This window comes from Oncorhynchus gorbuscha, linkage group LG23 (genome assembly GCF_021184085.1).
Source record: "Oncorhynchus gorbuscha isolate QuinsamMale2020 ecotype Even-year linkage group LG23, OgorEven_v1.0, whole genome shotgun sequence".
Lineage (NCBI taxonomy): Eukaryota > Metazoa > Chordata > Actinopteri > Salmoniformes > Salmonidae > Oncorhynchus > Oncorhynchus gorbuscha.
In genome coordinates this window covers 8,513,037-8,638,036 of record NC_060195.1, presented here as the reverse complement: position 1 = coordinate 8,638,036, position 125,000 = coordinate 8,513,037, and the positions used below count along the sequence as shown (strand labels likewise).

Genomic DNA, 125,000 nt, shown 5'->3' with positions numbered 1-125,000 from the left:
CCATTATATTATAGAGCTACATTATATTACAGTACTCCATTGTATTACAATACTACATTACAGTACCCCATTATATTATAGAGCTACATTATATTACAGTACTCCATTGTATTACAATACTACATTACAGTACTCATTCTGTGACTGAAAAGGAAATGTGATTTTCTCAGCTAAGTATATTTTACACGAAAGAGAAAAGAGTACTGTAAAAAATGCATATAATAAATACAGGCATGTGTGTGTTCGTCTGTATGCCCATGTGAGTGTGCTGTAGGTGGGTGTTCGGTGGGAGGGGCATATGGCTGTAGGTGTGTGTTCGGTGGGAGGGGCATATGGCTGTATGTGTGTGTTCGGTGGGAGGGGCATATGGCTGTAGGTGTGTGTTCGGTGGGAGGGGCATATGGCTGTAGGTGTGTGTTCGGTGGGAGGGGCATATGGCTGTATGTGTGTGTTCGGTGGGAGGGGCATATGGCTGTAGGTGTGTGTTCGGTGGGAGGGGCATATGGCTGTAGGTGTGTGTTCGGTGGGAGGGGCATATGGCTGTAGGTGTGTGTTGGTGGGAGGGGCATATGGCTGTAGGTGTGTGTTCGGTGGGAGGGGCATATGGCTGTATGTGTGTGTTCGGTGGGAGGGGCATATGGCTGTATGTGTGTGTTCGGTGGGAGGGGCATATGGCTGTAGGTGTGTGTTCGGTGGGAGGGGCATATGGCTGTAGGTGTGTGTTCGGTGGGAGGGGCATATGGCTGTAGGTGTGTGTTCGGTGGGAGGGGCATATGGCTGTAGGTGTGTGTTCGGTGGGAGGGGCATATGGCTGTAGGTGTGTGTTCGGTGGGAGGGGCATATGGCTGTAGGTGTGTGTTCGGTGGGAGGGGGGCATATGGCTGTAGGTGTGTGTTCGGTGGGAGGGGCATATGGCTGTAGGTGTGTGTTCGGTGGGAGGGGCATATGGCTGTATGTGTGTGTTCGGTGGGAGGGGCATATGGCTGTATGTGTGTGTTCGGTGGGAGGGGAATATGGCTGTATGTGTGTGTTCGGTGGGAGGGGCATATGGCTGTATGTGTGTGTTCGGTGGGAGGGGCATATGGCTGTATGTGTGTGTTCGTTGGGAGGGGCATATGGCTGTAGGTGTGTGTTCAGTGGGAGGGGCATATGGCTGTAGGTATGCATTTGGGTCTTTCTATGACAAATGAAGACAATATATCTTTCTGTACTGAGAGCAGTCAGTTGGAACAGTCAGGGCCTGGGGCTAGGGCCCTCTGTGTCATTGTTTCCTCCCTGTTCTAAAGTGAACATTCTCCCCTTAAATGAGGTTGGCCTGTCTCTACCTCGGGTTATGGGTGGCATATGCCTAATCTAACCTGGTGAACATCTGTACACACAGTGTGTCTTTCACGACAGCTGGGTGTGTTCCATCTCAAATGACCAGGACATCAGTGTAACTACAGGGACAAGGCATTATGGCATCCCACAAAATGAGTTGCTGTCTTCTTAATAAAAAAAGATTTTCTGAGGAATAAGGTTATTTTATTAGTCTGTGCAGTTTCTGCATTAGAAAGATAACACCCTGATCAATATACCATTTACAAATGTGGGAAATAAAAGCATATTGATATTAAATAAAATACAATTTTGAGCCGAATACAATATTACCGGGAAATGCTTACTTCACAAGCCTTTAACCAACAATGCAGTTCAAGAAATAAAGTTTAGAAAATATTTACTAAATAAAATAAAGTAAAAATAAAAAGTAAACACAGTAGAATTACATAACCAGGCCATATACAGGGGGCCAGGTACCGAGTCAATGTGCGGGGGTAGAGGTTAGTCGCGGTAATTTGCACATATAGGTAGGGGTTAATGTAAATAGTCTGGGTGTCCATTTGATTAATTGTTCAGTAGTCCTATAGCTTGGGTGTAGAAGCTGTTACGGAGCCTCTTGGACCTAGACTTGGAGCTCTGGTACCGCTTGCCGTGCGGTAGCAAAGTTAACAATCCATGGAGTCTTTGAAAATTCTTTGGGCCTTCCTCTGACACCGCCTGAAATATACACTACCATTCAAAAGTTTGGGGTCACTTAGAAATTACCTTGTTTTTGAAAGAAAAGCACATTTCTTGTCCATTGAAATAACATAAAAATGATCAGAAATACAGTGTCGACATTGCTAATGTTGTAAATGACTATTGTAGCTGGAAACAGAAGATTTTTTAAATGGAATATCTACATTTAAAGGCCCATTATCAGCAACCATCACTCATGTGTTCCAATGGCTCGTTATGTTAGCTAATCCAAGTTTATCATTTTAAAAGGCTTATTGAACATTAGAAAATCATTTTGCAATTATGTTAGCAGAGCTGAAAACTAGGTGAGTATCCGGAGCATCAGCATTTGTAGGTTGATTACAGGCTCAAAATGGACAGAAACAAATAACTTTCTTTTGAAACTCGGCAGTCTATTCTTGTTCTGAGAAATAAAGGCTATTCCATGCGAGAAATTGACAAGAAATTGAAGATCTCTTACAACGCTGTGTACTACTCCCTTCACAGAACAGAGCAAACTGGCCCTAACCAGAATAGGAAGAGAAGTGGGAGGCCCCGGTGCACAACTGAGCAAGAGGACAAGTACATTAGAGTATCTAGTTTGAGAAACAGATGCCTCACAAGTCCTAAACTGGCAGCTTCATTGAATAGTACCCGCAAAATACCAGTCTCAATGTCAACAGTAAAGAGGCGACTCAGGGATGCTGGCCTTCTAGGGCGGCCTGGGATGATGGTGTTGATGTGAGCCATGACCCGCCTTTCAAAGCACATCATGGCTATTGACGTGAGTGCTATGGGGCGGTAGTCAGGTTACCTTGCGTGCTTCAGTGTTGCTTGTCTCGAAGCGAGCATGAAAGGCATTTAGCTCGTCTAGTAGGCTCGCGTCACCGGGCAGCTCACGGCTGGGTCTCCCTTTGTAGTCCATAATAGTTTGCAAGCACTGCCACATCCAAAGAATGTCAGAGCTGGTGTAGTAGGATTCATCCTTAGTCCTGTATTGACTGTCACACCCTGATCTGTTTCACCTGTCTTCATGATTGTCTCCACCCCCCTCCAGGTGTCGCCCATATTCCCCATTATCCCCTGTGTATTTATACCTATGTTCTTTGTTTGTCTGTTGCCAGTTCATTTCATTTTGTGAAACCTACCAGCGTTTTTCCCCTTGCTCCTGTCTGTTCTAGTTCCTGTTTTCTTGTTTTTTTTGCGGTTTTGACCATTCTGCCTGCCTTGACCCTGAGCCTGCCGTTCTCTACCTTGCCACACACCACACTGGATTATTGACCCTTGCCTGCTCTGACCCCGAGACTTCCTGCCGTTCTGGACCTTTTGCACCCTATCTGGATTACTGACCTCCACCTGCCTTTGACCTGTCGTTTTGCCTGCCCCTGTATTAGTAATGTACTTTAGTTACTTCGACACTGTCTGCATCTGGGTCTTACCTGAAATGTGATGTTGACGCTTTACCTGTTTGATGGTTGTCTGAGGGCATTGCAGGGCATTTCTTATAAACTTTCCGGAATAGTGTCCGGCTCCTTGAAAACGGCAGCTCTAGCCTTTAGCTTGGTGCGGATGTTGCCTGTAATCCATGGTTTCTGGTTGGGATATGTACGTATGGTCACTGTGGGGATGACGTCCTCAATGCACTTATTAATGAAGCCGGTGACTGAGGTGGTATAGTCTTCAATGCCATTAGATGAATCACGAAACATATTCCAGTCTGTGCTAGCAACACAATCCTGTAGCGTAGCATCCGCGTCAACGGACCAGTATGCTCAGTGATACTGTGTGCTCATTTGAGAAAATGTCCTTATGAAGAATTCATGTTATAACCTATGTTATGGCATTATAACCTCCTTATGAAGAGTTCATGTTATAACCTATGTTATGACATCATAACATCCTTATGAAGGGGCGGCAGGGTAGCCTAGTGGTTAGAGCGTTGGACTAGTAACCGGAAGGTTGCAATTTCAAATCCCCGAGCTGACAAGGTACAAATCTGTCGTTCTGCCCCTGAACGGGCAGTTAACCCACTGTTCCTAGGCCGTCATTGAAAATAAGAATTTGTTCTTAACTGACTTGCATAGTAAAATAAAGGAAAAATTAAATGAAGAGTTCATGTTATAACCTATGTTATGGCATTATAACCTCCTTATGAAGAGTTCATGTTATAACCTATGTTATGGCATTATAACCTCCTTATGAAGAGTTCATGTTATAACCTATGTTATGGCATTATAACCTCCTTATGAAGAGTTCATGTTATAACCTATGTTATGGCATTATAACTCGGTGTAACAGTGCCCTCCATCGCTTGACTCACTGCTAGTCTTTATATTAATCTCAACTGGTATAAAACCGTCATTGACCCATACCCCAGTGAGAGGTCTGTCTGAGAACAGCTAGTCAGAGTGCTTGGAGGAACACAGTCAGTATAGTAGCTCAGAGCAGAGCCTGTTACATAATGCTTCTGTGATAGAAAGGAAGTCAGCTTACTTTTTCTCCCCAGGGGCCAAAAGGAAATAGCTTTGGGCTTCTGTTGACAAATTCCTCTCTCTCCCTCACACTGTGTGGTTGATAAACTGAAACAAGGGGGATTCAAAAAGATGTCACCCCTATGTAAAACTGGCAGTAAGAGAGAGTTGCACTGTAGTGCCTTTGGTTTCATCAGACAAAGAACATAAAAGTGGGTTTTAAAGTGAGAACAATGTTCAGGAATTGACAATGAGATCAATACTATTCTGTTGAAGCACAGCACTTCTTAATCAGACTAATGTCTTGATAGGAGCAGCTCTTCTGACTGTAGTCTTTATTAGAGTAATTCTTAACTCCATAATAAATCTGGAATAGTTTAATGTGCGAGTAGTACTATTGTTATGTTTCATTAACGATTCCAGAATTATTTATTTATACTGTCAACCTGTTGGCTAAGTATCGCATGCTGTCAAGACAACTAGGTGCTAAGAAGCAGTTTGTGATACTTAGACCTGGTGACCACACCAATTAGACAGAAAATAAGCCTCTATTTTACCAACAAGTCATTAACCCTCCTAATCGTCCAGCCAAGCTGCCAGCTAACCTCAGGTCTTCAGGAACCATCCTGGTGATGACAGACTGACACGGTGTGAGGGCTTAGAATCTGTCTGATAGGTCCTGATGGGTCCTTAAGGGAAGGCTTGCAACCTGGGGATCATTCCCCTCCGTGACCTTGAGGTGGTGTAGGTTGAGACAGACAGGAGTATCTGCAGGAGTAGTGGGGGGCAGGTGGAGGGTGTTGTTGTTAGCTAGCTTTAGCTAATCCCTGTGTTTGGGATGAGACAACTGATAGACTTAATCTCACATGATCTTCAAAGAGAGGTAACAAACCAAAACAATCAACCAATCAGAGAAGGAGGGTTGGACATATTATCAATCAGAGGAGGAGGGTTGGATATATTATCAATCAGAGGAGGAGGGTTGGATATATTATCAATCAGAGGAGGAGGGTTGGACATATTACCAATCAGAGGAGGAGGGTTGGACATATTACCAATCAGAGGAGGAGGGTTGGACATATTACCAATCAGAGGAGGAGGGTTGGACATATTACCAATCAGAGGAGGAGGGTTGGACATATTACCAATCAGAGGAGGAGGGTTGGACATATTACCAATCAGAGGAGGAGGGTTGGACATATTACCAATCAGAGGAGGAGGGTTGGACATATTACCAATCAGAGGAGGAGGGTTGGACATATTACCAATCAGAGGAGGAGGGTTGGACATATTACCAATCAGAGGAGGAGGGTTGGACATATTACCAATCAGAGGAGGAGGGTTGGACATATTACCAATCAGAGGAGGAGGGTTGGACATATTACCAATCAGAGGAGGATTACCAATCAGAGGAGGAGGAGTTGGACATATTACCAATCAGAGGAGGAGGGTTGGACATATTACCAATCCAATCAGAGGAGGAGGGTTGGACATATTACCAATCAGAGGAGGAGGGTTGGACATATTACCAATCAGAGGAGGAGGGTTGGACATATTACCAATCAGAGGAGGAGGGTTGGACATATTACCAATCAGAGGAGGAGGGTTGGACATATTATCAATCAGAGGAGGAGGGTTGGACATATTACCAATCAGAGGAGGAGGGTTGGACATATTATCAATCAGAGGAGGAGGGTTGGACATATTACCAATCAGAGGAGGAGGGTTGGACATATTACCAATCAGAGGAGGAGGGTTGGACATATTACCAATCAGAGGAGGAGGGTTGGACATATTACCAATCAGAGGAGGAGGGTTGGACATATTACCAATCAGAGGAGGAGGGTTGGACATATTACCAATCAGAGGAGGAGGGTTGGACATATTACCAATCAGAGGAGGAGGGTTGGACATATTACCAATCAGAGGAGGAGGGTTGGACATATTACCAATCAGAGGAGGAGGGTTGGACATATTACCAATCAGAGGAGGAGGGTTGGACATATTACCAATCAGAGGAGGAGGGTTGGACATATTACCAATCAGAGGAGGAGGGTTGGACATATTACCAATCAGAGGAGGAGGGTTGGACATATTACCAATCAGAGGAGGAGGGTTGGACATATTACCAATCAGAGGAGGAGGGTTGGACATATTACCAATCAGAGGAGGAGGGTTGGACATATTATCAATCAGAGGAGGAGGGTTGGACATATTATCAATCAGAGGAGGAGGGTTGGACATATTACCAATCAGAGGAGGAGGGTTGGACATATTACCAATCAGAGGAGGAGGGTTGGACATATTACCAATCAGAGGAGGAGGGTTGGACATATTACCAATCAGAGGAGGAGGGTTGGACATATTACCAATCAGAGGAGGAGGGTTGGACATATTACCAATCAGAGGAGGAGGGTTGGACATATTACCAATCAGAGGAGGAGGGTTGGACATATTACCAATCAGAGGAGGAGGGTTGGACATATTACCAATCAGAGGAGGAGGGTTGGACAAATGAGGTGTATCTGGAGCTCAATTCAACCTTATTAGTGTGGATTTATGTATTTAATCATGTATTTTCCACTGTTTCTGTGCTCCCTGAATATATACTAAAAATATTTGCTGCACTGAATTGGCGTGCTGAGTCCACAATAATCACTTTTTGATTCCTCATAAATTGTATTTAACATATCTTCAGTTTTGCATAATTGTGAATGTAAACATCACGCTATCCCCCCCCCCACACACACACACACCTGGATGTTATTGTTTATTCAGTCTACACAGCAACATTATGACTCACTAGGTGTCCAGTTGCCGTTCATTCATCTCTCCCTGTCTGCCCCACGTGAGCCCAATTCTCCACTCCTCCCTGGGGTGACAGTCCTTAATGCCCTGAGCCAGAGGCCCTTTCCTGGGCAAACCTGAGCCTTGGGGGTTGGCAACCTGCTGCTCCTACCATCTTGACACAATCAATGTTTAATGGCTGTTGTTAAATTATGTACAGAATGGAGGTACCTCTAAGAAGACCTAAAGCCATCCAGAAATGTCTGTCCCACTGTCTCCAAACATGAATAAACCGAGATGGGAGGGAGGGAGGGAGGGAATAAGAAGAAGAGTGTTCGAAGGTGGAGGTTTTCAACTCAATCTGTCTGGGATGAGCTGAAAACTAGAGAGGAAATGATTCAGACATATGCCTTCTTCTTCTACTTCTTCTCTTCTTCTACTTCTTCTTCTACCACATTATGGAACAACATATCAGATACCCTTCTCTTCTTCTTCTTCTTCTTCTACTTCTTCTTCTACCACATTATGGAACAACATATCAGATACCCTTCTCTTCTCTTCTACCACATTATGGAACAACATATCAGATGCCCTTCTTCTCTTCTTCTTCTACCACATTATGGAACAACATATCAGATGCCCTTCTCTTCTTCTTCTTCTTCTACTTCTTCTTCTACCACATTATGGAACAACATATTCAGATGCCCTTCTCTTCTTCTTCTTCTTCTACTTCTTCTTCTACCACATTATGGAACAACATATTCAGATGCCCTTCTCTTCTTCTTCTTCTTCTACTTCTTCTTCTACCACATTATGGAACAACATATCAGATACCCTTCTCTTCTCTTCTACCACATTATGGAACAACATATTCAGATGCCCTTCTCTTCTCTTCTACCACATTATGGAACAACATATTCAATCAGATACCCTTCTCTTCTCTTCTTCTTCTACCACATTATGGAACAACATATCAGATGCCCTTCTCTTTCTTCTTCTTCTTCCACATTATGGAACAACATATCAGATGCCCATCTCTTCTCTTCTTCTTCTACCACATTATGGAACAACATATCAGATGCCCTTCTCTTCTTCTTCTACCACATTATGGAACAACATATCAGATACCCTTCTCTTCTCTTCTACCACATTATGGAACAACATATTCAGATGCCCTTCTCTTCTTCTTCTTCTTCTACTTCTTCTTCTACCACATTATGGAACAACATATCAGATACCCTTCTCTTCTCTTCTACCACATTATGGAACAACATATTCAATCAGATACCCCCTTCTCTTCTTCTTCTACCACATTATGGAACAACATATTCAGATGCCCTTCTCTTCTTCTTCTACCACATTATGGAACAACATATTCAGATACCCTTCTCTTCTTCTTCTACCACATTATGGAACAACATATCAGATGCCCTTCTCTTCTCTTCTTCTTCTACCACATTATGGAACAACATATTCAGATGCCCTTCTCTTCTTCTTCTACCACATTATGGAACAACATATCAGATGCCCTTCTCTTCTTCTTCTACCACATTATGGAAAAACATATCAGATACCTGTCATGTTTTGTCATATATTGTCTTGTCCTTGTGCTTTCCCTTCTGTTCGTTTCCCCCTGCTGGTCTTATTAGGTTCGTTCCCTTTTTCTATCCCTCTCTCTCCCCCTCCCTCTCTCTCTTCTCTCTATCGTTCCGTTCCTGCTCCCAGCTGTTCCTCATTCTCCTAACTCACTCATTTACTCTTTTCACACCTGTCCCCTATTTTGCCCTCTGATTAGAGCCCCTATTTCTCCCCTTGTTTTCTGCTTCTGTCCTTGTCAGATCCTTGTATGATGTTCGCTGTTCTGTGTCCTTGTCTCGCCCTGTCGTGTTTTGTCTTCTTCAGATGCTGCGTGTGAGAAGGTGTCTTAGTCTGCTACGGTCGGTGCCTTCCCGAAGCAACCTGCAGTCAATGGTCGAGTCTCCAGTCAGTCCTCGTTACTACGAGTGGATTTAAGTTTTTTCCTGTTTTGTTTTCTTCTTGATTTTTCCAGGATTATTACTTTTGTCATATACTGGAATAAAGACTCTGTTTTCGTTAAGTCGCTTTTGGGTCCTCATTCACCAGCATAACAGAAGGATCCGACCAAGAATGGACCCAGCGATTACGGATTCTCGTAACACTGCCGTCGAGATCCAGGGAGCTATGCTCGGCAGACACGAGCAGGAATTGTCTGCTGCTCGTCATGCCGTTGAGACCCTGGCCGCTCAGGTTTCCGACCTCTCAGGACAGTTTCAGAGTCTTCGTCTCGTGCCACCAGCTACTTCCTGGTCTTCCGAGTCTCCGGAACCTAGGGTTAATAACCCACCATGTTACTCGGGGCAGCCCACTGAGTGCCGCTCCTTTCTCACCCAGTGTGATATTGTGTTCTCTCTCCAACCCAACACATACTCAAGAGAGAGAGCTCGGATTGCTTACGTCATTTCACTCCTTACTGGTCGGGTTCGAGAGTGGGGCACAGCTATCTGGGAGGCAAGGGCTGAGTGTTCTAACAATTATCTGAACTTTAAAGAGGAGATGATACGGGTTTTTGATCGTTCAGTTTTTGGTAGGGAGGCTTCTAGGGCCCTGGCTTCCCTATGTCAAGGTGATCGATCCATAACGGATTACTCTATAGAGTTTCGCACTCTTGCTGCCTCTAGTGACTGGAACGAGCCGGCGTTGCTCGCTTGTTTTCTGGAGGGACTCCACGCTGAGGTTAAGGATGAGATTCTCTACCGGGAGGTTCCTTCCAGTGTGGACTCTTTGATTGCACTCGCCATCCGCATAGAACGACGGGTAGATCTTCGTCACCGAGCTCGTGGAAGAGAGCTCGCGTTAACGGTGTTCCCCCTCTCCGCATCGCAACCATCTCCTTCCTCCGGCTCAGAGACTGAGCCCATGCAGCTGGGAGGTATTCGCATCTCGACTAAGGAGAGGGAACGGAGGATCACCAACCGCCTTTGCCTCTATTGCGGTTCTGCTGGACATTTTGTCAATTCATGTCCAGTAAAAGCCAGAGCTCATCAGTAAGCGGAGGGCTACTGGTGAGCGCTACTACTCAGGTCTCTCCATCAAGATCCTGTACTACCATGTCGGTCCATCTACGCTGGACCGGTTCGGCTGCTTCATGCAGTGCCTTGATAGACTCTGGGGCTGAGGGTTGTTTTATGGACGAAGCATGGGCTCGGAAACATGACATTCCTCTCAGACAGTTAGGGAAGCCCACACCCATGTTCGCCTTAGATGGTAGTCTTCTCCCCAGTATCAGATATGAGACACTACCTTTAACCCTCACAGTATCTGGTAACCACAGTGAGACCATTTCCTTTTTGATTTTTCGTTCACCTTTTACACCTTTTGTTTTGGGTCATCCCTGGCTAGTATGTCATAATCCTTCTATTAATTGGTCTAGTAATTCGATCCTATCCTGGAACGTTTCTTGTCATGTGAAGTGTTTAATGTCTGCTATCCCTCCTGTTTCTTCTGTCCCCTCTCCTCAGGAGGAACCTGGTGATTTGACAGGAGTGCCGGAGGAATATCATGATCTGCGCACGGTCTTCAGTCGGTCCAGAGCCAACTCCCTTCCTCCTCACCGGTCGTATGATTGTAGTATTGATCTCCTTCCGGGGACCACTCCCCCTCGGGGTAGACTATACTCTCTGTCGGCTCCCGAACGTAAGGCTCTCGAGGATTATTTGTCTGTTTCTCTCGACGCCGGCACCGTAGTGCCTTCTTCCTCTCCCGCCGGAGCGGGGTTTTTTTTGTTAAGAAGAAGGACGGTACTCTGCGCCCCTGCGTGGATTATCGAGGGCTGAATGACATAACGGTTAAGAATCGTTATCCGCTTCCCCTTATGTCGTCAGCCTTCGAGATTCTGCAGGGAGCCAGGTTCTTTACTAAGTTGGACCTTCGTAATGCTTACCATCTCGTGCGCATCAGAGAGGGGGACGAGTGGAAAACGGCGTTTAACACTCCGTTAGGGCATTTTGAGTACCGGGTTCTGCCGTTTGGTCTCGCTAATGCTCCAGCTGTTTTTCAGGCATTAGTTAATGATGTACTGAGAGACATGCTGAACATCTTTGTTTTTGTCTACCTTGACGATATCCTGATTTTTTCACCGTCACTCGAGATTCATGTTCAGCACGTTCGACGTGTACTCCAACGCCTTTTAGAGAATTGTCTCTACGTGAAGGCTGAGAAGTGCGCCTTTCATGTCTCCTCTGTCACATTTCTCGGTTCTGTTATTTCCTGTTTCAAATATTTTTATTAAACACACACAAGAATGGTGTATAGGTATACATGACAGGTATACAATTCTTATCTAAACATAAAAGAGCATACAGGAACAACAAGACCCAGAGTTCTGGGTGCAGAACAAATAATACAGAACACGACATACAAAACAAGGACACGTAGAAAGAAAGAGGGAAGATGTCCCCCCTATCCCCCATCCCCTATTCCCCCCCCCCCCTCCCAACTGCTCGGGTGGTAGGGCCAGCACACGCTGCCCAAAGGTAGATAAACATTTTACCATTGAGAGTGCGTTAATAAGTACAAATTCACAGCGCCGACTCGTCCAAGTAGGAGAGGAAAGGCTGCCAGATTTTATCAAATGTTGGAACAACATATTCAGATGCCCTTCTCTTCTTCTTCTACCACATTATGGAACAACATATTCAGATGCCCTTCTCTTCTTCTTCTACCACATTATGGAACAACATATTCACATACCCTTCTCTTCTCTTCTTCTTCTACCACATTATGGAACAACATATTCAGATGCCCTTCTCTTCTTCTTCTACCACATTATGGAACAACATATCAGATGCCCTTCTCTTCTCTTCATCTTCTACCACATTATGGAACAACATATCAGATGCCCTTCTCTTCTTCTTCTACCACATTATGGAACAACATATTCACATACCCTTCTCTTCTCTTCTTCTTCTACCACATTATGGAACAACATATCAGATGCCCTTCCCTTCTCTTCTTCTTCTACCACATTATGGAACAACATATCAGATGCCCTTCTCTTCTCTTCTTCTTCTACCACATTATGGAACAACATATTCAGATGCCCTTCTCTTCTTCTTCTACCACATTATGGAACAACATATTCAGATGCCCTTCTCTTCTCTTCTTCTTCTACCACATTATGGAACAACATATTCAGATGCCCTTCTTCTCTTCTTCTTCTACCACATTATGGAACAACATATTCAGATGCCCTTCTCTTCTCTTCTTCTTCTACCACATTATGGAACAACATATTCAGATGCCTTCTCTTCTCTTCTCTTCTCTTCTCTTCTTCTTCTTCTACCACATTATGGAACAACATATTCAGATGCCCTTCTCTTCTCTTCTCTTCTTCTTCTACCACATTATGGAACAACATATTCAGATGCCCTTCTCTTCTTCTTCTACCACATTATGGAACAACATATTCAGATGCCCTTCTCTTCTCTTCTTCTTCTACCACATTATGGAACAACATATTCAGATACCCTTCTCTTCTTCTTCTACCACATTATGGAACAACATATTCAGATGCCCTTCTCTTCTCTTCTTCTACCACATTATGGAACAACATATTCAGATACCCTTCTCTTCTCTTCTTCTTCTACCACATTATGGAACAACATATCAGATACCCTTCTCTTCTTCTTCTTCTACCACATTATGGAACAACATATTCAGATACCCTTCTCTTCTTCTACCACATTATGGAACAACATATTCAGATGCCCTTCTCCTTCTTCTACCACATTATGGAACAACATATTCAGATGCCCTTCTCTTCTCTTCTTCCACATTATGGAACAACATATTCAGATGCCCTTCTCTTCTTCTTCTTCCACATTATGGAACAACATATTCAGATGCCCTTCTCTTCGCTTCTTCTACCACATTATGGAACAACATATCAGATACCCTTCTCTTCTTCTTCTTCTACCACATTATGGAACAACATATTCAGATGCCCTTCTCTTCTTCATCTACCACATTATGGAACAACATATCAGATACCCTTCTCTTCTTCTTCTTCTACCACATTATGGAACAACATATTCAGATACCCTTCTCTTCTTCTTCTACCACATTATGGAACAACATATTCAGATGCCCTTCTCTTCTCTTCTTCTTCTACCACATTATGGAACAACATATTCAGATGCCCTTCTGTTCTTCTTCTACCACATTATGGAACAACATATCAGATACCCTTCTCTTCTTCTTCTACCACATTATGGAACAACATATCAGATACCCTTCTCTTCTTCTTCTACCACATTATGGAACAACATATTCAGATGCCCTTCTCTTCTCTTCTTCTTCTACCACATTATGGAACAACATATTCAGATGCCCTTCTCTTCTTCTTCTTCTTCTTCTACCACATTATGGAACAACATATTCAGATGCCCTTCTCTTCTTCTTCTTCTACCACATTATGGAACAACATATTCAGATACCCTTCTCTTCTTCTTCTACCACATTATGGTACAATATATCAGATGCCCTTCTCTTCTTCTTCTACCACATTATGGAACAACATATTCAGATACCCTTCTCTTCTTCTTCTACCACATTATGGAACAACATATTCAGATGCCCTTCTCTTCTCTTCTTCTTCTACCACATTATGGAACAACATATCAGATGCCCTTCTCTTCTTCTTCTACCACATTATGGAACAACATATTCAGATGCCCTTCTCTTCTCTTCTTCTTCTACCACATTATGGAACAACATATCAGATACCCTTCTCTTCTTCTTCTTCTACCACATTATGGAACAACATATTCAGATACCCTTCTCTTCTTCTTCTTCTTCTACCACATTATGGAACAACATATCAGATGCCCTTCTCTTCTCTTCTTCTTCTACCACATTATGGAACAACATATTCAGATGCCCTTCTCTTCTTCTTCTACCACATTATGGAACAACATATTCAGATGCCCTTCTCTTCTTCTTCTACCACATTATGGAACAACATATTCAGATGCCCTTCTCTTCTTCTTCTACCACATTATGGAACAACATATCAGATGCCCTTCTCTTCTTCTTCTACCACATTATGGAACAACATATTCAGATGCCCTTCTCTTCTTCTTCTACCACATTATGGAACAACATATTCACATACCCTTCTCTTCTCTTCTTCTTCTACCACATTATGGAACAACATATTCAGATGCCCTTCTCTTCTTCTTCTACCACATTATGGAACAACATATTCAGATACCCTTCTCTTCTTCTTCTACCACATTATGGAACAACATATCAGATGCCCTTCTCTTCTTCTTCTACCACATTATGAAACAACATATTCAGATGCCCTTCTCTTCTCTTCTTCTTCTACCACATTATGGAACAACATATCAGATACCCTTCTCTTCTCTTCTTCTACTACCACATTATGGAACAACATATTCACATACCCTTCTCTTCTCTTCTTCTTCTACCACATTAAGGACCAACATATTCAGATGCCCTTCTCTTCTCTTCTTCTTCTACCACATTATGGAACAACATATTCAGATGCCCTTCTCTTCTCTTCTTCTTCTACCACATTATGGAACAACATATTCAGATGCCCTTCTCTTCTTCTTCTACCACATTATGGAACAACACATTCAGTTAAAAACTAATATTGTGTAAGGGGTATTAGTAATACCGATGCTGGTTTTTGGTTTGATAATGATAATTTCAATAATCCAATTAAAACAGTATTTTGGACTGCATAGGGCTGACTGGTGATAATTAGCTTGCAGGTGCAGGAGCTCTGCGTCGGTTAATCCTGGTGGTCCTATTGCTTATGGCCTCCTGCATAAGAACAAAGACTTATATTCACATAGCGTGTACACAATAACGTGCCACCACTGACGCGGCCCATGGACCCATTACTTTAACACCACCCAGAAACAGATGGCATTGCATTACAGTATCCGACTAACTACACACGAATCCCCAGAAAATAACTTGATGTTTATTCAACCTTGTATAAAACGTCTGTTGAATTAAATTCAAGTTAGTGGGGGGAATGTGACGCCTAATTGTGTCTTGGTGAAAGACGTACATCCGACAACAACTCCACTAGGAGAGCTGAATAGTGAGATGATTTTATTTGGTCCTTGGCAGGCTGACATCCTCTCGATTTTTTTATTTTATTTTTTCTTCATGTAAATTGGCAGGTGCTTGTCCCCGTAGGGCTGGCAGCATTCCTATGATGCTCGTCTATCCCGTCTATCCCCGACACGTGCAGGACCTCACGCCGCCGAACCTCCAACTGGAGAATTTCACCTGAATCCCTTCAGAAATAACAATTATCCCGGGCGGGATGGATGATTACAACAACAACAACAAAACCTCGAAGGAAAACCTCTTTAAATTGATATCTGGTTTGGGAGAAGAACATTCTATAGAAGCTTTCCAATGAAAATGTCATAAACTGGTACTACACATGCAAAGACATCAATACATTTTCCAAACGGGATGCGATGGAATTTATCAGTGTAAAGTGTAAAATTTTGAATATTTATTTTAATCTGCCTTCTACAGTTTATATATATATATAGTCAGATTTTATTTTGCCACATTAACCACATTAACAATCTTAGAATGAGCTATTTTGCCTGTTGAAAGTCCCAGAAGATGATCCACTTAACAGTGCTGATGGTTGTCATGGGTGATGAGCTGCTCTCTCTAAAACCGTTATCTTATTAATCACACCTCTTTGTTTCATGAACAGGCCACGCGAGGAAACTAACTGCTCTTGTAATTCATGTCATAATTATGACAATGATTGTTGTGCTAATGGGTTTGCGATGCGCTTTATCAGTGCGATAATCAGCACGCATTGAGTGTTCGACTCTAAGCAACTAAGAAACATTTGAAGAGTCCAAACACTGAGAAATATGTTTTTTAAAGTTATATTTTTATTTGTAGAAAAATGGTTCACACACTTTTCATGTAAATAGAATATTTTTGTATATTTATATACAAAATACATTATGACAGGCGAAACTTGAATAAATACAAATGTTAAAAACGTAGCCCCTTCGTGGGATTGAGGCTTTCTATTGAACAGGATTGCAGTTTTCAGGGGGTCAATCTCCATAATGTATGAAGCCAGGTCCTTGTCTTCTGACGGCCTTTCACTCTATTGTCAGAGCGGTGAAACTGAATTTCCACGCTCGTTTTTCTGCATTATCGCTCTACTAATTGTAAAATTGACTTTTCACCTCAGTCTACAAAAGCAAATCTGTCTTCTTCTTTTTAGTGATAATACTCGTCTAATAGAGGTTAAGGTCAAGATCTGTGAAGTGGGCTTCTAGTAGGAATCGTATGCGCTGGAAAAAAAAGTGCAAATGTTTTTGAAGAATATTAAACGTCTAACAAAACAATCATACGCAACTTAGAAAAGTCGACTAAATTACATTAATGTTCAACCCGAATGTAAATTAGAGCATGTAAAAATAGGAAAAGGAAACAAACGGTATAAAACACACCCACAGAGACATGGGTTAAGGCAAACAGTGATATCATTCAGTTTTTTCCCTTTCAACAGACTAACTGAAGTAGGCACTCAGTTATTACTCTGATATCACTCTATTGTAACAATCTCGCAGTCTACAAAAGTTTGTGGTAAGGCTTTAGTTCAGTTAGTAGGACATGCCTGGTACAAAGTTGTGGTAGCTGTACTGTCGAACATCAGTCTGGAAACACCCATAGTCATTCTGTGCAGCTGGGCTGCTGGAGCTTGAAGTGCAATAAGACGGAGAGGAGGAAGAGGAGGACGCGCTGGAGCTCCAGGAGCATGCATCGCTGCCCGGACTCGGGGCGTCCATCACGCGCAAGTTGGGAAGCAAGAGAGGCGCATCAGCCCGTGACTTGTTCTGGCGCTGTTCAATATCCGCGATGCGTATGGTCTCGGAGAGTGCCCAGATGTAATTGTGAGCGAAGCGCAGAGTTTCGATCTTGGTGAGTTTGCTGTCATCGGGGAACGCCGGTAGAACGGTCCGGAGGGTCTCCAAAGCGTCATTCAGGCTGTGCATTCTGTTCCTCTCGCGGTCATTTGCCTTTACGCGCCGGTTCTTCTTTACCACGTGAACGGTGGCTTCGTTCCTCGCTCTGCCTCTGCGTCTCTTCTTCTGTGCCAGATCCGTAGAGCACGAGCCCTGGCTGTCGCTGGCCGGGGAGGCGGGCTTGCCGATGGAGGATGAAGGGGAGGAAGCGTGCATGCTGCTGCACGAATCTTCGTCATCTTGCATAAAGTAGTCGCAGCTCGAACTGTCCATGTCAGAGTAAACGGTCTCCATTGCGGTGCACATGATGTTTTTCCTGCAGAAATAAGAGGAGAGGGAATGGGTTAAACACTGTAAATGCAAGAGCGCATGGTCAAGTTTGGAAAGCAGGCCTAGTCAAGGCAATGGCGAAGGACTCTGGGAGCAGAACGAAACCCACCTTAGTAATCTGGTTGGAGAAGGTACAGTATCAGTTGTCTTTCAAGGAGCCAAAGTCCGAAAAGTAGTTTGTATGATGAGTACAAGGCACGCGTCTTGCTCTTGCGCTTGAATCAGCTCGTGTGAGCGAATGAGCCTGGCACACGACTGGCCTCAGATACCTTATATACCCTGGTCAGACAATGGTCGTACACCTCTCGCGCTGGCATTTGTGTGAAGGATGGATGAATGGGGTGCATCAGGTCTGCCCCGTGCCGCACTGCCATCTCATTAGCATAATGTATGCCTGTTATTTGTTCGCGCTTCGAAGCGTGCCTGTAATCACGACCGTCCAATGAGAGCAGTGGACCGCTGCCCAGCCACGCGAGCACCACTGTTGCTATCCATCCCTGGACCAAACACCAAGCCCACTTTAAGTTAAACCTTTAAAGTTAGAAGAAAGAAGAAGATGAGCAAATCACGGAGCGCTTCGCCCCCCGAAGCAAGGGCACGCTCCAAAAAATACCTTAGTTTATCTTCTGTCCAAGACTCGGTCTATAAACCTATGGAACCGAATATGTAAAAGCAAACGGCATTTCTTATATATCGAAATGAAATAAACATTTGATTTAAAAAATGTTGGAAAATGAGACTGTTTTCCAAGTTTTCGAACAAAACACAACATTTGCAGTAGAAAAATGAGATAGATTACGCACAGTGTTGCATGCATGCTTAAACATTCGCATTTTAGGGCTATAGCCTATCTAGCATCTAAAACAGAACAGGTTACTTCATCTACACAATTTTCTCCACAAATCTACAGTCAACCCTGGATAATTAACATTCACAACATGAAGGACACAGCAGTAAAAACGTCTAGCGCATGGATTGGGCACATTTTTTAATTAAAGGGTTTTTAAAGACATCTTTATGAGACAGGCATACCAATATCCATTAATTATTCTATTTATTCCATTTCCAGGATCTCGCCTCTCCTTTGAAAAACTGGATGGGGGCACTATTTAGAAATAGTTTGGCCAGGGACCTGCAGTGCCTTTCTCCTGACGGTATAATGAGGGTAGAGGGACAGTCATTTATAAATAATTACACAATGTTTAGAGTCTACGGCCATGTATAATATATCAAAGCGATTATAAGGTGAATTGTTCCAATTGTAGGCGTTACGCGTCGCCCCTCACTTCTTTTCACTTCTTATACGCGTTGTCCCTCGTCCAAATTCGGGCTCCTCTGGGCTTTTGTCACCCATTTTTTCAGCCTGAGCCACTCTATTGGCGTTATTCTTATTCAAATAGTCTTAGCAGGAGCAAAACACCCCGGCTCCAAGGCATGCTCCTAGATTCTATATCTAAAATCATTTGAGCGTATTTGTTGGTCTAAATTCGGGCATGAATTCGGGCATGATAATTATTTCTATTTGTAAAAGGCCGACGTTGTGACACAGACTATTGATGATGTTGCCACACGCCGGAGGTTGGTTTATGAGGAAAATAACATGTTAAACCCTTACAGACCAATCCCGTGGTCGGAAGTGCCAACCTACTGGGATTGGGATCGATGTTATTGTTACAACACCAAACAGTCAGTAATATCATCAAAGAGGAGGAGCAGCTTGAAGGTGTATTCTGGTTTTAGTTAGGACATTAGTAGGTAGTCATGCTTTATTGCTCTTATAAAGTGATAAAAGTGAACATTTTTACAATATGACTTAGTTGGTTTGCACTAGAAGCGTGAGCCTGCATGGAGACCAGGCTGGTTTTGCGGATAGGACAAGTCGTCTGGGTGGTAGAGAAAGCAGAGTTTTCTGCCCACACTTGAGAGAGGTTGCCTGGGTGATGCTGTGACAGGATTAGGCACAAGAGCACGAGATGTGATTACATTTCAATAGCAGAAACACGTGAGAAAGTGAAACAACCGAATTACCCAAAGTAGGGTCTCAAACTCAAGAAAATAATAGAAACAAATAAGAACGAAAAAGTTATTTCATTCAGAAAATAAAATATATTCAATTGTATTATTAGACCACCCCTGTGATCACTTTGCTGAATTATTCGTTTTGATTTAAAATATTATAGCATGAATTCTGTTGAATCAAAGCTGGTTTATTAAAAGAGTAGGTTGTAATATCACATTTGCACGGCAGGTGCTAAACTCGTGGTTAGGAATAAATCAATTCCTTGTGCAAGGTGTTATACTGGTGAGGTCATAATACCTCTATTGACACTAGAGCAAAGGAAGTGTGGGGGGATAGACTCTCTCTATTCTCTAGCGGCATATTCCTCCATTTATTTCATATCTATTTATACAACCTGAATTAAAATTCAATTTTGTATTTTTGCAAAAGCATTAATCCCCGGGTATTAACGCGATTACTGTCTGCTAAAAGATCTTTGAGTCAGAAAGTCTGAACGGAGTTTTCAGATGTTAATCCGTTGTTTAATCCCTTCCCTTGGCGTTCAGGCAGGAGCCCAGGCGAGCAGAGTTTTTTCCCCCTTCTTGTTAAAAACTCAAGCAGGGCAGAATAGGGCCATTACTTTTCAATGGTGATTCATTCCTTAGTCCAGTGCTTCAATTGTACCCAGATACTACTCTCCACATCTCAAAGCTCCCCTTTCATCTTTGTAAAGGCATTAGCCAGAAATAGAGAACAAGAAAACAAGTCCCCTGCTTACAACCGTGATAGAAACAAACTTATTTGTAGCAAACTGTGGTGTCTTTCTATGGATTCACGGTTTCTTGGACGGTTCAGTTCCACTTTACACCCACTGTGTTCATTTCTAAATAAACAAATAAATACGTGTAATATTCTCCTGGGAAAAACCACAGCATTCCTACCCTTCCAAAGATCAGGCTGAATAATGCCCCTAACCTTAAAATGAATGATATAGTCCATGTAAAATGCTTGGAGAACAGAGGAATGTTATAGAATAAACTCTAAAGAATGTGTATTTTTTATTTTATTACACAAATTAACACATAATTAGATGACTTTGGTCAAATAGGAGCGGCAGGTGGTTAGAGTGTTGGGCCAGTAACCGAAAGGTTGCTAGATCGAATCCCCGAGCTGACAAGGTAAGGTCGTTCTGCCCCTGAACAAGGCAGTTCCCCGGTAGGCCGTCATTCTAAATGAGAATTTGTTCTTAATTAACTGACTTCCCTAGTTAAATAAAGATCAAATGTGTAAGATTTACTTATTTTGTTATAAGTAAGTGTATTATTCTGTTGTAGAGAATGCTACTTTACCCACACAATCATTCAAACGTTACGTTTAATAGTACTTTTTTTGTGCACATTTTCCAAATTAGAGTGAAAAACATTTTATTCGAATTGATGTTCTTTCAATAAATGTTGATTGGTATTAGCATATATGAAAGCACATATAGCTCCCGACCAAAGCAAGACGCTCGACACTGTTTTGCAGAGGCAAAACCTTGAAATGGGCATGCTGTCTGTGGGTGAATGTTGTTGTTTGCCTATGGGTAGCCTATGCATGTGCACCCACCTTCCTCTATTTTACATGTTTTTATTTATTTAATCTTTATTTAACAAGGTATGTTATTTTCAATGACAGCCAAACCCGAACGACTCTGGGCCAATTGTCCTCCGCCCAATGGGACTCCCAATCAGACCGCCGCTCCACCCGGGAGCCATCTTTAACAATACACCTGCTTGTTTGTGTTTTGGGAGAGAGTTAGCCAATTATGCTTCTATCTGTGATACCTGTCTTTTTGATTTGGGAATATTTTAGCTCAATTAGAATTTCAAACAGGTGCTATTATTATAATGTAATGGAATCTCATTTAGGGCAATCTGAATGCTAATGGCGTGGCCTCATTGTGAAGCGGTTTCTACACTGCAGCAGTTCGTGAACCTGCTGCTATCAATCACATGTTCTGGTCTAAATACAAGTCCTATTGCAGCCCTATTCACTTGTCTTCATTTATTTACACAAGTGCATAATTTACCTCTAGTTTACCCTGAATTAGGGTCCACAATGAGCATGGCGTCTCTAAACGCGCTCTAATTCTAAAGATCCATGGCAACGATTGAGCAGATTGAGGAAACGGTTTGCTGCAGGTTTAAACAAGTGTTAAAAGAAGAATAAATATAAAGCAATACTTTACTGTGATGTAGAACCTGACCTCATCAGCAGAGTAAACACCACCGTATGGCCATAGGCCCCTGGAAGGGATGTGGGTCCCTAGAGCTGTTGGCAACACCACGTCTATGTGCTGTACACCCAGGAGACCTTTCTATTATATAACAGCAGTTTATTATGCTCTGATTCTGAGTTGAATGGTGTGTTATCACCTTTTATATATGATTCTTCATATGATTCATCTGAATAATAATGGTGATCGTGGTTATAATATAGTAATAACAGTATACTAATACATTTTTGGAGTTTCAACCCGTAATTTCCATTCAACCCTTCCCTGTATGTTGACTGTTGACTATATCCCAATAAAAGTTTCAATATCACAACTCTTGGGGCTAGCCTTTCTGGGACCCTGAACTGGACTTCTCTGGTAAGGTTCTGTTGCAGAGATGGCATCACTTGTGGCGCCTCGACTGAGCCATATGGTTTGGAGTGCAATAACTTGAAGCCGGTGCCAACAATGGAGTAATTGAGAAGGGGAAAGGGTCTGAGCTTGACTCGACAAAGCTGCAAAAACTCCCTCTTTCACTCTAATGAAGCTGTTGTCTGCCGAGTCTGTGTGGGGCTGGGGGGGGGGTTGGGGGGCAGGGGGACGTGATTTGTCATACAATCTGAAACTTTAGGAGGGCCGGAGAAAGCCCTCCTCTCCATATGTCTGCTTATTTTGCATCTGAAAGCTACTGGTTAAGAGAGAAGGGGAGAGATGAGGAGAGATGGGGAGAGAAGAGGAGAGGAGGGGAGAGAAGAGGAGAGAAGAGGAGAGATGGGGAGAGATGGGGAGAAAAGAGGAGAGGAGGGGAGAGAAGAGGAGAGGAGGGGAGAGAAGAGGAGAGGAGAGGAGGGGAGAGCAGAGCAGAGGAGAGAAGAGGAGAGGAGGGGAGAGAAGAGGAGAGGAGGGGAGAGAAGAGGAGAGGAGGGGAGAGAAGAGGAGAGCAGAGGAGAGATGGGGAGAGAAGAGGAGAGATGGGGAGAGAAGAGGGAGAAGAGGAGAGATGGGGAGAGAAGAAGAGAGATGGGGAGAGAAGAGGAGAGGAGGGGAGAGAAGAGGAGAGGAGGGGAGAGAAGAGGAGAGGAGGGGAGAGAAGAGGAGAGGAGGGGAGAGAAGAGGAGAGGCGGGGAGAGAAGAGGAGAGGAGGGGAGAAAAGAGGAGAGGAAGGGAGAGAAGAGGAGAGGAGAGATGGGGAGAGAAGAGGAGAAGAGGAGAGGAGGGGAGAGAAGGGCAGTGGTGGACCTGCCATTACAACCAGAAGAGTCAACTGCCCCATGCTCCACTCGAGGCCCCCCCCCCCATGCTCCACTCGAGGTCCCCCATGCTCCACTCGAGGCCCCCCATGCTCCACTCGAGGTCCCCCCATGCTCCACTCGAGGCCCCCCCCCCATGCTCCACTCGAGGTCCCCCCATGCTCCACTCGAGGTCCCCCAATGCTCCACTCGAGGTCCCCCATGCTCCACTCGAGCCCCCCCCCCATGCTCCACTCGAGGTCCCCCATGCTCCACTCGAGGCCCCCCATGCTCCACTCGAGGTCCCCCATGCTCCACTCGAGGTCCCCCATGCTCCACTCGAGGCCCCCCCCCATGCTCCACTCGAGGTCCCCCATGCTCCACTCGAGGCCCCCCATGCTCCACTCGAGGCCCCCCCCCATGCTCCACTAGAGGCCCCCCATGCTCCACTCGAGGCCCCCCATGCTCCACTCGAGGCCCCCCCCATGCTCCACTCGAGGCCCCCCATGCTCCACTCGAGCCCCCCCATGCTAAGCAGCAATGAGGTGATTTTACAGTGGGCAGAGAAAATGTTAAAAAATAAGGACGATTTAATTTGAACTAAAAAATGATTAGTCAAAAAAGACAGGTGCTGCTGATAATACTGCCATCGTCGTGGAAACAGAACACATGTATGTGCTGCTGCTGTCTGGCTAAAAAGAGTGATGTCATCAGACACGTAGGCTACAGAATAGTCAGACCGATTCGCTCGGTTCTGCTCTGACGCTTTCTCTGGTGACAAATTCAAGTGGCTGAAACCGAGGAACGTTGGTGGAACAACACACTGTTTGGATTATGGAATTATTTCTGATGAAGGTGCAAAAGTAACCTACTTAAAAAATAAATATATATATATATATAAAGTATTTTGTTTGACAATCAGATGGAAAACCGGTTGTGTTCATGACAGATTAAAAAAAAAGGTAAGACATTTTTACAGTTCAATACTATAAACCCCATTAAAACAAGTTGTGTATATAGGAGCGGTTTTAAACTGGCCTCTGCTAGGGGCGTCCAAATCATTAAGTCCGCCCTTGGAAATGTGGAGCGAGAGGGGGGGGTGGGGGGGGGGGGATCAGGGAGGGATACACTTAAAAAAAAAAATGTGTATCCATTCGAGCTTGAACAAATCTAAACCGGTATCAAGGATGGAAAGCTGGAAATAAAGATTTTAAAAGGAAAATTACCTTTGGCAACAAGTAATAAAGTGTAACATTCATTATTTATACCAGTCTTTGACCACGAGGAAGATACCTGATAAGGAAAGCCTTCTACACATCCTGGTTTAGTGATTTGTTCAACCCTTTTCTAAATATAGATCTGGTGTCTCAGGTTTGAAAAGGCTTCTCCTTTTCAGTGGTTCAGCAGAAACAAATGGACGATGTACAGATGACAAAAAGGCACTTATTAACCAAATCTCTTCTACCGACCTGGAAACCTCAATAATTTATCATAACTTGTTTCTCTTTAATCTTAAACCCCATGTTAGATTAAAACAATCCACTAACAACAAAGGTGACTATAAAAAGGAATGTGATTGGACAAAGAAGATAATCAGAGAATGGTCATTCTTTAGCATGAGGTGTCACCATCAAGACAGTAAGAAGACGGAAGACCACAAGGTAATGAAGGAATCATTACTCTGCGTTTAAACATCACTTACTCAGACACTAGTGCTGTGCTGCTTCATACTCTACTTGCATATACAAATAATAAATCATTGAAATCATAATTATCAATCCTAAAAAAGTAAAAAATTAAAAGAGATTGGACGCATCATAAAACTAAAAATATCATATTTAATATAGACCTTCATGTAGCGACGGCACAGTGAAATGCTGCATAATGAATATTGAAAGGGTATAAGCACACAGACTAATGTACAATATTTACAGTAAGAATAAAACAAATGGAGGACAATGCAAGCAAATGCATTACAACACTATAGACACTTGGTAAAAGCAGTCAAAATGCATTACAACACTATAGACACTTGGCAAAGGCAGTCAAAATGTATTATCTTATTGTCTATTTAGATTGATGCAAAAGGGAGGATATCTTAAACATGGCATATTAACGTAAAAGCAATAGACTTAGTAGTGCAAACATGAAGAATATTAAAATGTAGTGCCACTAACAATCATTATATTTGGCTGTATTCACGTCATACAGTGGTGTATATAATAGTACAAATGGATTCTTAGTATCTAAAAGACAGTGTGGCATTCTGCCACCTTCTGGTCAGACAGTGTGGCATTCTGCCACCTTCTGGTCAGACAGTGTGGCATTCTGCCACCTTCTGGTCAGACAGTGTGGCATTCTGCCACCTTCTGGTCAGACAGTGTGGCATACTGCCACCTTCTGGTCAGACAGTGTGGCATTCTGCCACCTTCTGGTCAGACAGTGTGGCATACTGCCACCTTCTGGTCAGACAGTGTAGCATACTGCCACCTTCTGGTCAGACAGTGTGGCATACTGCCACCTTCTGGTCAGACAGTGTGGCATACTGCCACCTTCTGGTCAGACAGTGTGGCATACTGCCACCTTCTGGCCAGACAGTTTTGCAACACTCTGGAATATCTGGGGCTGTCTTGAAGCAAAACTCTGCCTTTGTTACTTTCACAGCTTTTATGTAAAAAAAAAAAAAAAAAAAAAAAAGTTGATAAAATATTCTTGAAAATAAATTAATACATTAAGAGACTGTAACACATTTCTATTTAAAATCCAGTTGTTTAAAACAAAACAAAAACAGTTGAATGCCTAATGCATCACCACCAGACATGAGAGAAGCATCCATTTCTCTTTCACTCAAGAGGTTTAGTAAACTATGAAAAAAAACGAATGAAAAAAGGAATCCCCCATAGTTCATAGCTTAAGCAATTAGCAAGGATGTTATAATCCAATAAGCATCTTTCAATATAAAACAGATCTGTACATACCAGTGATAGAACAGTACTAGTTTGTAGGACAAAACAAGTAAATGGTTATTCCTATCTGATTATGTATTTTTGACACACCACCCAAACAAATGGGTTGTGTCCGTACTCCCATGCTGTTACAGTCATCTGTCTGTCTGGCCTGAGTCTACAATACAAGTGCACACATCTCTTCTTCTCCTCAGATGGCGTTCTTCTCTCCTGGTGGTTTCTCCTCATTCTCTGTCTTCTTGGTGAAGACAGAGGACAGTTCCTGGAGGAGCAGCTCCTGAGAGGGGGTACAGGGCCTGTGCTGCTGCCTCCTCCTCCTCGGCACTGGCTGATTAGACTCCTGGAGGTTCTCTCCTTCACCCAGGACCAGGGTATCCAGAGAACCAGCAGAGGGCAGCAGACCCTCTCCTCCCAGTCCCAGAGAGTGAACCGGGTTGGGGCCGATCATGCGATCCAGGGAGCCCGTCTTCCGAGGGCCCAGGATGAGGTTCAAGGGCCCGTCAGGGACCTCCTGGGTCTCTGAGGTGTTGTTGGAGAGGAAGCTGGTCTCCAGGGACTTGAGGACCTGCAGGCCGAAGTCTCCTACTTCCTCATACAGAGGCTCTGGGGGTTCTGGGGGTTCTGGCTCTGGATGCTCCTCGAAGGAGTCCTGCTGCACCTTCATGGGCTGGGTGGAGGAGAGGGGGAGAGGAGGAGAGGGGGAGAGGAGGAGAGAGGAGAAGAGAGAAGGGAGAACGGAGGGAGGTAAGAAACACTCTGAATTTGAACCAAACCCTGAGTTCTTGGTATGTTTGATTATACACTATGTAAAGCTCTGGAAGGTCCAAGACAAATGCAGAAGTGGAACTATTATAATAATAAGGGGGTTGAGATGTAACTATCTGTTAGGAACTTTAGGAAGGTATTAAGGAGATGATCTGCCACTACAGTGACAAAGAAAGACGTGTGGTTCATTTAAAAATGGGACAAACATGGTAGGGAGTTGCCCTTCTTCGACAACGACGTTAAAAACAACAGACTTCCTCTTATTAAGGTCTGGCCATTGTTCTAGAGCCTCAAGCAACAACCTCAAGACAATTACTCAAAACACTGAGGGACAAAAGAAAAATACAAGTAAAACAATTCCCATGTCAATACATTTGGGACTTGGGGCTGGGTTAGTTCCAGTAGGTACACCAGTAGACTAATAGCCACAGCAGACGGTGTTCTGTAAAACACAAGGTACTTCACTAAGCCTCTCAGGCCTCCCCCTCAAAGCAAAGGGCCATAGAACCTGAACAATACTGGAGAACAATATATCCTTCCCAGTCCATCCTGTTGTCTACACTTCAGAAATACACATCAACATCCTGATGCTCTAATACCAGGAAGTGGAGGCTTCCATCAGGAAGTGGAGGCGTGGTTGAGTCAGATATAGTCCCTGTATAAACCAAGGGAATGTCTATACACAGACAGACAGAGAGAGGCTTTGGAGAAATGTTAGTTATGCAAGGTAGGAGAGCATTAAACAAGTCCAAAAGCAACCTTCAAAATAAACATTATGTTCTATTTTCATCCTTAGCTTCTTGTTAGATGACAAGTCAACAAAAGGTAACACATTTGCCATTTGAGTAGTTTAGCAGACACTCCAGAGATAGTTGCAGCAGTTCCTCACTTCCCATACTGGTCCCCCGTGGGAATCAAACCCACAACCCTGGTGTTGCAAAGCTCTATACTCTACCAACTGAGCCCTCCCGGATGAAGTATGACGATTCAAAATGGCACGCAAAGCAAACATGCAACATTTAAATGACCGAGCACCAGGGTGTGAATACTTACAAAGAACATGGAGAGAGTCCTTCTAGCGTGAAGCTTTCGCTGCAGAGGAAGACAAAAAGATACCAGCGTACCCCGTGAAATACAGTCATTTACGTGACGATGTCAGAGAATCCGGTGTTTGGAGGATATATTGGCATGGGCGTTGTTGGGCCCGAGACTGCAAACCGTGCCAATATATCCTCCAATCACAGACTTCTCTGACATCATCACTTTTATACAACGGGTTACCAACATATTACAATAACGAGTCACATATTTTCACTAAAAACTGACATTTTCATTTGTTTATTCATACTATTTAATCCTTTCACAAGATATAGTCCCAACACAAATCTAGGGTTGATACCTAAGCCATTAGGATACATTTATTCATAAGAATGAGCTAATGATGCACGATTTCACCTGGTATTGGAAATGTGCGGTTTCGTCAGGACACTGTTGTTCAGAGGAGCTAGCCAACAACACAGCCAACAACACAGCCAACAACACAGCCAACAACACAGCCAACAACACAGCCAACAACACAGCCAACAACATAGCCAACACAATCACTTCAAATTGTAGCTGGAAAGACGACAAATTAGCTGCTTTTTGTTTAGTTTGACCCGGTTTCCACTGACATTTCTTTGTATATGTACATAAAAACGCTGATTCATGATTGACTGGTTGAGAAAAGCTGCCTGCCTTTCTGCCTCTCCTGGACTCCCAACCCCGACACATTCATTTCCTATGGGACAGCTGGAGATCTCATTTCAATAGTGAAACGATGTTGCAAATGTCAGAGAGACAGACAGCAAGTTTTATAAAAATCTCCACTATTGAAAACAAAATGTTAGTCTAAAAGAAATGAGAGATAATGTTTAGATGCTTTTTACAGTGGAGATAAAGTTTATAAATTGCCTGGCTGGGCTGATGAGACAGTGGATAGCGTAGTGAGAATGAAACAGAGTAAATAGGCATTTAAACATCATAGTTTTAGCCGGTGGTAATTTGTGGAAAAGACACAGGCTGCAATGTGGTTTTAACCAATCAGTGTCCAGGATTAGACCACCCGTTGTATAAACAGAGACCGTTTCCCTGACCCAGATTAAATCTATCGCTGGTCAAAATAAAATAATGTGCTTTGCCTTGCTTTTTGCCCATAAGTAGTCTTAATCTGGGTCAGGGAAACGGGCCCGTAGTGAATGCTGTTCAGTATACTGATAGTATTTGAGGGATACTGAAGGATATGAAATAGTACAAATAATAGACACTAAAGAGTTACAGAAAGGGGAGACCGAAAGGGGAGACCGAAAGGGGAGACCGAAAGGGGAGACCGAAAGGGGAGACCGAAAGGGGAGACTTTCAAAGTTTAAAACATCAACCCAAATGTGCAGGCTCCCCACACTAGGTTCAGTTGGCTAAAGGCTCCCCACACTAGGTTCAGTTGGCTAAAGGCTCCCCACACTAGGTTCAATTGGCTAAAGGCTCGCCACACTAGGTTCAATTGGCTAAAGGCTCGCCACACTAGGTTCAATTGGCTAAAGGCTCCCCACACTAGGTTCAGTTGGCTAAAGGCTCGCCACACTAGGTTCAGTTGGCTAAAGGCTCCCCACACTAGGTTCAGTTGGCTAAAGGTTCAGTTGGCTAAAGGTTCAGTTGGCTAAAGGCTCCCCACACTAGGTTCAATTGGCTAAAGGCTCCCCACACTAGGTTCAATTGGCTAAAGGCTCCCCACACTAGGTTCAATTGGCTAAAGGCTCCCCACACTAGGTTCAATTGGCTAAAGGCTCCCCACACTAGGTTCAATTGGCTAAAGGCTCACCACACTAGGTTCAATTGGCTAAAGGCTCGCCACACTAGGTTCAGTTGGCTAAAGGCTCGCCACACTAGGTTCAGTTGGCTAAAGGCTCCCCACACTAGGTTCAGTTGGCTAAAGGTTCAGTTGGCTAAAGGTTCAGTTGGCTAAAGGTTCAGTTGGCTAAAGGTTCAGTTGGCTAAAGGCTCCCCACACTAGGTTCAATTGGCTAAAGGCTCCCCACACTAGGTTCAATTGTCTAAAGGCTCCCCACACTAGGTTCAATTGGCTAAAGGCTCCCCACACTAGGTTCAATTGGCTAAAGGCTCCCCACACTAGGTTCAATTGGCTAAAGGCTCCCCACACTAGGTTCAATTGGCTAAAGGCTCCCCACACTAGGTTCAATTGGCTAAAGGCTCACCACACTAGGTTCAGTTGGCTAAAGGTTCAGTTGGCTAAAGGTTCAGTTGGCTAAAGGTTCAGTTGGCTAAAGGCTCCCCACACTAGGTTCAATTGGCTAAAGGCTCCCCACACTAGGTTCAATTGGCTAAAGGCTCCCCACACTAGGTTCAATTGGCTAAAGGCTCCCCACACTAGGGTCAATTGGCTAAAGGCTCCCCACACTAGGTTCAATTGGCTAAAGGCTCCCCACACTAGGTTCAATTGGCTAAAGGCTCCCCACACTAGGTTCAATTGGCTAAAGGCTCACCACACTAGGTTCAATTGGCTAAAGGCTCGCCACACTAGGTTCAGTTGGCTAAAGGCTCGCCACACTAGGTTCAGTTGGCTAAAGGCTCCCCACACTAGGTTCAGTTAGTTAAAAGACCTTTGCTTGAAAAACGAGAACAAAAGCAGGAATATTACTGTTTGTCTCTTTTGAGATGCCGTAGCAACAACATAATCAGTATACACTTCCTCAATATAGTCCAAATTAAATCAAGAAATCTGTAAATTCATTTGTTGTCTTTTTGCCAAGGAGGTCTAAGTTCCACAATTTTACATCTAAGATGTTTGGTGCAGTTTTTCTCAAGTGAAAGAATTTGCATTGAAAACTAGTCATCTCTCATTGAATGACAACAAACACTTAATTGAAGTATCCCGTCCATAGTTCCCACTCCTACTAGGAATAGTACTGTTGACCAATCACCAACGAAGGGGCATAGACTTCGACGACTAACGAACTTCCACTTGCCTCAAGAAAAAAAAAAAAAATTGTGCGCGAACTGGAAAAAAAAACCTTCCTAACACCAAAACGCCACAACATGTCATAATACATGAGCAAACTGGGAAGCGAGAGGCTTGTATATCCTGCAAAACCATACCAGAGTCTGATTGGATACGAGCATAGACGAGTGTAAACGTACCAGAGTCTGATTGGCTACGAGCATAGACGAGTGTAAACGTACCAGAGTCTGATTGGATACGAGCATAGACGAGTGTAAACGTACCAGAGTCTGATTGGCTACGAGCATAGACGAGTGTAAACGTACCAGAGTCTGATTGGATACGAGCATAGACGAGTGTAAACGTACCAGAGTCTGATTGGATACGAGCATAGACGAGTGTAAACGTACCAGAGTCTGATTGGCTACGAGCATAGACGAGTGTAAACGTACCAGAGTCTGATTGGATACGAGCATAGACGAGTGTAAACGTACCAGAGTCTGATTGGATACGAGCATAGACGAGTGTAAACGTACCAGAGTCTGATTGGCTACGAGCATAGACGAGTGTAAACGTACCAGAGTCTGATTGGATACGAGCATAGACGAGTGTAAACGTACCAGAGTCTGATTGGCTACGAGCATAGACGAGTGTAAACGTACCAGAGTCTGATTGGATACGAGCATAGACGAGTGTAAACGTACCAGAGTCTGATTGGATACGAGCATAGACGAGTGTAAACGTACCAGAGTCTGATTGGATATGAGCATATACGAGTGTAAACGTACCAGAGTCTGATTGGATACGAGCATAGACGAGTGTAAACGTACCAGAGTCTGATTGGATACGAGCATATATGAGTGTAAACGTACCAGAGTCTGATTGGCTACGAGCATAGACGAGTGTAAACGTACCAGAGTCTGATTGGCTACGAGCATAGACGAGTGTAAACGTACCAGAGTCTGATTGGATACGAGCATAGACGAGTGTAAACGTACCAGAGTCTGATTGGATACGAGCATAGACGAGTGTAAACGTACCAGAGTCTGATTGGATACGAGCATAGATGAGTGTAAACGTACCAGAGTCTGATTGGATACGAGCATATATGAGTGTAAACGTACCAGAGTCTGATTGGATACGAGCATAGACGAGTGTAAACGTACCAGAGTCTGATTGGATACGAGCATAGACGAGTGTAAACGTACCAGAGTCTGATTGGATACGAGCATAGACGAGTGTAAACGTAAACCAGAGTCTGATTGGCTACGAGCATAGACGAGTGTAAACGTACCAGAGTCTGATTGGATACGAGCATAGACGAGTGTAAACGTACCAGAGTCTGATTGGATACGAGCATATATGAGTGTAAACGTACCAGAGTCTGATTGGATACGAGCATAGACGAGTGTAAACGTACCAGAGTCTGATTGGATACGAGCATAGACGAGTGTAAACGTACCAGAGTCTGATTGGATACGAGCATAGACGAGTGTAAACGTACCAGAGTCTGATTGGATACGAGCATAGACGAGTGTAAACGTACCAGAGTCTGATTGGATACGAGCATATACGAGTGTAAACGTACCAGAGTCTGATTGGATACGAGCATAGACGAGTGTAAACGTACCAGAGTCTGATTGGATACGAGCATAGACGAGTGTAAACGTACCAGAGTCTGATTGGATACGAGCATAGACGAGTGTAAACGTACCAGAGTCTGATTGGCTGACAGCATTGTAGAGTTGCTCTCATGTCCGTCCCCTCTGATTGGCACTAGGGGCATGGTCCCAAACTTCTGTTTGGAGATATCTGAGGAGGAGTGACGCCTCAACACCGGAGGTCGGGGGTCATCATTCTGTTAAGAGGGGAAACGAGTGAATCCAAATGAATCTAAATAGAATTGAATGGATAAAATGAACCAGACAGAAGTACAAATCTAAAGAGTAGAGGTGTTACACCTACAAAAAGATAGGGGAAGCACACTGTGAATCCTTTAAAAGTGATACAACGCAACCCATAGAGTTGGGGGGGGGAATAGCTCCACAACATACCTGTGCTTTGAGGAAATTGGTGACCCAATCCCATAGGTCAGACTCACAAAAGCAACAAAGGTACCTGGGAGACACAAAAACACAAAAGCAGTGATTGGCTCTTAAAAAAGGGGAGGGGAAGGAGATCTCATTTAAAGGGGAGGGGGAGGAGATCTCATTTAAAGGGGAGGGGAGGGGCAGATCTAAAACAAGACATTCCACCCTCCCTCCCTCAAACAACGTAGTTCACTTACATAATATCATAACACCTGATGTCATGCAAAATCATTCACTACAATAAACAATGAGGAATGCTAAGAGGAATGCTAAGAGGAATGCTAAGAGGAATGCTAAGAGGAATGCTAAGAGAAATGCTAAGAGGAATGCTAAGAGGAATGCTAAGAGAAATGATAAGAGGAATGCTAAGAGGAATGCTAAGAGAAATGCTAAGAGAAATGCTAAGAGGAATGCTAAGAGGAATGCTAAGAGAAATGATAAGAGGAATGCTAAGAGGAATGCTAAGAGAAATGATAAGAGGAATGCTAAGAGGAATGCTAAGAGAAATGCTAAGAGGAATGCTAAGAGGAATGCTAAGAGGAATGCTAAGAGGAATGCTAAGAGGAATGCTAAGAGGAATTTTAAGAGGAATGCTAAGAGGAATGCTAAGAGGAATGCTAAGAGGAATTCTAAGATAAATGATAAGAGAAATGCTAAGAGGAATGCTAAGAGGACTGCTAAGAGGACTGCTAAGAGGAATGCTAAGAGGAATTATAAGAGGAATGCTAAGAGGAATGCTAAGAGGAATGCTAAGAGGAATGCTAAGAGGAATTTCAAATACGTGAGAAAACATGGTGTATGTCCTATAGGAACACGTTTCAATCTTATCCAATAGAAGTTGGATTCAAGATTTCCAGACATCCTGTGCAATGACCCAAATAATGTGTCGCAAGATTTTAAAGTAGTATTTCCTTTCATTGCCAGACATGAGTTTAAAACACTTACAGTTGCTGTTTTTCCATCATGAGAGTAAAGCCCCATCTAGTGGGGGGTTTCAGCTTCTTTCGAATTCCCATGTAGATCTTCATAGATTTCAGAGGCCATTCCTTTTCCGGCTTGATGCTCTGAAATGACAGACATGTTATACAGTCAGAAAATATGTATAGGAAAGACCAACTGACAATCACAGATCTACCTGTGATAACGACATCGAGTCCAAAGTAGCGCAGAGTTCCAACTTCAAGATGTGACCGTGACGTGAGAGCAGAAATACCTTTTTGTCCTTCAGCAGTAGCAGCTTGTGGTCTTTGATCTGAAAGGTGTGTTCCTGAAAGACTTTTCCGTGGAGGAGTTTGGGAGGATCTTCACGACACTTCAGAACTCCCATCTTCATTATTTCACTCTTGTAGGCTGTGAATAGAAAATCTCAATTGTAATCCTACGGTCTCCAAATAATATGTCCCGTAAGAGCAACAAGAAATTGGGCTGACTACAAATCGACGATCAAAAATCAAAAGAGGGTCATTTGATTGTGATCTTTTGGATAGATAGACTCAAGCTAATGAGCTATTTCTCTGGTCTGTGCCATATTCACCAGTGAGGATGTTGATGCCCTCTCCTTTGGGAACTCTCTTCACCACCAGGTAAGCTGAACTAGGATCAGCCATTTTACACCACTGTAGAGCCTGCTCCAGCACCTTCTCTTTGGGGTGTAGTGGCCGCTCTGTGGAAGACAGACAACAGTTTAACATTATATAACAACTATTCTGGGATAGCTTCTCTTTGGGGTGTAGGGGCTGCTCTGTGGAAGACAGACAACAGTTTAACATTATATAACAACTATTCTGGGATAGCTTCTCTTTGGGGTGTAGGGGCTGCTCTGTGGAAGACAGACAACAGTTTAACATTATATAACAACTATTCTGGGATAGCTTCTCTTTGGGGTGTAGGGGCTGCTCTGTGGAAGACAGACAACAGTTTAACATTATATAACAACTATTCTGGGATAGCTTCTCTTTGGGGTGTAGTGGCCGCTCTGTGGAAGACAGACAACAGTTTAACATTATATAACAACTATTCTGGGATAGCTTCTCTTTGAAACATGAAGACTTTCTCACAGTCCAGTTGTATTTCACAGAAGGTCATTCCAGGACATCAGACTGTATAGTTTCACTTCTGTTTGTTTACAGTGGTAGTTTTGTTATTAGAGATAAGTGCTATTTTGAGCTGTTTTTAGACTTTCTATAGTATTTTCCAGGCAGAGAGAGACAAACATCATGCTCCTCACCCAGTCAGAGAGAGACAAACATCATGCTCCTCACCCAGTCAGAGAGAGATAAACATCATGCTCCTCACCCAGTCAGAGAGAGATAAACATCATGCTCCTCACCCAGTCAGAGAGAGAAAAACATCATGCTCCTCACCCAGTCAGAGAGAGACAAACATCATGCTCCTCACCCAGTCAGAGAGAGATAAACATCATGCTCCTCACCCAGTCAGAGAGAGACAAACATCATGCTCCTCACCCAGTCAGAGAGAGATAAACATCATGCTCCTCACCCAGTCCTCAGAGAGATAAACATCATGCTCCTCACCCAGTCAGAGAGAGAAAACATCATGCTCCTCACCCAGTCAGAGAGAGACAAACATCATGCTCCTCACCCAGTCAGAGAGAGATAAACATCATGCTCCTCACCCAGTCAGAGAGAGACAAACATCATGCTCCTCACCCAGTCAGAGAGAGACAAACATCATGCTCCTCACCCAGTCAGAGAGAGATAAACATCATGCTCCTCACCCAGTCAGAGAGAGATAAACATCATGCTCCTCACCCAGTCAGAGAGAGATAAACATCATGCTCCTCACCCAGTCAGAGAGAGATAAACATCATGCTCCTCACCCAGTCAGAGAGAGATAAACATCATGCTCCTCACCCAGTCAGAGAGAGATAAACATCATGCTCCTCACCCAGTCAGAGAGAGAAAACATCATGCTCCTCACCCAGTCAGAGAGAGATAAACATCATGCTCCTCACCCAGTCAGAGAGAGATAAACATCATGCTCCTCACCCAGTCAGAGAGAGACAAACATCATGCTCCTCACCCAGTCAGAGAGAGATAAACATCATGCTCCTCACCCAGTCAGAGAGAGATAAACATCATGCTCCTCACCCAGTCAGAGAGAGATAAACATCATGCTCCTCACCCAGTCATGCTCCTCACCCAGTCAGAGATAAACATCATGCTCCTCACCCAGTCAGAGAGAGATAAACATCATGCTCCTCACCCAGTCAGAGAGAGATAAACATCATGCTCCTCACCCAGTCAGAGAGAGATAAACATCATGCTCCTCACCCAGTCAGAGAGAGATAAACATCATGCTCCTCACCCAGTCAGAGATAGTAACATCATGCTCCTCACCCAGTCAGAGAGAGATAAACATCATGCTCTTCACCCAGTCAGAGAGAGACAAACATCATGCTCCTCACCCAGTCAGAGAGAGACAAACATCATGCTCCTCACCCAGTCAGAGAGAGATAAACATCATGCTCCTCACCCAGTCAGAGAGAGACAAACATCATGCTCCTCACCCAGTCAGAGAGAGATAAACATCATGCTCCTCACCCAGTCAGAGAGAGACAAACATCATGCTCCTCACCCAGTCAGAGAGAGATAAACATCATGCTCCTCACCCAGTCAGAGAGAGATAAACATCATGCTCCTCACCCAGTCAGAGAGAGACAAACATCATGCTCCTCACCCAGTCAGAGAGAGATAAACATCATGCTCCTCACCCAGTCAGAGATAGTAACATCATGCTCCTCACCCAGTCAGAGAGAGATAAACATCATGCTCCTCACCCAGTCAGAGAGAGATAAACATCATGCTCCTCACCCAGTCAGAGATAGTAACATCATGCTCCTCACCCAGTCAGAGAGAGATAAACATCATGCTTCTCACCCAGTCAGAGAGAGATAAACATCATGCTCCTCATCCAGTCAGAGATAGTAACATCATGCTCCTCACCCAGTCAGAGAGATAAACATCATGCTCCTCACCCAGTCAGAGAGAGATAAACATCATGCTCCTCACCCAGTCAGAGAGAGATAAACATCATGCTCCTCACCCAGTCAGAGAGAGATAAACATCATGCTCCTCACCCAGTCAGAGAGAGATAAACATCATGCTCCTCACCCAGTCAGAGATAGTAACATCATGCTCCTCACCCAGTCAGAGAGAGATAAACATCATGCTCCTCACCCAGTTGTCCTTCCTCTATGGTCTCGAACGTCAGCCACACGTCCTTCTCCCCTGCTGGGATGTTCCTCATGTACAGGACCTGGTTAGTCAACTCCTCAGCACCCATGGTTGGAGATACCTACAGAGAACCAGAACATAGAGAGATAGCTACAGTGAACCAGACCGTAGAGAGACAGCTACAGAGAACCAGACCATAAAGGGATACCTACAGAGAACCAGACCACAGAGGGATACCTACAGACAACAAGACCATAGAGAGACAGCTACAGAGAACCAGACCATAGAGGGATACCTACAGACAACAAGACCATAGAGAGACAGCTACAGAGAACCAGACCACAGAGGGATACCTACAGACAACAAGACCATAGAGAGACAGCTACAGAGAACCAGACCATAGAGCAATACCTACAGAGAACCAGAACGTAGAGAGATAGCTACAGAGAACCAGACCATAGAGGGATACCTACAGAGAAACAGACCGTAGAGAGATAGCTACAGAGAAACAGACCGTAGAGAGATAGCTACAGAGAACCAGACCATAGAGGGATACCTACAGAGAACCAGACCATAGAGGGATACCTACAGAGAACCAGACCATAAAGGGATACCTACAGAGAACCAGAATGTAGAGAGATACCTACAGAGAACCAGAATGTAGAGAGATACCTTTTCTTTCTTTCTTTTATTTAACCAGGTAGGCTAGTTGAGAACACCTCTATTTAACCAGGTAGGCTAGTTGAGAACACCTTTATTTAACCAGGTAGGCTAGTTGAGAACACCTTTATTTAACCAGGTAGGCTAGTTGAGAACACCTTTATTTAACCAGGTAGGCTAGTTGAGAACACCTCTATTTAACCAGGTAGGCTAGTTGAGAACACCTTTATTTAACCAGGTAGGCTAGTCGAGAACACCTTTATTTAACCAGGTAGGCTAGTTGAGAACACCTTTATTTAACCAGGTAGGCTAGTTGAGAACACCTCTATTTAACCAGGTAGGCTAGTTGAGAACACCTTTTTTAACCAGGTAGGCTAGTTGAGAACACCTTTATTTAACCAGGTAGGCTAGTTGAGAACACCTCTATTTAACCAGGTAGGCTAGTTGAGAACACCTCTATTTAACCAGGTAGGCTAGTTGAGAACACCTTTATTTAACCAGGTAGGCTAGTTGAGAACAAGTTCTCATTTATAATTGCGACCTGGGCAAGATAAAGCAAAGCAGTTCGACACATACAACAGAGTTACACATGGAGTAAAACAAACATACAGTCAATAATACAATAGAAAAATAAAGTATATATACAATGTGAGCAAATGAGGTGAGATAAGGGAGGTAAAGGCAAAAAAAAGGCCATGGTGGCAAAGTAGATACAATATAGCAAGTATAACACTGGAATGGTAGATTTGCAGTGGAAGAATGTGCAAAGTAGAGATATAAATAATGGGGTGCAAAGGAGCAAAATAAATAAATAAATAAATAAATACAGTAGGGGAAGGGGTAGTTGTTTGGGCTAAATTATAGGTGGGCTATGTACAGGTGCAGTAATCTGTGAGCTGCTCTGACAGCTGGTACTTAAAGCTAGTGAGGGAGATGAGTGTTTCCAGTTTCAGAGATTTTTGTAGTTCGTTCCAGTCATTGTCAGCAGAGAACTGGAAGGAGAGGCGGCCAAAGGATGAATTGGTTTTGGGGGTGACCAGAGAGATATACCCGCTGGAGCGTGTGCTACAGGTGGGTGCTGCTATTGTGACTAGCGAGCTGAGATAAGGGGGACTTTACCTAGCAGGGTCTTGTAAATGACCTGGAGCCAGTGGATTTGGCGACGAGTATGAAGCGAGGGCCAGCCAACGAGTGTACAGGTCGCAGTGGTGGGTAGTATATGGGGCTTTGGTGACAAAACGGATGGCACTGTGATAGACTGCATCCAATTTATTGAGTAGGGTATTGAAGTCTATTTTGTAAATGACATCGCCAAAGTCGAGGATCGGTAGGATGGTCAGTTTTATGAGGGTATGTTTGGCAGCATGAGTGAAGGATGCTTTGTTGAGAAATAGGATGCCAATTCTAGATTTAACTTTGGATTGGAGATGCTTGATGTGAGTCTGGAAGGAGAGTTTACAGTCTAACCAGACACCTAGGTATTTGTAGTTGTCCACATATTCTAAGTCAGAACAGTCCAGAGTAGAGATCCTGGACGGGCGGACAGGTGCAGGCAGCGATCGGTTGAAAAGCATGCTTTTAGTTTTGCAAGGAACACATAAAAAATGCATGTACTTCCAGAATTGATCGCAAGCTATTCCTAGGAGGGCTGCGAGCTCCTGGAAGGTGGGCCGCGAGCTCCTGGAAGGTGGGCCGCGAGATCCTGGAAGGTGGGCCGCGAGCTCCTGGAAGGTGGGCCGCGAGCTCCTGGAAGGTGGGCCGCGAGCTCCTGGAAGGTGGGCCGAGAGCTCCTGGAAGGTGGGCCGAGAGCTCCTGGAAGGTGGGCTGTGAGCTACTGGAAGGTGGGCTGTGAGCTACTGGAAGGTGGGCTGTGAGCTACTGGAAGGTGGGCTGTGAGCTACTGGAAGGTGGGCTGTGAGCTACTGGAAGGTGGGCTGTGAGCTCCTGGAAGGTGGGATGTGAGCTACTGGAAGGTGGGATGTGAGCTACTGGAAGGTGGGCTGAGAGCTCCTGGAAGGTGGGCTGTGAGCTACTGGAAGGTGGGCTGTGAGCTACTGGAAGGTGGGCTGTGAGCTACTGGAAGGTGGGCTGTGAGCTACTGGAAGGTGGGCTGCGAGCTCCTGGAAGATGGACTGCGAGCTCCTGGAAGGAAACCCCTGTTCTAGAGAGACTCTTGGAGGGTGGAGAGGTGCCATCGTGTGGCTAAATAATAACAGCACCTTTCATGAAATAAAATCAGAAGATAACCTGTCTCCTCTTACCTTGAGTGTGATGCAGCAGTCTGCCATCTTCTTCTCCAGGTACACTTCAATGATCAGGTCACCTGCTTGGGACAGCTGCACAGACAGGACACTGTGTTATAACCCTTTACAATGTGTTATAACCCTTTATGAATCATTTATAACATGTACCTGTGTGTCCTTCCAGGTGGTGATGAGGCTGAGCTCCAGTTCTATCTGGGTCTGTTGCTCCTCATCAATCTGAACCAAACACAATTAAACATTTCCTGATTATTCATTAGATTATACAGAACAGATTGACCTGGACCATGTTCAGTAGGGCACACTGTAGCAAAACAATTAGCAATAGAATGTGAACATCTGTGTTTTGACTGGGCAAGTTCAGGTAGATAGTACCTCCCCGTTTAAATCCATTCAAAATGATTTCTACCTATGGAACACAACCCTGATTTCTAAGAGATGAATTTGAGCTTAGACCCTCTCTGGTTAGACTATACTCACATCAAGACAGACAGTTGTCAATGAGACTATACTCACATCAAGACAGACAGTTGTCAATGAGACTATACTCACATCAAGACAAGACAGTTGTCTATGAGACACTACTCACATCAAGACAAGACAGTTGTCTATGAGACACTACTCACATCAAGACAGACAGTTGTCTATGAGACACTACTCACATCAAGACAGACAGTTGTCTATGAGACACTACTCACATCAAGACAGACAGTTGTCTATGAGACACTACTCACATCAAGACAGACAGTTGTCTATGAGACTATACTCACATCAAGACAGACAGTTGTCTATGAGACACTACTCACATCAAGACAGACAGTTGTCTATGAGACACTACTCACATCAAGACAGACAGTTGTCTATGAGACACTACTCACATCAAGACAGACAGTTGTCTATGAGACACTACTCACATCGAAGATATACAGGTAGTTGTCTATGAGGTCCTATATCTCACATCAAGACAGACAGTCTGTCTGGAAGAGGCTATACTCACATCAAGACAGGGACAGATGTCTATGAGACATCTGGTTCAGGTCTGCACATCAACCCTGGGACCAGACAGTTGTCTATGAGAACACTTCTGAACCCTGGGACCACATCAAGAGAGAACACTTTGAACCCTGGGACCAAAGAGAGAGAGAGAGAGAACACTTCTGAACCCTGGGATCAAGACAGACAGTTGTCTGAACCCTGGGACAAAGAGAGAGATCAAGACAGAACAGTTGAACCCTGGGACCTAGAGAGAGAACACTCTGAACCCTGGGACCAAGAGAGAGAGAGAGAGAGACACTACTGAACCCTGGGACCAAGAAGAGAGAGAGAGAGAACACTTCTGAACCCTGGGACCAAGAGAGAGAGAGAGAGAGAGAGAGAGAGAGAACACTGAACCCTGGGACTGGGAGAGAACACTTCTGAAGAGAGAGAGAGAGAGAGAACACTTCTGAACCCTGGGACGAGAGAGAGAGAGAGAGAGAGAGACTTCTGAACCCTGGGAGAGAGAGAGAGAGAGAGAGAGAGAGAGAGAACACTTCTGAACCCTGGGACCGAGAGAGAGAGAGAGAGAGAACACTTCTGAACCCTGGGACCAAAGAGAGAGAGAGAGAGAGAGAGAGAGAACACTTCTGAACCCTGGGACAAAGAGAGAGAGAGAGAGAGAACACTTCTGAACCCTGGGACCAAGAGAGAGAGAGAGAGAGAGAACACTTCTGAACCCTGGGACAAAGAGAGAGAGAGAGAGAGAACACTTCTGAACCCTGGGACCAAAGAGAGAGAGAGAGAGAGAACACTTCTGAACCCTGGGACCAAGAGAGAGAGAGAGAGAACACTTCTGAACCCTGGGACCAAGAGAGAGAGAGAGAGAGAGAGAGAACACTTCTGAACCCTGGGACAAAGAGAGAGAGAGAGAGAGAACACTTCTGAACCCTGGGACAAAGAGAGAGAGAGAGAGAGAGAGAACACTTCTGAACCCTGGGACCGAGAGAAGAGAGAGAGAGAGAGAGAGAACACTTCTGAACCCTGGGACCGAGAGAGAGAGAGAGAGAGAGAGAGAGAACACTTCTGAACCCTGGGAGAGAGAGAGAGAGAGAGAGAACACTTCTGAACCCTGGGACAAAGAGAGAGAGAGAGAGAGAGAGAGAACACTTCTGAACCCTGGGACCGAGAGAGAGAGAGAGAGAGAGAGAGAGAGAACACTTCTGAACCCTGGGACCAGAGAGAGAGAGAGAGAGAGAGAGAGAGAGAGAACACTTCTGAACCCTGGGACCAAGAGAGAGAGAGAGAGAGAGAACACTTCTGAACCCTGGGACCAGAGAGAGAGAGAGAGAGAACACTTCTGAACCCTGGGACCAAGAGAGAGAGAGAGAGAGAGACACTTCTGAACCTGGGACCGAGAGAGAGAGAGAGAAGAGAGAGAGAGAGAGAGAGAGAGAGAACACTTCTGAACCCTGGGAGAGAGAGAGAGAGAGAGAGAACACTTCTGAACCCTGGGACCAAGAGAGAGAACCCTGGGACCAAGAGAGAGAGAGAGAACACTTCTGAACCCTGGGACCAAGAGAGAGAGAGAGAGAGAGAGAGAACACTTCTGAACCCTGGGACCAAGAGAGAGAGAGAGAGAGAGAGAACACTTCTGAACCCTGGGACCAAGAGAGAGAGAGAACACTTCTGAACCATGGGACAAAGAGAGAGAGCGAGAGAGAGAGAGAACACTTCTGAACCCTGGGACCAAGAGAGAGAGAGAGCACTTCTGAACCATGGGACAAAGAGAGAGAGCGAGAGAGAGAGAGAACACTTCTGAACCCTGGGACCAAGAGAGAGAGCGAGAGAGAGAGAGAACACTTCTGAACCCTGGGACCAAGAGAGAGAGCGAGAGAGAGAGAGAACACTTCTGAACCCTGGGACAAAGAGAGAGAGAGAGAACACTTCTGAACCCTGGGACAAAGAGAGAGAGAGAGAGAGAGAACACTTCTGAACCCTGGGACAAGAGAGAGAGAACACTTCTGAACCATGGGACAAAGAAGAGAGAGAGAGAGAGAGAGAGAACACTTCTGAACCCTGGGACAAGAGAGAGAGAGAGAGAGAGAGAACACTTCTGAACCCTGGGACCAGAGAGAGAGAGAGAGAGAGAACACTTCTGAACCCTGGGACAAAGAGAGAGAGAGAGAGAACACTTCTGAACCCTGGGACAAGAGAGAGAGAGAGAGAGAACACTTCTGAACCCTGGGACAAGAGAGAGAGAGAGAGAGAACACTTCTGAACCCTGGGACAAAAAAGAGAGAGAGAGAGAGAACACTTCTGAACCCTGGGACAAGAGAGAGAGAGAGAGAGAACACTTCTGAACCCTGGGACCAAGAGAGAGAGAGAGAACACTTCTGAACCCTGGGACCAAGAGAGAGAGAGAGAGAACACTTCTGAACCCTGGGACAAGAGAGAAGAGAGAGAGAGAGAGAGAGAACACTTCTGAACCCTGGGACAAAAGAGAGAGAGAGAGAGAGAGAACACTTCTGAACCCTGGGACAGAGAGAGAGAGAGAGAGAGAGAACACTTCTGAACCCTGGGACGAGAGAGAGAGAGAGAGAGAGAGAGAGAGAGAGAGAACACTTCTGAACCCTGGGACACTTCTGAACCCTGGGGAGAGAGAGAGAGAGAGAGAGAACACTTCTGAACCCTGGGACCGAGAGAGAGAGAGAGAGAGAGAGAACACTTCTGAACCCTGGGACCGAGAGAGAGAGAGAGAGAGAGAGAACACTTCTGAACCCTGGGACCGAGAGAGAGAGAGAGAGAGAACACTTCTGAACCCTGGGACAAAGAGAGAGAGAGAGAGAGAACACTTCTGAACCCTGGGACCAAGAGAGAGAGAGAGAGAGAGAACACTTCTGAACCCTGGGACCAAGAGAGAGAGAACACTTCTGAACCCTGGGACCAAGAGAGAGAGAGAGAGAGAGAGAGAACACTTCTGAACCCTGGGACAAAGAGAGAGAGAGAGAGAGAACACTTCTGAACCCTGGGACAAAGAGAGAGAGAGAGAGAGAGAGAACACTTCTGAACCCTGGGACAAAGAGAGAGAGAGAGAGAGAGAGAGAACACTTCTGAACCCTGGGACCAGAGAGAGAGAGAGAGAGAGAGAGAGAACACTTCTGAACCCTGGGACAAAGAGAGAGAGAGAGAGAGAGAGAACACTTCTGAACCCTGGGACCAAGAGAGAGAGAGAGAGAGAGAGAACACTTCTGAACCCTGGGACCAAGAGAGAGAGAGAGAGAACACTTCTGAACCCTGGGACAAAAGAGAGAGAGAGAGAGAACACTCTGAACCCTCTGAACCCTGGGACCAAGAGAGAGAGAGAGAGAGAGAGAACACTTCTGAACCCTGGGAGAGAGAGAGAGAACACTTCTGAACCCTGGGACAAAGAGAGAGAGAGAGAGAGAGAGAGAGAACACTTCTGAACCCTGGGACCAAAGAGAGAGAGAGAGAGAGAACACTTCTGAACCCTGGGACCAAGAGAGAGAGAGAGAGAGAGAGAGAGAACACTTCTGAACCCTGGGACCAAGAGAGAGAGAGAGAACACTTCTGAACCCTGGGACAAAGAGAGAGAGAGAGAGAGAACACTTCTGAACCCTGGGACAAGAGAGAGAGAGAGAACACTTCTGAACCCTGGGACAAGAGAGAGAGAGAGAGAACACTTCTGAACCCTGGGACAAAGAACACTTCTGAACCATGGGAGAGAGAGAGAGAACACTTCTGAACCCTGGGACCAGAGAGAGAGAGAGAGAGAGAGAACACTTCTGAACCCTGGGACCAAAGAGAGAGAGAGAGAGAGAGAACACTTCTGAACCCTGGGACCAAGAGAGAAGAGAGAGAGAACACTTCTGAACCATGGGACCAAGAGAGAGAGCGAGAGAGAGAGAGAACACTTCTGAACCCTGGGACAAAGAGAGAGAGAGAGCACTTCTGAACCATGGGACAAAGAGAGAGAGCGAGAGAGAGAGAGAACACTTCTGAACCCTGGGACCAAGAGAGAGAGCGAGAGAGAGAGAGAACACTTCTGAACCCTGGGACCAAGAGAGAGAGCGAGAGAGAGAGAGAACACTTCTGAACCCTGGGACCAAGAGAGAGAGAGAACACTTCTGAACCCTGGGACCAAGAGAGAGAGAGAGCAGAACCATGGGACAAAGAGAGAGAGCACTTCTGAACCCTGGGACCAAGAGAGAGAGAGAGAGAGAGAGAGAACACTTCTGAACCCTGGGACCAAAGAGAGCGAGAGAGAGAGAGAACACTTCTGAACCCTGGGACAAGAGAGAGACACTTCTGAACCCTGGGACCAAGAGAGAGAGAGAGAGAGAGAGAACACTTCTGAACCCTGGGACAAAGAGAGAGAGAGAGAGAGAGAGAACACTTCTGAACCCTGGGACAAGAGAAGAGAGAGAGAGAGAGAACACTTCTGAACCCTGGGACAAAGAGAGAGAGAGAGAGAGAACACTTCTGAACCCTGGGACCAAGAGAGAGAGAGAGCACTTCTGAACCCTGGGACAAAGAGAGAGAGAGAGAGAGAGAGAACACTTCTGAACCCTGGGACCAAGAGAGAGAGAGAGAGAGAGAACACTTCTGAACCCTGGGACCAAGAGAGAGAGCGAGAGAGAGAGAGAACACTTCTGAACCCTGGGACCAAGAGAGAGAGAGAACACTTCTGAACCATGGGACCAAGAGAGAGAGCGAGAGAGAGAGAGAACACTTCTGAACCCTGGGACAAAGAGAGAGAGAGAGCACTTCTGAACCCTGGGACAAAGAGAGAGAGAGAGAGAGAGAGAACACTTCTGAACCCTGGGACAAAGAGAGAGAGAGAGAGAGAGAACACTTCTGAACCCTGGGACCAAGAGAGAGAGCGAGAGAGAGAGAGAACACTTCTGAACCCTGGGACCAAGAGAGAGAGCGAGAGAGAGAGAGAACACTTCTGAACCCTGGGACCAAGAGAGAGAGAGCGAGAGAGAACACTTCTGAACCCTGGGACCAGGAGAGAGAGGGAGGGAACACTTCTGAACCCTGGGACAAAGAGAGAGAGAGAGAACACTTCTGAACCCTGGGACAAAGAGAGAGAGAGAGAACACTTCTGAACCCTGGGACAAGAGAGAGAGAGAGAGAAAACACTTCTGAACCCTGGGACCAAGAGAGAGAGAGAGAGAGAGAAAACACTTCTGAACCCTGGGACCAAGAGAGAGAGAGAGAGAAAACATTTCTGAACCCTGGGACCAAGAGAGAGAGAGAGAGAGAAAACACTTCTGAACCCTGGGACCAAGAGAGAGAGAGAGAGAGAGAAAACACTTCTGAACCCTGGGACAAAGAGAGAGAGAGAGAACACTTCTGAACCCTGGGACAAAGAGAGAGAACACTTCTGAACCCTGGGACAAAGAGAGAGAGAGAAAACACTTCTGAACCCTGGGACCAAGAGAGAGAGAGAGAGAGAGAGAAAACACTTCTGAACCCTGGGACCAAGAGAGAGAGAGAGAGAGAAAACATTTCTGAACCCTGGGACCAAGAGAGAGAGAGAGAGAGAGAAAACACTTCTGAACCCTGGGACCAAAGAGAGAGAGAGAGAGAGAAAACACTTCTGAACCCTGGGACAAAGAGAGAGAGAACACTTCTGAACCCTGGGACAAAGAGAGAGAACACTTCTGAACCCTGGGACAAAGAGAGAGAGAGGGAACACTTCTGAACCCTGGGACAAAAGAGAGAGAGAGAGAGAACACTTCTGAACCCTGGGACAAAGAGAGAGAGAGAGAGAGAGAACACTTCTGAACCCTGGGACAAAGACAGGGAACACTTCTGAACCCTGGGACAAAGAGAGAGAACACTTCTGAACCCTGGGACAAAGAGAGAGAGAGAGAGAACACTTCTGAACCCTGGGACAAAGAGAGAGAGAGAGAACACTTCTGAACCCTGGGACAAAGAGAGAGAACACTTCTGAACCATGGGACAAAGAGAGAGAGAGAGAGAGAGAGAGAGAGAGAGAGAGAGAGAGAGAGAGAGAGAGAGAGAGAGAGAGAACACTTCTGAACCCTGGGACCAGGAGAGAGAGGGAGGGAACACTTCTGAACCCTGGGACAAAGAGAGAGAGAGAGAACACTTCTGAACCCTGGGACAAAGAGAGAGAGAGAGAACACTTCTGAACCCTGGGACAAAGAGAGAGAGAGAGAGAGAAAACACTTCTGAACCCTGGGACCAAGAGAGAGAGAGAGAGAAAACACTTCTGAACCCTGGGACCAAGAGAGAGAGAGAGAGAGAAAACATTTCTGAACCCTGGGACCAAGAGAGAGAGAGAGAGAGAGAAAACACTTCTGAACCCTGGGACCAAAGAGAGAGAGAGAGAGAGAAAACACTTCTGAACCCTGGGAACCCTGGGACAAAGAGAGAACACTTCTGAACCCTGGGAGAGAGAAAACACTTCTGAACCCTGGGACCAAGAGAGAGAGAGAGAGAGAGAGAAAACACTTCTGAACCCTGGGACCAAGAGAGAGAGAGAGAGAGAAAACATTTCTGAACCCTGGGACCAAGAGAGAGAGAGAGAGAGAAAAAACACTTCTGAACCCTGGGACCAAGAGAGAGAGAGAGAGAGAGAAAACACTTCTGAACCCTGGGACAAAGAGAGAGAGAACACTTCTGAACCCTGGGACAAAGAGAGAGAACACTTCTGAACCCTGGGACAAAGAGAGAGAGAGGGAACACTTCTGAACCCTGGGACAAAGAGAGAGAGAGAGAGAGAACACTTCTGAACCCTGGGACAAGAGAGAGAGAGAGAGAGAACACTTCTGAACCCTGGGACAAAGACAGAGAACAGAAGGGAGAGAGAACACTTCTGAACCCTGGGACAAGAGAGAGAGAACACTTCTGAACCCTGGGACAAAAGAGAGAGAGAGAACACTTCTGAACCCTGGGACAAAGAGAGAGAACACTTCTGAACCCTGGGACAAAGAGAGAGAGAGAGAGAGAGAGAGAGAGAGAGAGAGAGAGAGAACACTTCTGAACCCTGGGACAAAGAGAGAGAGAGAGAGAGAGAGAACACTTCTGAACCCTGGGACCAAGAGAGAGAGAGAGAGAGAGAGAGAACACTTCTGAACCCTGGGACAAAGAGAGAGAGAGAGAGAGAAAACACTTCTGAACCCTGGGACAAAGAGAAGAGAGAGAGAGAGAACCCTGGGACAAAGAGAGAGAGAGAGACACTTCTGAACCCTGGAGAGAGAGAGAGAGAGAGAGAGAGAGAGAACACTTCTGAACCCTGGGACCAGGAGAGAGAGGGAGGGAACACTTCTGAACCCTGGGACAAAGAGAGAGAGAGAGAACACTTCTGAACCCTGGGACAAAGAGAGAGAGAGAGAGAGAGAAAACACTTCTGAACCCTGGGACCAAGAGAGAGAGAGAGAGAGAGAGAGAAAACACTTCTGAACCCTGGGACCAAAGAGAGAGAGAGAGAGAGAAAACACTTCTGAACCCTGGGACCAAGAGAGAGAGAGAGAGAGAAAACATTTCTGAACCCTGGGACCAAGAGAGAGAGAGAGAGAGAGAAAACACTTCTGAACCCTGGGACCAAGAGAGAGAGAGAGCACTTCTGAACCCTGGGACCAGAGAGAGAGAGAGAGAGAGAACACTTCTGAACCCTGGGACAAAAGAGAGAGAGAGAGAGAACACTTCTGAACCCTGGGACAAAGAGAGAGAGAGAGACAAAGAGAGAACACTGAACCCTGGGACAAAGACAGGGAACAGACCCTGGGACAAAGAGAGAGAACACTTCTGAACCCTGGGACAAAGAGAGAGAGAGAGAGAACCCTGGGAGAGAGAGAACACTTCTGAACCCTGGGACAAAGAGAGAGAACCCTGGGACAAAGAGAAAACACTTCTGAACCATGGGACAAGAGAGAGAGAGAGAGAGAGAGAGAGAACACTTCTGAACCCTGGGACAAAGAGAGAGAGAACACTTCTGAACCCTGGGAGAGAGAGAGAGAGAGAACACTTCTGAACCCTGGGACCAAGAGAGAGAGAAAGAGAGAGAGAGAACACTTCTGAACCCTGGGACAAAGAGAGAGAGAGAGAGAGAGAAAACACTTCTGAACCCTGGGACAAAGAGAGAGAGAGAGAGAGAGAGAGAGAGAGAGAGAGAGAGAGAGAGAGAACACTTCTGAACCCTGGGACAAGAGAGAGAGAGAGAGAGAGAACACTTCTGAACCCTGGGACCAAGAGAGAGAGAGAGAGAGAACACTTCTGAACCCTGGGACCAAGAGAGAGAGAGAGAGAGAGAACACTTCTGAACCCTGGGACCAAGAGAGAGAGAGAGAGAACACTTCTGAACCCTGGGACCAAGAGAGAGAGAGAGACAGAACACTTCTGAACCCTGGGACCAAGAGAGAGAGAGAACACTTCTGAACCCTGGGACCAAGAGAGAGAGAGAGAGAGAGAACACTTCTGAACCCTGGGACCAAGAGAGAGAGAGAGAGAGAGGGAGAACACTTCTGAACCCTGGGACCAAGAGAGAGAGAGAGAGAGAACACTTCTGAACCCTGGGACCAGAGAGAGAGAGAGAGAGAACACTTCTGAACCCTGGGACCAGAGAGAGAACACTTCTGAACCCTGGGACAAAGAGAGAGAGAGAGAGAACACTTCTGAACCCTGGGAGAGAGAGAGAGAGAGAGAGAGAGAGAGAGAGAGACACTTCTGAACCCTGGGAGAAGAGAGAGAGAGAGAGAGAGAACACTTCTGAACCCTGGGACCAAGAGAGAGAGAGAGAGAGAACACTTCTGAACCCTGGGACCAAGAAGACCAAGAGAGAGAGAGAGAACACTTCTGAACCCTGGGACCAAGAGAGAGAGAGAACCCTGGGAGAGAGAGAGAGAGAAGAACACTTCTGAACCCTGGGACCAAGAGAGAGAGAGAGAGAGAACACTTCTGAACCCTGGGACCAAGAGAGAGAGAGAGAGAGAGAGAACACTTCTGAACCCTGGGACCAAGAGAGAGAACACTTCTGAACCCTGGGACCAAGAGAGAGAGAGAGAGAGAGAGAGAACACTTCTGAACCCTGGGACCAAAGAGAGAGAGAGAGAGAACACTTCTGAACCCTGGGACCAGAGAGAGAGAGAGAGAACACTTCTGAACCCTGGGACCGAGAGAGAGAGAGAGAACACTTCTGAACCCTGGGACCAAGAGAGAGAAGAGAGAGAACACTTCTGAACCCTGGGACCAAGAGAGAGAGAACACTTCTGAACCCTGGGACCAAGAGAGAGAGAGAACCCTGGGACCAAGAGAGAGAGAGAGAGAACACTTCTGAACCCTGGGACCAAGAGAGAGAGAGAGAGAACACTTCTGAACCCTGGGACAAGAGAAAGAGAGAGAGAACACTTCTGAACCCTGGGACAGAACTTCTGAACCCTGGGACAAAGAGAGAGAGAGAGAGAAAACACTTCTGAACCCTGGGACAAAGAGAGAGAGAGAGAGAGAACACTTCTGAACCCTGGGACAAAGAGAGAGAGAGAGAACACTTCTGAACCCTGGGACAAGAGAGAGAGAGAGAGAGAGAGAGAGAGAGAGAGAGAGAGAGAAGAACACTTCTGAACCCTGGGACAAAGAGAGAGAGAACACTTCTGAACCCTGGGACCAAGAGAGAGAGAGAGAAAACTTCTGAACCCTGGGAGAGAGAGAACATTTCTGAACCCTGGGACCAAGAGAGAGAGAGAGAGAGAGAGAGAACACTTCTGAACCCTGGGACCAAGAGAGAGAGAACAGAACCCTGGGAGAGAGAGAGAACACTTGAACCCTGAACCCTGGGACAAGAGAGAGAGAGAGAACACTTCTGAACCCTGGGACCGAGAGAGAGAGAGAGAGAGAGAGAGAGAGAGAGAGAGAGAGAGAGAACACTTCTGAACCCTGGGACAAGAGAGAGAGAGAGAGAGAGAGAACACTTCTGAACCCTGGGACCAAGAGAGAGAGAGAGAGAGAGAACACTTCTGAACCCTGGGACCAAGAGAGAGAGAGAGAGAGAACACTTCTGAACCCTGGGACCAAGAGAGAGAGAGAGAGAGAACACTTCTGAACCCTGGGACCAAGAGAGAGAGAGAGAGAGAACACTTCTGAACCCTGGGACCAAGAGAGAGAGAGAGAGAGAGAAGACCCTGGGAGAGAGAGAGAGAGAGAGAGAACACTTCTGAACCCTGGGACCAAGAGAGAGAGAGAGAGAGGGACCCCTGGGACCAAGAGAGAGAGAGAGAGAGAGAGAGAGAGAACACTTCTGAACCCTGGGACCAAGAAGAGAGAGAGAGAACACTTCTGAACCCTGGGAGAGAACACTTCTGAACCCTGGGAGAGAGAGAGAGAGAGAACACTTCTGAACCCTGGGACCGAGAGAGAGAGAGAGAGAGAGAGAGAGAGAGAGAACACTTCTGAACCCTGGGACCGAGAGAGAGAGAGAGAGAGAGAGAGAGAACACTTCTGAACCCTGGGACCAAGAGAGAGAGAGAGAGAGAGAGAACACTTCTGAACCCTGGGACCAAGAGAGAGAGAGAGAGAGAGAGAGAGAGACACTTCTGAACCCTGGGACCAAGAGAGAGAGAGAGAGAACACTTCTGAACCCTGGGACCAAGAGAGAGAGAGAGAGAGAACACTTCTGAACCCTGGGACAAAGAGAGAGAGAGAGAGAACACTTCTGAACCCTGGGACCAAGAGAGTTAGAGAGAGAGAACACTTCTGAACCCTGGGACCAAGAGAGAGAGAGAGAACACTTCTGAACCCTGGGACCAAGAGAGAGAGAGAGAGAGAACACTTCTGAACCCTGGGACCAAGAGAGAGAGAGAGAGAGAACACTTCTGAACCCTGGGACCAAGAGAGAGAGAGAGAGAGAGAGAACACTTCTGAACCCTGGGACCAAGAGAGAGAGAGAGAACACTTCTGAACCCTGGGACCAAGAGAGAGAGAGAGAGAGAGAGAGAGAGAGAGAGAGAGAGAGAGAGAGAGAGAGAGAGAGAGAGAAAACACTTCTGAACCCTGGGACCAAGAGAGAGAGAGAGAGAGAGAACACTTCTGAACCCTGGGACCAAGAGAGAGAGAGAGAGAGAAACACTTCTGAACCCTGGGACCAAGAGAGAGAGAGAACCCTGGGAGAGAGAGAGAGAACACTTCTGAACCCTGGGACCAGAGAGAGAGAGAGAGAGAGAGAGAGAGAGAGAGAGAGAGAGAGAGAGAGAGAGAGAGAGAGAGAGAGAAAACAGAACCCTGGGACCAAGAGAGAGAGAGAGAGAGAGAACACTTCTGAACCCTGGGACCAAGAGAGAAAGAGAGAGAGAGAGAGAGAGCACTTCTGAACCCTGGGACCAAGAGAGAGAGAGAACAAATAACGGTAAAAAGTTGACAGTTGCCAAATTGCCAGTGAGGCTGTCTAAACATGAAAAAGTGTCCTGTTTCGGGTTGGGGTCAATTCCATTTCACTACAGGAAGTCACTCTGCTTAGTTGCTCAACTTTAAACCTGGTCCAGTTTGAGGCTCTACTAACCTGTAGAGGTGGCTGATCAGAGCAGCCAGGGTAGTCCTGTTGACTCTAGGTAAACTACGGATGATCTCCTTGTATCTGTCTAGACGCTGGTTCTTATCTTTGGCTGTTCCTATAAAAAGACACAAACAGGAAGCAGTTAGATTTCAAAAAGATACATTGTGGGACATCCTGACCAGCAACAGCTTGATGGAAGCCCTATAATTCTAAAGGGAACCAAGAGGACACAACTTAGAAAACACAACAAAATAGTAGCTTCATATGTGTGCTATCTGTGCTGGTAACTTAAAATCTCTTTTTCCAGAGACACCTGTACTTACTGACAGCCTCCTTCCATAGCTGATGCAGGTCAGCCATGAAGATGGGGTCGTCTATCTCCCTGAAGAACCTCTTCAGCACGTCAGTCACATCCTCGATGAAGTTATCCCCGATCCGGAGCTTGACGTTGCGAGCATCGTTCCTGAACTCCTCCATCAGTAGTTTGATCCTGGACGCAGCTCCGTTCTTCCTGTAGATCCCCTCGTGACCCAGACCTGACGAGCAGATCACACATCAGATCCAGTACATCAGTCATCAGCTAGTATCTCCTGTCTCTGACTGGTTTAAAGTACAGCTAAACTGGAAACCCTTCAGCCCGCAGGCCACTGCAGAGTTAGAATGAATGGATCAACCATTTATAAACCCCTTTATATACTTTAATATAAAATAATCACCTCCACTGAAAATGCATTAAATGCTACGGATCCACAAGATCCCTGGAAAACGTGCCGTTTTGTCGTTGATAATGAATAATCCTCTATCCCTTACTATACCTGTGTAAGGGAACAGAATACAGACTATCCAGACTCCTCCCTTACCATACTGTGTGATGAAGGCGATGCAGCTGTCTACGATGATGGGGATATCATTCCTGCTGAGCTGCTGTTCTCTCAGGGTGTTGCCCTTCCCTCCAGCAGCTCTCTGGATGTCTGCGTACCACAGGGAGAAGTCTAACCGACCCATCCCCTGGAGGTGTAGCGTCCTGGGGGAGACATGTCGATACTCAGAAGTGAAGGTTCAGAGAAAATAAACTCACTCTGAATCCGGCTCCAAAAAACTCATTTACATGGTCAGATTAATTTCATTCTGGAAATCCCCCCCTAGCTGAGGGTAGAATTGGTGGGGAATGGAATTTCCAGAGTGACAATAATTTGACAATGTAAATGAGTTTTTAGGCACCAAACTATCCACGATATGTTGACACATGTATAATGACAAAAAGAGAAAAGGCATAAAAACTGAAAACCAACCTTCCTTTTTCAACCAAAACCAGAATTTCCTTCTTCTCATGGTTTTGGTTCTCAGTTACAATACCTAGGAGACAAACACAGAACAAATGGAAGACGGACCAAATCACTCATCAGCAGACAGTTGCTCAAACAAACGGTGCTTGGGGTAGTTAAGGCAGAGAAATGTCCATGACCAAGCTGGCAGTCGGCTTTTTCTTTATAGTCAGATGGGTTTTGAATGACTATAGTACCGCCTTTACTGGCAAACGTCGTGGCCAAACGTCGTGACCAAATGTTTAGAGAACGACAAGTTTTGAGAATGACAGAAATATTAATTTCCACAAAGTCTGCTGCTTCAGTGTCTTTAGATATTTTTTTGTCAGATGTTACTATGGATACTGAAGTATAATTACAAGCATTTCATAAGTATCAAAGGCTTTTATTGACAATTACATGAAGTTAATGCAGAGTCAATATTTGCAGTGTTGACCCTTCTTTTTCAAGACCTCTGCAATCCGTCCTGGCATGCTGTCAATTAACTTCTGGGACACATTGTGACTGATGGCAGCCCATTCTTGCATAATCAATGCTTGGAGTTTGTCAGAATTTGTGGGTTTTTGTTTGTCCACCCGCCTCTTGAGGATTGACCACAAGTTCTCAATGGGATAAAGGTCTGGGGATTTTCCTGGCCATGGACCCAAAATATCAATGTTTTGTTCCCCGAGCCACTTACTTATCACTTATGCCTTATGGCAAGGTGTTCCATCATGCATGAAAAGGCATTGTTCGTCACCAAACTGTTCCTGGATGGTTGGGAGAAGTTGCTCTCGGAGGATGTGTTGGTACCATTCTTTATTCATGGCTGTGTTCTTAGTCAAAATTGTGAGTGAGCCCACTCCATTGGCTGAGAAGCTACCCCACACATGAATGGTCTCAGGATGCTTTACTGTTGGCATGACACAGGACAGATGGTAGCGCTCACCTTGTCTTCTCAGGACAAGCTTTTTTACAGATGCCCCAAACAATCGGAAAGGGGATTCATCAGAGAAAATGACTTTACCCCAGTCCTCAGCAGTACAATCCCTGTACCTTTTGCAGAATATCAGTCTGTTCCTGATGGTTTTCCTGGAGAGAAGTGGCTTCTTTGCTGCCCTTCTTGACACCAGGCCATCGTTCAAAGGTCTTCGCCTCACTGTGCGTGCAGATGCACTCACACCTGCCTGCTGCCATTCCCGAGCAAGCTCTGTACTGGTGGTGCCCCGATCCTGCAGCTGAATCAACTTTAGGAGACGGTCCTGGAGCTTGCTGGACTTCTTTGGGCGCCCTGAAGCCTTCTTCACAACCATTTAACCGCTCTCCTTGAAGTTCTTGATGATCCGGTAAATGGTTGATTTAGCTGCAATCTTACTGGCAGCAATATCCTTGCCTGTGAAGCCCTTTTTGTGAAAAGCGATGATGACGGCACGTGTTTCCTTGCAGGTAACCATGGTTGACAGAGGAAGAACAATGATTCCAAGCACCATCCTCCTTTTGAAGCCTCCAGTCTGTTATTCGAACTCAATTAGCATGACAGAGTGATCTCCAGCCTTGTCCTCGTCAACACTCACACCTGTGTTAACGAGAGAATCACTGACATGATGTCAGCTGATCCTTTTGTGGCAGGGCTGAAATGCAGTGGAAATGTTTTTGGGGGAGATTCAGTTCATTTGCATGGCAAAGAGGGACTTTGCAATTAATTGCAATTCATCTGATCACTCTTCATAGCATTCATAACACATGGAGTATATGCACATTTCCATTGAGGCAGCAGACTTTGTGAAAATATATATTTGTGTCATTCTCAAAACTTTTGGCCGCAACTGTACATTACCACACAGTGCCAGTAAAGCTTTGGTAAGGACAGGAGACTCACTGAGCTCTTGCAGACGTTTAAGGTTGATAATGTCCTCAGCTGCTCCGTCGTTCCCTGGGCAGATGAACAGGTTAGACTTCTGAAGGACAAAATAGCCCTCTTTCCACTGAGAAGGGTCCCGCATGGCCTTGTAACGCAGCACTCCCACCCGCTCAAACTCCCTCGCTAGCAGGCAGTGGCAGCTTAAAGGTGTGGCGGCCTGAGGAAGACAACACAGGAAGTGGTTCAAATACAGGAGGGCACACTGAACAGACACATCCCAGGCTAGTACAGTACATAGACAGTGTTGGTTAGAAAGGAGGGAACACTGAACAGACACATCCCAGGCTAGTACAGTACATAGACAGTGTTGGTTAGAAAGGAGGGCACACTGAACAGACACATCCCAGGCTAGTACAGTACATAGACAGTGTTGGTTAGAAAGGAGGGCACACTTCACTGTAAAGGGGGGGGGGGCTTTATGCAGAGGGACATTACAACGTTGTGAGCTGGAAGAGCTCTAACTACATCAGTAAAGCTGAGAATTGGCCGTATCAGTGTGCAGGCATCGCACTCTTTGGGGATAGAAAGTCATCGCATACCTTTCCGATGGCCTTGACCCAACATTGCAGCGCATCAGGAGTTTCCAATCCAAACTGATAGAGCTTCTCTGAGGACAGGTACAGTTGAAACGTATAGAGGAACCTACAACAACACCCAGGAACATAAGTTAGGTTAGATAAACACTAGTTGGTAGATACCTGTACACTGAGGGGCAGTGATATAACCATTTCATGCAAAATGTACCTTTTCTCCACGTGCGTGTTTGAAAGAGACAGTATGATTGGCCGTCTACATTAGTTACTGTGCCGTGATTGGTCCTCTAACCTGTCGATGAAGCCGTTGTTGTTGCAGGAGTCCGGCCTGCTGACCCCCAGACAGACGATGTCTTTGACGTTGATCTTCAGGCTTGGATCAGGACATCGGTCCGACTCGTAGAACAGAAGAGACCTCTCCACCGTGCACCAGTACTTCTGGAAATCTGGGGGGGGGGGAATAACAGCAAAAATATAAGCCGTTTCTTTCTACAATAGTCTAATGTTGCCGTACTTCATAACCACGCTCATCCCTCGGCTATTAGAGCGAAACAAACGTGAAGAAGCCTGGAAATCGTGGTCCTTTAAATTTTTTTTTACAATTTTTATGATGGGCTCTGTTTTTAAAGAGAAATAAACTACAAGTAACTATGAGTAACTTTCTAAATCACAAAACTCGGTTTTACTGTAGAGACTCCAGCCACTAACAGTGAGTAGTGGATTTCCTAACAGAACAGTATTGGCCCAGTCAGTATTTGGTCGTATAAAGTGCTTTGTTCTCTATAGGCCTTTATGCTGATGTTACTGAGGAGGCAGTATTCCTCTATTCAATCTGTGCCAAGTGGTGTGCTGTTAGCACCTGCCAACGCGCACACACACGCGCGCACGCGCACACACGCCTACCTTCTCTGGTTTTCCTGGATAATGTCCCTTTGTTCATTGAGGCTGACTTGTAGAGGTAGCCGGAGTGCAGCACGGCCTGCATAATCTCATCATACACACCGGGGTCTGAGAAAACAGGGAGGAATAGACGATAAAAATAACTGGTTTTGACACTCCCAAAAAAACACGAGTTGGGATCTAGGCAAACAGGACAAAACATTAAGTCGTACTTCAGAAAGAGTCATGAATAAGCCAGAATAAATGCATTTACAAGATGATGCGTTATAAATGATCAGACGTGAGATGAACGGTTATGAATTGAAAGAGATACTGTTTCAACAGAGATATCTAGTTGTGCTGTTTCAACAGAGATATCTAGTTGTGCTGTTTCAACAGAGATACTGTTTCAACAGAGATATCTAGTTGTGCTGTTTCAACAGAGATACTGTTTCAACAGAGATATCTAGTTGTGCTGTTTCAACAGAGATACTGTTTCAACAGAGATATCTAGTTGTGCTGTTTCAACAGAGATACTGTTTCAACAGAGATATCTAGTTGTGCTGTTTCAACAGAGATGCTGTTTCAACAGAGATATCTAGTTGTGCTGTTTCAACAGAGATACTGTTTCAACAGAGATATCTAGTTGTGCTGTTTCAACAGAGATATCTAGTTGTGCTGTTTCAACAGATACTGTTTCAACAGAGATATCTAGTTGTGCTGTTTCAACAGAGATACTGTTTCAACAGAGATATCTAGTTGTGCTGTTTCAACAGAGATACTGTTTCAACAGAGATATCTAGTTGTGCTGTTTCAACAGAGATACTGTTTCAACAGAGATATCTAGTTGTGCTGTTTCAACAGAGATACTGTTTCAACAGAGATATCTAGTTGTGCTGTTTCAACAGAGATACTGTTTCAACAGAGATATCTAGTTGTGCTGTTTCAACAGAGATACTGTTTCAACAGAGATATCTAGTTGTGCTGTTTCAACAGAGATACTGTTTCAACAGAGATATCTAGTTGTGCTGTTTCAACAGAGATACTGTTTCAACAGAGATATCTAGTTGTGCTGTTTCAACAGAGATACTGTTTCAACAGAGATATCTAGTTGTGCTGTTTCAACAGAGATATTTTACTCCTACAACTCTAGAGGTCAACATGCAGAGGAAGACCAAACTGTTTCATCACAAAAGCTCTGGGTTCTCTATCAAACCATGAACCATGCTGTAATGACTTGAAAGCTTTTTCCAGAGAGCTGCTGAGCACACTACATTGTACTGCACGGTCGCAAAATAGTAACATAATGCACAAAAAGTCCAGCAGGCAAATAAATCCTGTCCCCGGTCTTACCTGAGGTGCCTTGCGGGAGGGAGTATTCCTGAGACAGATGCTTGTCAGATCCATTAGAGGCAGCGAGGCGGGCTCGGAACGCCTCTGCCTCGGTGAAGATCTGGGTGACCGTCTTCAGCAGGTTCTGCTCGGTCACAGCAGTACACAGAACCTGCAGGGTAGAGAGAGAGAGAGAGAGAGAGGAGAGACAGAGAGGGAAGCATTAGAGGACATATTAGGGTGACGCAACACACACACACACACAGACGTACCACTAAAAGTATCCACAGCCACAGGGAGAGGGACATGCAGCCTATATTCCAAGAAGTCCCCTCTCCATTCAACTGGCTCCCTTTCATCTACTCTTTCTAATTGTTTTAGTTTCAAAGCACATTCCATGTCATTGTTGTTGGGATAAATGTCTGGCTGCATGCCAGCTACAGGCAGCTATAGCCGTAACTTGAACCCTAGTATAGCTTACAGGTACTAAAACTACCACCAATAGCATCTAGTCTAAAATGTGTACCCTTACAGAAAAACATGTGAAATTCATGTGTTTTTTCCCGTAAGGGCAGCCAGCTGTGTGTTTTTACTGAGACTGAGCAGACAGCCCTGTGTTTATACTGAGAGACAGAGCAGACAGCCCTGTGTTTATACTGAGAGACAGAGCAGACAGCCCTGTGTTTATACTGAGAGACAGAGCAGACAGCCCTGTGTTTATACTGAGAGACAGAGCAGACAGCCCTGTGTTTATACTGAGAGACAGAGCAGACAGCCGTGTGTTTATACTGAGAGACAGAGCAGACAGCCGTGTGTTTATACTGAGAGACAGAGCAGACAGCCGTGTGTTTATACTGAGAGACAGAGCAGACAGCCCTGTGTTTATACTGAGAGACAGAGCAGACAGCCATGTGTTTATACTGAGAGACAGAGCAGACAGCCATGTGTTTATACTGAGAGACAGAGCAGACAGCCCTGTGTTTATACTGAGAGACAGAGCAGACAGCCCTGTGTTTATACTGAGAGACAGAGCAGACAGCCCTGTGTTTATACTGAGAGACATAGCAGACAGCCGTGTGTTTATACTGAGAGACAGAGCAGACAGCCCTGTGTTTATACTGAGAGACAGAGCAGACAGCCATGTGTTTATACTGAGAGACAGAGCAGACAGCCATGTGTTTATACTGAGAGACAGAGCAGACAGCCCTGTGTTTATACTGAGAGACAGAGCAGACAACCCTGTGTTTATACTGAGAGACAGAGCAGACAGCCGTGTGTTTTTACTGAGACAGAGCAGACAGCCCTGTGTTTATACTAAGAGACAGAGCAGCCAGCCCTGTGTTTATACTAAGAGACAGAGCAGCCAGCCGAGACAGATAGTAATTTAATTATTATTTCATAACAAACTAGAAATGTTCTCCATTCGTACACCTTGTAGACAAATAATAAGGGTTTATGATAAGAATATAGCCTATACAACACACCACATAGGGATGGCAGGTAGCCTGGCGGCTAGGAGCGTTGGGCCAGTAACCAAATGGTTGCTGGATCAAATCCCTGAGCTGACAAGGTAAAAATCGGTCGTTCTGCCCCTGAGCAAGACAGTTAACCCACTGTTCCTCGGGCGCTGTGGATGTCGATTAAGGCAGCCCCCCCCCCCCCTCCTCTCTGATTCAGAGGGGCTGGATTACATGCAGGAAGACACATTTCAGTTGTACATACAACTGACTAGGTATCCCCCTTTCCCCTCGATCCTCTTATAGCAGCTGAACATTTGAAAGCTAAACAATGGTGTTCCTGTACCTTGAGCAGCTCCTCCTGTGTGTTGAAGTTGGGGTGGGGGTGTCGGTAGCGCCCCTCACGGTACTTATGGATGATAAACTCTCTCCGCTGGTCTGGTGTGGCATCATGGTGTAACTCGTCAGCTGGAGATAACCTGGCCGCCCAGAACTCATTGGCTCGGTCGTTCCCCAACATTATGAAGAGCTGACGAACACACAAACACATGACAGTTTCCACAACAAACAAAAAAACACAGAATTATCAGAACTCATGAGGTCCTGACTATATTCACAGTCTATCATCGGACTTTCAACTTAAAAATGTCCAAAACATATTTCAACTCTGTTCCAATATAATGAATTTGTTGGAGGTGAAAATGGTGAGAAGTGCTTGATACACAACAAAACAAACTGATTTTCAGTCTCCCGGAAAATATATTTTTTGCCACTTGACTAAAATAAACGTGAGCATTTCCCCTGACTTTCTCCCTTTGCTTCTCCCTGAAGAAGCCTTCTCGTTCCTCCTCCCTGAAGAACCATTCCCTTTCCTCTCACCTGGACGATCTCGTTGCTCCACACGCTGGTGTCCAGTTTCAGGCTCTGTACTTTAGACACCATAGTCCCCAGACCTCTGTGTTGACCTGCAGGGGAAAGGGGACAAAAGACCTCCATAAATCACTCTCCTGGTACGAGACAGTGTTGGTACTGGTACGAGACAGTGTTGGTACTGGTACGAGACAGTGTTGGTACTGGTACGAGACAGTGTTGGTACGAGACAGTGTTGGTACTGGTACGAGACAGTGTTGGTACTGGTACGAGACAGTGTTGGTACCGGTACGAGACAGTGTTGGTACCGGTACGAGACAGTGTTGGTACCGGTACGAGACAGTGTTGGTACAGTGTTGGTACCGGAGACAGTGTTGGTACCGGTGCGAGACAGTGTTGGTACCGAGACAGTGTTGGAACCGTGCGAGACAGTGTTGGGTACCAGTGTTGGGTACGAGACAGTGTTGGTGGAACCGGTGCGAGAGACAGTGTTGGAACGAGATAGTGTTGGTACTGGTACGAGACAGTGTTGGAACAGTCTGGTACGAGACAGGGTTGGTGCGAGACAGTGTTTGCGAGACAGTGTTGGTGTACGAGACAGTGTTGGAGCGAGACAGTGTTGGTTACGAGATAGTGTTGGTACTGGTACGAGACAGTGTTGGTACTGGTACGAGACAGTCTGGTACGAGACAGTGTTGGTACCGGTACGAGACAGTGTTGGTACTGGTACGAGACAATGTTGGTACTGGTACGAGACAGTGTTGGTACCGGTACGAGACAGTCTGGTACGAGACAGTGTTGGTACCGGTAAGAGACAGTGTTGGTACCGGTACGAGACAGTGTTGGTACCGGTACGAGACAGTGTTGGTACCGGTACGAGACAGTGTTGGTACCGGTACGAGACAGTGTTGGTACCGGTACGAGACAGTGTTGGTACTGGTACGAGACAGTGTTGGTAACAGGACACTCAGGCGCTGCCTCGCTAGAGAGAACCACGACACAGTGAAATTATGTGTGCATTTGAAAAACCTTTCCAGAGCAACATTTCACTTCACCTGGCACAGGTGGGCTTAAACAACACAGGTGAGAATGAAACTGTTGTGGCTCATGACAATGGGCTGATAGACACATGGCCAATAGCTGCCAATGCTAAGTTATCTCAGTCACACTCACCAGATGGGACCCAAATGCAGCTAGGCCCTCTGGCATCAAACTGAAACCCGCCCCACCTATACTGAAGCCCGCCCCACCTATACAATAGTAGGGGAAACGCTGTCTCACCTGCACAGTTCTTACAGATGACAACACAGAGGTTAATAGAGGCCCAGTCAGGGTTGACTGCTTGGCAGTCAGCACAGAGCTTATTAAACCTGTTGGACCAGATCTTCTCAGCCACCTCGTAGTCAGACAGGGTCTCTGCTATGGACTCCTGTACAGCCTCCATCCAGTCCCTCTTATCCCGCTCAGACTCAGCTGTGAAACTACAGGGACAATCAATCAAAAACTCTTCTGGCTCAATCAATCAAACACAATTGTCTCTGTTGTCAGGGATTCAAAAAAACAACAGTGTAGGAAGTTTATTTTACTAGGCAAGTCAGTTAAGAACAAATTCTTATTTTCAATGACGGCCTGGGAACAGTGGGTTAACTGCCTGTTCAGGGGCAGAACGACAGATTAGTACATTGTCAGCTCGGGGGTTTGAACTTGCAACCTTCCGGTTACTAGTCCAACGCTCTAACCACTAGGCTACCCTGCCGCCCGATGCTGGGCCAATTGTGCGCCGCCCTATGGGACTCACGGGTGGAAGTCCGGGAGCCCAGAGTGATGAGGAACAGAATGTATTTGTTGACAAAACTAGAGGAAAAAGGTATACAAGTGTTATTCCCATGTCAGTAAATACGAACCTGAATGTTTTGTAAGGTGTGATGAGGTCAAAGCTCTTTCCTTTGCCGTCTCTAATCGTAGCCCCTCTGGCCTCGATCAGCGTGATTCCAATCCCATTCCTAAAACACTGCTCAGTCTTGTACAGCCAGACCTGCTCTGTGTTGAGGGCCACGTAGACTTTTGACTTGGTCCCTTTGAGCTCCAGAGGACCACTCCTCTGACAGTGGCTGCCAGGACCGAAGCGAGGGCGCCCGAACACGAGCTGTTCCTTCACCCTCCCCTGTAGGGTACTGCACCACTGATGTCTCTGCACTGAGAGCGGACAGGTAGAAAGATAATGGTTGGTTTTACAATTTGTTTTATTTAAAAATAAATAAAACATTTTTTAAAAATGGTACAGAAAATACCAGGTATTTACTATGAAATGATATGAAATGGTAATTACACAATGAGAATATCCTTTTGTATCAGTCAGTTACCAATTGTACCAGAAAACTATCTTTTGATACCAAATCATTTCCTAATAGATAAATACCAGAGGAATCAGTAGCCTAAAATAAAGTCATAAACAATATGTGTTTACTATGAAGATTGTGACAGTAACTGATACCATGTTGATACCATGTTGTCGCTCAGAGACTATTTTTCTCATTTGGGTCATTGGAGTCTCCAGAGAGAAAAGAGGGTTATTGGGTCCAACCTTTGTCCAACATTAAGTTGTTTTCTGCTTGTATAGCTGCATCCCCAATCCTTCACACTTCTTCTATAGCTGCATCCCCAATCCTTCACACTTCTTCTATAGCTGCATCCCCAATCCTTCACACTTCTTCTATAGCTGCATCCCCAATCCTTCTATAGCTGCATCCCCAATCCTTCACACTTCTTCTATAGCTGCATCCCCAATCCTTCACACTTCTTCTATAGCTGCATCCCCAATCCTTCACACTTCTTCTATAGCTGCATCCCCAATCCTTCAGACTTCTTCTATAGCTGCATCCCCAATCCTTCAGACTTCTTCTATAGCTGCATCCCCAATCCTTCACACTTCTTCTATAGCTGCATCCCCAATCCTTCACACTTCTTCTAAAGCTGCATCCCCAATCCTTCACACTTCTTCTATAGCTGCATCCCCAATCCTTCACACTTCTTCTAAAGCTGCATCCCCAATCCTTCACACTTCTTCTATAGCTGCATCCCCAATCCTTCTATAGCTGCATCCCCAATCCTTCTATAGCTGCATCCCCAATCCTTCACACTTCTTCTATAGCTGCATCCCCAATCCTTCTATAGCTGCATCCCCAATCCTTCACACTTCTATAGCTGCATCCCCAATCCTTCACACTTCTTCTATAGCTGCATCCCCAATCCTTCACAATTCTTCTATAGCTGCATCCCCAATCCTTCACACTTCTTCTATAGCTGCATCCCCAATCCTTCACACTTCTTCTATAGCTGCATCCCCAATCCTTCACACTTCTTCTATAGCTGCATCCCCAATCCTTCACACTTCTTCTATAGCTGCATCCCCAATCCTCCTATAGCTGCATCCCCAATCCTTCACACTTCTTCTATAGCTGCATCCCCAATCCTTCACACTTCTTCTATAGCTGCATCCCCAATCCTTCACACTTCTTCTATAGCTGCATCCCCAATCCTTCACACTTCTTCTATAGCTGCATCCCCAATCCTTCACACTTCTTCTATACCTGCATCCCCAATCCTTCACACTTCTTCTATAGCTGCATCCCCAATCCTTCACACTTCTTCTATAGCTGCATCCCCAATCCTTCACACTTCTTCTATACCTGCATCCCCAATCCTTCAAACTTCTTCTAAAGTACGCACACTTGGATTTAATAACACCTATCCAATGCTTTAAAATCCACGATGGGAAATTGGGACAACTAATGTCTGTAGTTGCTTGTGTGTGAGATTTTAATTGCTTGTTGTTGTTGTTGTTAAGTGCTTCGTTTACCTTCGTTATCAGCCCGGAAGACAAACGTCCTGTGACTTGTCACGATCTCAAATTTATTGTCTTTGGCCATGCGGGCCATCTGTATTGCAGCCAGAGGAATCACTCCTTTGGGGTACGGGTCCTTGGGAGACAATAGTAAAGGAGGAGAAATACTGCTAAAGAAACAAATATTGTTATGAACAATGCTGATTATCTCAATCTAAATGTGATACAGTCCGTCATTCAGGAGAAAAAGGAGCCTACCTTTTCACTGCCGAAGTACAGCAGATTTTTGCCATCAAACTTCACATAGCGTTTCTGGAATACATAGTTCCTAGAACGCCAAATACAACAATGATCAGACTGTCATACCACTGCTGTAAAAAAATAAAAAATAAAATATCATATACGAGTTGAAGTTGGAAGTTTACATACACCTCAGCCAAATACCTTTAAACTCAGTTGTTCATTCCTGACATTCAATCCTAGTTAACATTTCCTGTTTTTTGTCAGTTAGGATCACCACTTTATTTTAAGAATGTGAAATGTCAGAATAATAGTAGAGAGAATTATTTATTTCAGCTTTTGTTTTGTTCATAACATTCCCAGTGGAAGTTTACATTACACTCAATTAGTATTTGGTAGCATTGCCTATAAATTGTTTAACTTGGGTCAAACATTTTGTGTAGCCTTCCTCAAGCTTCCCACAATAAGTTGGGTGAATATTGGCCCATTCCTCCTGACAGAGCTGGTGTAACTGAGTCAGGTTTGTGGGCCTCCTTGCTCACACACTCTTTTTCAGTTCTGCCCACACATTTTCTATAGGATTGAGGTCTTTGTAATGGCCACTCCAATACCTTGACTTTGTTGTCCTTAAGCCATTTTGCCACAACTTTGGAAGTATGCTTGGGGTCATAGTCCATTTGGAAGACCCATTTGCGACCAAGCTTTAACTGATGCCTTGAGATGTTGCTTCAATATATCCTGTCTCATGATGCCATCTATTTTGTGAAGTGCACCAGTCCCTCCTGCAGCAAAGCACCCCTACAACATGATGCTGCCACCCCCATGATTCACAGTTGGGATGGTGTTCTTTGGCTTGCAAGCCTCCCCCTTTTTTTCCAAACATAACAACGGTCATTATGGCCAAACAGTTCTATTGTTGTTTCATCAGACCAGAGGACATTTCTCCAAAAAGTACGATCTTTGTCCCCATGTGCAGTTGCAAATTAGAGCAGTGGCTTCTCCTTGCTGAGCGGCCTTTCAGGTTATGTCGATATAGGACTCGTTTTACTGTGCATATACATACTTTTGTGCCCCTTCCTTCCAGCATCTTCATAAGGTCCTTTACTGTTGCTCTGGGATTGATTTGCTCTTTTCGCCCCAAAGTACATTCATTTCTAGGAGACAGAATGCGTCTCCTTCCTGAGCGGTATGATGGCTGCGTGGTCCCATGGTGATTATACTTGCGTACAATTGTTTGTACAGATGAACATGGTACCTTCAGGCGTTTGGAAATTACTGAACCAGACTTGTGGAGGTCTACAATTTTTTTCTAAGGTCTTGGCTGATTTATTTTGAATTTTCCCTTGATGTCAAGCAAAGAGGCACTGAGTTTGAAGGTAGGCCTTGAAATAAATCCACAGGTACACCTCCAATTGACTCAAATGAGTCAATTAGCCTATCAGAAGCTTCTAAAGCCATGACATAATTTTCTGAAATTTTACAAGCTGTTTCAGTCAACTTAGTGTATGTAAACTTCTGACCCACTGGAATTGTGATACAGTGAATTAGAAGTAAAATAAACTGTCTGTAAACAACTGTTGGAAAAATTACTTTAAGTCATGCACAAAGGAGATGTCCTAACCGACTTGCCAAAACTACAGTTTAACGAATGGTTGAAAAACAAGTTTTAATGACTCCAACCTAAGTGTATGTAAACTTTGACTTCAACTGTATATATAAAATAATAAGCAGAGCTCAGTTGAGATATTAACTGTTTATCATTTAACAAGAAACACAAAAACAGAGAAGCACAGTGGGAAAAGGGGGGAAAAAGACACGAAGCAGATGCTTTCAGAAAGTAGTCACACCCCTGAGGCTATACTTTGTAGAAGCACCGTTGCCAGAGATTACAGCTGTGAGTCTTTCTGGGTAACATGCTGACTACATCGGGCATGCGTGCATGTTGATTCTGTCCACCCACACGCGATCAGGACACGCATGTTGATTCTGTCCACCCACACGCGATCAGGACACGCATGTTGATTCTGTCCACCCACACGCCATCAGGACACGCATGTTGATTCTGTCCACCCACACGCGATCAGGACACGCATGTTGAAATATCAAAACAAACTCTGAACCAACTATATTAATTTGGGGACAGGACTAAAATCAGTAAACATTCATGCCAATTTAGCTAGCTAGCTCGCTTGCTGTTGCTAGCTAATTTGTCCTGGGATATAAACATTGGTTTGTTATTTCACCTGAAATGCACAAGTTCCTCTACTAATGAATTCACAGATAAAAAGGTCAACCTTGTTTGTTTGTCATCTCTCCTCCTTCATGATTCTTCTTGTTCAGCCTTTATATGGCGGTTGGCAACCAACATTAAAAGGTGCTTTACCACCACCAACTGGAATGGAGTGTACACCTCAGTTCACCTTTCAATCACCCACATGGGTATATGCTCCTAAAAACCAATGAGGAGGTTGGAGAAATGGTACTTGCAGTGCGTCAAGCATCACTAATAGAACCAAGTCCTATTTTTTAGCACCTGGTTATGCAGACGCTCGTTGCCGTGGGTGAGCAGTGTTGATTATTTAATAACATGTATATTGTGCAGCGCTCGCACACTTAACGTGAGCTGTGTGGTTGGCATGTAAGATCTTTGCACACCTGGATTGTACAATATTTGCACACTATTCTTTTTTAAAATTCTTCAATCTCTGTCAAGTGGGTTGTTGATCATTGCTAGACAGACATTTTCAAATTCTTGCCATAGATTTTCAAGACGATTTAAGTCATAACTGTAACTAGGCCTCTCAGGAACATGCCATGTTGTCTTGATAAACAACTCCAGTGTATATTTGGCGATGTGTTTTAGGTTATTGTCCTGCTGAAAGGTGAATTTGTCTCCCAGTGTCTGTTAGAAAGCAAACAACCAGGTTTGGCTCTGGGATTTTGCATAGCTCTATACTGTTTCTTTATTCATCCTGAAAAACTCCCTAGTCCTTGACGATGCAAGCATATCCAGAACGTAATGCAGCCACCACTAAACTTGAAAATATGAAGATTGGTACTCAGTGATGTGTTGTTGGTGTAGGATTTGCCCCAAACACTTTGTATTCAGGACATAAGTAAAAATGTGTAATTAAAAAAAACCTTTAAGTGCCTTATTGCAAACAGGATACTTATTTTGGAATATTTTTTATTCTTTAAAAGATTCCTTCTTTTCACTCTGTCATTTAGGTTAGTATTGTGGAGTGACTACAATGTTGTTGATCCATCCTCAGTTGTCTCCTGTCACAGCCATTAAACTCTGTAACTGTTTTAAAGTCACCGTTGGCCTCATGGTGAAATCCCTTGAGCAGTTTCCTTCCTCTCCGGCAACTGAGTTAAGAAGGACGCCTGTATCTTTGTAGTGACTGGGTGTATTGATACATCATCCAGAGTGTAATTAATAACTTCACCATGCTCAAAAGGGATATATTATTTATTTTGAGCCATCTACCAATAGGTGCCCTTCTTAGCGAGGCATGGAAAACCTCCCTGGACTTTTTGGTTGAATTTGTGTTTGAAATTCATCGCTCAACTGAGGGACCCTACAGATAATTGTATGTGGTGTAAAGCGATGAGGTAGTCATTCAAATCATGTTAAACACTATTATTGCACACAGAGTGAGTCCATGCAACTTATCATGTGACTTGTTAAGCACATTTTTACTCCTGAACTTATTTAGGCTTGTCATAACAAAGGGGTTTAATACTTATTGACTCAAAAACGAGAAGTTGAAATGTCTTAAGTAAAAAAGTAAACATTTCTAAAAACACAATTCCACTTTGACACCATGAGGTATTGTGTGTAGGCCAGTGACACAAAATCTCAATTTAATTACATTTTAAATTCAGTCTGTAACACAACAAAATGTAAAGGCGTGTGAGCAACTTTCTCTCTAAACTGGGACTGCCGCACAGAAGAAATATCAGCCTTGCAGAGAGAAACACCAGATTCAACTTCCTTGAACTTTCTATCCCCATTAGTTAAGACTATACATGTTCAGTCACCTCCTTGTCTGAAGGACAAGTGGATAAACAGGTTAATGTGAAGCCCTGCATGTTGATTTCTAAAGTCTGATGGAATGTAGACCTACATTGAACACCACACATTTGCTGCTACTGTAGTCTGAATGATAGAACAGCTAATTCCATGTTAAAATGTTATGGGATGCATTTTCTCCATTGTTTTTGATGGCCAACATTATAATCAAATAGCCACAGTGACCACCTGACCACTGTTAACACTAACTTAAAGTGGGTACAGCCTCAAGTGTTCACAGTAAACGTGCGCAGGAAGTTGCACAGAATTGTCATTAACATTCAGGTTTGTGCTCAGCAGACCAGAAATGTGCTCAGCGATGATTTTCGTTTTTTTAAGCGAACATCAGTTGAGAATACTTTCTGAGGGTATATATATATATATATATATATATATATATATATATATATATATATATATATATATATATATATATATATATATATATATATTCATTATATGCATATGAACCTTTTAGCATTTAGCAAGAAACACAAGAAGACTGTAGAAACACAGTGGGGAAGAAGAAGTGAGAGACACACCGGTTTGAGAAGACAGGCACGAGGCAGAGACAGTTCCTCAGAAGGGAGGAGAAGACGGAGGAAGGCAAGGAGGACCAGGACCCGGACCAGGACCAGGACCCGGACCAGGACCCGGACCCGGACCAGGACCCGGCATACCCTTGTGGTGATAGCTTATCCAGCCAGCCACAGATGATGGGTTCAGTCTGCTCGGAGAGAGAGGTGTAGCTGGCGTAGGGGGATATCGTCTGGTCCTCATCCGGCTCCGAGGGGTACAGGTTGGGGGGTAAGGAGAGGCAGAGAGGGGGTGGTGCCGCCTCTCCTACTGTGCTGTAGCCCTGGGACTCACTGTGGAGGGCGTGGGACAGACGTTTGGCCCAGGAGAGTTTGGGTGTCCTGCATTGTAAAAACAGTCTCTGTAACTGATTGATGCATTTGTAATCATCTTGACTCCAGCCGCTTTAGGTTTCTCTAAGTGTGAAAATACGGCAGCAGGTGCCAACATTGGATTGAAAAGATGGAGCGCAAATAACATTTGAAATCTACAGCAGACTATTTTCTCTCTATGGCTGTAGTCAGAGTTGTGTGAGAAGATGTTTAAAATTGGCAAGCCAGTAGCCTTATCCACTCCTCTAGACACAATAATCTTACCCATGATCCTCTCCGTGTTTCTCTTCCACCGCTCTTGTCGTTCCTGTCTTTCCTTCACATCTGGTCCTTTCCGCCTTTGACAACACAACATGGATAACACATTCATCAATGTCAGGAGAGCCAAAGTGACCACAAACACAATATAACTCTGATGGGTTCTTGTAACCTGATAACAGACCCAGGTCCCAAATGGCACCCTATTCTCTACTAGGGGCCCATAGTGCCATTTCCGACACCATTTGATGTTTCCTGGAAAGCCTATAGGGTTCTGGTCTTAAAGTAGTGCACTACATAGGGAATAGGGTGCCATTTGGTACGCATGCTCAAGAGGCCCAGTCTCACCTCAGAGTGCTGCAGTGGTCGTCTGGTCTGGAAGACCGTTTCACAGTAGGGACTGATCTCCTCCTCTGGGTCCTCCATGGGGACTGTGGTGGAGGAAGAAATGACATATTATAAGCTTTGTTATAAGTCAATGCATGCCTATAGTATAGAAAACCGTGTAGTGTAGAAAACCAATCCCTCTCCTGAACACTAACTCAAGCCCCTCTAACTGTGGAAACAAATAGCCTACCTGCCCCCTCAACTCTGCCTGACCCTGCAGAGGCGGGGGATTGGTCCCCATTGTTTACACCTCTGGACCACTCCAATTACATGCTACACACAGTGACCTCTGATTGGGACATTTGACCGCCCATTCCCCACCTTTGACCCTGCCCACCTGCATCTCCCCAGGGCATCTGTCCAATAGGCAGGTGGGACCGGAACAAGTATAAAAGCAGAGTCCAGCCCAGTCTGGGCTCAGTCTTCAACAAGCAGTGGCAGAGTGAGGAGCATAAACCTCTGTCAGGCACATCAACAGCTGGGCCACAAAGCCATGGTCCATTTCTCCTGTAGCCCTGAGCTCTCCAATCACACTCTAGCATTAGGGCACCACTGACCAACAAAACTATCACTAAAACACTTCCACCTAGTCCACTTCCTGTTTGCAGTGTCTGTGTCGGTCTTGTGTGTGGCCATAAAAGTGTGGCTTGTGTCCCTGTCTCCTACTGGTCATTTCCGTCCTCTTACCGGGACGTCTTGACAGTTATATCTAAACCAGCATCTCTATTGAAGACCACCATGCTCTTTTTCAACCAGCTGTAAAGAATTTAAACTGGATACTAAAGTTTAAGCGAAAAGTAAAGTTTGAGCGATGCAAAGTGTTACCAATTTCTTCAATAACCTTGATTTTAAAAAACAGGTCAAAGGTCATTTATAGGGCTAAACGGTACACAGTTATAAGGTCTAACTAAACCAGCTGTCAGGTTACTTTCAGAAAGTGATGGGTACACTTACCTCCGTGGGACGATTCACGACAGTTGTTATTTAAAGTGCTGCAGACACACAAAACAAAACATTAGCTACACAAAACAATACTCTCTTTCGAAGTAGGTCTACATTTCTACCTTATAGGAAAATGATATTGAAGTCAGACGTTGACCTACCCATTTCCTTCAGGAGAGGTGTGGATCTCTGGCCGTGGTGGTGTTTGAGGAGCGTTGCAGGGAATCCGTCCACTACTAGCTGCCGTGCCAGGTGTAGTGCCACAGTAGATCTCATTGGAGACCATCTCCATCGGAGAGCCGGGAGGGGAAGTGGTCGAAGAGGGGAATCCAGTGTCGTCATAGTTACAAGGGGATGAGGGAGGTGGGGTTGTCAGGCACTGGTCCTGGTTTTGTTCAGTCCTTCCACCAGATGACGGTGGTGTGGATGTAGGTCCCCTAAACATGGCTGGAGGGGTACCTCGGTTCAGCCGAGGGGGAACAGGGGGCTGGGGACCTCCAGAGTCTGAGGAGTTACTCAGCCTCCTCTCTCTCAGGCTTAGGCTGTGTCTCAGGGTAGGGGTAGGGGCAGGGTTAGGGGTAGGGGTAGGGGTAGGGGTAGGGGCAGGGTTAGGGGCAGGGTTAGGGGTAGGCCCCACCATCACTGTGTCAGTGTTAAATTCACCTGAAGCCAAACCTTCCAATATGGTGAAACAGAGAGATTCCTGAGACGGTTTCCTGGTTAGGGTCAGAACATGAGGATCTGGTGATGTCGGTGGTATGGGACAGGAGAGAAACCGGGCGGGTTCTGTTTTGCGTCTGTAAAACACTGTTCTAGGTTTTGGAACCGGTTTTATGACAACATTCCCATTGTACTGTTGCTGCTGTTCTGACCCAGAGTTCATCAACATGGATGGAATGTTAGGAACAGAATTATTCCGGAACGCTTCAAACGGAATGGCCCCAGTTCCGCCCCCTTGGTCAGACCTCGGCCCTCCTGATTGGATGGGTGTGGAATTAATGTCAGACTCAGACTGACAACGGTCCAATAAGGGCTCCAAGGGCTCTGATGTCAACTGATTCTGATTGGTAGCCCTCTGAATGTGCTGGACCAGCCTCAGTATTCTCTTCCTGTGTCCGGTGGCAGTTACACCCAGCTGGATAAGAGCTCCATTGTCTAGGTGGCTGAGGTCCCTGGCCAAGAGGAAGCCAGACTGGCGGAAGGTCTTCAGGTATCGCTCCAGGTGGATCTCAGCCAACAGGGTCTCAACGTCCGTGTTTCCATCTATTGTTGCCATAACAACGTACATACATGGGCTTGGAGGGGGCCTTCAGCTGCTGTGGTCAAGACGAAGGCCATCGTGGATCTACACAGGGAGACTCCAATCCATCTGAAATGGAACACATTATTAAGAACTAGATAATAATATAATTCATGTTGAGTTAGTGTTCCATCTGGTCCATTGGTCTGATAAGAGAACTAAATTCACTTACATCCCCTTACTATAAATCAAATGAAAGTGTATTCGTCACGTGCACAGGCTATAGCGTGTGTAATCGGTACAGTGAAATGCTTACAGAGTAACACCGTAAACGCTGAACATGGAACATGCAGAGTAACTGTAAAACACTGTTAGACTCTAGCTTGAAATGTACTGATTCATGTTACCCTACAAGAACTCAATTCATTTACATGTAAACGGAATGTAGTGGGGCAAAAAAGTATTTAGTCAGCCACCAATTGTGCAAGTTCTCCCACTTAAAAAGATGAGGCCTGTAATTTTCATCATAGGTCCACTTCAACTATGACAGACAAAATGAGGGAAAAAATCCAGAAAATCACATTGTATGATTTTTAATGACTTCATTTGCAAATTATAGTGGAAAATAAGTATTTGGTCACCTACAAACAAGCAAGATTTCTGGCTCTCACAGACCTGTAACTTCTATGGGGTTGAGATCTGGAGACTAGCTAGGCCACTCCACGACCTTGAAATGCTTCTTATGAAGCCACTCCTTCGTTGCGCGAGCGGTGTGTTTGGGATCATTGTCATGCTGAAAGACCCAGCCACGTTTAATCTTCAATGCCCTTTCTGATGGAAGGAGGTTTTCACTCAAAATCTCACGGTACACGGTCCCGTTCATTCTTTCCTTTACACGGATCAGTCGTCCTGGTCCCTTTGCAGAAAAACAGCCCCAAAGCATGATGTTTCCACCCCTATGCTTCACAGTAGGTATGGTGTTCTTTGGATGCAACTCAGCATTCTTTGTCCTCCAAACACGACGAGTTGAGTTTTTACCAAAAACTTATATTTTGGTTTCATCTGACCATATGACATTCTCCCAATCTTCTTCTGGATCATCCAAATGCTCTCTAGCAAACTTCAGACAGGCCTGGACATCTACTGGCTTAAGCAGGGGGACACGTCTGGCACTGCAGGATTTGAGTCACTAGCGGCGTAGTGTGTTACTGATGGTAGGCTTTGTTACTTTGGTCCCAGCTCTCTGCAGGTCATTCACTAGGTCCCCCCGTGTGGTTCTGGGATTTTTGCTCACCGTTCTTGTGATCATTTTGACCCCACGGGGTGAGATCGGGCGGGAGATTAGCAGTGGTCTTGTATGTCTTCCATTTCCTAATAATTGCTCCCACAGTTGATTTCTTCAAACCAAGCTGCTTACCTATTGCAGATTCAGTCTTCCCAGCCTGGTGCAGGTCTATAATTTGGTTTCTGGTGTCCTTTGACAGCTCTTTGGTCTTGGCCATAGTGGAGTTTGGAGTGGGACTGTTTGATGTTGTGGACAGGTGTCTTTTACACTGATAACAAGTTCAAACAGGTGCCATTAATACAGGTAACGAGTGGAGGACAGAGGAGCCTCTTAAAGAAGAAGTTACAGGTCTGTGAGAGCCAGAAATCTTGCTTATTTGTAGGTGACCAAATACTTATTTTCCACCATAATTTGCAAATAAATTCATAAAAAATCCTACAATGTGATATTTTGGATTTTTTTTTCTCATTTTGTCTGTCATAGTTTAATTGTACCTATGATGAAAATTACAGGCCTCTCATCTTTTTAAGTGGGAGAACTTGCACAATTGGTGGCTGACTAAATACTTTTTTGCCCCACTGTACGTGTTGGGGTCAATGAGGGGTAGATGGGAACTAGGAATATGGAAAGTTCCAAAGAGCAGAAGCTTCATATTCTGCTCCATGTTTCTGAGGAGAGAGGTGAAAGGCAATAGTCAGTCTCTGATAAGGCAGGCCGGCTGTGGAACTGAGGAGGAGTGCGTCTCGAGGTTAAATCAACAGATGAAGTGAGAAGAAACCTCTGGGGAGGGGGGCCACGCCCACAACTGTAGTACTCTCCAACACATACAGGCCACGCCCACAACGGTTACAGTAACAGGGCTGTGACTACACCAGCGAGAGGAACCAATTAAATTCCTACCTAGCAACAGAGATGTATTGGTTGTCTAGATGTGTAAAGGAGTTGACTCCGCCCAGTAGAGGGTATAAATACATGCTCTTGTGTCATCATGTCTTTTTGTCTTTGCAGCTGTATGACCCAGTGGGTGAATAAAATTGATTTTATTTTCTACCTAGTTTGTTCAGAACCTAACAATACTGAACATGTAACATGCAGAGTAACACAGTAGACATAACTGAACTGTTATTAATAGCATGTTAACTTCCAGCAGTGTGTGTGTATATATATATGGCTATATTGATCACATTTTGGTTTATTGACACATTTATGACCACTTGGTATGTAGAGACACCATCAGACCAGGGGGATACGACACCATCAGACCAGGGGGATACGACAGCATCAGACCAGGGGGATACGACAGCATCAGACCAGGGGGATACGACAGCATCAGACCAGGGGGATACGACAGCATCAGACCAGGGGGATACGACAGCATCAGACCAGGGGGGGATCAGACCGACAGCATCAGACCAGGGGATACGACAGCATCAGACCAGGGGATACGACAGCATCAGACCAGGGGATACGACAGCATCAGACCAGGGGATACGACAGCATCAGACCAGGGGGATACGACAGCATCAGACCAGGGGGATACGACAGCATCAGACCAGGGGGATACGACAGCATCAGACCAGGGGGATACGACAGCATCAGACCAGGGGGATACGACAGCATCAGACCAGGGGGATACGACAGCATCAGACCAGGGGGATACGACAGCATCAGACCAGGGGGATACGACAGCATCAGACCAGGGGGATACGACAGCATCAGACCAGGGGATACGACAGCATCAGACCAGGGGGATACGACACCATCAGACCAGGGGGATACGACACCATCAGACCAGGGGGATACGACACCATCAGACCAGGGGGATACGACACCATCAGACCAGGGGGATACGACAGCATCAGACCAGGGGGATACGACACCATCTGACCAGGGGGATACGACAGCATCAGACCAGGGGGATACGACAGCATCAGACCAGGGGGATACGACACCATCAGACCAGGGAAGGAAGAAGTAGGGGGATACGACACCATCAGACCAGGGGGATACGACAGCATCAGACCAGGGAAGGAAGAAGTAGGGGGATACGACACCATCAGACCAGGGGGATACGACAGCATCAGACCAGGGGGATACGACACCATCAGACCAGGGAAGGAAGAATGCAATAGGTTCATAGACAGAACACGGAGACATGAGAGAAATCGAATAAGGTAACAAAATGTGAAAACTGCAATTATTTGATGAATTCTGAATTCTATTGAAGGTGTGTACCATTTAATTCACGACAACGCACCATTTCAAGTGTGTTTTTATTCAACATTAATTCAATGATAAGTTTTACAAATGAATGGAGAAATAGAGTATCCAGGGATACAACAGCCTGCAGCTAGGGAGAGGTATGTCAGGGTTTGGGGCTCTTTGAAAGCCTTGGTAGAAACACTTCCTGAGAAAGCTTGGAATGCGTTAAGTTTTAATGTCTACTTTTCCCTGGCTGGTGTGTGTGTTAGATCTGGGTTCAAATACTATTTGAAATCGTTCAAATACCTTGACCATTTGCTCTAGCCTGCCTGGAGTCCCATAATGGGTAGGATTTGCAGTTATGGGACTATTCTATTGGTTTATTACGCTAAACATGCTCAATCAAGCACAGATAAAGTATTTGCAAAGATTTAAAATAGTATTTGGACCCAGGTTTGGAGTGAGTGTCCCTGTGGGTGACTCAGCTTGAGAACCCAGTCAGTACTAAAGAGAATCTCAAGGCTGACTGGGGCAGTTTGCCAGCCTCGTGAGGGGGAGGCACACAGCACAACACATCACACACATTCTAATAGGAGTTTAAGATAGATAATAGTATTTTAATAAAACCCTTGGACAGATTAAGACAGATCGTATTTAATTAGTTATGGGCACCAGATCAGAATGTAAAGTCTTCCTACAGAACTACAGTTGGCTGTAGGAACTCTTTGAACTAAAGTGTAGTTCTACTTTAACAATTAGAGTACAGTCCGATGGCAGCCATACACGTATCATTTACACACTACTGAGCCGAGCAGAGCTGTACTCAGCTGGCCATGTTATGCATCCAGTCAAGTTTGGGTTTGACACAATAGTGTGAAAAAGGGTGATATCTAACCCATAAACAGTGAGGAAGGAGAACTAGTCCTTCAGCATGTAGGAAGGCCGCAGGGGAATGGGAGGAAAGCTGCTGAAATGGGTCTGAGTCACGTCCTTCTCTTCCTCGGTCTCCACTCTGTAGGTTAACCTTTGCCTCCAGCCCACTGATACCCACAGAGAAACACAGGACTCCGGTTGTGTGCTGAGAGCAGACCTGGGTTCAAATACTATTTGAAATCTTTTAACTACGTTGAGCATTTTCTCTAGCCTGCTTCGAGAACCAGATGGACAGAGTTTACAGTTTTGGGACTGTTTTCCTGGTCCATTTAGCCAGTCAATCTCAATCAAGTACAGATGAAGCATTTCAAATTCTTTAAAAAAAATTGTATTTGAACCCAGGTCTGGCAGGAAACCTATGAAAAGGACTGATAACATGTGACATGAGGGAGAGCGGGAGATGGGTGACAGGATATTGTCCCTCCCATCCCACTTCCCACTGCAGAAGGCATTCAGATAAATACCTGGCCGGGACGGAATGGCAACATGCCTGCTGTTTCAGCCTGACATCATTATTAACATGCAGTAGATGTAGATCTATCAATTTCACCAGATGAAAACTACTGTACCACATTAAAACTACCAACAAAATGGATGTGTGACATACCAATGTAACACCAAGAGCACAACTTCTGCTTTGGTTGTTGAATGCAAGTCATAACAGAGGAAGTGATGCGTTGAATGTTGTCTGGTTGAGCTGCAGGCGCACAGCTAGAACACCCATGCATACCCCACAAGACATGCCACAAGAGGTCTCTCTTCACAGTCCCCAAGTCCAGAACAGACTATCGGAGGCACAGAACTCTATTCCACATCACGTAAAATAGCAAGTTTATAAGATTAGACAAAACAAATAACAAAAAAGGATACAAATACCCCTTATGGAACAGCGAAGACTGTGAAGAGACACACACACAGGTCCATACATACACACATGTATTTAGTACTGTAGATATGTGGTGGTGGTGGAGTAGGGGCCTGAGGGAGCAGTGTATTGTAAAATCTGTGAATGTATTGTTATGTTTTTAAAACTGTATGAACTGCCTTCATTTTATTCCTTTATTTACTCCTTTTATTCTTTGTCCCCAACGGTCTAGGCGACCAGTTTTGATAGCCTTTAGCCGTACCCTCATACTACTCCTCCTCTGTTCCGCGGGTGATGTGGAGGTAAACCCAGGCCCTGCATGTCCCCAGGCACCCTCATTTGTTGACTTCTGTGATCAAAAAAGCCTTGGTTTCATGCATGTTAACATCAGAAGCCTCCTCCCTAAGTTTGATTTACTCACTGCTTTAGCACACTCCACCAACCCTGATGTCCTTGCCTTGTCTGAATCCTGGTTTAGGAAGGCCACCAACAATTCTGAGATTTCCATACCCAGATATAACATTTTCCGTCAAGATAGAACTGTCAAAGGGGGAGGAGTTGCAGTCTACTGCAGAGATAGCCTGCAAAGTAATGTCATACTTTCCAGGTCCATACCCAAACAATTCGAACTACTAATTCTAAAAATGTCTCTCTCCAGAAATAAGTCTCTCACTGTTGCTGCCTGCTACCGACCACCCTCAGCTCCCAGCTGTGCCCTGGACACCATTTGTGAATTGATCGCCCCCCATCTAGCTTCAGAGTTTGTTCTGTTAGGTGACCGAAACTGGGATATGCTTAACACCCCAGCAGTCCACAATCTAAGCTAGATGCCCTCAATCTCACACAAATCATCAAGGAACCCACCAGGTACAACCCTAAATCTGTAAACAAGGGCACCCTCATAGACGTTATCCTGACCAACTGGCCCTCCAAATACACCTCCACTGTCTTCAACCAGGATCTCAGCGATCACTGCCTCATTGCCTTTATCCGCTATGGGTCCGCAGTCAAACGACCACCCCTCATCACTGTCAAACACTCCCTAAAACACTTCTGCGAGCAGGCCTTTCTAATTGACCTGGCCCGGGTATCCTGGAAGGATATTGACCTCATCCAGTCAGTTGAGGATGCCTGGTCATTTTTAAAAGTAACTTCCTCACCATCTTAGATAAGCATGCTCCGTTCATAAAATGCAGAACTAAGAACAGATATAGCCTTTGGTTCACTCCAGACCTGACTGCCATCGACCAGCACAAAAACATCCTGTGGCGGACTGCAATAGCATCGAATAGTCCCCGCGATATGCAACTGTTCAGGGAAGTCAGGAACTAATACACACAGTCAGTCAGGAAAGCAAAGGCCAGCTTTTTCAAGCAGAAGTTTGCATCCTGTAGCTCTAACTCCAAAAGGTTCTGGGACACTTAAAGTCCATGGAGATCAAGAGCACCTCCTCCCAGCTGCCCACTGCACTGAGGCTAGGTAACACGGTCACCACCGATAAATCCATGATAATCAAAAACTTCAACAAGCATTTTTCAACGGCTGGCCATGCCTTCCTCCTGGCTACTCCAACCTCGGCCAACAGCTCCGCCCCCCTGCAGCTACTCGCTCAAGCCTCCCCAGCTTCTCCTTTACCCAAATCCAGATAGCAGATGTTCTGAAAGAGCTGCACGACCTGGACCTGTACAAATCAGCTAGGCTTGACAATCTGGACCCTCTATTTCTGAAACTATCCGCCGACATTGTCACAACCCCTATTACCAGCCTGTTCAACCTCTCTTTCATATCATCTGAGATCCCCAAGTATTGGAAAGATGCCGCAGTCATCCCCCTCTTCAAAGGGGGAGACACCCTGGACACAAACTGTTACAGACCTATATCCACCCTGCCCTGCCTATCTAAGGTCTTCGAATGCCAAGTCAACAAACAGATCACTGACCATCTCGAATCCCACCGTACCTTCTCCGCTGTGCAATCTCGCTTCCGAGCCAGTCACGGGTGCACCTCAGCCACGCTCAAGGTACTTGTCAGGATTTGGCCAGGGTTGTTCCGGTTTTTGGTCACTAGATGCCCCCATTGTGCCTTTTGACCTTTTGTTTTCCCTTGATTCCCATTATTATTTGCACCTGTGCCTCGTTTCCCCTGATTGTATTTAAACCCTTTGTTTTCCTCTGTTCTTTGCTCTGTGTTTGTATGTTAGCACCCAGCCCTAGTACTCTGAGAACTCTTGTTGATCCCGGTGGACTCTCTTGTGGAATTCTGTTTTTTGTTCTTGTTTGTTTGTTTTTTGAGTATCTTTTGAGGCTTTTTGTGCTTTACCTTCCACCTTGTGGATTTACCTTTTTTGTCTTGGAGGATTACCTTTGTTCTTGTAGGATTCCTTTTGAGGTTGTGGAGTTACATGTTTTCCTGAAGAACTTCATTTTTTACTTCATTAAATACACCGTCTCAAGTACTGCTGTGTCTGCCTCATCTTCTGGGTTCTGCCGACTATTCGTGGCTCAGTTGGTTAAGTGACTGTTTCTCACTCCGGAGACCCGGGTTCATAACTGGGTCCTGACAGTACTAAACAATATCATAACTGCCATTGATAAAAGACAGTACTGTGCAGCAGTCTTCATCGACCTGGCCAAGGCTTTCGACTCTGTCAATCACCATATTCTTATCGGCAGATTCAGTAGCCTCGGATTTTTCTAATGACTGCCTCGCCTGGTTCACCAACTACTTTGCAGACAGAGTTTAGTGTGTCAAATCGGAGGGCATGTTGTCCGGTCCTCTGGCAGTCTCTATGGGGGTGCCACAGGGTTCAATTATCGGGCGGACTCTTATCTCTGTATATATATATATCAATGATGTTGCTCTTGCTGCAGGTGATTCTTTGATCCACCTCTACGCAGACGACACCATTCTGTATACTTCTGGCTCTTCCTTGGACACTGTGCTATCTAACCTCCAAACGAACTTCAATGCCATACAACACTCCTTCCATGGCCTCCAACTGCTCTTAAAACGCTAGTAAAACCAAATGCATACTTTTCAACCGTTCGCTGCCTGCACCCGCACGCCCGACTAGCATCACCACCCTGGATGGTTCCGACCTAGAATATGTGGACATCTATAAGTACCTAGGTGTCTGGCTAGATTGTAAACTCTCCTTCCAGACTCATATCAAACATCTCCAATCTAAAATCAAATCTAGCGTTAGCTTTCTATTCCGCAACAAAGCCTCCTTCACTCACGCCGCCAAACTTACCCTAGTAAAACTGACTATCCTACAGATCCTCGACTTCGGCGATGTCATCTACAAAATAGGTTCCAATACTCTACTCAGCAAATTGGATGCAGTTTATCACAGTGCCATCCGTTTTGTTACTAAAGCACCTTATACCACCCACCACTGCGACCTGCATGCTCTAGTCGGCTGGCCTTCGCTACATATTCGTCACCAGACCCACTGGCTCCAGGTCATCTACAAGTCCATGCTAGGTAAAGCTCTGCCTTATCTCAGTTCACTGGTCACGATGGTAACACCCATCCGTAGCACGCGCTCCAGCAGGTGTATCTCACTGATCATCTCTAAAGCAAACACCTCATTTGGCCGCCTTTCCTTCCAGTTCTCTGCTGCCTGTTACTGGAACGAATTGCAAAATTAGCTGAAGTTGGAGACTTCTATCTCTCTCACCAACTTTAAACATCTGCTATCTGAGCAGCTAACTGATCGCTGCAGCTGTACATAGTCAATCGGTAAATTGCTCTTTTGCACACCAGTATCTCTACCTGCACATGACCATCTGATCATTTATCACTCCAGTGTTAATCTGCAAAATTGTAATTATTCGCCTACCTCCTCATGCCTTTTGCACACAATATATATAGACTCTTTTTTTATTTTTCTACTGTGTTATTGACTTGTTAATTGCTTACTCCATGTGTAACTCTGTGTTGTTGTCTGTTCACACTGCTATGTTTTATCTTGGCCAGGTCGCAGTTGTAAATGAGTACTTGTTCTCAACTAGCCTACCTGGTTAAATAAAGGTGAAATAAAATTTAAATCAATACATTTTTTGCTGGAACCCAGAGGAAGAGTAGCTGCTGCCTTGGCAGGAACTAATGGGGATCCATAATAAACCCCAGGAAGAGTAGCTGCTTCCTTGGCAGGAACTAATGGGGATCCATAATAGACCCCAGGAAGAGTAGCTGCTTCCTGGGCAGGAACTAATGGGGATCCATAGAAGACCCCAGGAAGAGTAGCTGCTGCCTTGGCAGGAACTAATGGGGATCCATGATAATCCCCAGGAAAAACACCAGGAAGAGTAGCTACTGCCTTGGCAGGAACTAATGGGGATCCATAATAAATACAGGATGTTGGTCTTCAGAGATGAGCAATGAAGTGAGTGTTCTCCTCCCTCTACACAAGGCCAATGGTGTTCTCCTCCCTCTACACAAGGCCAATGGTGTTCTCCTCCCTCTACACAAGGCCAATGGTGTTCTCCTCCCTCTACACAAGGCCAATGGTGTTCTCCTCCCTCTACACAAGGCAAATGGTGTTCTCCTCCCTCTACACAAGGCCAATGGTGTTCTCCTCCCTCTACACAAGGCCAATGGTGTTCTCCTCCCTCTACACAAGGCTAATGGTGTTCTCCTCCCTCTACACAAGGCCAATGGTGTTCTCCTCCCTCTACACAAGGCTAATGGTGTTCTCCTCCCTCTACACAAGGCTCATGAGGGATTTTCAGGGTGAAACACATCCTACAGCACAATACTACAAAGGTTTTGTCTCGTCTTCCTCAGTGTTTGTATGGCTTCCTACCAGTCTTAAAATCCAACTTTACCAAGTTCAGCTACACTGAAGAAACATAACTAAAGTTACTTTGAAAAAGTAGTTCACCACATCCAAACTACTTAGTGAAAAAATATAATATCTATAAACGTCATAGAATACAAATTGCAAGAACAGATTACTCTGTCGTCAGATGTTAACGAAATGTGTAATTTGGCCTATTGAGCAGAAAAACAGTTTTAAGTGAGAATTGGGCAGATCTGATGTCGGAAAATAAAGTAAATTCTTGCCTACTTCACTCATATTTCATTTTCTTCTGCTAGAAAAAGTAGTGTAGCTAAACTTTTACATTTAGTTCCACCACCACCAAATCTTAATTAATAGTTTATTTTATCTTTATTTAACTAGGCAAGTCAGTTAAGAACAAATTCTTATTTTCAATGACAGCCTAGGAACAGTGGTTTTAACTGCCTTTTTCAGGGGCAGAACGACAGATTTTTACCTCGTCAGCTCAGGGATTTGATCTTGCAACCTTTCGGTTACTAGTCCAACACTCTAACCACTAGGCTACGCTGCCACCCCAACTACATGTAGTTTATTTCTCCCCAACAGTGCTTCCTAGTCCCCTCCATGCAAGGCCAAAGTGGTGATGGCCCGGGGGAGGGTTGTATAGAATTACAGTACCAGTCAAAGGTTTGGACATACCCTTGAATGAGTAGGTATCTCTTCATTTTTCTATTTTCTACATTGAACATTGATGTCTTCACTATTGTTGTTCAATGTAAAAACTAAAACCCCTTGAATGAGTAGGTGTGTCCAAACTTTTTACTGGTACTGTATATGAAACCACTCAAGAGGTAAATGGACATTCTCAGACTGGTCTTCTTCAGCAGGAGAGGAGAGATCTGAAGTCAATCACTGGGATCATCATGAGCGCTGACTCCAAAAACCTGATTTATTATTTTGTTCCTTCACCAGATATTGTTCACAGGGAGTGTTTACAGCGGCTACTCAGTTTCAAATAACATGTGAACTGTTACCTATACTGCATACTGCGGGTCCTGCATACTGCATACTGCGGGTCCTGCAGACTGCGGGTCCTGTAAATCTCTCTCCTCTTCTCCCCTAACCATAGTCTTTATCTGGGCTAGAGATCTGGGATCTGTCAATGCTCCAGAAAACACAGGATACAGCTGTCCCTTAAACACTGGAGGAAGAAAAAGGACACACCACACCCTCCACCCACGCTGCTCGCTTTCCTCTTCCACCCATTCCTCTCCCTAAACATGTCCTCTGGCCATAAACAAAGCCTTGTGACACTAGGAGAGAGGAGAGGTAAGAGTCGAGTGTTGAGGACTTTTCACACTACTGAGATGAACCAAACCAAGCTGTTCCGGGTGAAAATAACATATCTGAGCCAGCATTGTTTGGTTCGGGTCAGTATGATAGTGTGAAGACGGTGGAGTGTCGTGGGCTAGGATGACCCTAAACTGGTGACAAAAAATATATATATTTCACCTTTATTTAACCAGGTAGGCCAGTTGAGAACAAGTTCTCATTTTCAACTGCGACCTGGCCAAGACAGAGCAAAGCAGTGCGACACAAACAACAGAGTTACACATGGGATAAACAAATGTATAGTCAATAACACAATAGAAAAGTCTATATACAGTGTGTGCAAATGTAGTACGATTGAGGTAAGGCAATAAATAGACTGTAGTGGCAAAATAATTACAATTTAGCAATTAAACATTGGAGTGCTAGATGCACATGCATCTTCTGCACAAGTAGAGATACTGGGGAGCAATAACAAAAATAACAATATGGGGATGAGGTAGTTGGGTGGGCTATTTACAGATGGGCTATATACAGGGGCAATGATCGGTAAAATGCTCTGACAGCTGTTGCTTAAAGTTAGTGAGGGAAGTCTCCAGCTTCAGTGATTTTTGCAATTCGTTACAGTCACTGGCAGTAGAGAACTGGAAGGAAAGGCAGCCAAAGGAGAAGTTGACTTCGGGGATGACCAGTGAAATATACCTGCTGGAGCTCGTGCTGCGGGTGGGTGCTGCTATGGTGACCAGTGAAATATACCTGCTGGAGCGCATGCTGCGGGTGGGTGCTGCTATGGTGACCAGTGAAATATACCTGCTGGAGCGCGTGCTACGGGTGGGTGCTGCTATGGTGACCAGTGAAATATACCTGCTGGAGTGCGTGCTGCGGGTGGGTGCTGCTATGGTGACCAGTGAAATATACCTGCTGGAGCGCGTGCTGCGGGTGAGTGCTGCTATGGTGACCAGTGAAATATACTTGCTAGAGCGCGTGCTGCGGGTGGGTGCTGCTATGGTGACCAGTGAAATATACCTGCTGGAGCGCGTGCTGCGGGTGGGTGCTGCTATGGTGACCAGTGAAATATACCTGCTGGAGCGAGTGCTGCGGGTGGGTGCTGCTATGGTGACCAGTGAAATATACCTGCTAGAGCGCATGCTGCGGGTGGGTGCTGCTATGGTGACCAGTGAACTGAGATAAGGCGGGCCTTTACCTGGCAAAGATCCCCATATTATTATTATTATTTTTGCTCCTTTGCAGTATCTCTACTTGCACATCTAGCACTCCAGTGTTTCATTTCTAAATTGTAATTATTTCGCCACTACAGCCTATTTATTGCCTTACCTCCTTAATCTTACTACATTTGCACACACTGTATATGACCTGGAGCCAGTGGGTTTGGCAACGAATATGAAGCGAGGGCCAGCCAACGAGAGCGTACAGGTTGCAGTGGTGGGTAGTATATGGGGCTTTGTTGAGAAAATGGATGGCACTGTGATAGACTACATCCAGTTTTCTGAGTAGAGTTTGAGGCTATTTTGTAAATGACATCGCTGAAGGATCGGTAGGATAGTCCGTTTTACCAGGGTGTTTGGCAGCATGAGTGAAGTAGGCTTTGTTGCGAAATAGGAAGCCGATTCTAGATTTAATTTTGGATTGGATATGTTTAATGCGAGTCTGGAAGGAGAGTTCACAGTCTAACCCAGACACCCAGGTATTTGTAGTTGTCCACATATTCTAAGTCAGAACCGTCCAGAGTAGTGATGCTGGATGGGCGGGCAGGTGCGGGCAGTGATTGGTTGAAGAGCATGCATTTAGTTTTGCTTGCATTTAAGAGCAGTTGGAGGCCACGGAAGGAGTGTTGTATGGCGTTGAAGCTCGTCTGGAGTTTCAACCAGGAGGTGCTACTGTGCTCTTAAAAACAACTCCAGGAGGTTTGTTAATAGAATGTCCAAAGAAGGGCCAGAAGTATACAGAATGGTGTTGTCTGCCTAGAGGTGGATTAAAGAATCACCAGCAGCAAGAGCGACATCATTGATGTATACAGCGAAAAGAGTCGGCCCGAGAATTGAACCCTGTGGCACCCCCATAGAGACTGCCAGAGGTCCGGACAACAGGCCCTCCGATTTGACACACTGAACTCTATCTGAGAAGTAGTTGGTTAACCAGGCGAGGCAGTAATTTTGAGAAACAAGGCTGTTGAATCTGCCGATAAGAATGCAGTGATTGACAGAGTCGAAAGCCTTGGCCAGGTCGATGAAGACGGCTGCACAGTACTGTCTTTTATCGATGGTGGTTATGATGTCGTTTAGTACCTTGAGCGTGACTGCAGTGCACCCATGACCAGCACGGAAACCAGATTGCATAGCGGAAAAGGTACGGTGGGATTCGAAATGGTCGGTGATCCGTTTGTTAACTTTCGAAGACTTTAGTAAGGCAGGGCAGGATGGATATAGGTCTGTGACAGTTTGGGTCTAGAGTGTCTCCCACTTTGAAGAGGGGGATGACCGCGGCAGCTTTCCAATCTTGAGGGATCTCAGACTATACGAAAGAGTGGTTGAACAGGCTAGTAAAAGGGTTTACAAGAATTGCGGCCGACAATTTTAGAAAGAGAGGGTCCAGATTGTCTAGCCCAGCTGATTTGTTGGGCTCCAGATTTTGCAGCTCTTTCAGAAAATCAGCTATCTGTATTTGGGTGAAATGTCGTGGGCTAGGACAGGTTAGCGTGACACTAAACTGTGCCAGCTGTATTATTTTAATTTCCCATAAAATCAGTTTGTCAGGCCAATGTACTGAAAGAGGGAGAAAAATTAAACAAAATGGCCTCCCCCTATTTAAAATGAGCTTTATCAAGAAATGATGTCATTCAAAACTAACATAATCCCTGTTTACATTGTTCTGGTGACACATTTCACAAAGCGTGGCTTTAAAATATTGTACAAACTCACCACACATTATACAATGAATCAGCTTCTAATTTTTACTCAGTGAGAGATGGCTAGCGTCTCTGGTCATTCACACAAATCTAAACTTCCTTCCCTCTTTCATTGTTACAGACCTCATAAAGTCTCACCCAGGACAACGTGAAGCTACAAAACAGTCTTAATGAGACCTTCGGTCTTCTTCTATTCTATTGCAAGTTGTCCTGTTCAGGACTCTGAGTCTGTAAACAATTGTTTCTCGGAGCTTGTTGGTGTCTCTCTGTCTGACATTAGCTCGTACAACTGGAATTGCTTTACATAAAAGCATCTGAACAAATTAACTGAGACTTCCTGGGTTCATTTGTTCTTAATTGTTAACAGCTAGGCACCATGAGTTCGGACCACAAATCCAGTCCCTGGAAACACTTACATTAGAGAGATTGGCAGAAGTCTATTTTTTATATATATTTTGTAATGGATTACAATTCATTATGTTACCGCTAAGTAATGTTTTGAAAAAATAAAAATCAAGCATGTCTCAGTGCAGTGTGGGTGAGGCAAAAACAACAGACTGAGGAGGGAGGACGTAACTGATTCACTGGTATGTTCAAGCGGTCTGAATGTAAATAACAACAACGGCATCAGTACTGCAACCCTTAACAGTTAGTCTACACGATGACATCACCCCCCTTAACAGCTAGTCTACACGATGACATCACCCCCCTTAACAGTTAGTCTACACGATGACATCACCCCCCTTAAAAGTTAGTCTACACGATGACATCACCCCCCTTAACAGCTAGTCTACACGATGACATCACCCCCCTTAACAGTTAGTCTACACGATGACATCACCCCCTTAACAGCTAGTCTACACGATGACATCACCCCCCTTAACAGCTAGTCTACACGATGACAACATCCCCCTTAACAGTTAGTCTACACGATGACATCATCCCCCTTAACAGTTAGTCTACACGATGACATCACCCACCTTAACAGTTAGTCTACACGATGACATCACCCCCCTTAACAGTTAGTCTACACGATGACATCACCCCCCTTAACAGTTAGTCTACACGATGACAACATCCCCCTTAACAGTTAGTCTACACGATGACATCATCCCCTTAACAGTTAGTCTACATGATGACATCACCCCCTTAACAGCTAGTCTACACGATGACATCACCCCCTTAACAGCTAGTCTACACGATGACATCACCCCCTTAACAGTTAGTCTACACGATGACAACATCCCCCTTAACAGTTAGTCTACACGATGACATCACCCCCTTAACAGCTAGTCTACACGATGACATCACCCCCTTAACAGCTAGTCTACACGATGACATCACCCCCTTAACAGCTAGTCTACACGATGACATCACCCCCTTAACAGTTAGTCTACACGATGACAACATCCCCTTAACAGTTAGTCTACACGATGACATCACCCCCTTAACAGCTAGTCTACACGATGACATCACCCCCTTAACAGTTAGTCTACACGATGACATCACCCCCTTAACAGTTAGTCTACACGATGACATCACCCCCTTAACAGCTAGTCTACACGATGACATCACCCCCTTAACAGCTAGTCTACACGATGACATCACCCCCTTAACAGTTAGTCTACACGATGACATCACCCCCTTAACAGTTAGTCTACACGATGACATCACCCCTTAACAGTTAGTCTACACGATGACATCACCCCCTTAACAGTTAGTCTACACGATGACATCATCCCTCTTAACAGCTAGTCTACACGATGACATCACCCCCTTAACAGTTAGTCTACACGATGACATCACCCCCTTAACAGTTAGTCTACACGATGACATCATCCCCCTTAACAGTTAGTCTACACGATGACATCATCCCCCTTAACAGTTAGTCTACACGATGACATCACCCCCCTTAACAGTTAGTCTACACGATGACATCACCCCCTTAACAGTTAGTCTACACGATGACATCATCCCCCTTAACAGTTAGTCTACACGATGACATCACCCCCTTAACAGTTAGTCTACACGATGACATCACCCCCTTAACAGTTAGTCTACACGATGACATTACCCCCTTAACAGTTAGTCTACACGATGACATCATCCCCCTTAACAGTTAGTCTACACGATGACATCACCCCCTTAACAGTTAGTCTACACGATGACATCACCCCCCTTAACAGTTAGTCTACACGATGACATCACCCCCCTTAACAGTTAGTCTACACGATGACATCATCCCCCTTAACAGTTAGTCTACACGATGACATCATCCTAGGTAAACAGGAAGTTAAAGGGACTCGGCAACATTATGAAAGAAAGATACAACATGCCTGTAAATTAATCTGGAAGGCACCCATTCAAAACATGATCTTCCAGAAACGTAACGTCCTCAACTTCAACTCTCCACTGGTTTTTCAAGTCAAACAATTAGCGGAAGTGGACAAGTGGTAAAAGCCCTTTTGCTAAACGGAGGGAGGACCCACGCAGGCCTCTGGAATACATACAGGATGCTGGCTGAGCTGGTTGGGGGGGGGGGGGTAGGCTGTATATATAAATAACAGTGAAGCACTATTGTGAGAAACATTATGTCATTGTTCTGCGCTAGGCTAGCTATGGCCGCCATGCTGCCTGGATGACAGTACAGGCAGTCCCATTTTGTGCTTCTCTCTCTCTCTGACTGAGAGTGTTTTAGTCAAGCACACACTGTCCCTCTTCTTTGGGAGAAACAACATTCAGACAGTGTGAAAGGAGCATCTTCTGTACACACCCACACATGGTTAGATCTGAACACCACTTAGAGAAGTTGACAAAAACAGAGGAACTGCCAGAAAGTCATTACAGAGTCAATCAGGAGTTTATCTGTGACCTCCCTGTCGACTCTATGAAGGAGGAGACGGCAGTACAAGACATAGATCTGAACACCTGGATGACCTTATCCTTTGTTAGGACAGGCCCAAGTATCCCTTTCAGGCGCAGACCCCATTCACCAATCATACTATATAGTACATACAGTGGATACATGACAATCATTCATTTGATCTTTAGGATAATGAGGTTAAGGATACATGACAATCGTTCATTTGATCTTTAGGATAATGAGGTTGAGGATACATGGCAATCAGTCCAAAGATCCAACAATCTCCCTGTTCTCTCCCTCTAATTATTAGAATGTGCCGTCACAAGGCAGAATGGCTTTGACACCCATACTCTAATGTATCTTGATGGTCAAGCTGCTCCCACAACAGCTCAATAGGGTTGAGATCAAGTGACTGTGCTGGCCACTCCATTGTAGACAGAATACCAGCTGACTGCTTCTTCCCTAAATAGTTCTTGCATAGTTTGGAGCTGTGCTTTGGGACATTCTCCTGTTGTAGGAGGGAATTGGCTCCAATTAAGCACCGTCCACAGGGTATGGCATGGTGTTGCAAAATAGAGTAATAGCCTTCCTTCTTCAAGATCCCTTTAACCCTGTACAAATCTCCCACTTTACCACCACCAAAGCAGCCCCAGACCATCACATTGCCTCCACCATGCTTGACAGATGGCGTCAACCACTCCTCCAGCATCTTTTCTGCGTCTCATTCTGCAAATGTTCTTCTTTGTGATCCGAACCCCTCAAACTGAGATTCGTCTATCAATAACACTTTTTTCCAATCTTCCTCTGTCCAGTGTCTGTTCTTTTGCCAAACATAATATTTTCTATTTATTGGCCAGTCTGAGATATGGATTTTTCTTTGCAACTCTGCCTCGAAGGCCAGCGTCCCGGAGTCGCCTCTTCACTGTTGACGTTGAGACTGGTGTTTTGCGGGTACTATTTAATGAAGCTGCCAGTTGAGGATTTGTGATGCGTCTGTTTTAGAGGTCGACCGATTATGATTTTTCAACACCGTACCGATTGTTTGGAGAACCAAAAAATCCTATACCGATTTTTTAAATATATATATATATATATATTTTTTTTTTAAATCGGCCAATTTTTATTTTATTTATTTGTAATAATGACAATCACAGCAATACTGAATGAACACTTATTTTAACTTAATATAATACATCAATAAAATAAATTTAGCCTCAAGTAAATGATGAAACATGTTCAATTTGGTTTAAATAATGCAAAAACACAGTGTTGGAGAAGAAAGTAAAAGTACAATATGTGCCATGTAAGAAAGCTAACATTTCAGTTCCTTGCTCAGAACATGAGAACTTATGAAAGCTGGTGGTTCCTTTTAACATGAGTCTTCAATATTCCCAGGTAAGAAGTTTTAGGTTGTAGTTATTATAGGAATTATAGGACTATTTCCCTCTATACCATTTGTATTTCATTAACCTTTGACTATTAGATGTTCTTATAGGCACTTTAGTATTGCCAGTGTAACAGTATAGCTTCCGTCCCTCTCCTCGCTCTTCCCTGGGCTCGAACCAGCAACACAACGACAACAGCCACCATCGAAGCAGCGTTACCCATGCAGAGCAAGGGGAACAACTACTAGAAGGTTCAGAGCGAGTGACGTTTGAGACGCTATTAGCACGCGCTAACTAGCTAGCCATTTCACTTCGGTTACACCAGCCTAATCTCGGGAGTTGAAAGGCTTGAAGTCATAAACAGCGCAATGCTTGATGCACAACGAAGAGCTGCTGGCAAAACACACGAAAGTGCTGTTTGAATGAATGTTTACGTGCCTGCTTCTGCCTACCACCGCTCAGTCAGATACTTAGATACTTGTATGCTTGTATGCTCAGTCAGATTATATGCAACGCAGGACAAGCAATATAATATCTAGTAATATCATCAACCATGTGTAGTTAACTAGTGATTATGATTGTTTTTTTATAAGATAAGTTCAATGCTAGCTAGCAACTTACCTTGGCTTACTGAATTCGCATAACAGGCAGTCTCCTTGTGGAGTGCAACGAGAGAGAGGCAGGTCGTTATTGCGTTTGACTAGTTAACTGTAAGGTTGCAAGATTGGATCCCCGAGCAGACACGGTGAAAATCTGTCGTTGTGCCCCTGAACGAGGCAGTTAACCCACCGTTCCTAGGCCGTCATTGAAAATAAGAATGTGTTCTTAACTGACTTGCCTAGTTAAATAAAAGGTATATTAAAAAAAATATTTAAATAAATAAATAATTTGGCAAATCGGTACCCAAAAATACCGATTTCCGATTGTTTTGAAAACTTGAAATCGGCCCCAATTAATCGGCCATTCCAATGAATCGGTTGACCTCTATTCTGTTTCTCAAACTAGACTGATAATGGGCCTCTGTACGCCTATGTAGATATTCCATTTTAAAAAAGCTGCCTTTTCCAGCTACAATAGTCATTTACAACATTAAAAATGTCTACACTGTATTTATGATCAATTTGATGTTATTTTAAATGGGGGGGAAGGGGGCCTTTTCTTTAAAAAACAAGGAAATTTCTAAGTCACCCCAAACTTTTGAATGGTAGTTAGTGTATGCCAAACCAAAAAAATATTGATTTCAATGTTTACTTTGAATAATTTACACAGAAAATGTCACAAAAACCCATTTACTGAAAGACCTGTGCAGATGCAAAGTTTGGTAACAGAATTACAGTAAAATGTCCCTCAGTTTTTTTGTGTGACCACGTTTTCCAAAAACTCTCAAAATAACTGCTCCGCATCAAGATTCAAAGATGTCTGGAGAAAGAATGGGGGTGTCAGTCATGACACCTCGAGTTAAAAAATATATATAGAGATATTTGTTGTTGTTGAACTACAGCAAGTGAAGTGGATTTACATCTGGTAACGGAATTACGGTAACAGAATTACATCATGGTTCCCTGACCTGTATTATACAAAAATGCATAATTATGAATATGATTATCTTCAGGCTGATATATCCTGAATAAAGTACACAAAGATAGAAATATGCAATATCCTTATTTTGCATATTTGGGTATAATTCTACACGCGACTATTATTCTAATGAACTCCGCCCCCAAACAAGAACACATTTGTCTGATCCGGACCAGACCAAATCTGAACCAATCATAGACATCGATGTTTCACAAGTTTGGACATTAACAGTAGACATCAGTAGAGTAGAGTTCAGTACAATACAGTACATTATACTATACTTTAGTGTGCTCTACTGTACTGAAACTTTACTGTACAGTACTTTTCTTGTCTGTCTGTCTGTCTGTCTGTCTGTCTGTCTGTCTGTCTGTCTGTCTGTCTGTCTGTCTGTCTGTCTGTCTGTCTGTCTGTCTGTCTGTCTGTCTGTCTGTCTGTCTGTCCTTCCCAAATGAGTTGGTTAAATTATCCTCAAAATGGAGGGTATAATCCCAGCAACATGGGTGTTATTATGAATCACTGTAAAAAATTAAAAAATGTTTTAAACATTATGGTTGTTTAACACAATGTACCTGACATCACTGAAACACAATACAAGTAAATAGAATGTCTGTGTTTTCATTTGGATTTTAGACAGAAAAGCAAAGTGAATTTAACGTGAACTCTTTGGGGTTTGGAAACGTGTTGAATATTAAACGTAAGTGGGGCTACAGTAGTAGTTTGTTGATCCGTAGTGTGAATTACACGTGAAACTCTGTTACAAATCTATGCTACTTTATACTGCGTCACATATAATAACTCAGATAACGCTGGCTGTGGTCTTCATCTATAGACAGATAAGAGAGGCAGGCCTCTGAAGGTCAATGTTTCTGGACCGTGGAACGTTGTGCATCACACAAAACCCATCTAATGACCAAAGACGGAGACACTGTATACAGTGTGACTGTAGAGGAACGATCATCTGGGCCTTGCTTACAAGTGACACTGACACCCGAACAATTTAACATTCAGCCATTTTCATGTAAATTAATAATCTCCCTCTCCACAATCCTAAAAACAGAGCTAAAATTGGGAAGTATTTTAAATGGGAAATTCCAGTGATTATTTTTTAACTTGTGTTTCTCTGTCCTCTGGCGCTGCTGCTGCACTATCTAATAACTTACTGAACATATGGTCAAGGCTCCTCTTGATTTAAATCAGGTTTCAACTGTGAAACGCTATAACTGACAGGTTCCAAGACCCCAAATCCACTCAATGCGAAGAGGAAATCTACAACGGGGTGGGGTGTCTGTAAAACATTAGTTTACAGCAAAACAGACAGGTGACTGTATAATGGGTGAAATGTTACAATAGGCTCACATTCCAAGCCCATGCGATGTCATGAGATTGGCAATTCTTAAACATGGTAATATATATATATATATATATATATATATATATATATAAAATGTACACGAAATCATTACACAGAATCGAATTGATTATTCTGCGGTCGGCCAACACACAACTCTACAAGTAAAATATAATGAAATTATCTCATTATTCACCCAGTTACTGTGAAAAAACAAAATTAGGCCTATAGTATTGAAGAAGTGCGCTCCATAAAATCTCCTGTTAGCTGGATGTCGCCGATACACAGCGTGAGTTCCAGATGATCACTGAAACGTTGGAATCTATCCGTCTAAATATTATAATAATCCCGTTTTACCTTCTGCTGTGTTTCGATGTGCGTGGTTGTTTTCTCAATGCAACATCTAAACACTTGAATCCTTCGGTTTTTCCGTTGTGACGGGGACCGCTCATGACTTGGGCAGCAGAAGAAGCATTGTCCTTGTCGGCAACTTTCTCGCAATGGTGAGTGAGTTTACTCCACAGAGTATCAAGGAGATCTTAATTAAAGGGGAGGGCGGTAGTGATGTTTAGCCGACATTTTTCCCCGTTCTAACTCATTATCCGTCCACTTCAAAGTAGCACATACTGGTAATTCATAGACATAAATGCAATATTTTGAGTCCACTACATTGCTTTGCGCAAGACATTTAAGAAACGGAATAGGCCTACTTGTTACAGAATGGACACCTTGCAATCAGGTCATTTAATTGAATTCAATTTATCCACTTGTTTTAAAAACATTCCCTGTTGCCTACAAAACATTTAAAAAACTACACAGTATGTGCAATGTGTAGGCTACATTTTAGTGTGCATTTAGTTAGGTTAGGTTTAGTTAGGTTGGGTTTAGTTAGGTTAGGGTCACTTAGATTAGGTTTAGTTAGGTTAGGTTTAGTTAGGTTAGGGTAGCTTTAGTTAGGTTAGGTTTAGTTAGGTTAGGGTAGCTTTAGCTAGGTTACAATAGTTAGGTGATGTGGGCTTCAATAGGTACTGATACAATACCATGTGATGTGGGCTTCAATACTACTGATACAATAGACCATGTGATGTGGGCTTCAATAGGACTACTGATACAATAGACCATGTGATGTGGGATACAATAGACCATGTGATGTGGGCTTCAATAGGACTACTGATACAATAGACCATGTGATGTGGGCTTCAATAGGACTACTGATACAATAGACCATGTGATGTGGGCTTCAATAGGACTACTGATACAATAGACCATGACAATAGACTACTGATGTGACCATGTGATGTGGGCTTCAATAGGACTACTGATACAATAGACCATGTGATGTGGGCTTCAATAGGACTACTGATACAATAGACCATGTGATGTGGGCTTCAATAGGACTACTGATACAATAGACCATGTGATGTGGGCTTCAATAGGACTACTGATACAATAGACCATGTGATGTGGGCTTCAATAGGACTACTGATACAATAGACCATGTGATGTGGGCTTCAATAGGACTACTGATACAATAGACCATGTGATGTGGGCTTCAATAGGACTACTGATACAATAGACCATGTGATATGGGCTTCAATAGGACTACTGATACAATAGACCATGTGGGCTTCAATAGGACTACTGATACAATAGACCATGTGATGTGGGCTACAATAGACCAATAGGACTACTGATACAATAGACCATGTGATGTGGGCTTCAATACTACTGATACAATAGACCATGTGATGTGGGCTTCAATAGGACTACTGATACAATAGACCATGTGATGTGGGCTTCAATAGGACTACTGATACAATAGACCATGTGATGTGGGCTTCAATACTACTGATACAATAGACCATGTGATGTGGGCTTCAATAGGACTACTGATACAATAGACCATGTGATGTGGGCTTCAATAGGACTACTGATACAATAGACCATGTGATGTGGGCTTCAATAGGACTACTGATACAATAGACCATGTGATGTGGGCTTCAATAGGACTCCTGATACAATAGACAACCTGATGAGAGATCAACATTATAAATAGCTACAAAGAAAATGTGGATGTTCAGGTGTAATCAAGATGTGGTCCTGGATTTTCCTGATACAAACCCCCCCACCCATACACCCCCACCCCCCACCCCCATCCTGCCTGACACACACACACGTATATTACACATTTTTCACATTAGTTCAAGTTTCAAGGCTATCATGAATCACACACATTGTTATTGAAAAATCAAAGGCAGCTCAGATTATGGATAATAAATGGATGATCTTAGGAGATCATGAGTGTAACTAACATCACACTCTTTAATTCTCAAAGATCACTCAAAATGAAAGACATTTTAATACGAGACAAAGCAATGAACTTTGAGTTCTACAATCAAAGAGAAGCTTTTGTGTTGTGTGAGAAATCTAGACAACAGTGGAGTTTCCTTTCCCTCAAAAACAATCTGACTGATGCGGACAGGAAATGGGACAGGAAGTAGCCATGGGGAAACAGGAAGTGCCTGAGACAATACAGATTCTGAGGATTGGCCCCCAGCTGCATTTTTAAGTCTGAAAAGGGATACAGTCACACATAAACGTTCCTTATCGACGGAGAAAAACAAACATTGCAGTTAAAATGGGAACTTGTACTTGGAAATGATGATTAGGAATCAGGAGCATCAGCCACGAAGGTCTTAAAATCAGGAGACAACTTCTCTTTATTTAACTCGTGCGTTGCTATGAGCATGATGTCTCTCCATTTTGGGAAACATGTCTGAAAATCCTACCAAAAGACCGTTAGAATTGAAGTAAAACTGCATCACTAATAATAACTTTATGCAGATAGACAAAATGTTTGAAATTCAGTCAGGACAGGCAAGACCAACGTATAACTGAGGTAATGACCTTCTAACAGTTTTATGACCCCCTACGGTTATAACAAGCTATAACAGATTATAATCATTCCTTTTAAGGGTCAGACAGGTTTTTTAAAATTCCCTTGGGCGTTGTTATGCTGCCATCTCTCCTCCCCTGTGACTGTCATTAGGAGTCTCAGTGGGCCATTCACTGTACAAAAGCACACTTGTCTTGGTGCATTATGCTAATTCACTTCCTAACAAACTGACAACATTCCATTGTTCTAACCCAGCGTTTTCCCCGAAACTCGGTGCACGTTTTTGTTTTTACCCTTGCACTACACAGGTGAATCAAATGATCAATGCTTGATGATTAGTTGATTATTCGAATGAGCTGTGTAGTGCAAGGGGCAAAAACCAAAACGTGCACCGAGTTCGTGAAACACTGTTCTAAACGCTCACGGCTTCCAAACACTGGGCGATGAGGAAATGTTATGACCTATTACTGCCACTGGGAGGCACTAGATGCCAGGAAATATACTGTAGTAAGTAGGCTGCATGATAGGCTATTTTCTCTATTGGCAATGACTATTGTATAACACTTCAAATGAAAGCTGAAGTCGAATCAAACATGAATATGAAAAAAAACAACATGGGTCTTGAAATATTTAAATATTGTCTTGAAATTTGTTTTGAAATAGACACATTTTTACAGTATTATCATAAATTCGATATTATACCATTTAATTGAAGGATAGCACCGTGCATACGTTGTCTATCTTTTTCCTATATGAAAATACCCTGTTAAACCCCTCTGATTCAATAAGTTATAGATCAATTACCAACTAAATGCAACAAGACAAAAGTTGCAGATCCAAATTATAGTAAGTCATACATGTACATTTACAAATTTGTACTGTACACACACACACACACACACACACACACACACACACACACACACACACACACACACACACACACACACACACACACACACACACACACACACACACACACACACACACACACACACACACACACACACACACACAGAAATACAGAAACACACGCACACACCAAACCCAACACAGAGGGTGTGTCCCAAATCGCACCCTATTTCCTATATAGTTCACTACTTTTGACCAGAGTCTTATGGGCCCTGCACAAATGTAATACACTTCTCTTTTTTTCTTTTACCGTTATTTTCTAGGGAATAGGGTGCCATTTTGAAAACACAGCCACACAAATATATACAAACAGTGTCTTCACTCAGAGTTAGCCTAGGTCTCTTCGTCATCGCTGTGACGTTGTGCCTGTTTCTCCTCCGTCAGGCGGCTCTCATCAATGTTCTCCAGTGAGTCGGCTCTCTGTAGCACAAGGTCAGACACGTTAATACACGGTAAGGTGTTCTGCTCGGGATAAATCCAGGGCTTCAGGTTAGGGTTGTGCTTCCTCTTCCACTCTGGATACTTCTGACAGGCCTTGTAGATCTTCTTCATGGCCTAGGGGGAAGGAGCACAAATATTCAGATTATAAATGAATGTGTTAATTAAGAGCCTCTCAGATAAGCCTTTTTTTTATTTAACCTTAACTGACTTGCCTAGTTAAATAAAGAACAAATTCTTATTTACAATGACAGCCTACCGGGGAACAGTGGGTTAACTGCCTTGTTCAGGGGCAGGAAGACAGATGTTTACCTTGTCAACACAGGGATTTGATCTAGAAACCTTTTGCTTACTGGCCAAACACTCTAACCACTAGGCTACCTGCTGGTTACTGGCCCAACACTCTAACCACTAGGATACCTGCTGGTTACTAGTCCAACACTCTAACCACTAGGCTACCTGCTGGTTACTAGTCCAACACTCTAACCACTAGGCTACCTGCTGGTTACTGGCCCAACGCTCTAACCACTAGGCTACCTGCTGGTTACTGGCCCAACGCTCTAACCACTAGGCTACCTGCTGGTTACTGGCCCAACGCTCTAACCACTAGGCTACCTGCTGGTTACTGGCCCAACACTCTAACCACTAGGCTACCTGCTGGTTACTAGCCCAACGCTTTAACCACTAGGCTACCTGCTGGTTACTGGCCCAACGCTCTAACCACTAGGCTACCTGCTGGTTACTGGCCCAACACTCTAACCACTAGGCTACCTGCTGGTTACTAGTCCAACCTCTAACCACTAGGCTACCTGCTGGTTACTGGCCCAACGCTCTAACCACTAGGCTACCTGCTGGTTACTGGCCCAACACTCTAACCACTAGGCTACCTGCTGGTTACTGGCCCAACACTCTAACCACTAGGCTACCTGCTGGTTACTGGCCCAACACTCTAACCACTAGGCTACCTGCTGGTTACTAGTCCAACCTCTAACCACTAGGCTACCTGCTGGTTACTGGCCCAACACTCTAACCACTAGGCTACCTGCTGGTTACTGGCCCAACACTCTAACCACTAGGCTACCTGCTGGTTACTAGCCCAACGCTTTAACCACTAGGCTACCTGCTGGTTACTGGCCCAACGCTCTAACCACTAGGCTACCTGCTGGTTACTGGCCCAACACTCTAACCACTAGGCTACCTGCTGGTTACTGGCCCAACACTCTAACCACTAGGCTACCTGCTGGTTACTGGCCCAACACTTAACCACTAGACTACCTGCTGGTTACTGGTCCAACACTCTAACCACTAGGCTACCTGCTGGTTACTGGCCCAACACTCTAACCACTAGGCTACCTGCTGGTTACTGGTCCAACACTCTAACCACTAGGCTACCTGCTGGTTACTGGCCCAACGCTCTAACCACTAGGCTACCTGCTGGTTACTGGCCCAACGCTCTAACCACTAGGCTACCTGCTGGTTACTGGCCCAACACTCTAACCACTAGGCTACCTGCTGGTTACTGGCCCAACGCTCTAACCACTAGGCTACCTGCTGGTTACCTGCCGTCTTGCAGCCAAGTTCTGAAGGGTTTTATAAGTAGGCAATAAACAAAATAATCATTAGTTTATAAATAGCTTATAAGTGTGTAATAAACACTTATAACACCATGGTGTTATCTTTCATGGTATTCTTGATAGTGATTTTGGAATCAAAACAAGTCAAAATATCTTTGGGAAGTGCACTAACTTCCTGAAACCACTAGATGGAGACAGAAGTATCAAATAATATAGGCCACCCTTGTGCTTTGTTAGGCACACTTCTCTCTTCTTCTCGGGTTTCAAGATAGCACATTACCAAGACAGATTGATAATCATAATAATAATATTAAAATGATAATATTACCTTTGGTGCTACGAACTGAGAAGTTCTATTCACCACCCACTTGGGAAGGGAACCTGCAGTCCAAACCCAAAACATGAAACAGGCTTCTGTCCAGACAGTGGCAAGTCAAATTCAAGGACTTTCAAGTACTTTTTCAAGCACTAATACATATTTTCAAGGACTATCAATTTGTAAATTGTTCTTATGATTCAATTGTTTCTAGTTGCCACCCGATTGCAGTTTATCGCAAAAACCTCATGAAAATAAATACATACAACAACAAAAAAATGCCACCTAGTATTCATCACTACCTTACAAGTTCTACTCAATAATACGTTGTTTATTTATTATTTATTATTATTAATACGTTGTTGTACTTATTATTTACTACATACGTGGTAAGTCGGTGCTGATGATGTTGTAATTTGAGTAGTGATGAGCAGAGTTTTGGGACATGTCTACTGGTGAACCAACATTTCCTATACACACTACTACACAATTCCAGCTGAATGACTGTGTTTTTATTGGGCAATGAGGGAATCTACTAATTAATAGCTACGAAAAAAGCGTCTTAACTTCCGACTGGCAACTTTGTGTGTTGCCGGCGTGAGAAGGGCAGATGGGCTGTGTGAGGAAAACAGCACATAAACGGCCACCAGCACGGTTGCCGCTAGATAAAGCGGAATATCGCGGGCGACCTGTCAACGAGGCGATTGGCAAAACAGCTCTGGAGGCTGTTGCAGAGAACAAGTAGAACTGTAGAACTGTCTCGGAGCAGGACGGAGCGTTGTGTCTCCCCCCCATCATGTGGCTCTTCAGGGCCGATTCACCAGTGCTCGCAATGTCAAAGTCTGACGCATGTTTTTGCAACATATACGGCGTGGGTTGGTTGGGTCCAGTGATGTAGTGGTAAAAAATGCTGGGTAAACTATACTGAACAAAAATATAAAACGCAACATGTAAAGTGTTGGTCCCATGTTTTCAAAAAACACGAGCTGGCGCACACCCAGAAAATAATGATTGTGTTGAGGTGCTGACTAACGGCGAATAAACTATAAACTATCAAAATAAAGAAAGTCTCACACTCCATGTATAAACTCCCAGCAATTTAATGGGTATTTACCAATGTTTCGGCATCACTGTGGCTTCCTCAGGGTCATGTTTTCACGAATTGAAATGTAAAAAATCCCTGAAATATTCCATAAACATAAAAGGAATCGTGCTTTTCCCGGGATTTTAGCTATCAATGGGAGGTTTGACGTTCCCTAATCAGCCAGTTCTGTACCTGCTCGGCTGAGTGGCAGTGTGTGTGGAATGAGCAAGCTCTCCTGGCAACCACAGTACCAAACGTGAGGAAATACAACTCTGGTTGTCTACCTGGAAATTATTTCGCAAGACCAATATTTTTTTTTAAATAATATTTTTCATAAACATATTTTGATCATTATCTGTTCTCCTCTCATTTGAATTCAAATACTTTTAAAGTACCAACTTGAGAAAATGTCTTATTACAGGACTTGACTCCAGTACTTGAATTTCAGTGCCTTGTGAGAACCCTGATGAATGTTTAACACCAATACAAACTATTTCTATTAGGCTATGAAAAAAAGGTGTTTTTCTCTCTTTAAGAAAACACACTGCTTGCTTCCTGTTGATCTAGTTCCTGCAGGACCCCTGGTTTACAGTATACAGAACAGAAGTGTTGCTATACAGTAGTTCCTGCAGGACCCCTGGTTTACAACATAGTTCCTGCATGACACCTGGTTTACAGTAAGGACAGTATACAGTAGATATAGTTTATACAATACCTCTGGTTTACAGTAAGGACAGCATTCAGTAGATATAGTTCATGCAGGACCCCTGGTTTACAGTAAGGACAGTATACAGTAGATATAGTTCATGCAGGACCCCTGATTTACAATAAGGACAGTATACAGTAGATATAGTTCATGCAGGACCCCTGGTTTACAGTAAGGACAGTATACAGTAGATATAGTTCATGCAGGACCTCTGGTTTACAGTAAGGACAGTATACAGTAGATATAGTTCATGCAGGACCTCTGGTTTACAGTAAGGACAGTATACAGTAGATATAGTTCATGCAGGACCTCTGGTTTACAGTAAGGACAGTATACAGTAGATATAGTTCATGCAGGACCCCTGGTTTACAATAAGGACAGTATACAGTAGATATAGAGTTTCTTCACACTCAAGGACAGAAATGAGGCTAGACTGTTGTTAAATGACAACGTGGCACACAGAGTAGTTGTCAACAATGTGGTGATCTGCTGCACCCTGCCATTGGGTTTACAAAAGGTGCAAGAGAAGACATACTGTATACTATAGTGAAACGGTCTCTCCACATTTTAATCAGATGCAATGTCAGCATTTAAATGGTTAAACTCTCTGTCAGTAATGGCCTTCTTTAAAACACGGCCGTTAAAAGCACCTTAAATATCCTGGTTAGGAAGGATAATGCCACAGGTCGTATCATCGACCTAAAAGGTTTCAAAAAGTTACTGCTGAAACGTAATCTTGTTGCGTTTGATCTTCGCCTGATTCCTCCCTAAGAGCTGTGTCTGTGTACACAGAGGTGTTTCAACAGGACTCTCTCAGTGTGAAGTGAAGCTAGGGGTCTTTCAGCTAACTGGTGTTACGTACACAAACAGACAGAGCAGTCTTCTCATAGCGCCCCATGACAGCGATGCACTGTATCCAGGACTGGTGTTGACCAGCGTAGAGCTGTACCGTCAACACCAAAAACATGTTATGTTAATCATTTAAAACGTACCGTACTGTATATAACCAGTTCAAAAAGGTTTTACCTTTGGGATCGACCTGCGTCAGGTAATAGAGAGTGGAGGAGTTTTCTCCGTTGGACTGAATCAGGTATCCTGTCAGCAGAGACACTGCTCTCACATAGTCCTTTTTGGGCGGATATTGCTGAAATAAGACCAATCAAATCAAAGTATTATTCATTAATGAATTACCATACAAAAAAATAACCAGTCAGCTGTTCATATTATGTTTAGAGTTGTTTTTGCTTGTTAAACAACCCAAACTTCAACCCAGACTTCACAACAGAAGCATGAAGAGATGTTGACCCCACTTCAACAGTAGACAGGGCCTCTGGCAGGACTTTCTTACTGAGTCTGCCAAACAGCACTAATAGCATCTGTCTATTGTACAACATTCACTAGAAGACATGCATAACGTCAGAGAAGTAAATTCATCTTCGGGTGCTGTAGCACAAAAGTAATCCTACTTGTGTGAAAACGACGACCGGCCGCTCGTCCATTGTGACAGCTGATAAAATAAATACTGTTCTTTTAAATACTTTTGTGAGTGCTGGTTGTCTTTTTCATTGTGTAGTATTTCCGAGCCATCCAAAATAGTGTGTAGATAAAGGTACATACCGGGTGTTTGACAGAATAGTTGATGATCAGGTAGTCGTTGCCCAGAGGAAGCCACGATCTCATGGTAACAAAGTCCCTGTTCTTCAGGGGGCTCGGGCACTTCCCTACAAAACACAATGACAACATGACTTCAGTGGAAGATGTTTCTATGAGTCCAAATGTCCACATACTGTAGTATTCTATTGTCAGTGATTCTCAGTGATGAACTGCCTCACAACCCAGTCTATTCAGTCTATTTCTATGCCTGATTCAATTGTGTGGCTGCTGTACCTTTCTTCTGCAACATGTGGTTACAGTAGGGCCTAGTCATAGAAACACCTTTTACGTTGAGTAACATTCTTTAGTCTGCTACCTCTGTTGAATCATATCGGCACATTTTGGGGTGGCAGGGTAGCCTAGTGGTTAGAGTGTAGAGGTGGCAGGTAGCCTAGTGGTTAGAGTGTAGAGGTGGCAGGGTAGCCTAGTGGTTAGAGTGTAGAGGTGGCAGGTAGCCTAGTGGTTAGAGTGTAGAGGTGGCAGGGTAGCCTAGTGGTTAGAGTGTAGAGGTGGCAGGGTAGCCTAGTGGTTAGAGTGTAGAGGTGGCAGGTAGCCTAGTGGTTAGAGTGTAGAGGTGGCAGGGTAGCCTAGTGGTTAGAGTGTAGAGGTGGCAGGGTAGCCTAGTGGTTAGAGTGTAGAGGGGGCAGGGTAGCCTAGTGGTTAGAGTGTAGAGGCGGCAGGGTAGCCTAGTGGTTAGAGTGTAGAGGAGGCAGGGTAGCCTAGTGGTTAGAGTGTAGAGGTGGCAGGTAGCCTAGTGGTTAGAGTGTAGAGGTGGCAGGGTAGCCTAGTGGTTAGAGTGTAGAGGTGGCAGGGTAGCCTAGTGGTTAGAGTGTAGAGGTGGCAGGGTAGCCTAGTGGTTAGAGTGTAGAGGTGGCAGGGTGGCCTAGTGGTTAGAGTGTAGAGGTGGCAGGGTAGCCTAGTGGTTAGAGTGTAGAGGCGGCAGGGTAGCCTAGTGGTTAGAGTGTAGAGGTGGTAGGGTAGCCTAGTGGTTAGAGTGTAGAGGTGGCAGGGTAGCCTAGTGGTTAGAGTGTAGAGGTGGCAGGGTAGCCTAGTGGTTAGAGTGTAGAGGTGGCAGGGTAGCCTAGTGGTTAGAGTGTAGAGGTGGCAGGGTAGCCTAGTGGTTAGAGTGTAGAGGTGGCAGGGTAGCCTAGTGGTTAGAGTGTGGAGGCGGCAGGGTAGCCTAGTGGTTAGAGTGTAGAGGTGGCAGGGTAGCCTAGTGGTTAGAGTGTGGAGGCGGCAGGGTAGCCTAGTGGTTAGAGTGTAGAGGTGGCAGGGTAGCCTAGTGGTTAGAGTGTAGAGGCGGCAGGGTAGCCTAGTGGTTAGAGTGTAGAGGCGGCAGGGTAGCCTAGTGGTTAGAGTGTAGAGGTGGCAGGGTAGCCTAGTGGTTAGAGTGTAGAGGTGGCAGGGTAGCCTAGTGGTTAGAGTGTAGAGGTGGCAGGGTAGCCTAGTGGTTAGAGCAATGGACTAGAAACCGAAAGGTTGCAAACTGACTCACACTGACTGGCATATTGACTCACATTGACTCACACTGACCGGCACATTGACTCACCTTGACTCACACTGACCGGCACATTGACTCACCTTGACTCACACTGACCGGCACATTGACTCACCTTGACTCACACTGACTGGCATATTGACTCACATTGACTCACACTGACCGGCACATTGACTCACCTTGACTCACACTGACCGGCACATTGACTCACCTTGACTCACACTGACCGGCACATTGAATCACCTTGACTCACACTGACCGGCACATTGACTCACCTTGACTCACACTGACCGGCACATTGACTCACCTTGACTCACACTGACCGGCACATTGACTCACCTTGACTCACACTGACCGGCACATTGACTCACCTTGACTCACACTGACCGGCACATTGACTCACCTTGACTCACACTGACCGGCACATTGACTCACCTTGACTCACACTGACTGGCATATTGACTCACATTGACTCACACTGACCGGCACATTGACTCACCTTGACTCACACTGACCGGCACATTGAATCACCTTGACTCACACTGACCGGCACATTGACTCACCTTGACTCACACTGACCGGCACATTGACTCACCTTGACTCACACTGACCGGCACATTGACTCACCTTGACTCACACTGACTGGCATATTGACTCACATTGACTCACACTGACCGGCACATTGACTCACCTTGACTCACACTGACCGGCACATTGAATCACCTTGACTCACACTGACCAGCACATTGACTCACCTTGACTCACACTGACCGGCACATTGACTCACCTTGACTCACACTGACCGGCACATTGACTCACCTTGACTCACACTGACCGGCACATTGAATCACCTTGACTCACACTGACCGGCACATTGAATCACCTTGACTCACACTGACCGGCACATTGAATCACCTTGACTCACACTGACCTGCACATTGAATCACCTTGACTCACACTGACTGGCAAATCGACACAGGCTGACTGGCACATGGACTCACCTTGACTCACACTGACTGGCAAATTGACTCAGGCTGACTGGCACATGGACTCACCTTGACTCACACTGACTGGCAAATTGACTCAGGCTGACTCACACTGACTGGCAAATTGACTCAGGCTGACTGGCTCATTGACTCACACATTGACTCACACTGACTGGCAAATTGACTCAGGCTGACTGGCTGATTGACTCACACCTTGACTCACACTGACCGGCACTTTGACTCAAACTGACCGGTACATTGACTCACACTGACCGGCACATGGACTCAAACTGACCGGTACATTGACTCACCTTGACTCACACTGACTGGCAAATTGACTCAGGCTGACTGGCTCATTGACTCACACATTGACTCACACTGACCGGCACATTGACTCACTCTGCCTCATGAATATTGATTCAATAGCAGGAGGCTTATCATCAGTAAACAATGTGACACTAACTCACAGGAGTAATATCCTACATCTGTCAGGAGTAATATCCTACATCTGTCAGGAGTAATATCCTACATCTGTCAGGAGTAATATCCTACATCTGTCAGGAGTAATATCCTACATCTGTCAGGAGTAATATCCTACATCTGTCAGGAGTAATATCCCACATCTGTCACTAACTCACAGGAGTAATATCCTTTATCTGACAGTAACTCACAGGAGTAATATCCTATATCTGTCACTAACTCACAGGAGTAATATCCTATATCTGTCACTAACTCACAGGAGTAATATCCTATATCTGTCACTAACTCACAGGAGTAATATCCTATATCTGTCACTAACTCACAGGAGTAATATCCTATATCTGTCACTAACTCACAGGAGTAATATCCTATATCTGTCACTAACTCACAGGAGTAATATCCTATATCTGTCACTAACTCACAGGAGTAATATCCTTTATCTGACAGTAACTCACAGGAGTAATATCCTATATCTGTCACTAACTCACAGGAGTAATATCCTATATCTGTCACTAACTCACAGGAGTAATATCCTATATCTGTCACTAACTCACAGGAGTAATATCCTTTATCTGACACTAACTCACAGGAGTAATATCCTATGTCTGATACTAACTCACAGGAGTAATACCCTACATCTGTCACTAACTCACAGGAGTAATATCCTTTATCTGACACTAACTCACAGGAGTAATACCCTACATCTGTCACTAACTCACAGGAGTAATATCCTTTATCTGACACTAACTCACAGGAGTAATATCCTATATCTGTCACTAACTCACTGCAGTAATATCCTATTTCTGACACTAACTCACAGGAGTAATATCCTACGTCTGACACTAACTCACAGGAGTAATATCCTACGTCTGACACTAACTCACAGGAGTAATATCCTACGTCTGACACTAACTCACAGGAGTAATACCCTACATCTGACACTAACTCACAGGAGTAATATCCTACGTCTGACACTAACTCACAGGAGTAATATCCTACGTCTGACACTAACTCACAGGAGTAATACCCTACATCTGACACTAACTCACAGGAGTAATATCCTACGTCTGACACTAACTCACAGGAGTAATATCCTATATCTGTCACTAACTCACTGCAGTAATATCCTACGTCTGACACTAACTCACAGGAGTAATATCCTACGTCTGACACTAACTCACAGGAGTAATACCCTACGTCTGACACTAACTCACAGGAGTAATATCCTATATCTGTCACTAACTCACTGCAGTAATATCCTACGTCTGACACTAACTGACAGGAGTAATATCCTACGTCTGACACTAACTCACAGGAGTAATATCCTACGTCTGACACTAACTCACAGGAGTAATATCCTACGTCTGACACTAACTCACAGGAGTAATATCCTACGTCTGACACTAACTCACAGGAGTAATATCCTATATCTGTCACTAACTCACTGCAGTAATATCCTACGTCTGACACTAACTCACAGGAGTAATATCCTACGTCTGACACTAACTCACAGGAGTAATATCCTACGTCTGACACTAACTCACAGGAGTAATATCCTACGTCTGACACTAACTCACAGGAGTAATATCCTATATCTGACACTAACTCACAGGAGTAATATCCTACGTCTGACACTAACTCACAGGAGTAATATCCTACGTCTGACACTAACTCACAGGAGTAATATCCTACGTCTGACACTAACTCACTGCAGTAATATCCTATGTCTGACACTAACTCACTGCAGTAATATCCTATATCTGACACTAACTCACTGCAGTAATATCCTACGTCTGACACTAACTCACTGCAGTAATATCCTACGTCTGACACTAACTCACTGCAGTAATATCCTATGTCTGACACTAACTCACTGCAGTAATATCCTATGTCTGACACTAACTCACTGCAGTAATATCCTACGTCTGACACTAACTCACTGCAGTAATATCCTACGTCTGACACTAACTCACTGCAGTAATATCCTATATCTGACACTAACTCACAGGAGTAATATCCTACGTCTGACACTAACTCACAGGAGTAATATCCTACGTCTGACACTAACTCACTGCAGTAATATCCTATGTCTGACACTAACTCACAGGAGTAATATCCTACGTCTGACACTAACTCACAGCAGTAATATCCTACGTCTGACACTAACTCACAGGAGTAATACCCTATATCTGTCACTAACTCACTGCAGTAATATCCTATTTCTGACACTAACTCACAGGAGTAATATCCTACGTCTGACACTAACTCACAGGAGTAATATCCTACGTCTGACACTAACTCACAGGAGTAATATCCTACGTCTGCGTTGACAGTGAGCCTGCCGATATCGTGGGTGTCGATCATGTTGCTGTCCCATTTCTTCCGGTAGCTGGTGTCATGAAGGACGTCGTAAAGTGTCTCGGCAGTCACGTCCTTACACACTATCCTCATCTGAAACAGTAAGTAAGAGACAACAATTAGTTGACGAATACAATTACGTAATAACCTAAACCGATAAACCCCGTTACCACGGTAACAACGTAGAAATGACTAGGTAACCGACTTTGTTGCCACTACAGTTATTACTGTGTAGTGTGGCTTAGCTATGAATAATATGGGTGGAACGGGGACTGACTCTGTCATGTTTGTCATTTATTGTCATGTCTTGTCCCTGTGCTCCCCATGCTATTCGTTTCCCTCTGCTGGTCTTGTTTGGTTCTATCCCTCTCTCTCCCCCTCCCTCTCTCACTCTCTCGCTCTCTCTTCTCTCTGTCGTTCCGTTCCTGCTCCCAGCTGTTCCTATTCCCCTAATCATCATTTAGTCTTCCCACACCTGTTCCCGATCCTTTCCCCTGATTAGAGTCCCTATTTATTCCTTTGTGATCCGTTCCTGTTCCGTCGGTTCCTTGTATTGTATTCACCATGCCGTGATTGCGTTTCGCCCTGTCCTGTCGTGTTTTTGCCGTGATTGTGTATCACCCTGTCCTGTCGTGTTTTGTGCCTTCATCAGATGCTGCGTGTGAGCAGGTGTCTCAGTCGACTACGGCCTGCGCCTACCCGAAGCGACCTGCAGTCTGTGGCCGCTTCTCCAGTTGTTTCCCCTCTACAAGTCTAGAGGAATTCTGTTATTCCGTTTTGGACTTTAATAAACTCTGTTTCTGTTAAGTCGCTTTTGGGTCCTCTTTTACCTGCATGACAGAAGGAACCGACCAAGGAATGGACCCAGCGACTTCAGACGCTCGTTACACTGCCGTCGAGATCCAAGGAGCCATGCTCGGCAGACACGAGCAGGAATTGTCTGCTGCTCGCCATGCCGTGGAGAACCTGGCCGCTCAGGTTTCCGACCTCTCTGGACAGTTCCAGAGTCTACGTCTCGTGCCACCTGTTACTCCCTGGCCTGCCGAGCCTCCAGAACCCAGGGTTAATAACCCACCTTGCTACTCCGGGCAGCCCACTGAGTGCCGCTCCTTTCTCACGCAGTGTGAGATTGTGTTCTCTCTCCAACCCCACACATACTCTAGAGAGAGAGCTCGGGTTGCTTACGTCATTTCACTCCTTACTGGCCGGGCTCGAGAATGGGGCACAGCTATCTGGGAGGCAAGGGCTGATTGCTCTAACAGATTCCAGAACTTTAAAGAGGAGATGATTCGGGTTTTTGACCGTTCAGTTTTTGGTGGGGAGGCTTCTAGGGCCCTGGCTTCCTTATGCCAAGGTGAACGGTCCATAACGGATTATTCCATTGAGTTTCGCACTCTTGCTGCCTCTAGTGAGTGGAACGAGCCGGCGCTGCTCGCTCGTTTTCTGGAGGGACTCCACGCAGTGGTTAAGGATGAGATTCTCTCCCGGGAGGTTCCTTCAGATGTGGACTCTTTGATTGCTCTCGCCATCCGCATAGAACGACGGGTAGATCTTCGTCACCGGGCTCGTGGAAGAGAGCTCGCATCAACGGTGTTTCCCTGCTCCGCATCGCAACCATCTCCCTCCTCTGGCTTTGAGACTGAGCCCATGCAGCTGGGAGGGATTCGCATCTCGAATAAGGAGAGGGAACGGAGGATCACCAACCGCCTGTGCCTCTATTGCGGAGTTGCTGGACATTTTGTTAATTCATGTCCAGTAAGAGGCCAGAGCCCATCAGTAAGCGGAGGGCTACTGGTGAGCGCTACTACTCAGGTCCCTTCATCTAGATCTTGTACTACTATGTCGGTCCATCTACGCTGGACCGGTTCGGGTGCTACATGCAGTGCTTTGATTGACTCTGGGGCTGAGGGTTGTTTCATGGACGAAGCATGGGCTCGGAAACATAACATTCCTTTCAGACCGTTAGACAGGCCTACGCCCATGTTTGCCTTAGATGGTAGTCATCTTCCCAGTATCAAATTTGAGACACTACCTTTAACTCTCACAGTATCTGGTAACCACAGTGAGACTATTTCTTTTTTGATTTTCCGTTCACCGTTTACACCTGTTGTTTTGGGTCACCCCTGGCTTGTATGTCATAATCCTTCTATTAATTGGTCTAGTAATTCTATCCTATCCTGGAACGTTTCTTGTCATGTGAAGTGTTTAATGTCTGCCATCCCTCCCATTTCTTCTGTCCCTACTTCTCAGGAGGAACCTGGCGATTTGACAGGAGTGCCGGAGGAATATCATGATCTGCGCACGGTCTTCAGTCGGTCCCGAGCCAACTCCCTTCCTCCTCACCGGTCGTATGATTGTAGTATTGATCTCCTTCCGGGGACCACTCCTCCTCGAGGTAGACTATACTCTCTGTCGGCTCCCGAACGTAAGGCTCTCGAGGATTATTTGTCTGTGTCTCTTGACGCCGGTACCATAGTGCCTTCTTCTTCTCCGGCCGGGGCGGGGTTCTTTTTGTTAAAAAGAAGGACGGTACTCTGCGCCCCTGCGTGGATTATCGAGGGCTGAATGACATAACGGTTAAGAATCGTTATCCGCTTCCCCTTATGTCATCAGCCTTCGAGATTCTGCAGGGAGCCAGGTGCTTTACTAAGTTGGACCTTCGTAACGCTTACCATCTCGTGCGCATCAGAGAGGGGGACGAGTGGAAAACGGCGTTTAACACTCCGTTAGGGCATTTTGAGTACCGGGTTCTGCCGTTCGGTCTCGCCAATGCGCCAGCTGTTTTTCAGGCATTAGTTAATGATGTTCTGAGAGACATGCTGAACATTTTTGTTTTTGTCTATCTTGACGATATCCTGATTTTTTCTCCGTCACTCGAGATTCATGTTCAGCACGTTCGACGTGTTCTACAGCGCCTTTTAGAGAATTGTCTCTACGTAAAGGCTGAGAAGTGCTCTTTTCATGTCTCCTCCGTTACTTTTCTCGGTTCCGTTATTTCCGCTGAAGGCATTCAGATGGATTCCGCTAAGGTCCAAGCTGTCAGTGATTGGCCCGTTCCAAGGTCACGTGTCGAGTTGCAGCGCTTTTTAGGTTTCGCTAATTTCTATCGGCGTTTCATTCGTAATTTCGGTCAAGTTGCTGCCCCTCTCACAGCTCTTACTTCTGTCAAGACGTGTTTTAAGTGGTCCGGTTCCGCCCAGGGAGCTTTTGATCTTCTAAAAGAACGTTTTACGTCCGCTCCTATCCTCGTTACTCCTGACGTCACTAGACAATTCATTGTCGAGGTTGACGCTTCAGAGGTAGGCGTGGGAGCCATCCTATCCCAGCGCTTCCAGTCTGACGATAAGGTTCATCCTTGCGCTTATTTTTCTCATCGCCTATCGCCATCTGAGCGCAACTATGATGTGGGTAACCGTGAACTGCTCGCCATCCGCTTAGCCCTAGGCGAATGGCGACAGTGGTTGGAGGGGGCGACCGTTCCTTTTGTCGTTTGGACAGACCATAAGAACCTTGAGTACATCCGTTCTGCCAAACGACTTAATGCCCGTCAAGCTCGTTGGGCGTTGTTTTTCGCTCGTTTCGAGTTTGTGATTTCTTACCGTCCGGGTAGCAAGAACACCAAGCCTGATGCCTTATCCCGTCTGTTTAGTTCTTCTGTGGCTTCTACTGATCCCGAGGGGATTCTTCCTTATGGGCGTGTTGTCGGGTTAACAGTCTGGGGAATTGAAAGACAGGTTAAGCAAGCACTCACGCACACTGCGTCGCCGCGCGCTTGTCCTAGTAACCTCCTTTTCGTTCCTGTTTCCACTCGTCTGGCTGTTCTTCAGTGGGCTCACTCTGCCAAGTTAGCTGGTCATCCCGGTGTTCGAGGCACTCTTGCGTCTATTCGCCAGCGCTTTTGGTGGCCGACTCAGGAGCGTGACACGCGCCGTTTCGTGGCTGCTTGTTCGGACTGCGCGCAGACTAAGTCGGGTAACTCTCCTCCTGCCGGTCGTCTCAGACCGCTCCCATTCCTTCTCGACCATGGTCTCACATTGCCTTAGACTTCATTACCGGTCTGCCTTTGTCTGCGGGGAAGACTGTGATTCTGACGGTTGTCGATAGGTTCTCTAAGGCGGCACATTTCATTCCCCTCGCTAAACTTCCTTCCGCTAAGGAGACGGCACAAATCATTATTGAGAATGTATTCAGAATTCATGGCCTCCCGTTAGACGCCGTTTCAGACAGAGGCCCGCAATTCACGTCACAGTTTTGGAGGGAGTTCTGTCGTTTGATTGGTGCGTCCGTCAGTCTCTCTTCCGGGTTTCATCCCCAGTCTAACGGTCAAGCAGAGAGGGCCAATCAGACGATTGGTCGCATACTACGCAGCCTTTCTTTCAGAAACCCTGCGTCTTGGGCAGAACAGCTCCCCTGGGCAGAATACGCTCACAATTCGCTTCCTTCGTCTGCTACCGGGTTATCTCCGTTTCAGAGTAGTCTGGGTTACCAGCCTCCTCTGTTCTCATCCCAGCTTGCCGAGTCCAGCGTTCCCTCCGCTCAAGCGTTTGTCCAACGTTGTGAGCGCACCTGGAGGAGGGTGAGGTCTGCACTTTGCCGTTACAGGGCACAGACGGTGAGAGCCGCCAATAAACGCAGGATTAAGAGTCCAAGGTATTGTTGCGGCCAGAGAGTGTGGCTTTCCACTCGCAACCTTCCTCTTACGACAGCTTCTCGTAAGTTGACTCCGCGGTTCATTGGTCCGTTCCGTGTCTCCCAGGTCGTCAATCCTGTCGCTGTGCGACTGCTTCTTCCGCGACATCTTCGTCGCGTCCATCCTGTCTTCCATGTCTCCTGTGTTAAGCCCTTTCTTCGCACCCCCGTTCGTCTTCCCCCCCCCCCTCCCGTCCTTGTCGAGAGCGCACCTATTTACAAGGTACATAAGATTATGGACATGCGTTCTCGGGGACGGGGTCACCAATACCTAGTGGATTGGGAGGGTTACGGTCCTGAGGAGAGGAGTTGGGTTCCGTCTCGGGACGTGCTGGACCGTTCGCTCATCGATGATTTCCTCCGTTGCCGCCAGGATTCCTCCTCGAGTGCGCCAGGAGGCGCTCGGTGAGTGGGGGGTACTGTCATGTTTGTCATTTATTGTCATGTCTTGTCCCTGTGCTCCCCATGCTATTCGTTTCCCTCTGCTGGTCTTGTTTGGTTCTATCCCTCTCTCTCCCCCTCCCTCTCTCACTCTCTCGCTCTCTCTTCTCTCTGTCGTTCCGTTCCTGCTCCCAGCTGTTCCTATTCCCTAATCATCATTTAGTCTTCCCACACCTGTTCCCGATCCTTTCCCCTGATTAGAGTCCCTATTTATTCCTTTGTGATCCGTTCCTGTTCCGTCGGTTCCTTGTATTGTATTCACCATGCCGTGATTGCGTTTCGCCCTGTCCTGTCGTGTTTTTGCCGTGATTGTGTATCACCCTGTCCTGTCGTGTTTTGTGCCTTCATCAGATGCTGCGTGTGAGCAGGTGTCTCAGTCGACTACGGCCTGCGCCTACCCGAAGCGACCTGCAGTCTGTGGCCGCTTCTCCAGTTGTTTCCCCTCTACAAGTCTAGAGGAATTCTGTTATTCCGTTTTGGACTTTAATAAACTCTGTTTCTGTTAAGTCGCTTTTGGGTCCTCTTTTACCTGCATGACAGACTCCTCTTCTCTGAAACTGCGTTCTCTGAAGCAGTTACAGTCTCTCTTCCAGAAGGATTTGATGTTGTTATGTGGAATGTTGCCCATAGATCAGTCCGTGTTTTTATATAAACAATTACACTGTTTATAAAAGCAGGTGAGAAGACAGTACACCACCATAACAAGAACAACATTTGAAGTTGAGGAAGCTCAATATATTATATTGCTGTAATATCCGTGTGACCACATGGAACCAACGGAATATACCAGAACCTACCTAAATTAATTCATTTACAATATGAGATATATTAGTTGAATTAATAATAAACTATATGAAGTGTTTCCTTGGAGATATTACGTAAGATTACAACCATCTTAATGCGCCCTGTTTCCAATATAGTGTACATCATGTTAAACTCCATCCAGTGTAGTGTACATCATGTTAAACTCCATCCAGTGTAGTGTACATCATGTTAAACTCCATCCAGTGTAGTGTACATCATGTTAAACTCCATCCAGTGTAGTGTACATCATGTTAAACTCCATCCAGTGTAGTGTACATCATGTTAAACTCCATCCAGTGTAGTGTACATCATGTTAAACTCCATCCAGTGTAGTGTACATCATGTTAAACTCCATCCAGTGTAGTGTACATCATGTTAAACTCCATCCAGTGTAGTGTACATCATGTTAAACTCCATCCAGTGTAGTGTACATCATGTTAAACTCCATCCAGTGTAGTGTACATCATGTTAAACTCCATCCAGTGTAGTGTACATCATGTTAAACTCCATCCAGTGTAGTGTACATCATATTAAACTCCATCCAGTGTAGTGTACATCATGTTAAACTCCATCCAGTGTAGTGTACATCATGTTAAACTCCATCATCCAGTGTAGTGTACATCATGTTAAACTCCATCCATAGTGTACATCATATTAAACTCCATCCAGTGTAGTGTACATCATGTTAAACTCCATCCAGTGTAGTGTACATCATGTTAAACTCCATCCAGTGTAGTGTACATCATGTTAAACTCCATCAGTGTAGTGTTAAACTCCATCCAGTGTAGTGTACATCATGTTAAACTCCATCCAGTGTAGTGTACATCATGTTAAACTCCATCCAGTGTAGTGTACATCATGTTAAACTCCATCCAGTGTAGTGTACATCATGTTAAACTCCATCCAGTGTAGTGTACATCATGTTAAACTCCATCCAGTGTAGTGTACATCATGTTAAACTCCATCCAGTGTAGTGTACATCATATTAAACTCCATCCAGTGTTAAACTCCATCCAGTGTGTACATCATATTAAACTCCATCCAGTGTAACATCATGTTAAACCATCCAGTGTAGTGTACATCATGTTAAACTCCATCCAGTGTAGTGTACATCATGTTAAACTCCATCCAGTGTAGTGTACATCATATTAAACTCCATCCAGTGTAGTGTACATCATGTTAAACTCCATCCAGTGTAGTGTACATCATATTAAACTCCATCCAGTGTAGTGTACATCATGTTAAACTCCATCCAGTGTAGTGTACATCATATTAAACTCCATCCAGTTAGTGTACATCATGTTAAACTCCATCCAGTGTAGTGTACATCATGTTAAACTCCATCCAGTGTAGTGTACATCATGTTAAACTCCATCCAGTGTAGTGTACATCATGTTAAACTCCATCAGTGTTAAACTCCATCCAGTGTAGTGTACATCATGTTAAACTCCATCATGTTAATCATGTTAAACTCCATCCAGTGTAGTGTACATCATGTTAAACTCCATCCAGTGTAGTGTACATCATGTTAAACTCCATCCAGTGTAGTGTACATCATGTTAAACTCCATCCAGTGTAGTGTACATCATGTTAAACTCCATCCAGTGTAGTGTACATCATATTAAACTCCATCCAGTGTAGTGTACATCATATTAAACTCCATCCAGTGTAGTGTACATCATATTAAACTCCATCCAGTGTAGTGTACATCATATTAAACTCCATCCAGTGTAGTGTACATCATATTAAACTCCATCCAGTGTAGTGTACATCATATTAAACTCCATCCAGTGTAGTGTACATCATGTTAAACTCCATCCAGTGTAGTGTACATCATGTTAAACTCCATCCAGTGTAGTGTACATCATGTTAAACTCCATCCAGTGTAGTGTACATCATGTTAAACTCCATCCATCATCATATTAAACTCCATCCAGTGTAGTGTACATCATATTAAACTCCATCCAGTGTAGTGTACATCATGTTAAACTCCATCCAGTGTAGTGTACATCATGTTAAACTCCATCCAGTGTAGTGTACATCATGTTAAACTCCATCCAGTGTAGTGTACATCATGTTAAACTCCATCCAGTGTAGTGTACATCATATTAAACTCCATCCAGTGTAGTGTACATCAGGTTAAACTGTTTACAGTGTAGTGTACATCATGTTAAACTCCATCCAGTGTAGTGTACATCATGTTAAACTCCATCCAGTGTAGTGTACATCATATTAAACTCCATCCAGTGTAGTGTACATCAGGTTAAACTGTTTACAGTAGACCTAGGTACAAGCCAATCACAGTCTATTATATTACAATGTAAACAAGCACATAAATTGATTTTCCCCATTTCTCTGACAGATGACTGATGAATATACCATTCTGCCTGCATCACAGCAGCAGATTGGGAGAGGATCATGGGATAGCTGGGGGCCACAGCAGCAGATTGGGAGAGGATCATGGGATAGCTGGGGGCCACAGCAGCAGATTGGGAGAGGATCATGGGATAGCTGGGGGCCACAGCAGCAGAGTGGGAGAGGATCATGGGATAGCTGGGGGCCACAGCAGCAGAGTGGGAGAGGATCATGGGATAGCTGGGGGCCACAGCAGCAGAGTAGGAGAGGATAATGGGATAGCTTGGGACCTTCAAGCCTTTCCTTGTGTTTGGGTTTGGGAGAGGAAGGAAGGACTAGGAGAGGTGTCGGTGGTCAGAAGTTGAGTGTTTGTATTTAACCATGAGGCTACAACAGGAGTTTCCCATAACACTTCATATGGAAACTCTCTTCCTCAAGCATTATGGGGCGGCAGGGTAGCCTAGTGGTTAGAGTGTAGAGGTGGCAGGGTAGCCTAGTGGTTAGAGCGTAGAGGTGGCAGGGTAGCCTAGTGGTTAGAGCGTAGAGGTGGCAGGGTAGCCTAGTGGTTAGAGTGTAGAGGTGGCAGGGTAGCCTAGTGGTTAGAGCGTAGGGGCGGCAGGGTAGCCTAGTGGTTAGAGCGTAGGGGCGGCAGGGTAGCCTAGTGGTTAGAGCGTAGAGGTGGCAGGGTAGCCTAGTGGTTAGAGCGTAGAGGCGGCAGGGTAGCCTAGTGGTTAGAGCGTAGAGGTGGCAGGGTAGCCTAGTGGTTAGAGTGTAGAGGTGGCAGGGTAGCCTAGTGGTTAGAGCGTAGGGGCGGCAGGGTAGCCTAGTGGTTAGAGCGTAGGGGCGGCAGGGTAGCCTAGTGGTTAGAGTGTAGAGGTGGCAGGGTAGCCTAGTGGTTAGAGTGTAGAGGAGGCAGGGTAGCCTAGTGGTTAGAGTGTAGAGGTGGCAGGGTAGCCTAGTGGTTAGAGTGTAGAGGTGGCAGGGTAGCCTAGTGGTTAGAGCGTGGAGGCGGCAGGGTAGCCTAGTGGTTAGAGCGTAGGGGCGGCAGGGTAGCCTAGTGGTTAGAGCGTAGGGGCGGCAGGGTAGCCTAGTGGTTAGAGCGTAGGGGCGGCAGGGTAGCCTAGTGGTTAGAGCGTTGGGACTAGTAGCCAAAAAAAGTTGCAAGTTCAAATCCCCGAGCTGACAAGGTACAAAACTGTCGTTCTGCCCCTGAACAGGCAGTTAACCCACTGTTCCTAGGCCGTCATTGAAAATAAGAATTTGTTCTTACCTGACTTGCCAAGTTAAATAAAGGTTAAATAAAATAATGCATTATAATGCACAACTTAGTTTACTCTCCTGGTGCTCTCCATAGCTGTAGTAAATATGTTTATTTAGACTCTTCTGTGATCAATGAGCTTTATTGTAATCAGTTATCGTCAGTGGGGGGAAATTGGTAATTTGACTTCTGTAACAGCAACATGGCAGATCGAATACTGGACTCTTTGTGACTAAAGATTTAGGAAACGACAGGATTCAAGATGAATGTGGAAACTACCTGACAAAGAGATGATGCATTCAATTCAATTTGACCCATTGTCATAAGGGTGTAAAGTACAGGATAGGAATAGTGTAAAGAAGGGTTAGGTGGGTCTATTCCGGAATAAGCATTCCACTTCCTTCCATTAGGTCTAGCCCGGAATAAGCATTCCACTTCCTTCCATTAGGTCTATTCCGGAATAAGCATTCCACTTCCTTCCATTAGGTCTAGCCCGGAATAAGCATTCAACTTCCTTCCATTAGGTCTAGCCCGGAATAAGCATTCAACTTCCTTCCATTAGGTCTAGCCCGGAATAAGCATTCAACTTCCTTCCATTAGGTCTAGCCCGGAATAAGCATTCAACTTCCTTCCATTAGGTCTAGCCCGGAATAAGCATTCAACTTCCTTCCATTAGGTCTAGCCCGGAATAAGCATTCCACTTCCTTCCATTAGGTCTATTCCGGAATAAGCATTCCACTTCCTTCCATTAGGTCTAGCCCGGAATAAGCATTCAACTTCCTTCCATTAGGTCTAGCCCGGAATAAGCATTCCACTTCCTTCCATTAGGTCTATTCCGGAATAAGCATTCCACTTCCTTCCGTTCTAAATCTGACTAACTTTAGTTGATCAGTGTGCAGGGACGACGGTGCTGTATATAGCATGCCAGGTGCAACACCATCAGATATTGTGCGTCGGGTCAACGTACCAAACGGCTCCATGTAACTCAATCAGTAGATAGCTGACGGTGAGTTAATAATTCACCATCACACCTCCCCCTCTGTCCAACCCCCGTCCGGGCCTGGCTTCTAACAGAAGGCTTAGTCACTCCTCATTTCCACTGCCTGGGTTGGCTCCTTTAGGTTAGGTTATGTCCCTCTGAATGGAACGTCGTCAATACCTCGACGCGTACGTTCTATTATTCATGAACCAAGCATCACTGCCCCGGAAAGATTCATGCATTATAAAGAGAGGTCTATCTCGCCATCATCTCCTGTTATGTTGACGTTTGTGCTGGGTGTCGAAAATGATTTTCTCATTTATCCTTCTAAACAATCCATCATTCCTACCCTGTTTCTTCATTTTTCCCCTCTTTATTTACCCCATCTGGGTTCCCAACGGGGTCAGCGGGAGGTTCTTCAGTAAGGGCTGTTACCCTCTTGGCCTGGCAGCAGGGGGGAATCAGGTTTCCTCATTACTAGCTGCTAGCCATTACCACAGTTTTCCACTGTTAATTTTTCAAGGATGTCTCCTGGGTGGACGTTACCTCAGAGCCCCAGACTGCCTTTCCTTTCTGACAGAGAGAAACCAGAGGTCTACAGAGGCATTGTCAGACCATCTACTATCTTGACTAGAACGCAAACATGTGATCATATTACTCCAGTGCTATCCTCTCTCTACACTGGCTTCCTGTTAAAGCTAGGGCTGATTTCAAGGTTTTACTGCTAACCTTACAACACATTCAAATTGACTTGCTCCTACTTATCTCTCGGATTTGGTCCTGTCGTACATACCTACACATACGCTACAACCACAAGACGCAGGTCTCCTTATTGTCCCTAGAATTTCTAAGTAAACAGTAGGAGGCAGGGCTTTCTGCTATAGAACTTGGAATGGTCTTTATTGAAGACTCATCTCTTCAGTAGGTCCTATGATCGAGTGTAGTCTAGCCCAGGGGTGCGAAGGTGAATGGCAAGGCGCTGTCTCTGCCTGGCCGGTTCCCTTCTCTCCACTGGGATTCTCTGCCTCTGACCCTATTACGGGGGCTGAGTCACTGGCTTACTGGTGCTCTTCCATGCCGTCCCTAGGAGGGATGAGTCACTGGCTTACTGGTGCTCTTCCATGCCCTCTTCCATGCCGTCCCAAGGCATGATATACCTCTGGGGGTGTGTGGGGGATATACTCAGCCTTGTCTCAGGGTAGTAAGTTAGTGGTCTGTTGATATCCCTCTAGGGGTGTGTGGGGGCTATACTCAGCCATGTCTCAGGGTAGTAAGTTAGTGGTCTGTTGATATCCCTCTAGTGGTGTGTGGGGGCTATACTCAGCCTAGTCTCAGGTTCTGTTGATATCCCTCTAGAGGTGTGGGGGCTGTGCTTTGACAAAGTGGGTGAGGTTATATCCTGCCTGGTTAGCCCTATCCGGGGGTATCGTCGGACAGGGCCACAGTGTCCCCCGACCCTCACTGTCTCAGCCTCCAGTATCTATGCTGCAATAGTCTATGTGCTGATGGGCTAGGGTCAGTCTGTTATATCTGGTATAATTCTCCTGTCTTATCTGGTGTCCTGTGTGAATTTAACTATGCTCTCTCTAATTCTCTCTCTCCCTCCACTCCTGGAGGACCTAAGCCCAGGACAATGCCGCAGGACTACCTGGCCTGATGACTCCTGGCTGTACCCGGTCCACCTGGTCTGGGTGGAACCCTGACCTGTTCACCGGATGTGCTATCTTGTCCCGGACTTTCTCTCTCTCACACACACACACACACACACACACACACACACACACACACACACACACACACACACACACACACACACACACACACACACACACACACACACACACACACACACACACACACACACACACACACACACACACACACACACACACACACACACACACCTGCTGTCTTGACCTCTGAATGCTCGGCTATGAAAAGCCAACTGACATTTACTACTGACATACTGACCTGTTGCACCCTCAACAACCTGTCCTTAATGACCAGGTCTCTTATAATCTCCACCCGGCACAGAGCCTGGTTCCTCTCTAGGTTTCTTCCTAGGTTCTGTCCTTTCTAGGGAGTTTTTCCTAGCCACTGTGCTTATACACCTGCATTACTTGCTGTTTGGGCTTTTAGGCTGGGTTTCTGTACAGCACTTTGTGACATCTGCTGATGTAAAAAGGGCTTTATAAATACATTTAGTCTTACCTAGGACTACAGTATAGCTGGCTTCTACAGAGGCATGGACAGATCAGAGTCTTCACAGACACGTGGGCAGTAGTGTTGTCTAGAGTGTTGAGGGTTCTGTTTCTGAATGACTTGTTTAGACCCTACTTTGTTACAGTATGCATCTACATAGGCTATATTGCTATACTGCTATACTACTATACTGCTATACTGCTATACTACTACCCTGCTATACTGCTGTACTGCTATACTACTACCCTGCTATACTGCTATACTGCTATACTGCTATATTGCTATACTGCTATACTACTATACTGCTATACTGCTATACTACTACCCTGCTATACTGCTGTACTGCTATACTACTACCCTGCTATACTACTATACTGCTATACTGCTATACTACTACCTTGCTATACTGCTATACTGCTATACTACTACCCTGCTATACTGCTGTACTACTATACTACTACCCTGCTATACTGCTGTACTACTATACTACTACCCTGCTATACTGCTATACTGCTATACTACTATATTGCTATACTACTACCCTGCTATACGACTATACTGCTATACTACTGCCCTGCTATACGACTATACTGCTATACTACTACCCTGCTATACTACTATACTACTACACAGCTATACTGCTATACTACTATACTGCTACCCTGCTATACTACTATACTGCTATACTACTACCCTGCTATACTACTATACTGCTATACTGCTATACTACTACCCTGCTATACGACTATACTGCTATACTACTATACTGCTATACTGCTATACTACTACCCTGCTATATGACTATACTGCTATATTGCTATACTGCTATACTACTACCCTGCTATACTACTACCCTGCTATACGACTATACTGCTATACTACTACCCTGCTATACTACTACCCTGCTAGACTACTACCCTGCTATACGACTATACTGCTATACTACTATACTGCTATACTACTACCCTGCTATACTACTACCCTGCTATACTACTACCCTGCTATACTACTATACTGCTATACTACTACCCTGCTATACTACTATACTGCTATACTAATACCCTGCTATACTACTATACTGCTATACTACTATACTGCTATACTACTACCCTGCTATACTACTACCCTGCTATACTACTATACTGCTATACTACTACCCTGCTATACTACTATACCGCTATACTACTGCCCCGCTATACTACTATACTGCTATACTACTATACTGCTATACTACTATACTGCTATACTACTACACTGCTATACTACTACCCTGCTAGACTACTACCCTGCTATACTACTACCCTGCTATATGACTATACTGCTATACTACTATACTGCTATACTACTACCCTGCTATACTACTACCCCGCTATACTACTACCCTGCTATACTACTACCCTGCTATACTACTATACTGCTATACTACTATACTGCTATACTACTACCCTGCTATACTACTACCCTGCTATACTACTACCCTGCTATACTACTATACTGCTGTACTACTATACTGCTATACTACTATACTGCTATACTACCACCCTGCTAGTCTACTTCCCAGCTATACTACTATACTACTACCATGCTATACTACTATACTGCTATACTACTATACTGCTATACTGCTATACTACTATACTGCTATACTACTACCCTGCTATACTACATTTACATTTACATTTAAGTCATTTAGCAGACGCTCTTATCCAGAGCGACTTACAAATTGGTGCATTCACCTCCAGTGGAACAGCCACTTTACAATAGTGCATCTAAATCTTTTAAGGGGGGGGGTGAGAAGGATTACTTTATCCTATCCTAGGTATACTACTATACTGCTATACTACTACCCTGCTAGTCTACTACCCTGCTATACTACTATACTGCTATACTACTATACTGCTATACTACTACCCTGCTATACTACTATACTGCTATACTACTATGCTGCTATACTACCACCCTGCTATACTACTGCCCTGCTATACTACTACCCTGCTATACTGCTATACTACTATACTGCTATACTAGTACCCTGCTATACTACTATACTGCTATACTGCTATACTGCTATACTACTACCCTGCTATACTGCTATACTACTATACTGCTATACTGCTATACTACTATACTGCTATACTACTACCCTGCTAGTCTACTACCCAGCTATACTACTATACTGCTATACTACTATACTGCTATACTACTACCCTGCTATACTACTGCCATGCTATACTACTACCCTGCTATACTGCTATACTGCTATACTACTATACTGCTATACCACTACCCTGCTATACTGCTATAGTACTATACCACTATACTACTATACTGATATACTACTACCCTGCTATACTGCTATACTACTACCCTGCTATACTACTATACTGCTATACTACTACCCTGCTAGTCTACTACCCTGCTATAGTACTATACTGCTATACTGCTATACTACTATACTACTGCCCTGCTAGTCTACTACCCTGCTATACTACTATACTGCTATACTGCTATACTACTATACTACTATACTACTACCCTGCTATACGACTATACTGCTATACTACTACCCTGCTATACTACTACACTACTATACTACTACCCTGCTATACTACTATACTACTATACTACTATACTACTACCCTGTTATACTACTATACTGCTATACTACTACACTGCTATACTACTACCCTGCTATACTACTATACTGCTATACTACTATACTGCTATACTACTACCCTGCTATACTGCTATACTGCCATACAACTATACTGCTATACTACTATACTACTATACTACTATGCTGCTATACTACTACCCTGCTATACTACTATACTGCTATACTACTATACTACTATACTACCCGGCTATACTACTATACTGCTATACTACTACCCTGCTATACTACTATACTGCTATACTACTATACTGCTATACTACTACCCTGCTATACTACTGCCCTGCTATACTACTACCCTGCTATACTACTATACTGCTATACTACTACCCTGCTATACTACTACCCTGCTATACTACTACCCTGCTATACTACTAT

At 44.8% G+C, this 125,000-nt stretch overlaps 3 protein-coding genes across 3 annotated transcripts in view; all 3 read right to left on the bottom strand.

Annotated features, from left to right (window-relative positions):
- Window positions 1-16,267: 16,267 nt before the first annotated feature.
- LOC124011628 (neurogenin-1-like) lies at window positions 16,268-18,089 on the bottom strand. Its single transcript, XM_046325085.1, has 2 exons — window positions 17,808-18,089; window positions 16,268-17,684 (listed from the first exon to the last, which is right to left on the bottom strand). The coding sequence occupies exon 2, from the start codon at window positions 17,672-17,674 to the stop codon at window positions 17,006-17,008; it is 669 nt and encodes a 222-aa protein (XP_046181041.1). The 5' UTR covers window positions 17,675-17,684; window positions 17,808-18,089; the 3' UTR covers window positions 16,268-17,005.
- Window positions 18,090-25,001: 6,912 nt separating this feature from the next.
- Window positions 25,002-94,809, bottom strand: LOC124011592 (arf-GAP with Rho-GAP domain, ANK repeat and PH domain-containing protein 3-like). The gene is made up of 33 exons (XM_046325045.1): window positions 94,677-94,809; window positions 71,741-72,948; window positions 71,592-71,629; window positions 70,599-70,681; window positions 70,257-70,330; window positions 69,765-70,001; window positions 65,028-65,097; window positions 64,785-64,905; window positions 62,830-63,121; window positions 62,207-62,406; window positions 60,935-61,020; window positions 60,402-60,584; window positions 58,620-58,770; window positions 57,291-57,395; window positions 56,680-56,833; window positions 56,394-56,496; window positions 55,813-56,011; window positions 53,922-53,985; window positions 53,490-53,653; window positions 52,953-53,165; window positions 52,636-52,744; window positions 52,411-52,450; window positions 41,030-41,062; window positions 40,266-40,334; window positions 40,116-40,190; window positions 37,198-37,315; window positions 34,533-34,661; window positions 34,212-34,348; window positions 33,944-34,062; window positions 32,963-33,026; window positions 32,623-32,766; window positions 27,968-28,006; window positions 25,002-26,816 (listed from the first exon to the last, which is right to left on the bottom strand). Exons 2-33 carry the CDS (start codon window positions 72,865-72,867, stop codon window positions 26,340-26,342), a joined length of 5,217 nt encoding a protein of 1,738 aa, XP_046181001.1. The 5' UTR covers window positions 72,868-72,948; window positions 94,677-94,809; the 3' UTR covers window positions 25,002-26,339.
- A 3,399-nt stretch (window positions 94,810-98,208) lies between these two features.
- Window positions 98,209-125,000, bottom strand: part of LOC124010461 (START domain-containing protein 10-like) — a 31,571-nt gene continuing 4,779 nt past the window's right edge. The window contains exons 2-6 of the mRNA XM_046322905.1: window positions 109,166-109,313; window positions 103,863-103,966; window positions 103,272-103,389; window positions 100,468-100,520; window positions 98,209-98,682 (exon numbers count right to left, since the gene is read on the bottom strand). Of these exons, the coding sequence (XP_046178861.1) occupies window positions 98,461-98,682; window positions 100,468-100,520; window positions 103,272-103,389; window positions 103,863-103,966; window positions 109,166-109,313 (645 nt within the window). The 3' untranslated portion in view covers window positions 98,209-98,460. The remainder of the gene's footprint in view (window positions 98,683-100,467; window positions 100,521-103,271; window positions 103,390-103,862; window positions 103,967-109,165; window positions 109,314-125,000) is intronic.

Excerpts from the sequence above, each read along its gene's own strand:
- LOC124011628 (XM_046325085.1), bottom strand. The coding sequence starts at position 17,674 with ATGTGCACCGCAATGGAGACCGTTTACTCTGACATGGACAGTTCGAGC.
- LOC124011592 (XM_046325045.1), bottom strand. The coding sequence starts at position 72,867 with ATGTACGTTGTTATGGCAACAATAGATGGAAACACGGACGTTGAGACC. Across the intron at positions 58,771-60,401 it reads CACAGGAGGAGCTGCTCAAG|GTTCTGTGTACTGCTGTGAC; the intron begins GTACAGGAACAC and ends TCTACCCTGCAG. Across the intron at positions 34,662-37,197 it reads CATAGAGGAAGGACAACTGG|AGCGGCCACTACACCCCAAA; the intron begins GTGAGGAGCATG and ends TGTCTTCCACAG.